Here is a 144,179-nt window from a genome sequence, read left to right on the forward strand (position 1 = left end):
AATTTAAATATCTATGAGCATACTCCAAAATCCCTAGGTAAGTTTCTACATTGAAAAAAAAGTAAACAAAATTCACAAGGCCACGCTAAACATAAATACAGGAAAAGTTAAATAAAAAAAATGTTATCAGTAAAATTTCTACTCTTCCCCTCCAAAATTATGTCTCAAATCAAGTAAGTAACTTGCTTAAATTATACTGGTCTATGACTTTTTAATTTTGTTGATAAGTGGTCAAAGTTACATTCGAAGTATTGACTTCAATCAATACAAATAAATCAAACAAACACTAATATTTCACATTTATTTATACAATGAGTATGTCATAGTTTTTTTAAAAAACAATTTCCATTTCATGTATAAATTTTAAAGAAATAATTCGGTTTCAAATGTTACTTTTACGCAAAAGAAAAAAAGAAAAAAAGAAAGAAAGAAAAAAAGAAAATATACTATGGTAAATTAAAGTGAGATTACAGTGTTACGTTAGTTCAAATAAGATGTTAACGAAATTTTGCGGACAACTCTCGAAACTTATTCAGAAGCAACTTTAAAAATTGACAAAAGTTATAGATATACTTCATGAGTGAGTAAAGAAAGAATACAAATGTAGATTAAAAAGAGATCTTTTTAAAAAAAATCTGCAGTTAACAGGAATATAGTTAACAAATCTAAAAGATTCTACAAATAGATTTAAACAAATCTTCAATCAGATCAATTGATTCCCTAAATTTTCTTTGTATCACCTTATATATAAATATAAAAATACATATAAAAACAAGAATTTTAGGAATAATCCAAAAAATGGATCAAAAGATAGCGATCTTGACTAAGAATTTTAAAAATGATCCAAAAATGCATAAAAATATTTCGATCTTGCCAAATAATTAGTTTTTGGATCAGGGGCCACAAAAGTTAGCAACGGTTCCTAAATCGAGTTTTCGTATTTTCTACGGAATTAGCACATCATACTGAGTAAATTGTTAGTTTGGGTTTGGCTACACTACCTGTAGTTCTCCAGATATAAGGCTACAAGAAAATGTTTGATTGTATGAAATATATTGAATTTTTTGGATCAGGGTTCACAAAATTTTTGAATGGGCCCTAAATCGAGTTCTCGTATTTTTTACGGAATAAGCACATCATGCGGGCTAAGTTGTTACTTTTTGGTTTGGCTATACTATATGTAGTTCTCAAAATATGGGACGTACAAGAAAATGTTTGAATGGGTGAAATTGATTTTTTTGGATCAGGGCCCACAAATTTTTTGAATGGCAGCTGAATATTTTTTTTTTTTTTTTACGCAATAAGCACATCATGCTGAGTAAATTGTTAGTTTTGGTTTGGCCACACACTTTGTAATTGTCAAAATATGGGGCGTACAAGAAAATTTTTGATTGAATGTAATATATTGAATTTTGTGGATCAGGGCCCACACAATTTTTAAATGGTCCTTAAATCGAGTTTTTGTATTTTTTACGCAATAAGCACATCATACTAAGTTAAGTCATAGTTTGGGTACGCTATATGTAGTTCTCGAGATATAAGGCCTACAAGAAAATTTTTGTGTGAAATAGATTGCATATTTTGATCCAATAGGGTCTAAATGTATACAATATATTGGTGTTGTTGTCCATTATTATGTTTGATCTAAATCTATAGTTGACTGGTAATAGGTGCTGTTTTGAGCACTATTCGTTGTTACAAACGATACACTTTATTTTAAATTGAAATATAATAAATAAAATACAAATAATACGTCACTATAAAAGTAGCTTTTCTTTTAGCAGTATAGAAGTTTATTATAAATACCTCATATATAGATAAAATGGGCACTGGAGTCAAGAAAGGTATGTCTCTTAATGTTTTGAAAAATGTAATAATAATAATAATAATAATAATAATAATAATAATAATAATAATAATAATAATAATAATAATAGTCATAAAGTGACATTCGCTTTCGTATACATTAAATGTATCTTTATTCAATAGAGACAGTTCGCTTCTAATTACTTATAACTGTCTATACTTGACGGGGGGAAAGCTAATGTAAAGAAGAATGGATCTGTTCTCGCTGTGTTTATTTTTTTCTGCTTTCAGCAAAGAAAACGTACTTCAACGCCTTCTCACTGAAATGCCATAAATATGTCATTGTTGAAAAGGGTCCCCTCACAGCTGTGGACAATGTTGAAACTTCAAAGTAACCCTCAGTTACTCGCCGCAACCTGCTAGAAGAGAGAACGCAGTGTCCTCAATGCGTTGTTGCAAATCTTCACATGAAAAAAGGGGGGAATGAATAATTTAATTGGAGGCTTTTAGTAAAATTATAAGCTCATATAATGAATCCTTTATTATCGACCTGACTCCATGCAAATTTTTGTAAGGATTTGTTCATTGGTTGCTGAGAAAAACACGAAAAGAGTTCCAATGTTATTAGATAGGGAAAAACTCGACTCAGCGAAGAGGTAGCAACAGCCTTAAAGCGTTTCATAAGCACTTGCGAAGATTGTAGATAAAAAATTTTGGTTCCTGTGTGTCTGTGACGTGATATTTGCGATATCGAGGTACTTAGGTAGTGCGACAGTATGGCTGGAGTAACAATACCATCGACTGGCGAGGTAGAACGGTGGGTGGTCTATTAGTGCGGTTACCGTCTTATGTTTTTTTTTTTTTTTGAAAAGCAGAGAAACTTCTTTACCTGGGACAAATGAAAGAGGTTCGCTTGGCTGCTAAATGAAACAAAATAAAATTTTCCTTGACTTTTTTAAAATAAATTGAATTTACATATAAAGATGTTTTAATTTGAATATATGAACAATTAATTGAGTGTCTGAGCGTAATTGTCACAATACTAAATCGTAAGTACATTATATTATTTATATGCTGTAATTAGTGTTTCAAGAAAACTTTTTATCAGATGGAAAATTTTGTGAAAAGCAACGTTTTTATTCAGTTTTTCAGTTTGGATTTCATTCGCTTTTTAAAATGCTATTTCGTGTAAAACAGGAAGTAAGATATAGCTGTTAATAAAATAATTATATCTTTTTAGTCACGAATAATAAATAAACATTTTTTCAGAAAATCTTAAAATAAATTAAGTGCAATTTCAAAGAAAATCAGTCTTATGTATAAAAGTAACCAAGAAAGTTCTGTCGCTTTTTGCGTAAGTCTGCGATAGTTGGCCCTAACTGGCGGCCGGGTTTCGTCGAGTCGAAACAATAATCTCGCGTCGGGGTGTTGAAGTACCACCGCGTAGCAGCGACCAGCGAGAACTTCGTCTTGGTCCGCACTTCTCAGATTCTTCGCGGAGAATCGTGAAGGGACCAACACGAACTGTCGCCAGTCATGTGCATGCGGTTATTATTATATATTCTTTTTTGCTGACGAATTGTTCCTAAAGTGAGCTCCGAGGGTCAAGAATAACCTCTGCCTCAACATCATGACGTGAAAAATCTTGAGATAAGTGCTATAATTGTATGAATTTAGATGACAACTGTCGTCGATCATTAGAAAGTGAGTATGCGAGAACTATGAAATAAAGTAAATAGACACACGTCATTTTGTTACAAAATTACATGGCGAACACATTTTATCTAATTCCAAACAGTTATCGTCGAATATACACGGTTAAAGGAGCACTGTGATTGACCAAATTAAAAAGATCTTAACGATTTATCCCTTTACAAGCAACGTTTCCTTCATCGCCATCGTAGCGAAGTAGGAAGAACACTTGCCTAGTAATCATAAGGTTGGTGGTTTGAGTCCCCTTCGGGGTAATTTTTTGGTACTTTTTAAAAGTGTTTTTTAGACTCACCTTAATGTAACTAAATCACACATATAGCCGATTTAACATTTTGGGGGAGTAATTTTGTGGTTCATTGGCGTTTTGTCGCATCTCTGCCGCTGGTGGCATAATTTTCAAAACGGTAGAGGGGCCACCGGGGATCGTCGCTGCGGCTCCGCCAATGTTTGGCGTGATGTCGCTAATTGCCCATTTGTGGTCCACCGACGCTTACGGCATGGGGACAATTCAGTGTGAGTGGCGAAACCATTCAGCAGCACCTTCAACTGAGGAAACACTAGAAGTTGGGTCGATGGGTCCCACATAACTTGATTCCGGGTCAAAAGGCAACGCAAGCAGACACCTGTGTTTCTTTGCTGTCTCGTCTGAGGAAGGAGCCATTTCTGGACAAGGTGTTGTCATGTGATGAGAAATGGGTCCTGTACGAAGTTCCACGGCGCCGTCATAATTGGTTAGCATCCCATGAACGGTTCCAAGACAGCCGAAACCAGTACTACACCAGAAGAAAGTCCTCCTGTGTGTTGATGAACTGCTCGTGGCATCGTGCATCGGGAACTGCTACCAGCTGGTCATCGCATCAATCCAACTGTGTACTGTCAGCAGTTGAGCCGTGTTCAAGAGAAACTCAAAACTCCCAAAGGGGTCCTTATGTTACAGGACAACGCTAAGCCCCTCGTGGCTAGGATGACCCGGGACACCATTTTACGCCTTGGATAGGAAACACTATTGCATCCGCCATACTCCCTGGACATTGCACCGTCCGATTATCATCTGTTCCCTTCCTTGGACAATCACTTTAAAGGATGCCAGCTCAAATCCCAAGTAGAGGTGCAAAATGCACTTGATAACTTCTTCACTTCACGGAACACCAACCTCTACCGCGATGGAATAAATGGCCTTCCAGAACGTTTGCAGAAGGTTGTCGATCTATTCTTGATCTTCCAGATACGCGTTAGGTGACATATGAATGTCCGGAGGTGGTGAGTGAGAAAGCGATAGAACTTTCTTGTTTACCTATATAGATCGGTTCTGTGTATTGAAATAGTTATGCACAAAGGTATAATGTTTGGTCGGGGGCAGTAGTTCTTGGTTAAACATAATACAAACTATCTGTAATATAATTTATGAAATTACTATTAATAATAATAATAATAATAATAATAATAATAATAATAATAATAATAATAATAATAATAATAATAATAATAATAATAATAATAATAATAATAAGCTAAAACAGTGTTTTTAGTTTTCCGGAAGGAAACCAAAATTTTCCAGTTTTTTTCAGGCTTCAAAAACACTAGCTGTAACACATTTTTTTAGATTGTAGCTGTCCCCCTTCAAAAACGACGGGCCCCTCCTACAGAAACCTGCTGGCTACACCCCTTGTCTTAGGTGACATATCGATGTTCTAAGGTGATAGGTCAAAAAGCGACAGAACTTTCTTCGTTAATTTTATACATACTATGTAAAACTACTGTATAAGTTCTAGTATCTCGAGTTCGGGAAGTCGGAATGTCAAAGTTCCTTAAGATTCGTGTTCCTCGTGCTCTACTTTACAAAATATATAAAAATCAGGTGGGGTCCAGTTTGCTTCCCTGCAACCGAAAAGTACCTTGGAAGTGTCATCAAAGAAGTAACTAAAAAAAAAGTGCAAATGATCCCAGGTCAGTATTTGTAACACACAAGTTCACATCAGTACTTACGGAGTTATAAACCGTAAGAAAGTGGGAGGAAACGGGAGCAAATAAAAAAAAGTTGAAACACAAACATAAATCAATACAATTGTCTCGATCGATAGATGCTTTCACAATTGTTAAAAGGTGTAATTAAAAACATTGGTTTCGGTTTTGAAAAACGCATTTGCGGTTTCGGTTTTGAAAACCGCATTTGCGGTTTCGGTTTTGAAAACCGCATTTGCGGTTTCGGTTTTGAAAACCGCTTTTGCGGTTTCGGTTTTGAAAACCGTTTTTGCGGTTTCGGTTTTGAAAACCGCATTTGCGGTTTTCGGTTTTCAGAAAACCGGTTTTCTCAAAAACCGAAAACCGCAAATGTCACAAAAATTCAACAGCACTAATCTGGAGTTGTTATATGTGGTAGATACTCCAGATCACTGCAGAGGCATGCTGTTGTAAAAGTTATTATTTCGGTGGTTATAGTTTCAACTTGCAATAGTCGTGTGAATGAGGAAATATTTACTATATACCAATCAAAAGCAACTAGGTGAGAAGACCTCGAATACTACTACTACTACGGAGAAGAAATTACAATGCATTTCAATGCACAGTGCTAAGACTCCGTCAAACATTATTTGTTTTACGTTTTATCTGACTGCCCAAAACAAATACAAACATTTTACTGAATTACGCGAAATTACTGAATTTGTACTAGTAGCAGAATTAAAAAAAAAAAATCCTGCAAATAATAAAAACAATATTCATTCTGTTGTTTTCAAAAGATACTATAAAATCTGCTTTCTCATAAACAAAGAAAAAATAGATTTCTGAAACAAAAAAGTATGCCCTTACTGGCTACCCTCACAATTGTGATGGCCAAAATTTACAGCGTTCCCACTAATCTGATAATTACCTTGCAGACATAACAAATTACCCTAATGAAGAAATAGATCTTAATTCACAACAAAAATCATATATACTTACAAAAAACACTTCAGACGATGAGCAATAGACTTTCAAAACTATTTTTCTCGAGAGCTTTCTTCAATTCCGCAGAACACTACTCATAAACGTTGTGATTTCCAATATACTTAACAGACGCCTATTCAGTACCTGACAACTTGACATTCAGACATAAATGTGCTTGTATCTAATTTGTGCACTAAAATCCTTTGATTGGCATTTCTTACCAGAGTGAAAATAGCCCTCACAATTGTGAGGATATCTGCTGAAAGGGTTAAGTAAAAAAAAAAAAAGAAAAAAAAAAGAAAAACACTTCAGGCGCTTTCGGATATTCATATTTGTACTTAATCAAAAGGAAGTGATTCCAATTGTCTCCGATTTTCACATAATCGTAATTGTCGCAGAACACAATTGTCAGATATTCCCTAAAAATTACGTTTTTCATGAAATGTTGCGTGTACTTTCTTTCAGACTTCTCAGTGAAATCTATTAATTTTGGTTTGACATAACTCAAGGACAAATGGCCAAGTTCATCACCTTTTTAAGATCATATTTCAGGATAGTTTTCTTTAAAAATAAAAAAAAAAAGTCCATTAAACGAGGCATCTTTTCTGGGAAAGTTAAAAATTACTGTTGTTGGTTAGGATTCGAATTTGTGAAGGATAAGCTGATGAAAATCTCGAACTTAATAATAATAATAATAATAATAATAATAATAATAATAATAATAATAATAATAATAATAATAATAATAATAATAATAATAATAATAATAATAAACACTGTTTTTAATAATAAATACACTGTGTCACTAATTCAATTGTCTATATTACAGAAAGTATCGATTTTTTCTTTTTCTTCTTATGTTTTTACTTCTTAATTACGATGATAATATAACATTAGAAGAAATAGTTTAAAAAGCAAATATGTACGTAGTTAACTTTTCATTATTATTATTGCAGGTGTGTTTGTAGTATACTCCACAGATCTTTTTATTTTACTACGAACGTTAAGTTTTGTATTTCAGTTATTTCACTAGAAACTGCAATTGTTGACTTTTTTTTTTTCAGACTATTAAAGAACACAGTTACTTCAGCTGTTGGTACTCATTTAAGTATTGATTGAAGGAAATATCGACATAGAAAATGAATGTATACTCAGATGCAAACATTAAATATGATTCAAGGATTCATGTAGATATTTTGACAGGTTGAATTGTTTTAATTAGAAGCCGTTCTAAATTAACTATTCTAAGAAAGATTATTTCTTCTCTCTGACATCAATATTATATGAGAAACTCTAGTGGCCAAGACTTGAAATATCGGTAGATACAGTAGTACTGCAATTAAATGTTGCTTTGTGAGTTCTGAAATAAAACAATGGAATCTAACAATTTATTTGTACAAATTCTTTTTGAATATTTAGAGCGTTCCAGTTTGCATGGATTTCAATACCTGGGGCGTGGGAGACATCTAGTGGAGAGGTAAGGTCCTGTAAGAATGTTCTTAACCGTATGGATACAAACTTGATTACTAATTCTTTTCAAAAAAATCTAAACCTCTATTAGCTCGTAAGTCTAATAAAGGTCTGGAAACGTTTTCCTTTTCTTTGTAGTTCGAAGCCCAAGTTAATAACAGCTCTCATCCTTCTTAACCTCGGTCGTGCACAAGGACAAAATATCAAAGCTCAAACTCAACCTCTTTTTTTTTTTTTTTCATCAGTAGATGTGTCTTTATTTCAGAAAATGAAAGGGACAGGGGACTATTTCAATTTAGTTTGACAAAATTTTTAATCTTTCCCTTCGTAATTTTATCCATTCGACCGTAATAAAACTAAATACAATCTTAAGTTTAATATCTTTGATCGATATATTATACTTAATAGAGTCTAGATCTATGTTCATATCGAGAAACAGATGAATAGATATTGCAAAGTAACTTATTTGACGTTATGAAACGTATGATTCCATTAAAATTTCGAATTTTATTTTTTCTATTTTACTGATTTCTTTTTCCTCCACAATCACAAAGCTCTATTAAATCAGTTGTCGCAGTATAGAAAAAAATTCACCTCAGAGTAAGGCCGTTCCCAATCACACTATTTCGCCTCCAAGAGAGATAAATTACAACACTTCCGGCTGAATCCGGCTGAAGCCGGCTAACTACCGGCTTGTAACAACACAAATGCAACTATACGCCTAAATTATACTATATATACACCCTAATAAATGCTGTGATAGCAATAATATATCAATACATTCACTTTGTGAGAAGTTGCAGCCACACAAATCTATCTTTGTGCACCTGATTACTCGCAAAAATGCAAAAACCTTGAAGCACGAGATACACCGTTCATCGGACAAATCCACTATGGCGTGGGTTTGGCTAATTCATTCCGACCAACTCAAAACTGCTTTTGTCCGATACCACCCGCTGTCCGATACCAGACGATTTTCCCATATTGTTACACATGTGTGTGTAAACGTATGTTGTGGTTTCGTGTGGCATAATAAGCAAAGGTTTCCTTCTGTTAGTCAACAATACTCCCTCTCAAAAAGTCCAGAAGATACTGATTTTTGTTCCAATTGCCATACCATCTACCCATGCGCCATATTACCCTGACTTCACGCCGCCAGACTTCTTCTCAAAATGAAGCAGTTGCTGAAAAGTAGGCGTTTTTCTTTGAATTCTGAGGTCGATCATTAGTTCTTCGGATTCTGTGAAACGTTGGCTTTCTGCCTGATGTGACACTCTCAACAAAGAGTGGCTGAGGAATTTGAAAATCGTTTGGAGGAGAATGATATTTTGTGCGATGACCAGGGACGTACGCAGGGGGTTTTGGGAGTCCGAACCCCGATTTTTTTGCATATTTAGTCTAATTCTGGGGGCAAGTTTACAAATTTCAATCTAATTTATCCTCAAATTGAATTTGAACCCCCCCAAATGCTTTGATCCCTCCCGAAATAAATTCCTGCGTACGTGCATGGCGATGACTATGTGGAAATGGACTATAACATATGTTAGTTTCAAACTATATGAAGGAAATACACACACACACACACTATATATATATATATATATATATATATATATATATATATATATATATATATATATATATATATATATATATATATATATATATATATATACAGTGGAGTCTCTTTAATTCGAAGTCCAAGGGGACAGAAAAAAAATTTGAATTATCCAAAATTCGAATTAACCAAAAACTCTCATTTTAAAGTAAAACCAAGGAAACAAGATAACTGTACTGTATATGAAAAACTAACATGCAGTGTACCCTACCTTTTAAAGCACCACATTTTCGTAAGGAATTAGAATACTCTCCGCGATTCGACATTGTGCATAATGCACGCCAATAGATCACAAACTAATTTGTTTACATTTTTGTCACTGCTTTTAGTTCAGTTAATTGAAATTGCACAAATGTCTCGCACAAGTCATTTGCTACTGGAGGACAGGGTTCAAGGTCATTCACACTTCTATAGAAGGGATCGACACTTCCAGGTTATTGAGAAGGAGGATAGATACATACCAACCACCTTCTGCTAGAGCGAGAGGGGATCCGGCGGAGGTGGTATAAACAAATAATGCTTTCTCTTTCCCACGGTCGCCTCTGGATAAGATAACAGATAAACAAAAACCAGTTGGAATTGAATTATTCTGTTGTAATCTGTCGAACACTACACATTTTCCCACTGTAAATAATTCGAATTATCCAAACAGGAGATTCAAAAGTTCGATTCATCCACGATTTTTTACCATTGTTTTTAATACAGTTTTCAAGGGGAATAGACTTTAGTTCGAATTATTCAATAATTCGAATTATCCAAGTTCGAATTAAAAAGAGTCCGCTGTATATATATTTCCTTCATATAGAAAAAATAGAGCTAAAAGTTTGAAACTAACCATATTATAGTCCATTTTCACATTATCCATATATACTAAGCGTTATGTGGTATTGTATTGCACATACTGGCCTGGGAATATACGAAATATGGCGTTCAAACTGACGCACTGACCACGCGTCATTGCCTGAAATGCATCCCATGTAGCCGGCCAGAGTCATATCCTTCTCAATTTTCTTTAGTTACGTAATAATGAAATACTGATGAAATTAGCTAACAAATAGAAGGAACTATTAAACTAAACTATCTGGCGGCCCACGAAGAACTATGACAGACCGGATGGTGCTTGTTGAACTAGGTGATGCATGGTCAGGGCATCGGTCCCCAGGGACCATTATTTCTGAATTTCTGCATCGATATCCGATACCTCTTAATTCAGGTAAATGCCTAGGTATTATGTTGTCAGCAGCGGAAAATGTTAACGCTCCCACTAAGAATAGAGCCAGGGACCACTCATATTAATATAAAGTACGGAACAAGAATAAACGACCAAAAATACCATTAAAACTAATGGCATTTTTGGTCGTTTATTCTTGTCCCGTACTTTACATTAGAAGCTTAGAGATCCACTTTCCTTTTAATAGTTTCTATTCGGACCAGCAGATGACGAATTTTGATGCATATGCTTGCGAGAAAGAGTTCATAAGATAAAGAACATTGCATGTAACTTAAACATAGAGCTTCTGGGAAGTGAGTTCTTTTGAACACGATTGGCAATACTTGTTTTCTGATGAATTATTTAAAAAACGTTATAGCATTCAGGATCACAAATGGAACATGGAAATGTAAACAATATTCATTTTTGATGTCACTATACTAAAGAAGGAGATGCTTGATTTGGATCATCCTTCCTCTTGGCTACGCCACTGCCACACTTTGTATTACGTCTTTGGTACGAACGGTTCCAGGTTCAATTCCCGGTGGGAACACTCGGCCGAAAAAGTGTAAAAGCTATTTCAGGCTGAGTGAGATTTTTCTGGGTTTTCCTAATTCACACCAGGCAAATGCCGGGTTGGTACCTAACATACAGGTCCCAGGCCGTTTCCTTCCTTTCCGCCGAGGGAAGTCATCCGTCATAATGACGGGCTAACATGGCCGTAGATGCCGAAAGTCCAGAAATCTAATTCCTAACCCTAAATCTCACACCTTGCAATATAATAAAACTTTACTTAAATTATGTTTAGTTGTCGTTTTTGTTAAAATATACTCACTCTAAAATCAGTAACTTCGAATATTGTCAAGAGTGCATCACAATTTATGTATTTTTCTGCAATATATTCATTGCAGATTATGCTGGGTAATTGGAATAGTGGTGAGCGTTTGTGGCTGTGGATATATGATCAGTGCAGTATTGATGAAATGGAACGAATTTCCTGTAATGGTGACATTTTCTGAAACTGCGACTCCTGTCTCAGAGATTCCATTCCCTGCAGTCACCATCTGCTCCGAGAATAAGATTCCACAAACATTTTTCTTCAACTACACAGAAATCCTTACCAAATATGATTTAGGACAGGAAGTTTCAGAACAACAGTAAGTAAATAGTTTTGCGTTCTTCCTCTTGTTTGCTGTCTGTTTAGGTTAGAACGTGAGATCGAACCACATATGCTTCTACTAGGAATGACAGTGGGCTACTGTACCAAAGGCAGAAATGCTACCAAATAAACATGCTGACGTTGACCAAACGATGATTTTATGGTTGTTACAGTAGCGGCGTTCGGTGTTATACAATAGGATGAATCGAATTTCCACTTTTTTAAAATTCAGCTTACCCTTAGTGATATCTTTTTGCGAAATGGGCTCCATATCATGTGTAGAAAATTGCAAGTCGATTGGTCAATATCTTTAGGTGCCACCAACGGCCGAAAATTTTTGAATTTTTGTTAAAAAAAAATGTTTTAAAAAATGTAAAATATGTACTTTTATGAAATATGGTTATCCTATGTGGTTTTGTTTCTGTAAAAAGTCTATATTTTACGTGAAAAAAAATTCAGCTTGATGAGTCAAGTCATTTAGGTGCCACCAGCGGCTTAAAATATGGACAAATGTGTCCCTACTTTTTTCATTTCTTAAAATGAAGTTGCATTGTTTCTGATTCATCTGGATCGTTAATTAGATAAGAAAGATTTTGTTTTACATCTGCAGCTCTTTGCTTATTTCCAAACATTAATGATGGGAATAACCCAGAACTCACCACGAGGAGGTGGCTGAAGTTCGAGTTCTGCCCACCCGTATATAGTAATGTTGCATGTGGTAGTGCAAATTCATATTGTTGCTCTTTTACTTGATTTTTTTTTGTATTAAATTCTGGTATGTTTTTTCTTGATTGTAGTGTTGCTAGGACAAATTTATGTCGTGATTCTTGCCCACATACCCCTGATTCCGCTTCTGTAACCAACTTCACCATTCTTTCTACAGCGCGAGTGTGACAAGGTAAGGATGTAATAGATTCATCAGCTATTGGAGCTGTCTTTACATTTTTTCTTAGCTTTTGCAGGCTCAAGTGTTTTGTCAGTGGTGGCTCCGTCAGCGTGCATGTTGGCCAATTAATCATATTAATATTGTTTGTCGCTTCTAAGTTGATTTCAGGGATGATGAATTCTCGTACTGGGTACGCGATCACCAGAATGGATCGTTTGTCTTGCTTTTAGGACTTGCCTCCAGCCAAGCTATCGTACTTGATAGAAGTAGTCAACATTGATAGAAGTAGGTTCTCAGGATGGCTTACGACGCATTTCTACGGATCACTGGATCAATTATTTTCCAGTATTTCGCTTCCATGTGGCGAGAAGTCGTGATGAGTTGCCAGAAATGACGAGCTCCTTCTGCACACGATGGATTACGGATCACAGCAAACCAAAGTGGCGCATAGACCATCATGATGTACTAGACGATGGTTTTAAGTTTATTCGTGGGTTCTTTTGTTCCTACGTACAAACGTAAGACTCTATTTGCTGTAGTTAGCTATCTGGCTTAATGAATTTTACCAGGCTTCATGTGAGCTAACCCAACGAGGCATTCTCCTGAAGAAACCGCTTGGCAGATATTCAGCAAATATTTTTGATTCGTGCTTAATGAATCCTCAGTGAAGTTGAGGTCGCAGTCTACTGGAACGGGCTGAAAACTCTGGAGTGGCTACTTTTCGCAGGTTGGAAGAGCTGATCCTATTGGTCCTCTAAATGTATTTGGTCCAGTAGACTTGCCGTCTATAAATTCAATCAAATGTCGAAATGGGAGCTCATTCGTGTGTGTCATACAAACGATTCTCTGAAGGGGTTTGCTCAGGAAGACTTCAATATGTGCCATCGCACCATTCTTCCGACCAGTGTTGGTAGCAGTATCGTCGCAACTCAAAACAACCAGATCTGACGGAGGATATTTTGATCAACCAAGAACTTTGTGATGGAGCCCGTATGCTCTCTCCTCTTCCAGATGAAGGAGAGACGTTGCCAAGATAGTTCGATCCTGGCTCCTGTAACAGTACGTAGTGATCTTCTTTTTTCATTATTCGGTGGTTGATGCCGTATTTAGTCTCAAGGGTGAGAGTCTGATTCTTTCTTCCGTCTAAGTATAACGCTTTTTACTTCGTTTGATTCAAGCGATGCACTCGCCTCTTCAACGATGGCGTTTCCTAAGGATTTCTTCTCTCTCCGAATCTTGCTTTTGTCGATTACCTTCTGCTTATAAACTGGGGTAACCAGTCCGATATCTGCCAAAAGCGACGAAGCGATAATTGCGGCCTTGCGGTCTGATATATTACATGTATATACTACATTGGAGAATGTCGGCAACCTAACTCTTATTTGTTTAGAAGGGCTAGTCTTCTCCCTTTTAAGCGCAGGAAGAAACTTAACAGTGGAATCTGACTTTTCTCCCGATCCATTTTGTAAAGGGACACTCTATCGTTTTGTCTTCCGGAACTACTAATTTCATTGGGCTTTGACTTTTCTGACCTCGATTTTTTCGCAATAAATGTTTGACACGTTTCTGTGTCTCCTTTCTATCAAGTCCTCCCATACACATCTATCGGCTGGTTCTCTGGTCAATTAAAAATGAAACTTCCAATTTAGGCATTTTCTTCTCTCTCGCACAAGTGCAAGCAACCGGGTCGATGCATTTACAAGAAGCGATATCAAACACAGTTTTGCTGGCGAACGCCTGAAATTCTGCAACTTTAAAAGCATAGGAAACGGGTTTGTCCTTGAACTTTTGCAGCTGACGGACCTTTTTGTGATAATGTAAAATCAACGGTATAACCCGTTGCTCGCTCAAAATATCTGCACCGCTGATTGATGTGTTTCAACGAAAGGAGTTTTATCTACAAAAATAATCACTTGTTATATTTCTCCCGCTACGAACATAAGCTGGACAACTACCGGTATGCGTCTTATTTGATAACATTCATTCTACTATAAAGTCTATTCTTTTTTTACCTTGATTGCCCCATTTCTTACCTAATTAGCTGTTTATAAGAGACGAAAACTTGATTTCTTTTACAAAATACTGAATAAAATATATATTTGGGGCGTTTTGACCAAATTTTAAGACGCTGGTAGCACCTGAAGGACTTGACCGATCAAGCTGAATTTTTTTTTTTTTTTACGTAAAATATGTACATTTCTGAGAAAAATAACTACTAAGGGTAAAATGTTTTCGTAAAAGTAAATATGTATAATTTGTTTTTCAAAAATGTATTTCTTAACAAATTTTTGAAACTTTAGGCCGTTGGTGGCACCTAAAGAAATTAATTAATCGGCCTGAGATTTTCCATATGACATATAGAGACCATTTTGCAAAAGAATTTCGCTAAGGGTAAGCTGATTTCAAAAACAGTAAAAATTCGATTCACCCTATTATACAATTTGTCATGGCGGGGCAGCTCCGCCAACCCCGTGCGAGAAAAAAGAATATTTTTTACCGGAATAAAATTTCGGAAAAGGTAATAAAATTTCGGGGAGTTTAAGCCCGGAAACCCTTCCTTAAATACACCACTGTCTGACTTCTTAGCAAGTGGATGAACTCTTTTGAATTCCATGGTGCAAATATTTATTCTCTTCAGGCCCATTAGTGGGAACTCGCCAAACGCTGTAGTACTTTGTGAGAAAATTTAGTAAAGAAAAAAAAAATATCCTAAGGCTTTTGCTATTATTTCCTTGATCATGACCTCTCAGAGCTTGATTTTATTTCGCCATATGTAACATTATACGTGTTAGCCGTACCAAAATTACTTTGCATCTTTCATTCTCAACGTTGATTTGGTGCTGTGTATCTTTATCTGTCATTACAGACATCTCCCAAAGTTTCCATTGCATCACTGTGTATACATGACTTCTCATGGCTGTATATTGGATCTCACAAAAGGCTGGTTCATTACCGGTTTTGTTTCTTCCAGTGATCAATCAATATGGAAAGCAAAACATGAAATCCGCACTAACAGAGAAATGAAACCATGTTCTCAGTTGTGATTGGCCATTGTCGAAATTTCTTGTAATAAGAACTAGAAAAATGCTATCTTCACTGATCGGAAAATTTATTTATTTATTTATTTATTTGGTTGGTATGGCCCAAGTTCATGTTAGAATAATTACCTGCATCGCTTGACCAATAATAGACTTCTAATGTGTTAATAGACTTCTTAAGCTCAAATTCCTTCTCTGTTGTCACCACTGCAGATTATCCATACTCTGTCCTGGTATTATCTTCGATACTTGCTGCTGTAACGTTGGCTTCATTGACATTTTCCCCAATCTTAGAGTATTCACTTACGGGTTAGGTTGACATTTATTTGCTGGTCCATACATTTCAGTTACATTTTTTACTGATATGTTTACATTTTTTAAGGTTCATTACTGTTTAACTTTTAAATTTTGCGTTTTAATGCCCCTTTGTTCAAAGTTGCTGGGGCATTGCCCCGGGTGTCTCGATGTTAATGCTGTCACTGGACTGACAAGTTCGGCTGCCAATTGCTTATAAGGTAATTAGCTTCCTCCAAGAGAACTTTGCGCATTTTTTCTATAATAATAGAATATATGGATACTAGTAAATGAAATCTTAAAGTTTTATGTTCCACAGTTATGCCGGGTAGGCTAAAGGAGTTGATGATCATGAGAAATGACGGAAATGGTGGAATGAAGAAAGTGGGAGGAAACGGGAGAACACAAAGAAACTCACGCACATGGTGTTTGTCCACTACAAATCTCACTTGGCGCGAGCTGGGATCAAACATGTATACTAGTATCTAAAGTTATGCATAGAGATGCAAACAAGCCTGTCTTTTTTGGAATCAAGATTTCTTCCTCATAGAATCTGTCTTTAAGAAAATAAACTTAAATTTTCTCTTTGCTGACTTTTTGTCATTTTTAAATGACTTTCTTTTCTATTTTTACTTTTTCTTTTAGGAATAAAATGTTTCAATTTGCAAATATGCTATGTGACCAACCCTATTTCAGCACGAGAATATATGATAATGTAAGTGACGAAATGTATAGATTTCTTTTGCAGGTGAGTAGTTTCATAATAATAACAAAAATAATAAATTAAAGCAAAATTCATAGCAGAGAAACAAAGTACAAATGGGTAAAAAAAAAGTGTAAAAACAGTAAAATTAAAGTAAAATTATTCAGTAAGGTAGTAAGAAAAACTTTGAAAGAAACTAACAGGTAAAATAAAAATATTTGATTCTTTATATTATAATTGTGTATGTTGTGTTGGGGTCCCTGATTCAATCCCAGCTCGCGCCGTGTGGACTTTGGGGTGGACAAACACTGTGCTCGTGGGTTTTCTCGAGGTTCTCCCGTTTCCTCCCACTTTCTTCATTCCACCATTTCATTCATTTCTCATCATCACCGTCTCTTTTAGCCTAACCGGCATAAGCGTGGAACGTAAAACTGAAAGATTTCATTTCATTTTTCTATATATGTTATGTTGCTTGTATTCTGTGTATTTTTGGATGAAAAGATCCAATATATTTCAATCAAAAATGTTCTTGTACGCCTTATATCTGGAGAACTATACATAGTGTAGCCAAACGCAAACTATCACTTAACTCAGTATGGTGTGCTTATTCCGTAGAAAGTACGAAAACTCGATTTAGGGGCCGTTTAAAAATTTTGTGGCTCCTGATCCAAGAACTAATTATTGGCCAAGGTCGCAATCTTTTGATGCATTTTTTTTATCATTCCTAAAATTCTTATTAATTAAAAGAAAAGTATAATAAAGTACAAAATGAAAGTGAAATAAACAAATTAAAATCACGGCCTGGATTAAAGTTTAGGGGCCAGGCTGACAAAAATTTAAATATAGCCCCCGCCTCAAACTATTGAGGATCAATAAGGACAAAAATAAAGAGAGAGAGAGAGAGAGAGAGAGAGAGAGAGAGAGAGATCAAAACAAAAGAAGAGATTTCATCGAAATTGTCTGGGGGAGAAGCAACTTCCTTAATTCGTTAAGCGGAACCCTAGCAAGGGCGGATCTAGGGGGAAGGCGATCGGGGCGATCGTCCCCCCAGAAGAGGACACTTTCTTATTTTATATATATAAATAAAACCCATCCAAAAGTTTGGAGCCCTTAAAAAGTAGCAGTATGACAACCCACCGCCCCCCCCCAGAAGTCAGACCTGGATCCGCCCCTGAACCCTAGTATGGGTGAGTGGGGGTTTAAAAACTATAAATAAAATTATTGGCTATTACCTATGGAAACAGTCATTATACGTCATCTCCCTCGTGGAATATATAATTAGAATACCAATCTTAAGCGGGAGAGACTCGAATTCGATACCTACTGGAAGTTTATTTAACTCGGATTCCACGTTAAGCTTCAGGTCCAATCTCGGATGATGCTGAAATGGAGCATTAAATTATTAAATAACCAACCAACCCATTACAAATGTATGCTTGACCAACCTACGGAAAGAGGTCATTAATTTTTTTCAACTATCGATAGTCTTTAATGAAACATTATTTTCATTAGCACTGTTATAATAAACTGAAAAAATTCAATTAACTTTCAAATTCAACTTATCACAAACTTTCAGTTAGTATTGCTAGTAGCGTCGCGATCTTTTTTACAGATAGCTTAAAATCCTAGAAATACATTTGAAGCTCTATCTCCTCCCTCCCCTAAAATGTCAATCGGATAGTAATTTTATTAACCTAAATTGTTTTATAGTTTATACATCATCAGCGTACGCCATAACATGATGAATACCATTCAGCTCTAGGCTCTGATTTTCCTTATAGCGTACTCTAGAACAAAGTTGAATTTAATAAGGTGACAACGCGTCTCTTGTTTCAGGCCATCCTCCACATGAAAGCTCGTGGACAAGAATTTTTATACTCGAACTTTACTTTAGGATTCATTCAAACTTATCTTAATTAATCTAACTGTCTTTTCGGGTATTCAAAATTCTGTAGGAATGTACGTTTCCCTCCTGACCTAATCTTAGACCTTTCTAAAATCAATAAATAACTGATGTACAGATAGCGTGGCCAGAAAGCAATGATTAAAAAGCCGGACACATTGACTTAGAAAGCCGGACTTCATGAATTTCTAAACCTTTTCCCCACATATGACAATTCAATTCATTAATTGCGTTTAGGCATCTTTGGCTCCAGTAAGCTGGGAAAGCTACATTTACATGTTAAAACTCTTATTTCGATCATATTTCTCTGTTCCTCGAGAGGCTTTCAATAGACGCTTCGTTTGCAAGAATTCCTTACATATGTCACTGCATGTTCCATTCTCACTTTTTCCTTTACAGTTGAAACAAACGAAGTTCGAACTCGCTGTGGAGATAATATTTCGGTTATGTTCTTTTATTCAAGCAGCATTCATTAATGAAAATACCCGTTCGCAGTAAGCATTACTAATTTGAATGGAAATAATAAATGAAACGACTTTCTTCAAATTCTCAAAGCCTTTTTCGCTCGGTGTTTCCGCACGTTCGAAAAATTTTAAATACCCTTCTTCAATAGTTGTACAGTTCTTGAACATATCTGAGGCTGCTACTTCTTGAAACACCTTGAATTTTGTTAAGTCCATCCATGTCAATGGATTTAATATTACACGCCTCAACAGAACTAACAAAATCTTCAAAAGAACAGTCGGGATTTCCAAGCGAAAGCAACCAGTCTCATAATTATGTGAACTTGTTTCACTTAAATCATACTTCCGTTTTTCTATCAAGTTTTGGGACTCCAAACTTTTCTTACTTTACAACTTAAAAAATGTACTGGTAATAATTTGCAAATTCTGAAATGTCTGAGATCACGGGACATAACCTCCAAAAGCAGGAATCTAGCCACCCTATATACAGGGCTTTTGTATTCTCATTTCTTTTCGAATATTTGTTGAACAGTAAACATCTGGTCGATAGTTGATTGATTTTGCCTAAATCCGCACTGATAATCTCCAATAATTTCATCTGCGCATGGGGTCAATCTTGCTAATCGAATATTTGAGAGGATTTTATACGATTTTGACAGAAGAGAAATACCTCGATAATTATTACAATAAGTTTTGTCACTTTTCTTGTGGATTGGAACACTTATGGCAATTTCTTCTTGTTCCAGATAAGTAGAAGAGTTTGTGTAACTTGTTCCACAATTTTTTTCCTCCAGCTAAATTTAACTCAGCCGAAATTTCGTCTACACCTGCAGATTTGTGTTTCTTTAATTTCTTTATAGCAATTTATATTTCTGTTCGGTTAGGCTAAGAGATATACGGTATACGGTTTTGCTGTGTGCATTTCCCTTTCTCCATGCACATTAGTTTTTGGCTGCGTGTTAAGCAGATCGTCAAAGAAATCTTTCCATCTATTTAAGATGTTATCTGTATCAGTGAGAGTTGTTCCGTCAGTTTCTTTTAATATACAAGCGCGGGGTTAATAACCTTTCTTAAATTCGTTAATGTTGTTATACATGTCCCGAACTTTTTGTTTCTACTATTAGCTTCGAGTTCCTTAATTTTAGCTTTCAAAAAATTGCGTTTCTTTGTTCTAAAACTTTTGGAAGTTTTCTGCCTGATGTCAACAAAATTTTGTGTAGTTATTTCGTTCGGATTTTGTACCCAAAGCAAATTTAACTGTTTTCTTTTCTCTGCTAGTTTAGTGTATTTCTGGTCAAACATGGTTTGTTCCTACGTATTTTTCATGCCCAATATTTCTTTTGCTGAAATGTTAATGCTACTTCTAATTTCAACCCAAGTATTCTCAACACTACTACTTATAATCGCTGCTACCAGGTACTGATCAGTATCACAGTCAGCTCCTCTAAACGATCAAACATCAGTTATGCTAGACTGTCTTCTTCTATCTACTAAAATGTGATGAATTTGATTGTGTTTTCCCATCTGGTGAGGTCCAAGTTTGAACTTCGCGATTTAGGATTTAGGATTTAGATTTCTGGGCTCTCGGCATCTAAGGCCATTTAGCCCGTCATGTTTGAGGGATGACGTCCCTCGGCGAGCACACTATCCGAGGAAAGGAAGGAAGAAAGGAAGAGGCCTGGGACCTACAAGTTAAGTACCACCCCGGTATTTGCCTGGTGTGAATGAGGAAAGCCCAGGATAACCTCATTCATTGTGGCTGGCCTGAAAAAGCGGTTTACAGTTTTTCGACCGAGTGGCCCCACCGGGAATCGAACGCGGGACCGCTCGCACCGAAGGCGAGAGCGTTAGATGAAAGTCGCGATATGAGAATTTTGTATTATTGACGATAAGGTTTTAGGATGTTGCAAAGTTCACAAGTCTAACACTTTGTCATTACTTTCCTTATACAGACTTTTATTCCCTAAAATCGGTGTGAAAATATCCTCTCGTCCTACCTTCACATTAAAATCTGCTAAAAGAATTCTCATGTAGTATCGCGGAAGTGGGCAAATACTCGTTCTACTTCTTCGTAAAAACTGTCTTTTATATTGTCATTCTTATCTTCTGTTGGGACATGTACATTTAAAACAATATTATTACACCACTGACCCTAATACTGACCCTGACACTGACTAATAAAAGAAAGTTTATAAATTATAAATTCAACCTGTTTAATTGTTGACATTAAATTTCTTACACAGTGAGCAAATAATTCGGTGAATGAGAAAGTAATCCCTCTCTATAAACAGCTTATATTTTTCTGTAAAGAAGAAAAATTGTCGCAGGATGTTTATATGAGTGTATTTTGCAAGTTATGTGAAATAATGATCTTCTTAAGCACATTGAATCTCCACCAGTAAAAACCACCTTACTTCACATTCTAATCTTATGTAAATTACAAACTTGTCAATTATTTTCAATGGTATATGCTACATCAAAAATACTTATAGAATCGTTTTCTCATGTAAAAATACATAAGGAAAACATATTTTCATGTAAAGGACAGACTTCTTGTTATACAGTGCTATTTATTTTGGATTTTTAACCAGAAAGTTTTATTGGAAAGTAAATGGTAAGGTATTTAGCCTTTTTTGTGTGTGACGTTGTGTTTTTAAATTTAGTGTTTATGGGATCTTGGTTTATGGAAACTAAATTTTTTGTGTGTGACGTTGTGTTTTTAAATTTAGTGTTTATGGGATCTTGGTTTATGGAAACTAAAATTTCTGGATTCACATTTATGTAAAGAAAATAATTATTTTTTTTCCCTGAATAATTAATGTCCATCTTGAAAATATCCTCCGTTTTGGAACATCCAGTAGACATTGATATACTAGTGCAGAACACGAAGGGTCAAGTTTTCCACTAAAATGGTATATAAATGTAATTTTCTACATTTCTTTAGTAAGTAAATATTTTAGTTATCGTTATAAGTTTTTCACGTTCCTGTGGTGTTAGTGTACGATGAATGAGTTTTTTTCACTGAATATGGCTATTTATAACATGTCTCCTATGACCCTCGGAGCTAGTAAGTTCTCTGTAATTGAATGTTCCCTGTTCCCCCTGTGTTCCCTGTAATCCCCTGTTCCAAATTGCACATGCATGCTTTATATCCTCACTGAGGCAGAAGACATTAGGAGGAAGCAAAAGAAATAAGTCACCAACATGAAATTACGAGTACTTAAAAATAATTTGGGGTGTCAAAACACCCCATGTAATTAATCCCATGCAGGGTTAACACATTTAGCATTGACGCAATTAATGCAGGATTAACACATTAAACACTGATGTATTATTATTATTATTAAGTATTTTGCCTATCAGCAGGTTCTGGGACTAAAGAGTTTTTTTTCTTCAATTTTAGATTTAGGCCTGCAAATTTTCCACGTTTTTCGATCCTCAGCTTCCTTTTTCAACTCCCAATATTTTCTTCTGTTTCTCAAATCATCGATTATTTATGTTCTTTTTCTTTCTATTCCTCGTTTTCCTTCCATCTTTCCTTCCATGGCGGTGTGAAGACAATTTCTTCGAAAGCTGTGTCCAACCCAATTGACCTCCCTACAAAGGAAGCTGGCTAGAAGTGTCCTCTTCTCTCCTATCATTAGTCTCCTATCTTTTTAAAAACATCTTCGTTTGAACTTTGACGTACCATAATTATTTTTTTGACTGATACATTTGTGTTCATAAATATTTCTATGTAATGTTCTATAAGCCACAAGACTACGAACAGTGGCGGCGGTTGGACGTTAAAAGTGAGGGGGCAAGACATGATCTGAATATTTGTATATAAATGTTAGTTTTCCTGGTTGTTTCTAACATTTTGTTTGACGAAAGGTTGTATAACTAATAGGATACTATATTTTCAGTTAAAATACCGTATATCGTATATAATAGTTTATTAAGTAAATTGAGAAGAACAACGCAAGTAGATATTAGCCCTTTGTACTCTTAAACAATGAAAGTGTAAGAAGAGATTTGCTTCCTTGCTCATGAACATCTTAAAATTCTGTCTGGCAAATTGTGTGATCAGATTATTTAATAAATTTGCAAAACAAATAAATAGAAAGGATAATATTAATCATAGTAATGAATAATGATGCTTGTTTTGCAAAAGTTATATTGAAACTGAGGATTAATGAAAAAATCAGTGCTATTAAATGTATGTTATTACTCTTAGAAAATGAAAGGCAGTAAATACTACAAGCATATGCTACGACATTTAAAGAAATATTTGCTTTTGCAACTTCTTGAAATATGTTCGTTGCCATTAGGTGCAGTTTTCACTTTCTTGGAACACATCAAAACACAACAATACTTAGAATCAATCCACACTTCAGTTATACAAAATAAACTTAAAACCTAGAATTATGTTCAATTTACTAAATTTTATTGTATATACACTCGTACATCCTTAAACACAACACTTCACTCGTATATTACACTACAAAACAATGGAAAAGGTAGAAGTTGTTTCTTATCACGCTCTTTTTAATCGATATTCCTTACTTTAGAAAGAAGAAAAGACATTTTAGGAACTGTCAATTTTTGTGCAATTAAAGAATAACTTGTGAAATAGGCCCTACTTTTTTGCATAATGTTCTTTCGATTAGCTTCAAAGCGGCCCACTAACATATCGAGCCCTTGTAAGAAGAAATGAAAGTATGCTGAAATTGTGCTCCAATAGGTTATTTTTTGGGGTTATTTTCTGTGGCGATTAAAACGCAATTACTGTAGCTTTCTTTACTCCACGGGAAGACAACCAATACGTATTCACGCAACAGCAAATATTATATGGCAGCATTTTTTCCTATTAATCAGTAACACATACAAAATCGTTACATTTCCAAATGAAACTATATACATTAATTGGTTACTTCAAAAAAGTGCGGGGGCAACTGCCCCCTTTGCCCCCCCCTAATCGCCGCCCATGACTACAAACAATTTACTGGAACTATCACGTTTAGGATTTGTCATTTTTTAAATTTCTTTGATTCTTGATTTGCTTCATTCTTCTTCTCCAGAAAGAGTAATCAAACGTCTTTTGTGTATTATAGTAAGGAAAGCGAGACAGAAAGAACCAACTATCTTACTTTTCTTTAATTGAAATTTTAGAAAAGGAAAAGAAAAAAATCAATCTCCTCTAAAATAAAAGAAAGGAAAGGAAGCTGTGGAAGAAACTTATTCAAGCCTTTGTATCTTTAATTATAAGAGTAAAATTGAGCAAATAATATTAAAGTTTAACATTATATATTTTAGCTAAGAGAAACCTTACCGCCAACATGGAGTCGAGTGTGGCGCCAACATTACGACGTACGATTTGAACCTATTATAACAGAGGAAGGGAGCTGTGAAGTATTTAATATGCTTCCAAAGGAAGAACTTTTCACTGACGATGTGTAAGTATTTCCATACATTTTCTACTGCTTTAGCATTAGGCGCAATATTACTTTAATGCATACGGCTGTGTCAGGGGTGGAGTAAAAAAAAAAAAAATCATTTCTGGGGCGAGAGGGTCCTGATTTGATTTTGGGTTATGAGTTTGTGGAGAACTTCACTTTCAAGGGATTTATTCGATTCCTCTCCCCACTTTTCTATTTCACCAATTATTTCATAAGTATTGACTTTTATTAATATTCCCCTTCTTTAGCCTATATGGCATAACTGTGGATTCTAAATCTATTTTTTAAAAAAAGAAACAAAAAGAAAAAATCATTATTGATTGAAAGTTTCAAAAATTCTTTTCTAGCACGTGTACTAAACTTATTAGATAAAATGCTTACAAAATTCGTTCTTTGTCTGAGGAAGTCACAAGTAGTGGTGGTGTCATTGTCAAGAGAAAACAGCAACAATAGATACAGTTACAGTCTGTAAGTTAAAGTGATTCCTTTTCTATATACACGGTGTAACATAATTGCATGGCCAAAAGTGACAAGGTGATTCAAATAAGTAAAAATGTCCCTATAAGCATGGATTCGATGTCGCTTCGTTTCCGAGATACAGGGTGTTCAAATGTAGAGTCCCTCCAATGTCTCACTACGGAAAAGTGAAAGGAAATGTTCAATATTGCAGGAATAATATTATCAAATGGAATTACGCTTGTGCAAATACATTTACACTAACATAGAGAATGAAACTAATCACAATTTGAGATTATTGGGTTGACAGTGTTGCCAACCTGGTACAAAGTGTTATGTTTTCAAATCTCACCAGACGTTCATATGTTAGCATATGACTGCTGACATCAAAACGTTCCTAAACATGAGGCAGACTCTGTTTCGTTTTTGGAAGACAAGGCGTCCAAGTGTGAAATCAATTAAAGCGCACAATATTAAACAACGGTTCATAGATCACAACTCTTGCATGAAAGTGTTATTGTGTCCTTGAAAATGAATGCACATGAGAATAACTTACGTATGAAACCACAAAGTAATGCTAAAAGTCACAAAGTAATGATATTTGATAAAAATGTTGCCCACTTCGTATAAAAGCCAGAGTGTATTTGCCAGGGATCATCCTAGCGGTGAGAAACACACCAGAAAACCGTTTTGGGGATAAGTAGCAACAGGACTCGAATCCGCGCCGCACTCCAGTGTTTCTTCCGAAGTTTATGTGTTGTATAAACGAACGCTGTGTCATCCATCGAAAACCTTTCTCAATTAATCCAATATTCTCGGGATTGCTGCCAGAGTGAATATTGCTGTGCTGAGCTTTCGTTACCATACAGCGGTAACATCTTCAGAGCTATGTGTTGGAGTGTGCTGATCATACAATTTATGTTGGAATCTTAAGGAATTGCTGTGTTTGTATTGATTGTTGTTATTGGCCAATGGCGTGCTCTGATTTTGCCGCTGGAAACTGTTCTCTGATTGGCTGATGGTTCTTTTCGTACTGAGAAGCTGGTGCAAGATGTCAGGTAGATGATAACCTTCGTCTCTGTTGATGGAGGGCTTATGTGTACGAATGAATAGAGTTTCATGTATTTTCCTGTCCCAGAACTGTTTGCTTTTCTTTAGAACTTCAATTTGGTCCCACATAACCGTATGATTGTATTGTATGCAGTGTTCGGCTATTGCAGATTTTCCAGGTTGTTTCAGTCTGGTGTGTCGCTGGTGTTCTTTCATTCTGTCTTCAATGTTCCTTCCCGTTTTATCTATGTAAGTGGCGTTACATTCACAGGTGATCCTATAGATGCCTGGTGTCTTTAATCCCAATGAGTCTTTTGCAGTTGGTAGTAAACTCCTGATCTTCGGTGGAGGGCAGTGTACAGTCTTGATGTTGAATTTCTTCAATAGTCTTGCTAGTTGGTTGGAGGTTTTCCCCATATATGGAATAACTGCAATATTTTCCTTGTCTGCCGTATTGTCCTCTTTTGTGGTGCAATTTCTGCTACTGTATTTTCTCATGGCTTCTTGATCTGTTTCGACGAATATCCGTTGAATTTGAATACCGTTTCCAGGTGAGATAGTTCTATATTTATATTATCTGCATCTGCTATTTGGTATGCTCTGTGTATTAGAGTATTTAACACTCCCATCTTCTGTACAGGCTGATGAAAACTTGTAGCATCGAGGTAGAGGTCAGTGTGCGTGGGTTTTCTGTAGATTGAGTGGCCAAGACTTCCATCTGGTTTCTTATATACGAGTACGTCCAGGAACGGGAGTCTTCCTTCTGTTTCTGTTTCCATTGTGAACTGAATGTTGCGGTGTATAGAATTCAAATGTTGCAAGAATTCGTCGAGTTTCTGTCTGCCATGGAGCCATATGACAAACGTGTCGTCTATACTAAACGCAATGTTAACTTGAGAGCCGCATCACAAGCGCATTAATACATGTCGGCGCGCGAACCTTTTCACAGGGAAGCCTTTGTATGTGTGTGTGTGTGTGTGTGTGTGTGTGTGTGTGTGTGTGTGTGTGTGTGTGTGTGTTTTGGTTTGGCTCTCAATCGCCAGGGTTTCAACTGGCGCTGTTCTGAGTTTCAGCTGATATTCGCGGAGCGATGATTTCTCGTCCTTTTCCTGCCGCTTACAAAAAATATGTTTCTTGGTCTATTTGTTTTAATAATTCATGAAGACACGACAATAGTAATAAATGTATTGGAAATTCGCACTTCATGTATTTGCAATCCTCACAATTAAAACCCAAGAGCATGAAAACTATTTTGCTTATTCATTTCAATTGATTAAGGTAAGAAATGATAAGAAATGAAGTTATTCTCATATATCTACCTGGAAATGGTCAATCATAAACAGAAACATACGAGCAGCCACTCTCCCACGCAATAAATTAAAAATACGATTTTTTTTTCTACAAGCACAGCAACTCTATATTGACACTGAGTAAACCACAGCGAACCGGCAACAATCGTATTAACAATTTCTTCAATAGTTGTGTCTGCATTTTTTTCTCTTAGTCGAGCGTACAAATTGTTGGCAATTTACTTTGCTTGACTTTAAAGAGGTTTCCCTTCCTCGTGTTTGCGATAATACTGAGAAGAAGATAATTCGGATTCATTCATATTTTCAACTTCGCGCTTAACACTCTCCATGGTTTTAGTTTCAGTACACCCACGTACTCACTCTAACGCACGCGCGAAGACGATATTTGGCAGAGCAGTGTTACTCTCTGCACAAAAATTGCAGAAGTTACATGTGAGTTCCGTTATTTTTTTTTTTTTTTGTTTCATTTATCAGCAGGCAATGAAGTTTCTTACGGGGTAGTTACTCTATTTAATTTATATATCATATAAAAATATTAAGCCATTTTCTATCCATTGAGGAGGGCGCGGTGGCTCTGTGGTAGAGCGTTCACCTCTGGTGCTTGGGGTCCCGGGTTCGATCCCAGCCCCCGCCAAGTGAACTTTGTGGTGGACAAACACCGTGCTCGTGGGTTTTCTCGGGGTTCTCCCGTTTCCTCCCACTTTCTTCATTCCACCATTTCACTCATCTCTCATAATCACCGTCTCCTTTAGCCTAACCGGCATAACCGTGGGACGTAAAACTTAAAGATTTCATTTCATTTTCTATCCATTGTGGACGGTTTCTAACATTGACCAATTAAGTAATTTTACTGGTCCTCTGCTTTTGTTATAAGGTTTTTCAAGTTTATAATCTTGCAACACTTGCAAGAGACTCGCATCTTAGCTGCCGGCTTTTCACTCCTTTCTTTCCTTTTCTCTTTCCAATTCTGAGTCGTGACGTCATTTTCATAACCCTTTACTAATAAATGTAGTATCATTTATTTTAAATATTGTTTCTGTATTGACATTTTTATATACTTGAACTCAATTAGCTCTTTGAATTGATCTCCTAAGTAATGTTTTACTTGTGTAACGGGAGGAACTACGTAATGTGCGCGGAGTCGCCTGAATTGAAGCTGCGTATCTCGGGTATCAGGATAAGGTCGCGGCAAGTATACACATCTCTAAAATACCTTAGGTTTATATGTTGCTGCTTCTAGTGCTTGGTGTTCAAAATGCTCCATATGGAAGTTCGCTATAACTGAAGAGAGAGGTGAGCCCATTGCCACACCATCACTTTGTTCATAGAAGTTGCCGTGGTAACTGAAGTAGGGTGTCTCTGAAGAGATGTACTATATCCTTGTTGAAGTGCGATTCCAGTAGTTTAATAGAATCTTCTATTGGTACCCTCGTAAAGAGAGAAACCACATCAAAGCTGACGAGCATGTCTTTTGCGTTTGTTTTGATGCTGTGTAGTAATTGTACGAAATGGCTGGAGTTTCTGATGTGGTGTGTACACTCTCCTGTTAGTGGCTGTAGCAGGCCTGTTCCAATTCGAAAAGCTTAATATATAATACTTGATATTTTTTATCGTATGCTAATATAATTATAAAGTTAGTATTATTTATTTATTTATTTATTTATTATTCCAGTTACGTGGCATATGAACAACGCCCAACATGGCGTAAAATAGTTTGGAGTCCAGAAGATGGCTACCCTTCTAATGAAAGTATCAAATCGTCGTATCCAAAGCGGAGTGGTGGAGCAGGATTATCATCTGGGTTGGCATTCTTCTTAGATTTCTTTCCCAGGTGCCTTGATCTGAATTGTGCAGGAGGGAATTACGGTTTCAAGGTAAGAACTCATAAATTAAAGGATAAGTAGTCAGCATCTTGACATTCTTGTTATTATTTCTATTTTTCTAGACCAGAGATCAGAGCGTAGCTACAGGAAAGGGGTTTTCCCAGGCGCTGATAGCAAGAGGGCGCTGAACGAGCAAGCAAAACGAAAAAGTGTTGGAAAAGAGTAAACGACGCTGCGCCCCGTAAAAGCATTGGCACTCTACTCTATTAAATCAATATTGTTGTCATTTTGCAAAGAAATAGGTTTGGTATTAAAAAAAATCCTTGTAAGCTACGCTCGCAACCCAAACGTTTCAACAAGAGTTACAAGTTTTTAGTTATTACTTTAAAAAAGAAAGTAACTATATATCATATGATTTGTTAATGATGATGTCATATACAAGGTGCCGAGTAATGACTTTTAGTGTATGCGGAGCGTTTTCAAAATCAGAAATGATCAAAGTCTCAAATACGTGTTTGATGGTGATGAGTTTGGTTAGTTAATCCCGCTTTTCTAACTAATCGGATTAATCATGACTGTGAGAATGAAGGTGTGAAAATAAGAAATGTAAAGAGACACACGCAAGCTGTTGTCTGACCGGGAATATTAAGAATGAAGGTAAACAAGGGGAATAATAACATTTGTAGAATAGGGGCTTAAGGGGTCAGAAGTTAACCCAACGAATTTCGTCTTTTTCAAACACTGTTCATTACCAATGATTTTTTTTTTATTCCATTGATATGTGAAATACCTAAAATCTGAAGGAATTTATTAAGATCACTTCTCTATCAACTATTTGTATCGTCAGGATATTTCTTTGTGTATTCGTATCTAGTTGTGTGATATTTTTATCTATTTACTTACATACAAAACATATACACACATTATATATAACTTTTATCTGTATCTTTTTTTAATAATTATGTAAATTTGATTCTTTTATCCAGTGTAAAATTAATTCTTCCTTATCAAATGAATTATAAGTATACATATTCAGTGTTGACCTTTCCAATAACTGAATTAGTCCTTAAATATTCATTTCTTCCACGTAATATAAAGCTGTCAGTGTTCAATCAGACTGAGTAATTTCTAAATGTGAGAGTTTTTCTCAGCTTCTCTATTGCATTGCTTGACAATTGTTAGGGAACAAACACATATTAACCCATAAGTTTCATTCACATAACAGATCTGTGTCTGCATATTATTATAAATATACCTGTAGAGGGAACTAGTGAGCCGTTGCACCCATTTGTAGATAAGCACGCTCTGTGTTTTTAGTGCCTAAACCAGTGGTGCCCCCCCTCATGTCCATGACGCACCCCCCTCAATTGTCTATCCGTAGGTGTTCTTCCATGAAAAAAAACTTTTCGATTAATTTTTACACCCCCTCAAACATATTTATATAGATTTTAACCCCCCCAAATATTTCAATGACGCCGTTTGCGTCATAGCCCCCTTTGTGGGCACCCCTGCCTAAACCATGTTTATTTCTCATATGTTTAGAGCCTAAACATCAACTATGTAGTTATTCTAAAAGTATCATACAAAGAACTAACTGTAAATTATACATACTTCTGCATGAATCATGCAAAAGTATGTAACATCTACTGAGCAACTTAACTACGCTAGTTGTCACCCGGGGCAAGAACTCGCCTTAGCGTCCCCTTGACCAACCAAACCAAAACGTTTTCCCAAATATTTGCCCAATTTTGCGCCCTCCTAATGCGGCACCCGGGGCACAGCATATTATAAGTTGGCCATCTGACTAAATATGAGTTTTCAATGAAACAAATGATGGCCAATGTAGGTGATTGCATTTTGTAAGTACTCTCATACTGGAATCTTTTTCTTATGATTTAGTTACAATCTACTGGAAGAAAAACTTAATCCAAAATTTAATGTTTCCAATATGATTTCACCAATCAATATTTGTAATTTCACAGGTACTACTCCACAACCCAGCTACATTCCCGCAAATAGGGCAACAATACTTCAGAGTGCCATTAGACCATAACGTAGTGGTAGCAGTACAGCCAAAGGTTATAAGGACGAGTGCGAGTCTCAGAAGCTATTCACCAAAACGGCGTTTATGTTTCTTCAGTGCAGAAAAAAAACTAAGATTTTTCAAAATCTATACACAAGATAATTGTCGCTTGGAGTGTTTGACTAACATCACATTACGAGTATGTGATTGTGTCATGTTTTATATGCCAAGTAAGTAGAAGCTAATGGATCTATCTTACAAATTAAGAGGGTTATCATGTGTATTTCTTTGTGCAAAAATACACAATCCGCTTCTCCAAGCTATTTTTTTTTATATATGACAATTTTTAACTAATCAAAATGCATTAACAGAAGTACAGCTAACCACAAAAATCTTATGGATTTGAAGACCAAACAACATAGTATGAAATCATCCCCCCCCTTTTTTTTTTGCATCATTTTCAAAGTATTATATAGTTGTATATTTAAAAACGTATAGACACGACTTTGATTTTTGTATTTTCCTGTTTGATTTGGATGTATAAATATCAATTATTTCATATCAAGTATCTTTTAATTAATGTTTTCTGAGAAACAACGTATTTCTGAGAAATAATATACTCAATAATTAATGAAAAACTGTATTCTTCATTACAGGAACGCAATCAACTCCTATTTGCCAAGTAGCAAAATTCAGATGTGTCAAGCAAGCTGCAGGTATTATTATATCATTTACATATTAAAACAGTATTTACTGACGTGCTTTTTTTTTTTTTAAAAAAAAAAAAAGAATCTATGACATGTCATTACTGTTTCGAGGAAAACTCAATAGAAATAAAATGTACTGAAATTGGTGAACCAAAAATGGTTTATATTTCTTGATCAATGTATGCACACTTTAGGTCTTAGAAACGTATAGCTCTCAAGACTTGGATTTTCATAACCATTTTAAAATTACGTAAAAGTATAATTAAGACAATCGGATACACAACATCACTTCTAAATTTAAATAAGAATGTAGCATGACAAAATATGTAATTATTTGGAACGCTTAACAGGCTTAACTTTTGGGAGAATTGAAACGGGAAAGAATATGCTTTTAACGTGAAGTTTAACAGATTTCAGATTTTTAAAATTAATTACAATTAACAGTGATAATTTTGTAGGAAATATTACATTAGAGGGACACACATATTTAACATATCTATCAGATGGAATTAATCTATCAGATAGCAATTAATATAATTAACAGATGATAATAATTAATCTATTACACGATAACATAATTAATTTATTTATGAGATGCTAATATAATTAATCTATCAGATGATAACAATCTCTTTAGAAGATGGTTATAATTAATTTATTTATCGGATAATAACACAATCTATCAGAAAATGACAATCTGTTTATCAGATAATAATAAATCTATTAGATGATAATAATCTATTTATCAGATGATAACGATTACTCTATCAGATGATAACATAGTTATTCAGATGATGACATAATTAATCTATTTATTAGATGATATCATAATTTATGTCAGATGATAATTAATCTATCAGATGGTAATATAATTCATCTATTTATTAGAAGATAACTATTTATCAGAGGACAACATACTTAATCTTTCAACTAATGACATAATTAATAGATCAGATGATGACATAATTAGTCTATCAGATGATAACATAATTAAGGTATTAGATGATAACATAATTAATCTATCAGATGATGGCATAATCTATAGACATATTGCACAGTTGAACCTCTTTAAGACCAGTACCTAGAATTTTGAGTTTAACGCCCCTTTCAGCAGCGAGGCTATATGAGAAGTGGACCTACTGATTAACGTCGAATCCGAATCACATGAGCTCCCACCGGGAATCAAACCCGGGTCTCCCACCTCAAGGGTGCGTATGCTAACCGCTTAGCCACGGAGGAGCTCACCTAGAATTTTCAACTAAAACCAGTCGTCTAGGTAGTTTTCTTCTTAAAAATGGTTCAATACCCCTAAATTATTTATAATTATTTTCAAATTAGATATTACAATTCAAATATGTGAGACTGAAATAAAATCATACCTGTAGAGTCTATCATGTTTTATTAATCTTTGTTTAGAAGAATTTTATGTTAGAACAGTAAAGTTGAGAAAGAGTTAGTGTGTTGGGCGTGGTATCACTGAAGTGCTGGTAAAGAAAGATCACTATTTACATTACTACATCTTACTTACACTACAACTTCTCTAGTGTACTATTTATAATAATATTTTTACAAACCATATTGCAAGTAGTAACATGCATGTTATTCGTGTAAGTTATTTATATTATGTCATAACCACAGGGGTAAAAGGGAAATAGTCCCGCACCTTGGACGACAGTACATTGTATATCCGATACCTTGACCCTCCAAAAATCGAATCCATTGCCAATGGACGGAAGGACACTAAGTCTAACGCATTATAATAAAGGGTTCTCTGCTCTAGGCAGCCGATTTGCATCTTTTGCTTTGTCACAGCGCATGTCGCATACACTTAATACTGTACAGCGGGGAACAAAACGATAAGGAAAGGAGGAAGAACAAAGAGTAGACTCTCGCACGCTCTCTCTCTCTTCCCTTCTCTTTATATTATACCTCCAACTAGTCACCCTGGGTAGATTCACATTGCTCTCGGACAATAATCCCTTGTACCACCTCTCAATGTAATGCCGGCGTACATACTCATCCTTCAACAGTTTGCTTATATGGCATCAAACCTTGCCAAACATCTGAGTGGGCAGGGAGTGAAAGTCCGAACGGTTCGTGCACATGTTCACTCTCTCTCTCTCTGATATCCTTGCCAGTGATACAACGCACTTTCTTTTGCAGCTCATTTCGATAGTCCAGTTTAGCGTCTCAGTAGTGGAATATACCGATATAGTCCTCATCTACGTTGAATGTGGATACAATGAGCGAACTTCTATGCGAAATGTTTCACCGATGTACGTCATTACTCATCGTATTTGCAATGAGGGAAATCTATGCAAATGACATATTTACAGCCAACAGATGTAACTGCTAGGATAACGGTGGTGTTTGAAGGATAAGGTGCAGGATATTCACTCTCCTAGCTCGTACATGGATGTCTAACGTCTTCTCCACGAGCAGCAACTTCATTTGCACCAGATACAGAAGGTGCAGGATATTGCGTCCTTCAATTTTGCACCACGTAATAGATTGCGTCCTGTTCCTGTAACGTTGTTGAAAGATCAGAGCTTTCTACAATTGACTCATATGACAGATGAAGATTTCCCATGTGAGAAGGAATGTTTAGCAGCCGTAATAGCCATATCTGGAATAAGAAGAACCCACTTGCATCAATGGATACTAATAAGGGGTTCGGAGTAAACATCTAGGCTGGCATAATAAATGGTCCTCGCTGCTGAAAGGGACGCTTGACTAAAACAATCGATGGTCACATAATAAGATAGCATGTGCTTCCACTGTTCTCACAGCTCTTGCATAATTGCACTTTCTATAAAACATTATATAATTTCTGAGTGGATGAGCCAATGGGTGCTCGCTGCCGTATGTAGTTACCCTGCGCACTTCTCATCTGCAGTATGTAATTGTCTAAGTTTTAAATTCGGAAGATGAATTGGCTCTATAATATGATCGCCTCGTTCACCTGATTTGTCTCTGCTGAACTTCTTATTTGTCGGGTTACCTGAAACGTCTTCTGTATGTGACACCCGTGCCATCGGGGCAAATTCTCCAGGGACTCATTCGCACTGCAGCAAAAGAGATATAGCACATGTCTAACATATGGGACCAGCTGATCTAAACATAACTCGCAGATGTCGCCGGTTTATGGACATTGCCGGAGGCTATTTTGAGTACCTGTTGTCAGGTGTTTCGAAGGCTCATAAGGTAGAGATGTAGTGGGTTAATGTGCCGAATTGATAACTATGATGTACTGAACATTGAGATGCAGTATCAGATAGTTTGCCTTGTAATAGGAAGAACCCAGGTTGATTCCCGTTTCAGCCTTTCTGATATTCTCCGTTTGCCTACGATTACGTCAATAGTCTTGTATCTTGTTCCTTCAATAATACATAAATTTCGATTAGAGAGTGTTTTCAAACTTTTATTATAAAGATTTATACACATATGCAACACATTTTTCATTGCAACACCAATGCAATGTTTTTTTTTTTTGTTTCTTTCTTTTTTTTAAATATTAGTTTACACGATAATTCTTAACTCAATAAATAAATGATTTATTTATATTTAAAGGAAGTGCTACTGAAAAAATAATCGAGGGACATTAAACTGAAAAAGTTTCCTTTTTCCATTTTTTGAAAAGAAAATACTGTAAGTATACTAACACAGAGACAAAAAATTAACCCAATAATATAACAAAATTACTGGATAAAGGGCTTAAGAAAAAAGTATTGCAAATTTGAAGTTTGTAGCAAATTAAGTGTGATGTTATTTTTACGATTTGTAATGAATTCCTAGAAAACGTTGCTAACGTAAAAATATTAATTCCTAGGTCAGTGGCGTAACTGCAATGGAGCGAGTGGAGAAGTTTATTCAGGGCTTACAGTAAAAAGGTGCAAGGGCGAAAAAAAAACAACAGAAAACTGTTCCTTATGCAATGAACGTTTGAAAACATTTCAAAAGGCACGCTATGACTGTTAGCAGTTAATTGGCAACAGCCGATACCAGGGGCGGATCCAAGAATTTTTGAGGCCTGAAAAATAAACTTGAGACATTTTTCAATATTGGGTTCGATAACTAAAAACGTAAACTGCAGTGCTTCATAATAGTATTTATCTCCGCCCTTCCAGAGGCGGCATTGAGGAAAGTCATGTTGTTCAACACGAGAGAATCCAGGATTACCATGAAAAAAAAACTCCCATTTTTATTATTGTATTCTTTTATTTTATTATTATCGTTATTTTTTTATTAAATTGGATTAAATACAGTAAACCATCTTAAATTTAATTTCCTATGAATATAATTCATATTAAGTATGTAGTGATAAATAGGAAAAAGATAAGTAAAAACTTTACGTTTCTTAATAAAAATAACTTTATATACTATATAACGCAGCAGCTGAAATGCGTGGGACAGGGGGCGGGTATGAGTAAAGCGATGATCGATATATCCAGGGCGCAGTAAAACTAGTTACGCCACTGACCTAGGTACATACATCAAGATACAGTAAAAATTCAAGAATAATAACTCTATATTCAATTTAATATAAACTTTTTATTTGTAAAAATATTTTCACACATATACTGTGAACATATAAAACTTTTACAAAAATGAACTTCCTGCGTCTCTTATATTCGAATACCGCAAGTGAAAAAGAGCAATTGTTACTTAGTTTTCTCTACCTATTAAAGTTACAGTAAAAAATACAATAGTAAGGTATTCCCTCTTGATTTGACCTTCAAATGACCTTGAACCTGGCGCGATGGAGGTTAACCGTCCTCGAATTAGGAATCAGCGATTCCAAAAACCCTAGTGATATAGTTCCTACTTCATAGATAAAATGTCGACCTAATTAGTATTTTCAATTTACGAGGAAGCGTATGCCTTTAAGTGATGATAATAATCAGCAGATATCTCAAAAACATAAGATTTTCGGGCTTCTTGCCCATTGAGACTTTTCGTCGGGGGACCAAAATACACAACATACTGCAATACCAGCCAATTTAACGGTAACCAGATTTCCATAACCTCTGAGAAGGGTCCTTTAAGGCTGTTGGATATAAAGACACTGTTCCTTCAATACAGCTGATACTAATATTTTCTCTCTTCGTGGGTGTACGTATAATTGAGAAATTACCTAAAGAACGAGCATTTTACGTTTAAATTTCTGATGTAAAAGAAAAACATTAAATAATAATATTGTTCAATATTTCAGAAGAAATAACGACGATGGAAATAAATTGAAAACTAGAAACAATTAAGTTTAATTTGAAATATTAACAGCGTTGATTTTATAATACTAATCTTTCGTCTTACATTGAATAAATTTTAGTATTTCCGTCGCCACTGCAGCAGAACGGCTTCATGATTTCAGTACCTTTAGGCCTATGTTACGATAAACATGCTATGCACCTTAAAATACTAAAGCTTATTTATCTTGTAGGAAGAAATTCTTAATAATATTTAAGAAGAAACGTTCATTTGCCGAATTGACTCTACAATTGTATTATTTTTGATAACTATGGTAAAGAGATATCCTACGTATTTGACAAATCCAAACGAAAGTTTCTGATTTGGATTTAAATATGAACATAGTTTATTTTATGGTCCTCTGCTTGAATAATACAGAAGTAATCTTAAGTGGTCCCAATAAGTCAAACATCTGATTTTGCCGAATTGTTTCACAGTGTATATTAACGAAATGAAATGATTCATAAAATATAATACGCATTTGCTGAATTGGAAATAAATTTGACGAATAATACTTCTATACGGCTGTACCGAAATGATAAATTATTTTTGATTAATACCAACTTGATTCTGATCAAATATAAAAATGTAGTTAACGCATCGGCACGGTATGCCGGAGATCCCGGGTTCGAGTCCCGGTTCAGTCAGGCCACATTTTTACTCTTTGTAAGTTGTAAGTTATAAGTTATAAAAATGTAGTGTTTATTTGTATTCCAATTCCTAAAGTCTCAGTGACAAATACCTCAGATATCCGAATTTGAAAAATGAAATTTGAGACCAGGGGGTTTACACTTCCACACACCCTTTAGATTCACCTCTGCCTGTTGTACTACCATCTGTTGCAGGCAAGACTTTTCTCTGTAATATCAAGTTTGTAATTATGGTAGTAGGGCGACATCGTCGTATGTTAGGCATTGGCAATGGTGGCAGTTTTCTGGAGAAAAAAAAAAAACAGAATTAAGGGCGGGTTAACACCTTGTTTGCATGTACAATGTACTACAGTACACTTTTGTCCAAGCTGCAAGGCAATTCTCCCTTGCCGCCTGTGATTACATCACTGATCATCCCCGATGGCGGGGTCATGTACATGCATTCCATTGTTACCCATTTATCTGCTTCTGCGTCCGTTTATCGTGTAGTTCCCGTTAAGTATCAGCGCATAAACTAAAAACTAGCAAATGTATTACCCATACATAAACGATATGAGAAAGATAATGTATCTAATTATAGGCTAATATCACTTTTATGATCTGTTTCCAAAGTGTTTAAAGTGGTATGGCTAAGCGAGTAATAAGTTTTTTAAAAGTATGCAATATAAGTGACTACAAATCAGATATTAAGGAAATAAAATTAGGAGTTCCGCAAGGGAGTGTACTAGGGCCATTACTTTTCTTACTTTATATAAATGACCTTCCAAATTCCGTCGAGACCGTCCATATGACTTTTTTTTTTTTTTTGCACATGATACGTCCTTACTAATAACTCGAAAAGATGTGAATATATTACAACAAAACTCTAAATAATGTCTACGAATGGTTTGAGGAAAGTAGATTCGTGCTGAATGAATCAAAAACAAAGTATTTAGTTTTTCAACCACCGAATGACAAAAAGAATAAACAAAACAAACATAAGTCTAGGAACTAAAATCCCATACAAAAATACCATAACTAAATTTTTAGGTATAATATTGAACTAGAATCTCAAATTTGGTGATCACGCAAAACAATTGTGTATAAAATTGAGCACAATGTGTTACGCAATCACATTATATTATGTGGGTGTGGAATCTCATATAAGATATGGAATTATGTTGTGAAGTAATATTACAAGATCACACGAAGTTTTCAAAGCATAAACGAAAATTATCAGAGCTATCAAACGATATAATCAAAGAACTCACTGCAAACATTATTTAGAAAATTAAATGTGCCAACTCTGCCATCACTTTACATACTAGATTGTGAAATGTACAGAAAACAAAATTTGGAAATATGCAAAAATGTAAATATACATAGTCATAGTACAAGAGCTAAAAAAAATATACATGCTTCTCCACGTAGATTGGATTCATATAGGAAGAGTTTCTTCTGGACATCTATTAAATTGTTCATTCATTTACCTCAGACTGTTAAACTGATTAAAAATGTTAATAATAGGCAGCAAAATAAAAAGGCAGCAATAAGAAAAGTTCTATTAACTGTTGCATTTTATTCTGTCAATGAGCTTCTAAATGAAGAGGATGAAGATAATTCTGAATAACTATAGCAATTATTATTATTTTATTTAATGTCATGGATATACTTTAATTTATTGTAATCAATTAATTATATGTAGACATAATATGTATTAATCATGTTAATGTTTTCTGACATGTTCTATACTAAGATGTGAATGGCACATGTATTTGGTATACGGAACGCAGTAAATACAATATCTGTTTAGTTCCGTGCACACGAGCTAAGTAATCCTGTCATCCTTTCGAGTGATTTTTTGTGCCGCGTCCCTACTGCTCTGCCTATTAGCGCTATTAAGATTTGAATAATTAACTCTTCAAATATTTGTACAAAATTCGTTTTTCGAACAACAGAAGTGTAATTATTCGAATAAGATTATTTGAATAATTGTTTTAGCCCTTCTGCCTGTCTTACTATTGCGTCCTTCAAGTGTGATTTCCTCTGTAATGTTGAGAATCCCTTCACTACTATTGTAGATTTTTTTTCCAGTCTGTCGCTGAAGATGTTGTTTTGAAAATTTGTATATTTAAATTATAAACAACAGAAAGCTACTGAGATAATTACTTGTCGTAATTTCTATAATGCTGCTTTCCATTGTGAATTTAATTGTATAAACTACTGACATGGTTACCAAATATTAATAGCACAGTAATTCATGATTTCAGTGAAACTTCGCAATGCCATATTCTTGGAAGAGATGCAAAGAAAGTTGGGAGCTTCGGCTTGGAACTCATCCCACTGCAACTGTTTGCCATCCTGTAATGAAATTAGTTATGATATTGAAATGTCGTTGTCCACCCACAACTGGATGGAGGCAATTAAAACACTTAATCTCCGATATTATAGGTAAGAAGACAAACAAACTTTTGTTGAGGAAAGTAAGAAAATAATGAAATTTTAATAAAATATAAGTTTGTTTTTCATTTGAATTTTATATATTGGGCAGTGTAAAACTCGACTTCCTGCTCAGCGAAGGTGGTGCTAAAAGTATGTAGAAAACGAAGACATAATATGATCTTTAACCTCCGGCGTCTTGTTTCTACCGTAGAGCTTGGTAAAGACTTGATGATGTGGCAAAACCATATAGCACATGTCAAAATAAGTGTCTAACAAAGAAAAGTTATCACTCTTTGGCATGGAATAGAGGCAACGTGTGTGGCTGGTAACCAAGCGATCTATGTTCAAATTCTAGCACGAGTTCCACTTTTGTATTCCATATATATGAAAAAATGAGAGTAGTGTGAAGAAACAGAAATTAACACATTCAAGTACCATATAAATGTCTGAACATCGGGACTCAAACCAAGCCCACACGCACTGGATTTGGCGTTTAGTATTCAGTTTAGCATTAAAGCTATACGAGATGTGAACCTACAGCTTAACGTGATATTCAAACCGCACAAGCTGCCGCCAGAAATTGAATCCGGGTCTCCTGAGCCAAAGGCACGTACGCTAAACGTATAGCCATGATTAGAAGTGAACCTCCTCATCGATTGGCATGGAAGAAATCTGCATATCATGAATACGTTTGTAGCTTGCTTATATATTTGTCAGATCACAACCACAGCCCCATGTTCACTACGTAGCATAAATTACCTAGGTAAATACGTGCAGACATTTACATGGTAGCTATATCAGTGTACTAATTTCTATTTCTTCACATTGCTCCCACTTTGTTTCATTGGTTCCATTCACATTTATCTTGGATAAAAAAAAAAAAAAGAAGAAGAATAGGGGATTTGAACACTGATTGACAGCCACAGACATTATCCCTACTCCATGCCAAACAATGGTAACATTTCCGTCAGACACTTATATTTGTCGTATACTGTTACCACATCGACACATCTTTACCGCGCCCTACCGATGAAGCAAGGTCCCAGAAGTTAAAGGTCATATTATGTATTTGAGCACGGGCGCGTTTTAGATTACCGATATATAAAAAATCAATCACAAGAATAATTATATATATATATATATATATATATATATATATATATATATATATATATATATATATATATATATATATATATATATATATATATATATATACAGTATATAGGAATGATGGAAGACCTTTAGGGTTAAGTTCCAAACTTGGGCATCCGTTTCCAGCAAAATTTTTAAAATTTACAGGAAAGATATGGATAATTATCGTTTGTGTGCTTGATAATATATAAGAGTCTCGAAAAATCTGTTTATTTGTTATATATAAGCGGTTGTAAACATGGGACTATACGGCGAGCGGAGGGAACTACTTGGCGCAAGGTAACAAAACAGTTGCATTGTAGGAAAGAAATGAGCCTTTATGTCATCAACATGGCGAATGTACAAGGGCAATGAAGTAACAGTTTTAACATTTGTGAAGCAATACGTTGATAACGAACAAAATATTTTAAAAGTTTGTGAAGAACACGGATTAATGAACCTAGTAACAAATTGCAGAAAGTTTGCAAAGTACGTAACAGCGAAAAAACGTGGCGAAAGCGGACGCCCAACTTCGGAATAAATGCCGACCTTTACAAGTATAGTACGCGTATAAAATATTATGGTGCACAGACCTTTGGGTTTGAATTTATTTTTTGAGTAAGTCCATCCCCAAATGTGGTAGTCAATAATTCGGGAACCAAAAGTCTGCACACCGTAATATTTGGTCAAGTGCAGTAGATCTTTGGCTCCAGAGTCACGAGTCTTACTAGAATCACCAGAGTTTTAATTCAGTTGGATATTAACGTTCGAGTTTGGACTTAGTTCAATGTTCGCAGAAAATTTCATTAATTGCTATTTAGACTGAATCGAAATTCATCCGTCCTTGACCGACGGTGGTCCTTCACGAACTTAGTACACATATGAAACGTTATGGTGTTCATATCTTTCATTTTTCAAATCGGGATTTAAGCTTAGAAGCCTGTTAAACATAAATCTAAGTAAATGTACTGTATACTTATAATAAAGATTTGCTTTAAAAAAATCAATGAAAAGACCAATGTTTTTGCGCTAAAGGATTAACTTACTACAGTTAAATTATTGAAAGATGGTCAATAATTTTAAGCACTGTTGATAAATTAGATGGCTATAAATTTACCGTACATTATTAACATAATTTAATTAACTACATTAATTAGCAACTTCAGTATGTTTATTCTTTCTAAAATTTAATGAAAACAGTACTGTTAAAACATTTTGATATATATAAAGTAATTTAAAATTTTGAAACTCTATGATTGTGGAGAACATTGTAATGAGCTCACCTTTCGCATGCAGTACATCATATTTAATCTGAGGTCATGTGGACTTTGTGGTTGCTCAACACCGTATCTGTGGATTTTGTCGAGATACTCCTACTCTGACATCACTGCATTAATTCTTTCATTATTATTCATTTGCTATTGTCATTCGTCTTGCCCTTTCCGCTGGTCTAGTGGCTACCACGTGCAACTTACTTTCACTCACTATCCGTCTTCTTTAGTTTAAAGGACATGACCGTGAGACATTAAACTAAGAAAATTAGGGGACACATTGGTAAAGTGCTTACTTTCGGTGTAGGTTCAATCCCCACTCAAATAAGTTTGTGGTGGACAACATCGTGTCCATGAGTTTTCACCTCGTTTCCTCCCACGTTCTCATTTTATTATAGGAATACACCCGGTACGAATTGCGAACAACGTACTTCAGAAGTTCAAGAGAATCTCAGAAGATCTACTCGACAAAGGAGACCGCCTGACAGATCGGGATACACTTAAGGGGGAAGCAGCAGGACAGAAATGAATTATTAGTTTGTTGTTTGCTAGATTTAAATTAGTGGATCAGATATATCCAACTCTACTTTTATAGAGGAGGGAGAATTGTTGGGAAATATGTTTGGGCCGAAAGCGCTTGCTAATATGCGAATGGCCATTACGTTGTTAGGGAAGCCGGATGTGTAAAGAATGTAGTTTAAAAGGAGCATATGATCATGTGATATTAGATATTCTAGTGATATTAGATATGTGATATTAGATATTCTATTAGAATTCCTATTCAGCACCGAGAATAACTTCATTAGGCTTGTTACAAGGGAGTAAATTAAGTCCGATTTTATTTAATATTTATATTGCTGATTTAGTAAACTCAACATGGGATAATACCAGCATTACTTGTTTTGCTGACGATCTTCAGATACGCTCTTATACAACACAAGTTGAACGATCAATACCAAGCATGGAGAAAAACTTAGATATCATTAATAAATGGATGAATAATAATGGATTAGAACTAAACTGGAACAAAACAAAATTCATTATTTTTTCCAGGAAAAGGAATTTACAATACCAATTGACATACCATGATAATAAATTGAAATCAGAAAAACATATAAAATATTTGGGTATACTATTAGATCGCAAATTAAATTGGAAATTACAACTACAATCACTGAGTAAAGAACATATAAAATACTTAAGTTTAATTAAATGTCTATCTTGTAAGCGATGGGGAACCAACCCATTTACTTTATTACCAATACTACATCAAGGATATATTTCGAAAATTTCATATGGTAGTATATTTTATAACAAGTCTGGTTTATATTATAACTGTTTAGAACAATCAATATATAATTTAACAAAAATAATATTTTCATAACCGTCATTCTGCCCAAAAATGGCTTTATTAAAGGAATCAGAGTACACTCCATTACCAATATTATTTTCTATGTTGGCATCAAAATTTATATTAAAAGCATTTGGTAAATCAAAATCCCCTATTATTATCAAACTTCAACAGTTAGAACTATTACTCAAGAAACGAAATCTTCCTTACACTCGTAATTATCCATGGATAGTCCAAGCATATCTCAATTTTAAAATGTTAAACACGATGATACATAAAGTTCCATCTCTTCCATGCTTTGTCTGGAATTATAAGGTTAATACGACACAAATACCAGTGATGAAACCTACTTATATCTCGATATCAAATGAAGATCTAAAAGAAAAAAAATTATTAACACCTATGGAAAGAATTTAAACAAAGATTTGATGAGGATGCTACATTCATCTATACAGATGCATCAAAATTTAATAATATCAATGTAGGAGCAGCAATATATATTCCATCTAGAACAACAACACTTAAGTACAAGCTACCCATCAATACTACAATATTTGAAGGAGAAGCATTTGCCATCCGGTAATCATTATTATACATACAAAAATATAAAGTAAAAAAAATCTGTTGTTTGCTCAGATTCGTTAAGTGTGCTAACAGCATTGAACTCTATTCACTGGAACAACTCTACAACCTGGAGCATTCTAAATATTAAATATTTATATCTCAACATGACGGAAAATAATTATAAAATTTATTTCACTTTTATTAAGGCTCATGTTAATATTGAAGTAAATAGTAATATTATAGATAATGCTGCGAAAACAGCATGTCTAGGAGGAAAACCAACGCATATAAAATTATCACCAAAAAATTATTTTAATCTTATTAAAGCATATTATAAGGAAGAATTAAACAAATGGTATGATAAACATCAACCACTTCCTGGTGAATTTTATTGGTTAATTTCTACTCCTCTTCAAAATTCAATGAAACAAATCACTAAAACATGGACTCGTCGAGAAATTATAATTTACTACCGACTTATTTTTGGAACAGCGTTATCACCTCTAAAATTATTTCAAATAAGGAAAAAACCCACCTATCATTGTTGGTGTGATAAAGGAATAGGAACTATTAACCATATTATTTTTGAATGTGAATTGTTTCAATCTCTACGTTCTCAGCTACTAAAACAATTATATTCTTATCTTGGATATGCACCGATTTCTTATAAATACATATTGGCAACTAACAACTGGCTACCAATCAAAGCACTAGTACATTTTTTTATAAAATCTGGTATAAATATTTAAAAAAAAATCTACTACATAATATTTCCTAATGGACTATATGGAATATACTGAAGTAACATACAAGAATAAAAATACTAGAATACCTTTGCATTAATCCTTTTAACATTCCAGAAAACAATTACGACACAGGAAATTCTGATAAACATTGCATTCACAGTGAAAATAGATTAACAGAAACATTACTTCAAAATGGGAAATATATTACTTTCTTGAAAATTTATGCAATTTGTTGTTTATAAGTACTATTTGGAAAATGAATAACGAATTTCTTTTACATTTATAGCACATACTGGTGAAAAACCTGGTGCGCCCATAGAACACTGATAATAGTGTAAAAGACAAGACAAAACAAGACAATCTAGTTCATAATATTGGATGTTTCAAATGTGTTTTTTTGATACGTGTAACAAAGAATATTTAGAGCATAGAAATTTGGTCGGCTTGTGTATAGCCCGCTCCCCCCAGTTCTTTGTCACCGGAACTTTAAGAGTCACTGCTACTACTACTACTACTACTGCTAATACTACTACTACTACTACTACTACTACTACTACTACTACTATTACTACTACTACTACTACTACTACTGCTACTACTACTACTACTTATATCGAGAACAGAACACAACCAACCCCTGCGGGGCTTCTAACCCGTTCCTACTACTACTACTATTGCTGCTAGCTACCACTACTACTACTACTATTGCTACTTACTACTACTACTACTACTACTACTACTACTACTACTACTACTTATACTAAAAGAGCTTCCTTACCACAAGATTTACATCTTAAATCTTTATAACATGTGATTCCGATTCATTATGAACTAGTATGAATCGTTAGAATCACTATGATTCGTTAAAAATCACTGGGGGGAGCGGGCTATACTCAATCCATTTGGTCTAGAAGTGGAATTATAATTATGATTTGTGTGAAGCAGAGAGTGCAGGGTGCACAGGTTTAGAATAAAGATTTTTAGGAACAATTCTAGTATTTGAAAAATAATAAAATAAATAAGGTAAATTACTTTTATACACATTTCATCAGTTATTCCATTATCATTCGCTGCCTTAAACATCCATCTCTCTTAATTTAAAGAACATAATCGTGGGATGTTAAACTGAAAGATTTCATTTCATTTCATTTTAAACTCAAAATTTCATTTCATTTATCTTCTTCAGCCTACACAACATTGTCATAGGATGTTAAATTCAATGTTTTATTTAATTTATACATTGAGCTATACTCATCTCGTATAATCATCTTGCACTTACTGTACTAAATCTGAAATTCTTGAGTGCAACTGAAACATTCTTTAGTGTCAGAAAACCATTCTCTAATTTTAAACTATGTATATTTTTCGCACAACTCCGATATTTAGCGCCCTCCTCGCTGGTCTGAAGGACTAGTACGCATGCCTTTTGATGATACACAGGATCCCGGGCTCTTTCCCGGTGGGTCGACCTTGAAACTTGAACACATTACGGTAGTGCAGGAGCGCAAAAAAATATGTATTAACATTGTTCGTAGATATAGAAGGGGCTTTCGACAATCTGTGGATTCCGTCGCTAGTAAGAAGACTAAAAGATCTAAAAATGCCAGAATATTTAGTAAATACAATAAAAGATTATTTTCAAAATAGAAACATAATAATAAAAGAAGAGAACGGAGATATAATCATTAATACCCAAAAAGGATGCCCACAGGGATCTATTTTAGGCCCATTAATGTGGGATATTGAATTTCAGCCATGTTTGGAAGCATTAAATAAAAATAAATGCATGGATCGGGTAATAGCCTTCGCAGATGATCTTGCAGTAATAACCTCGGCAAACACAAGAAGAGAAATAGAAGAGAACTCGAAAGAAATAATAAGGATATTGCAAGACTGGAATTTACAGTGTAAACTAAAATTATCAAAGAAAAAAACTAAATTTATGATGTTCGGAACAAAATTGGTAAGGGATCCAATTATCAAAATTGGAGAGGAAAAAATAGAAAAAGTTAATGAATTCAAATACCTTGGCATTCAAATTGATGATAAATTAAATTTTGGACAACACATAAACTATATTATTGATAAAGGTCATAAGGTTACTAACAAACTTATAAATATTGCAAGTAACAAATACAAGCTCCCACGTAAAGTAATAAAAAATTATCATGACTCAATTCTAGGGGCAACCATGAACTATGCTGCTAGCGTGTGGGCCCACAGATTGTTAGAAAATAACACGTTAAAACAGAAAATAGAAAGACCTCAAAGAAATATAATGATCAGATTAAGCGGGGCTTTTGGTACCACTCCCCACAATGCGTTAGCTGTACTGATGGGGTTAAAGCCGATGCATTTATTAATAATTCAACGGGCGGCAACATACTGGCTCAAAAAAGGGGATAAAAATAGAGTAAAGGACTTAATTGGGATAGAAGTGGATAACATACAAGATATAGAAAAAGGAATATTAGACAAATGGCAAAGAGATTGGAATAATTCAGAAAAGGCAAGAAGAACATATAGCTTAATCCCAAACATAAGGGAAAGACTTAAATGGCACCACTTTGATCCATCTGCTGGCCTTGTCCACTTTCTCACGGGACATGGCCCCTATGGCCAATACCTTCAAAGATTTGGACTAAAAGAAGACGGAAACTGTGGTTGTGGCGAATTTGGCACACCGGATCATTACATATTGTGGTGCCCTCTACTTGAGGATCGAATAAACGACAGGAATATCATAAGAACAAGAAGAATGGAAGATGTTATCTCCGATGAAAGAGACTTCAAAGTAGTAAATAAAATAACCACTGATTTTTCCCAACGGAGTAAAAAACAGTATGAGGAAAGGAATTTAGCAAATATGAACCAATAAGGAATCAACAGATTTGAAAGAGAAAGAAACGGAGTGTGTGAATTGGGTGTTTGTGTATTTCTTTTCGGACCGGAGGTCATCTCCTGGAACGCTGGTATTCCGCGTGCCCCGGAAGGAAACGCGTGAGTGAATGTGGGCTCGACACATCCCCGGCACAAACCGGAATGGAACTCCGGATGCGTCGGGCCGGAGTGAATTTTGAGTTTCGGTGGCGGGACGTCGTGTTCTTCAATAAACAAATATATAAGATATCATGGAACTATATAACGTTACGAATCAATACGAAAGATAACGTGACTCTCCGTGACTAAGCTACGTAGGCGCCATTTCCGTTTCCGGTGCGACGGCGGTGGGACACCACTGACCAGGGCCCACACTAAGTGCTCTGAGTGGGTCCTGGGCCCCAAGCCGTTGCTTGAGGGATCGAGGACGTACAAAACAACCGAGGAACATAAATTAGAAATATAAGATAAACAAGGCATTAGAGAAGAATACACGACAGGGGAATGTAGTGAGTGAAATGAGTGTAGTGAAATAGTGTTAAGTTGTGTTTCTCACACAGGAGTGAGATAGTGTGCTAGTGTCCAAACTACAAAAAATTAAGTGTGGATAGGGCTAAATAGTGCTAAGCGATGTGTGTGATTAGTGATATAATTGGAGAATGTGGTGAATTCTCGCACAGGAGAGAGTCAAATCACACATACAGGTGAAACCAAAAAAAAAATCATACAGGGAAAAACATGAACAAAACGAAAAAAAAGAAGAGGAAATAGTACGGGAAAGGCTAAGTATAGATCAGAAGCAACGAATGATGAAAATGATAGGCCTGACGTCAAGTTCAACTCGAGTCAGAATCAAAGTAGATTAGTTAGATTATATAAAGGAAGATTACTCATTATCAGATAATAATTAGTAGTTAGGATCCTGTTTTTTTTCTGTTTTTTTTCAAATTTTATTGTTTGTTTTGTTTTGTTTGTTTTCTTGTTTTCATGTTCCTTGTCCTCGTCCTTGTCCTTGTCCCCGTTCCTCAAATAAATATGAACGATGAAATAAAGGTTGAAGAATGATATTGCAATGATGATAGCCCGTTTCGGTTCAAATCTTCAGGTGCCGAAACCGAAGAGGCGCGTCTGAGCAATAAATAAAAAAAAAAAAGTTCGAGTTGCACTTTAAAAGTTCTCGTCTAAGATAGCTGAAAAGGAACGCTAAACTGCAACTCACCACTATCCAATGCTCGCTATAGTATTAGTTAACACATATTTCGAAAACAAAAGAAGAAAATTAATTATGTAATCTCCTTTCTTCTGTAAGAAGGAACCAAGAACAATATTTCCACTAAACATGTGACTCGAAGAGACAGTCTCTCTTTAACTTATATAAAATATGTAATACATATAATGTGGTTGATGGTTACAAACTACTACAAGGCGTGCTCGGAAAGTAACCTCTGATTGGTCACTATGCGTGAAGTAGTGGGGGCAGCGCTTCATCTTTGCACAGACGTGCGTGGTAGATCAATCTACATCCAGCCGTGGTAGAATGAAGGTTGTCTGATCACTAGTTCCACTTTTGTAGCGTCTCAAAATGTGTGCTGCAATAGAAAACTCCGCTAAGTGCGAGGTACGAGCTGTTATACGTTTTCTCACGGCAAAAAAAAAAAAAAAAAAAAAAAAATATTCGGCAGCAGCTATTCATCGGGAACTTTGTGCCACGTATGGATCAAGTGTGAACAAGCATTTATGACGAAGAGAGGAGTGACAGGCTATCAGTGGTCACTGATAAACTCGTTCAGAAAATTGATGGGAAAGTTCGTGAAAATCGACATTACACAAACTCGGAGCTTTCTGATGAATTTCCACAAATTTCCAGGGCTGTGTCATATGACTTAGTGACACAGAGATTAGGCTACAGGAAATACTGTGCGCAGTGATGACGAGGAGCTAAAAGTTGCGGTCAGAGGCTGGCTCAAGGCACAGGCGGCAGATTTTTATGCTGATGGAATTTCTAAGCCAGTACAGAGATATAACAAATGCTTGAATGTTTATGGAAACTCTGTTAAAACATAGAGCAAAGAAGTAGTTTCCAGATGTATATAATAAATTATTCTTATTTATTTTGGTGTTTATTTCTTTAATGAATCGGAGGTTACTTTCCGAACGGCCCTCGTATGAAATAGTATGTGACTGAATATTTATAAGAAGTCTGTTATATAAAGAAAACATACTTAATATTATATGGAATATTGGAATTAGAAATCTGTATACATATATTCATATATTTATGTTGTGACGTGTCCACTGTATACGCTCACTCTTTGAATATGTATGATAGATAATAAAAATAATTATAATACAAATTCGTATCTTAAGAAGGCTCAATATTAAATTCATGTGAACTTTATTATGAATTGTATGTGTATGGGAAATTTCCTCCATAATACGTACTTGTCAATTGTAATAAGTACATTTCCGACATACAGGCTTGTAACAACATTCAAATTTTTAACCTTTTTTAGCTTTGATTCTAACTATCCATATTTTATTATAATGATATTCAGAATATCCTACGAAGCCATCATGGCACCAGATCTAACGTTACGTAGTCAACAACTCCAATTATTGCTTTCCTTTCCTTCCATTTCCCTCTCTGATAAAGCATCAGCGAAAGTGTTCCGACATAGAGTTCATTTATTTATGTTTTTAAATAATTCCTGGTGAGATATTTGTTTATATATATACATATGATATAGAAAAAACACTATCGCTCGATTTCGGAAGATGATTTCTTATATCAGATCAGAAAGTGCCGCTTTTTTCGTTAAAAGATGTCCAATGTGCAAAAAATCCATTTCTAAAAGAGTCTAGCTTATAAACAATGGGGCGTATTACAAGCGGTTCAAAGCATTATCTACGAAATGATATGGCCTAGTAAGTCCGTGTTTTAGAAGTCGGGAGAAATCCAGTCTATGTTACGTATTTATGGAGAGCAGTGCTAGCAGGGGTCTCTCCATGGCACCCCCACAACAGTTTTTGTCCCCCCTGTCTCAAAAGCTTCATTCCAGTTACATTTTTTATGTCTTGTCTGAGAGAATCTTCTTTTATAAAACTTTGACCATTTAGTACTGGTACTGAAAGAGCATACAAAAATGGCTCAAAGAATGAAGAGAGAGAGAGAATGGAACTTTATTTCAACTCATGAACTATAAATATTGTTCGCAAATTGCTGCATCATTATTAATGTCAGAATGTTTTTAGATTGAGAATTGAGAAAGAGAACATCATTTTTTTTTTTTTTTTTTTAATTATGAGATGCATCATCATTAATAAATCATTACAAATGTGTAACTATTGATGGTATAAAATGTATAACCATTAATAAATATTGCATTATAAGCACAAAGTAGAAAGTACACTTTGATATCTACAGTCTTATCCCATATTTAAAGACCAAGTCATGTGCAACTTTATCAACAACTTTCGTAAGCTCATAAGCACTTCCGAAATAAATCTCTTTGTGAATTAAAATACATTAGAATGAAAACACAGAAGCTCAAATACGAGTAACCATGGATGTAATGGAGGGTATACGCTGGTATACGGCGTATACCCACCTCTAACTTTTAGAAACTATCGTATAGCCACCTAAAATTTAGGAAGTACGCGGGTATACGCTATATTCAATCCATAGTATACTCATTTCATTGGAACAAACAAAACTGCTTTTCATGTAGTGTATTTCAGAACGAAAAATCACACTAAACAACTGATCGTCAGACTGTTGCCGCGAATGATGTCTAAGCTCTTTTAAAATGTTTGCGTTTTTGGGGTGTAGGAATCAAGTTTTCCGAGAATCCCTTCTATAATTGAAGGTGAGAAGTAGGGCCGACGCCCTCATTGATCCAAATTCAGTCTGTCGATTGAATACAATTTGAGCGAGGCAATACGAGATGGAACCAGTTCCTTTCTAATCGCGGAAGGAGGTTAAAAAAAAAATAAATAAATAAAATAAAATGGTCTTCACTTTAGTTAAGGGACCTAAACCTTTAGTTTAGGATATTGAATGAATACATTTGCGCCAAAAAATCTTGATCTCCACAAAAATAACAAAACACGTGACCTCTCGTCTAGTTTGAATCAGTCACTGTCGTTCTCAATACCATCAACTCCAACTTCGAACCTCGAATTAGTTCTGCTTATTCGTAGCCGCAATTGATATTAAAGAAAGCGGCGATTGATTTCAATAAATACTCAGCAGTTAATACTAGTAGTAGTTTTTTCGTAACCTACTTTTCAAAAAAAGGGAACGGGTAAAAATTATTTTTCTTGGTTTCGTTTTCGCTCAAATAAAAAAATATTTGAAGATAATTTGTTAACACGAGGGGGTTAGAAAACAAATGCCATTAAAGACTTGTAGCGTATGAGCATCTCACAGCAATCTTTCATCATTTCAGCACAACCGTCACTTCGAACATATATGGTTAGTAGCGTTTAACCTTTCTTTGTGGCTTGACGAATAAGAGTTGCTTCGCAATTTGCAAGGTATCCAAGAAAAAATCAGAAAATTCGTTAAAAAGAAAGATACAATAGCTGAGTAAATTCCGTTGAAGAAAATGTAAAAGCAAAGACATCGAGAAATAGCAAAGAAAAATCCAAAGATTTTAATTTGCCAAATACTATTTTAGAGAAAGATGTAAGTATATTTATTTATTTATGTATTTCACATTATAAAAGTATCTCCGCTTTGATGACAAAGATGTCAGAAGGATAATGTCCTGCGTTGAAGGCATTGGAAAGGAGACTACTTAGGGCCTATAAGTTACGTACCATTCCAATATTTACCTGGTGCGATTAAAGAAAATCTCTCTTAGGATAGCTGAATCTGCAAAGGCTTTTTCGCACCTTCTTGACCGATTTATTATTATTATTATTATTATTATTATTATTATTATTATTATTATTATTATTATTATTATTATTATTATTATTATTATTATTATTATTATTATTATTATTTACATCTGGTAAACAGCCCTAGGTTTAAATTTCGCTGGAAACAGCTGTCCGAGTAATTCTATTTTTAAAAAATTTGATAGCCGGTCATCTTCACTGGTTTTCTTTGACACATTAAGTGAATGCTGAAATTGGGGAAGCGGTGGCTCAGTGGTAGAGCGTTCACCTCTGGTGCTTGGGGTCCCGGGGTCCCGCCAAGTGGACTTTGTGGTGGACAAACACCGTGTGCGTGGGTTTTCTCGGGTTCTCCCGTTTCCTCCCAGTTTCTTCATTCCACCATTTCACTCATTTCTCATAATCACCGTCTCCTTTAGCCTAACCGGCATAGCCGTGGGACGTAAAACTCAAAGATTTCATTTCATTTGAATGCTGAAATTGTACATTAGCTTATAAATTCAGGCAGCATCCTTTTCAAGTCCTTTTATCTGGCAGTGCTCAAGGTTTAATAATATAATAAGCAATCCCGAAACACCTTTCAATGTATGAGAAAATGTTTGGTCACGGAAATTGTAATGTACCTAGAAAAACTAGACTTGCGGGTTTTCTTATTTGCTTCCTCGGTTTTAATAATAATTCAATAAATTAAAAATTCAAATTTATATTTAAAAACTGGAAAAACTCCCATTTTTTAGTTTAGCGTCGACAGCTTTTACTTTTAGGAGGAGAACATTTTTTTTCCTTCCCCACGTGCGTATTTATTTTAATTTTATTTTAATTTATTTAACAATAACCAAATACAGCTCAATAAATATCAATATGGTTAATCAATAAATATATATACGTATATCTTCATCATCAGATCCGAGTTTCAAAGCCGCAACTTCTCGCACCAAAGACGATAAGTAGTGATAAAATAATGTGATGTAGGGGAGACCGGAGATGGTTGACACACTTTTTCATTTGGCTATAAATGGTGAGACAAATTTTCTAGAGAAGGAAAGGAATTATTGGCAAACTCGTTATACTTTCTCCCACTAATTAAAACAATGTGGTATATGATCTGTATTATATTATTGGAGCTAGACGTGTAAACGTAACATTAAGTAAAATGTGTCAACTAGCCCCGAATCTGGGTTGGTTAATACACTGTATGGGGGAAGTGGACACACTCATATATTAAAATACTTTGTACCTATTTCTTTCATATTCAGTGTACTTCCAAATTATGATTTCTAGTTTACAAGTACAAAAATGACTTTTAGGACAATTATCGTAAACAATAGAATTCAAGTAATACAAATGGAGTGTTAGATCTACTGTAGACAACAAAAAACGTGTATACTATGTAGGCTAAAGTTTACAATTTCTTTAAAAGGAAATCAATCGTATGCTTCTTACCTAATAAGTAAAACCAAAAATATTATCAAAACTGTGTATTAATTCTTACTTCAACTAAAGGAACTACAGACTGGAATAGGCCTATAATTAACCTTAGGTTATTCTTTTCACAACTAAAACAGAACAAGATGCAAAACATTGTTACCTGTAGCTAACGCAGAGCTACTAGTTATTTTACAACAAAGTAGGCCTACACTAAATAACAAAACGTTACGTACATGTGTTTTTCATTCAGACATATCGTCCATTGAATCACAATTATGACACACATAGAATTCGCTTCTATCAGTACATGCCTCATGCGCTCAGTTCTTGCAACATGAGCATTGGATTCATGATTTATTTTGTTTACTATTGGATGGAAGTCCGTGCAAACCAAATAAATAGTATCGTCTTCATATGATAATTCACAGGTATTGAAATTCTTTTGAAAATTTCTTGTTTTCTTCCTGCTACGGGAAACATTCATGTATTTTGTCACTCTCTTCTGCTCTTCTAACATTCTCTTCACAGGCGTATCTGTAAAAATAGCTGAGTGACGCTTTCTTATTTGTCTGTTTCGACACGACTTCTGTTGCCTTATTTCTTTAGGCGATGTAAACAGAATGCTGTGAAACAGTCAAGCCTATAGTTCTCGATGAACCAGCAACAGGCTAAACTACGGTTAAAGAGTTGTTGTTAGGCGGATTCGTCTCTTGAGTACTTCCTTGTTCCGTTTCCGTAATTGCAACGTTAATTTCCTCAAGATTCGGCCTATCGGCCACATATCCTACCATAAAGCTCACATTCTGAAATATAACTGGATTGAATAGCATAATACCCGTGGCTGCAAATCCTGCTTGAATATTCTTTTCAGGAGCAATTGAAGACTAGGAAGTTTTAACGATTTCGGGAATGTCGTAAATCATCATAGTACGCCTGGAATTGTTTGTCATTCAAGCATAAGCAGCCGAATTTGCATATTTCTTCAAAGGGCCAAAAAACACTTCTGTCTAGAGGCTGTAGCTTATGGGAGCAACGTGGATGGAATGATAATAAAGTTACTCCATTTTTCTTGCAGTAGTCTAAACCTTGTAAAGAAAGGTGGGAGTCATGACTGTCTAGTAGAAGAACAGGCGAGATTTAACTGCACTTCACCTCTCTTATAAAATGTTTCAAAACAGCACCGACAACATTTGGGAGGTGATTCCTAACACCAAGACAAGACGAAAAGTATAGACCAACCTGGCTTCACCAATGTTTCCTTTCGGAGTTATAGGCTGCCGAAAACATGAAAAAATGATTTGTAATCGTAGTTGAGTCCCGACTTCACTTAGGGTTTCAGAATCCTGCTGCATTTAAGGAATAATTTTTATAGAGGGAGTTTGGCTACGGACATATAATATCAAGTACTCACCAACTACCTCTTTAAAAATTATTGCGGAAGTACCGCAGGATTCTGAAACTTGAATAGAGTACATATTAGTTCCTAAGTGAAGTCTTGACCCGACTAATGTAGGTCCCATAGTATTGGAGCTACGGACCTTTAAATTTCATTTTTTGATGTTTTCGACGACTATAACTTCGAAAGGAAGCATTTGTGCACCCAGGTTGGTCTATACTCTTTGTCTTATCTTGGTGTTAGGAACCACCTGCCAAACGTTGTCGGTGTTGGTTTGAAACATTTTATAAGAGAGGTGAAGTGCAGTTAAATCTCGCCTGTTCTTCTACTAGACAGTCATGACTCCCACCTTTCTTTACAAGGTTTAGACTACTGCAAGAAAAATGGAGTAACTTTATTATTATTCCATCCACGTTGCTCCCATAAGCTACAGCCTCTAGACAGAAGTGTTTTTTGGCCCTTTGAAGAAATATGCAAATTCGGCTGCTTATGCTTGGATGACAAACAATCCCAGGCGTATATATATGTATGTATAACATGTGTGTATGTAATGTAATAAGGGATGGAGCGTATACCCACCTAAAAAATTAGCATTACATCACTGCGAGTAACGTATTCCAAAATCCTTTCATTTGTGTATAAGCAACCTTTACTTAATACAGAACAAAAAAACTCCGATAAAATCGAAACTTGTACGAACGAAAAAGGAAAAAGGTTGGAATCATGCATGCGTCGAAAATGAATTTAACATTGGATACTTGATCCAACTGCGCTTTTGTAGATGATTCACCAGTATGATATTCCACTGCACAAGCAAAAGCAGAAGGTAATGTGCATAACTACAGATACAAGTTTGTTACCCAGTGTTACTGAAAAACACAGATAAGTTTCTAAGTTTGAAGATGCCAATTGAAAAACAAGCACCCAACCACATCTGAAATAATTTCAAAAATTTTATTTAATTCTTTTTTTTTAAATCTCATTCTTAGCAATCAAAATTCTCTGACGTTTCCTGCTTTGTCACTACCCTGTTTATTTATTTAATCTTATTCCAATTTTAACTTTTACATTACCTTTTTAAGATTTAACAAGAATAGGATTACGGGATTGTCGCTTGAGTGTCATATTCTTTTGATGATTGAATATATATATATACACCAAACAATCACATAACAGTCTTTTGTTTTGTTAATAATTGGAATCGAATTTTCATCATTGACTTTTCTTATAATCTGGTAACATGAGTAAAATACTTATTAATTTTTTCGTTTATGACTCAAATTTACAAAAATATATTTTAATTCAAAGTTCGACATTTTTTCTAGAAATGTGAGTGATTAATTAATAAAAGCGAATAATTGTAATTTACTCGTTGGCTAAGGAGATTTGAGATTTGGAAATTGCAACCCGACCGCAGATGTTGAGGTTATGCAGCCTTTTTGCACTATGGTTGTAGAAACAAATCATTCCAGATGATGATTGAGTTCTGCAGTCAACTTCTTGTGGATCACTGTCTGTCTCTGCAATGATCTAACGACGCCACCGAACAGATGTCTGTAATTGCGTGCGTCGTGACGTCAGTGGGCCATCGACGATATGTACGATAGAAAACTGAGGTTCCTACAGTACATACGATCCTGCAACGCACCAGATACAAGGTTCAGTCGGCCCGCCCTAATTCACAGGACGGTGACCGTCACTACAATCAAAACCACCAGAGCCCCACGTGAGCGCTGAACACTAAAGAATAGATTATTCGAGACAGTATACGCTCGATTGCCCTTGGTGCCTGCTCATCACCGTGATATCTTTGGTAGTGTCGTGAGAAACTATAACGATGAGGCGAGTAGAGGGTGGTGGAATTCAGAGAGGAAAACATTTTGTCACAAACATCGAAACTCCTATCACGTGTTCATAGACGTACTGTTGAGCAAAAAATTTAACGTGTGTTCTCACTTGTCATTCAGGACCCACAGATGGCATTCTTGTATAGGGTACAAAAAGCGACTCTTCCTGTTCGTCTCTGGTCTTCATTCAAAGGTGTATTACTAGTGCGTGGTGGATTTTTGACAGGGACAATCCTGTCGTATGATCTTATTTAGGCACTTTCCAAGACGACCATCTTTCAGCAGGAAGACGCGTGCGCATCAGGAAATCGTAATGACAAAAACGTTCTCACCTTGTATACTTCCTTTTTCTACCTTGGCCTGCTAGATCAATGTACCTAAGTACTATCGATCATGTGTGGCATACGATGGGACGGCGTCTAACCGCGAACAGGACTTAAACAACGACCATCCTCTAACTAATGAAGATCTACAGTGAGCACAGGGTACCATGCTCCAAATATTCAACAACTGTATTAGCTACCTGTCCAAACAGCTGCTTGAGGTAGACATATGTACTATTCAGGCAAAGGGTGTATTTTTTTGAACATTTTATATAACGTTTGAGAAGACCCACAGGCCATATGGGATCACAACTTAACGAAACTTTCTCATAGTTCATCAATTTTGTATCAGATCTATGAAAATAAAATTACGAAATGTTCTCTTAAGTTTTATTTTTATTTGAATTTTTACTTTCAGAAAATCTTATGGTATTGTAAACATATTCTTTAAGGATGATCAATTTGTTGGCATGAAAAGAACAGAGCTGTACAGTCCAACAGAGTTTATAGGTAAGTCATTATAAATCTCAACTATATTTCTTAATGTTGTTTATAGAAATATCAATTAAGTATCATTTGTTTAAATCGATTTAAACATAAAACTGTTTAATTTATTTGGATAAAAGGAATTGCCTCGTGTTCGAAAAGATGTTTTTACTGTCGATTTTCAAATCTATGGTGCTGTCATTATTGACTGACAGCACACAGACCCACTCCGAAACAGCCAAAACCACCACCTTTCCGGCAATAGAAGATTGTGCTCTGTGGACTGATGAAGACATCATTAGGGCCTAGTGATGTGAAGTAAAAAATTTCCCGTTATATATATATATATATATATATATATATATATATATATATATATATATATATATATATATATATATATATATATATATATATATATATATATATAAACAAGTAGTAGCTTTACATCAAGCTATAAAATTCATTGAACCCATGTATAGGAATAATTAATAACAGCAAATTATAATTTTCCAATAACAATTTTGATAAATGAAAAATTCTCAAATATTATTCGTACTTGATAGTGAAAAAAAAATACATGGTGTTTCTGTGTATGTAAAGTGCTTTTCAAATGCATTTATTTAATGAAAAAATACTGCATAATAGTCCTCTGTAAAGAAAATTATTATTACATATTATTATTATGATTGTAACAAAAAATAAGATGTTCTGCTTCGATTTTATTGTAACTCGATTTACTGAGTCAACTATGAAACGATGAATTTTGAAGAAGCATCTACACAGTCAAATGTTTAATATGTTAGTAATCACTTTGTACGCCAATTTTAATTTTTCAGTTATGAGTACAACTAGTATTAGAGTAGGGGTACAAACAATCTGAGGGATCGTAGTTATGTCATTATTTGAAACACTTTATATAGTGATGAGATGTCTTGTTGATTATTATTAATTCTAGTCCTATAAAATGTAGTCAGAAAAAGCTGTGTATTGAAAAATTATTATTATTATTTATAAAATATTGTCTAAAAATTATAAAGAGAAACACGATAATTACACTAGTCGACAAAAAAATACTTTTTCTCTGGCACACGGAAGAAAATACCTGATTCTAATAGAACTTTTCACGTAGAATTCGAATCTGCAATCAATTTTTCTCCATCACCCTCAGTTTTCCCGTGGCAGAGGGATTTTCGGGAAATTTCCCCTTATTTTTTTTTTAACCATTTTCATACGTGTAGCTCGGGTACCCTTAGGTATATAAACACACAAATTATATTGTATGTTAGCTTGATTTATACTTAGTAAGCCCTCCAAGTTTCATAAGAATTGCATTATTCTTTCCAGAGAAATACACATATTTATATAAAAATATGCTATGTGTACTGTTCATTTTGCCATATTCATTAGTGCAGATAAAATCACATATAACTTCCACGAAAATTACAATATAGGCACGGTTTATACCTCATTGGATTTGAAATAAAACATATTTTCAATGATATATACACCGTGTCACCATTTTATGTCTACTTAATAAATAATACAAAAGAAGTGAGTGGTATCTTCTTAGTAAATGAACACTTACTTACCTTAACTAAAATGTTTTAGTTGTCGACTTTCTTCTGTGTTTGGCTTCTGGAACATCTCTTTTGAGTGTCCAACAGTAATCAGCTAGCATTTGTGAACTCCTGTCCCTGGTATCTCTTCTCCATGGAGGAAATGTCCTGATGAAAACGTTCCCCATGATCATCACTAACAGCACCAAGGTTTTCAGGAAAGAAATGCAGGTGGGAGCCTAGAAAGTGAACTTTAAGGGACATGTTGCAACTCGTTTCTTTGAATGATTGCAGGAAATCACTCACAATTTCACGGTAATTTGGGGCTTTCTGGTTTCCTAAAAAAAATTCTCTGTTAAACATTTAAATGAACACCAAGCTGCTTTCTCAACCGGAGTTAAGAGATCCTCAAATTTTTGGTCACGAATCAAACATCTTATTTGGGGGCCTACAAAAATCCCTTCCTTGATTTTAGCATCACTAACCCGAGTAAATTTTTCCTTGAGATAACAAAATCCTGCATTACTTTTGTCCATTGCCTTAACAAAGTTTTTGAAGAGCCCTAACTTTATGTGAAGAGGAGGTAGAATTATCTTATCAGGGCTCACCAGTGAGGAATAAACAACATTCTTCTGTCCAGGAGTTAATACACGCTTTGATCATTCCTTCTTGATGTAATGTTCCGCTTTGTTTCTGCAGTCCCATTCGCAGGGAAAACAACAATATTTCGTATAACCAAGCTGCAAACCCATTAACAAAGAAATAACTTTTAAATCACAGCAAACGGTCCACTTGTATTTCTCATACTGAATTCTTTCTAACACTATTTTGATGTTTTCATAGGTTTCCTTCATATTAGTTGCATAAGCCAAAGACACTGAAGGAAATTTGTTGCCATTGTGCAAAAGGACAGCCTTCAAACTAGTTTTGGAAGAGTCAATAAACAATCTCCACTCTGTACGTATATGTGCATGTCCGAGTGTATCCATCACAGCACAGCCCGGTAAATCATTTTCTTGAGAATAGTAGTTTTGAAGCTATGTATGACGGTTTCGAAAAATACACACTCTAGTGTCACGATGGAGCAGATTCCAGACTTTAAGTCTAGAAGCAAGAAGTTTTGCCTGTATCTTGGAGAGTTTTAAATCCCGTACGAGGTCATTTAGTTCACCCTGAGTTATCAGATGGAGATCCAATGTAGATGTGCTTCCTACATAAGTAGAATCATCTTCTTCATTTGGAACTTCAGTAGTTGCCTCAAGTACGTAATCCTCAATTACCGTAAGATGAGCAGGAGGTACTGGTACAGGTAATTCTGCATTGTGTGGAATGGCCTAATTGCTGATGGCAAATTAGGGTACTGTAATGTGTGGTTAGATTTACTGGTTATTCCTTTTATCTGTGTCATACAAAAGTAGCAGTATGAAGAATGATCTTTTGATTCCCTCCAGATCATCGGTACTGCGAAGTTCATGTAAGGTTCACCATTTGCCCACCCAGTCAGACGTTTCACGCAAGTACAACAAATGTAGTGAGGAGCTCAATTCTTATCTTCGTCTCCTACACAGCAACCAAAATATAACTGATAATACTTCCTCACAAATGGAGTAAAACATCGACGTTGCGATTTAAATGTCAGCTCCCCACATACATAACAGAAATTGTCCGGGTGATTTACACACTTCCTCGGCATCTTGTATCATGTAAGGTATCAAACACACATACACACACGAATCTACACTCTATCAATCATGAAGCAGCACAAACGTAATCTAACTCAGTGCATCACCATACAACACAATATATTCGAACTCCACAATGCACAAACACTTTAACTTACACGCGGCCACATCTAAAACACGTCCAGCTTGGACCGTCACTCAACGCTACTAACAGTCATCAGGCTACGTGAGTCATGCAATTTTTTTATGCATTGTTGCCAGATCAAAATATTAAAAAGTGACTTATTTTCCACAGAAAGCATGCGTGTATTTGTGCTTGTATTTGAGTATTCATCTATGTGCCGACAATAATACGTCAACGTTAGGTTTTGGTGTTTGGTAAAAGTCTTGCATAGTATATTCTTTATTACCTATAAATAGACATAATAGTTTATATCTCTAGACAGAATAATGCGATTCACATGAAATTAACATTATTTATTAAGTAGACACAAAACTATGTTTTAGTGCAGTTCCTGTTTCTGTATCACTATATACAAATAGCAAGTTGAGACAAAAAAATCTTATAAACTACTTTTTGGAGGGAATTTCCCACAAAATCCTTCTAGAAATTCCCTCATACAAAAATGGCAACATGGTGTACACACCATTAAAAATATGTTTTATTGGAAGTCCAATAAGGTATAAACCGTGCTTATATTGTAATTTTCGTGAAAGTTATATGTGATTTTATCTGCACTAATGAATATGGTAAAATGAACAGTACACAACACATAGCATATTTTTATATAAATATGTTTATTTCTCGAGAAAGAATAATGCGATTCTTATGAAACTTAGAGGGCTTACTAAGTATAAATCAAGCTAACATACAATACAATTTGTGTGTTTATATACCTAAGAGTATCCAAGCTACAAATACAAAAATTGTAAAAAAAAAAAAAAAAAAAAAAAAAAAAAAAAAAAAAAAAAAAAAAATGAGGGGAAACTTCCCAAAAATCCCTCTGTTAGGGGAAACTGAGGGTGATGGAGAAAAACTAATTGCAGATTCGAATTCTACGTGAAAAGTTATATTAGAATCAGATATTTTTATTTCTGTGCCAAAATCTTGTTGACTAGTGTTATTGATAGAAAATGACACCTTTGTAACCAAAAAGCTAGACAAATCTTATTTTATAAATTAAAGTGAAGTTACTTATTGCGTCTTAAAATGAAGTTACTTTTCTTTCACATTTAATATACATACATACATACGAGGAAAGTCAAAAAGTAAAGGGACTTTTGCAATTACTCGCACTAGGGTTTGGTAACACTGCTAGTATCCAGCGCTGAATTAGTGTCGTTTGCAACACTTCTATGCAACGTGTCACTCTTATTCCCGCGTTAGTTATTGGAGTGTAGCAGACCGTTAAACATGGCAGCTCCAAATCAGAAATGTTGAGAAAAGTGCGTTGAATTTCAGGGAGATTATGTAGAAAAATAATGTATGTTTCAGTTTTCTATCATTAGAATAAATGTACCTTTTCTCGAAAGTTCTTTACTTGTTGACTTCTCCTCGTGTATATATCAATTATTGTATTATGCGTATGGAACTGATGAAACTTTGATGTGATTTTCTGTGATCAAAAGTGAATTCTAAAGATAAAGTACATTATTTTCTTTCTTTCATGTAAACCTTTTCGCTTTTCAAGAAATAGATTTTTTTTCACGCAAATTCTATTACAAATGAAATTTAGGTCAATAACGATGTACGAACTACGAAAAAAAAAAAACTTTTCACGAACAACAAGTGAAACAATTTTCCGTTTCAAAATTTTCCGGAAAATTTTCATCATTAGATATCATGCATGGCGAACTACTTCCACCTGACAGGGAAAACAATTGTATATTCGCGAATCACAGAGGGTTATTCCGCTTGAGGGCAATGCGAAGTTGCATGTTGCATTTGCATATCGCAGAATTTACTTTCAATACCTGCATTGCAAGGAGGTGAAGGGGTCTTAAACCTGATCAGCCCTCCTTGTATATGCCACTATATATATACAAAGGGTGTCCCAATTGAATCTCCCTATTTTCATTTCTGTATTTCTCCCACACTATTTGAGATATCCAAATGAACTAAAACGCACTATGGACAGTTGATTTAGGTATTTTCAGTTCCTGCGAGGCTCTGCGAATGGACTTACGCGGACTTCTTTGAAATATTTCCGAAATGCGCTACACATTGTCTTCTGATACACTTTCGCGACCACCACCGTCCGTTTTAGCCACTGAAGCAGCTGCCAGGAAATTTTGTTTCCATACTCGAATTGTTTTCACATTAGGGGGTTCTCTCTGGTATTCCTGGCGGAATCGTCGTTGCACTGCGACAATGGAATCAAGTTCTGCATACCACCACACTATCTGCGCTTTTTCTGCGTTGGTCGCCATTTCACTGTTCCTGCTGCCACATCATACTGGCGAGATTTTTGGGATCGACAAATTTCTAACTAAACTCTGGTGTTTCTTCTACTGTATTACATCTGGAAAAGACAGAAATACACTTACATTAATTTACCATCACGAAATTAAAATAGGGTGATTCAATTGGGACAGGCTATATATATATATATATACAGGCGCGGATCCAAGGGGGGCTATAGGAGCTATAGCCCCCCCTTGACGCTCAGGTATACACTGGATAAAATGGGGTTCAATCCTGTTTTACAATGGATAAAACGGCAAACTATGATTTAGCCCCTCCCTTGATCATATCCTGGATCCGTCACTATATATATATACTGTATATAGTAAATTGTTTATGGTGACGGTTATTTCTTGTTCTAGTGAAATTTTCCTTATTATAAAACTTTTGACTGATCACTTGAATTGCATTTGATCCTTGTCATTTTAATGATTTGAATTTTTCTTATTTGTGCGCCTATTCACTTTGTAGTAGCTAGCTAAACAATTTTTCGTTTGGGTTATCTTTGCAGTACTCATCTTTCCAAGCAGAAGAAACACACAATGTTTCTGTGAATAAGCGAAGAAACAAGAAAAATCCAAATAACAAAAGTGTCAAGAAATAATTAAAGTGTAATTCGTGTGATCAATGAAAAGTTTCGTAACAAGTTAAAGGAAAAATCACTAGAGCAAGAAAATAACCATTATCAGAAAACAATTGTCAATTGAATAAGAAAAGATATTCTATTTGAATATGGTTGTTCTTGAGCAATCAGCCAGGTGAATTTCGCGTCGTCCAACGTTTCGAGAACAACTGACAACATAGTTCTTGTCTTCAGGATAAAGTATGAGACCAAAAACAGAAGGCTTTATTATATAGGTACTGGCAGGAAACGGGTGGAGTTTCATTGATCAATCAACGGGTGGCCAATCAACGTCAGTCTGGGGCCTCAGTTGTGATTGGCTCGTTGACTGGGTTGGTTAGAAAGCCCTGATTGGTTGTTTTGTATACGCTTTCTGTCAAAAAGGGAAGCCATGTTTGGCCGCGCTGAAGACCGGTATCCTATTGAGGTTGCTGCCTTCTAATGTTGCCGCTTATTCCTTCACTTTTCTTTCCCAGTAGGTTGAACACTTTGCTATCAAAGTTGTTTCAGAGAAAGAGATGTATTGTCCCTCAGTTATGGTATGCTCTGCCAATCCTGATTTTTCTGCTTGCTGTCTGCCACATTCAGTTTGTTACAAAAACAGTCTACGGGAAAAAAAAAAGGTGTAATTCCTAAGACAGTGAACTGATAAATAAATTGTAATGTGCAGGGTTGACATAAACGATAGTTTTACTTAATACCAGGGGCTTTTTTTTTTTTAATGTATTACTATTATTTATATAGGACAAGGAGCTACACAATAACAAAATGCATCATTAGTGATATTCTGGCTTATAGACAACATAGCACGAGATCGTGAGAGTTGGTCGAAATATTGTGTACTTGCTCCATTAGTTTGGAAAACACTTGCGGTAATGAGGGTTTCTAACCCTCGCACTGGCCTTCTTCGGTTTACGTTCCGCTGTGTTCTACTATAGTGGAATCCTACCCGAGTGTTGGACGCAGGATAAATGCTATTGCCTATGGGGTCTATTTCTAATCTAGTCTGAGTTATCGGCTTTCTTTGTAAGATCGAAATTCGACAGATCTAGTACCAATCAATGCTATTAGGCTAGTGCTTAGAACCACAAATTTACTAACTTTCTTCTTTAGTTTTTTAAGCTGACATTAAAGAAATGTTTTCTTTTCTTTCTTTTTAGCAAACTGTGGAGGTTTCCTGAGTTTATTTCTTGGTTTTAGTCTGCTCAGCAGTGCGGAACTTCTCTACTTTTTTCTCGTCCGGTTGCCTTGTCAAGCAAAGAAACCTCGAAGTCTAATACCAAAGGCTAAAATTCAACCTATTTCAAAAATGAAGAGAGATGACATTTTCATTACTTACTTACCGTAGAAAAAATGCAATATTTTTAGTTGACACATTTCTTTGATTAAGGTTATTAACAATTTATTTATTTACTCTTAGATGAAAATATAGATTTACAGAAAGAAGACAAGGATTGTAAAGATCATTTTCATTTTTCGACGAATAATGAGCAAAAACTAAGCTTCACGTAAGCATACTTTATGGATCAGGAAAAAATAACTTAATGGCAATTTTACAAATTTCAATGATTTATACTAAAATCCAAGACAGATTTCAGTCGTCAGATTAATATAATGATGTTTTAAGACTATTTACTGATTGAAGCTGTAGGGTACATGCTTATAAAAAACATAAACCTAAATTTGTATTTCAGGGTCTCATCTGTTCATTGAATCATTTTAATCTTTGCGGAGATCTTGTTCAACATTTTTTTCTGTATTGCTAGAATACTATTTGTTTCACAACTGTTAAGCGTACTTTCCTATAAAATACAAGTTTATACCAGAGTATTCTTCAAACACTACAATACTTCACTAATTGCCACTTTTTAACTGTCACTAAATTTTTAATATTAAAGCTGGATCCAGCCGAGAAACGACATAAACAGTAGCCAATGGTATGATATATTTAGTGCAGCATTTCCACATTGTGCACTCCTCTTTTTCTCCGCTCTCTTTCTCCATCTAGCGTTACTGCAAGTGAATTTATCTAGCTTATCCATAATCTGAAAAAACGTTATTTTAGAGAAGCCTTCGTCCCTGAAGACTTACGTTTCAGCATAGATGATGACACAAACGAAATGAATTCTAAAGCCTATTTTCATATTTTTGGAAATTAAGTTTTGCTTTTCTTCCTCAGACGCAAATTTCTTTTTTACTTTTTTAAAATTACGAACTCCAAAAATAAGTTTTGAAACTACTTCAAAAAACAACTGAGAAATGCTTACAATAATTTTAAACACGTTTCTATAGTTCATAAAAACATACAATATATATATATATATAAACGAACAGTTGTACGAGTAAAGATAAGAATATGTGTTCCTGCTCAATCGTATCAGCTTACTGTGTCTCGAAACGTCGACCTTGTTTTGAGTGCAATAATTTGTGGTATCATATAAGTGCCTACACGATTGTTTAGTTATCTTGAGCTCATACGAGTTCAGTAGAAGGATCGAGAGAAGGGTGAAACGAATGACAAAATAGTCAAACGTCAAACGCGGTGCATAATAAAGAACATTGGTTATACTGAATAAAGAAGTGTTTAAAAAAAGTTTTACAAAACAAACACAGAATCTTATTACTTTCTTTACACTATTAGTATTATATATATTAAAATATTTGTTTAAAAAATGAGAAGTTTTAGTTTAACATTCTACGAGTATGCCCTTAAGTTAAAGGAGGTGGATGATTGTGAAATTATTATTTTTTGTGTGTGTTCTCCCATTGGGAATCGGACTTGAGCCACGCAGCGGAGAAGGCTAAAAAATGCAGTTATATATGCATCTAGCAGCAAAAAGAGCCAAAGTACAATTGGTAAGTTATTCTCATTATACCCTGTGATGGATTACGGATTCGATTTCCCATAAGAGGGAAATATTGAACAAAACCTTGAATCCAAATCTACTAGCAGTTATGCGCGAGGTAAGTTATTCTAAAAGATTTTCATAACTGTTTTATATGAAAAAATTTAATAGTCTGTATCATGACAACCAGTTGACATAGAAACATGCAGTTATAATACGTGTGTGCTTATAATTCTTCTACTTGCTAAAGACAGCAATTAATATAGAAGTACAATATTTCTAGATAGCGTGCCTGGTATTGAGAACATAAGCAGTAGTGTAAAAAGTCAGTACATACTATTGCCTGCCCCAAAGTAATAACGCCGCACAATTGCGAAGGAAAAAACAAAGCTCGCTCAAGGCCATTCTACTTGAAAAGACCTGTAGTTCACTAGCTAGTTAAAAAAAATTTAAATTCCCTCTTCTTATACTATATATATATATATATATATATATATATATATATATATATATATATATATGTGTGTGTATATAATGGGTGAAACACTATAATTCACTAAACGATTGTATGTTGAGTATATACACGTACGTAAAAATTGATAATTCATTTCCTTTCTTGTTTTGTTGTAAGTTGCAAGGTTGAGTAACTTATTATTTAACTCAGTGTAAAGACACTGAACAGATCCAAGCCGTAGTAATAATGAGAAGTGTTTGTGTCCAACATCCTTTTAGTAATAAACCTGTGAAAAATATCTACTATTGGAAAATAAAATGAAGTTCTGACAGTTCATGTTTTCTTTTTTATTGGCGATTATGTTGTTCCATCTATGATTCAAGTTTCCTCTACCTAAATTAAGTTTGGGATCTTCAGCTCTAATGTAAAACGATTCAAAAATTCTTCCTTTCAGCGTTGTTAGAACAAGGATATAATACATCCATTCTTTGTATATTGGACATCCATCCTATTTTCTACAAATGTCTAGATCAGGGTTTCTCAACCTGGGGGTCGTGAAGATAAGCGAAAGAGAGAAATATAATTAGAATGATCCAATATCGGAAAATATTTTTAAATATTATTTTGAATTCTGTTCTAATAAGCACTTTTTTTTATTTTTATACATATTGTTAAGAACAACCAAAAATAGGTCTACTAAACATTTTCAACAGGAGCAGAATTGTATAAAAATCAATTTAAAAGTAACATACGATATGGAACTAATGAGAACTGCATATTGAAACACAATTAAAATTGAAAGCTAATAAGATACCTGAGCATGGTGTGATTTCAGTAGTGCGGCAATGTCCGGTTTAATCTTCGTGACACACACATTATGAAGCCATTTAAAATACTCAGTAACTCTTTTACCAACTGCCCAAGTTTTTTTAACCAAAATTAGAAATCAATTTATTTTTTATATCATATGGCTCAAAATTAAGGGAGTTATGAAGTTTTAAAACTTTCAAATGGCCTCCATTTTGAAAAACATATGACGGATTGGATTCGTTATTTGTAATATGAATGAACTGACCAATTTTAATCCATTGGCTTTTAGGGAACTTACTGTATGCACTATATACCGTATTTGCGCGAATATAGGTCGCATATTTTGTCCTAAATTTTTGCCTGAAAAATCATGGTGCGGCCTATAATTGAGATTTCTCCCCTCAGGTCATAAATCGTCAATTTCAAAATGACACGTACACGTATCTTGGGGTTGAAATTAATACAACTACAAGGTACTGCAGTTACTTTAGTAAACCAGGAGAAAAGCATATTTTGTTCGCAAAAATTGCCTTCTTCATGGGTACCGGTAATACCTTACATTGGCACGAAAAGCACTTGTAAACTTAATACTTTTATTAACAGGAATACGTATCTTTGTTATACAGTATATATAATATATACGGAATATTTATGTAGAGCAGCTGTTGTTGAAAAACGAAAAGCAACTTCGTTTCGCAAAACTGTGTCAGCTTGTTTGTACCCACCCGAATCACGCACAATTACTTCCCAGCACTTAAGCATCACCAGCGTCTGATTCTTCACTCTCGCTAGACGATCCAGAATGCTGCTCAGAGTCATTATCATAAAGAAGGTCATCTTCATGAGTCAGCTTCAGTTATGCGAGAGTTAAAGAAGGGGAGAAAGGGAGATACATCTCAAAGTACTGTGCAATTGAAATTTCTCATAATTTAGTACTGCGGCCTATATTAGAGATTTACTTTTTTCTATAATCTCGCGTCAAAAGTTTTGGTGCGGCCTATATTCGCGCAAATACGGTACAAGAAATGGTTCTACTATTAAAGAAATAGACGGATATCGTGAAATCTCCGCAATAGGTATATTAAAAATTCCACACAAGATTATTACAAACCAGAAATGATAAGGGGGTCGCTGGCAAGAGATTGTGATAAAATGGAGTGTTCTGCACCCTTAGTATCTCTTGGGCATTTTACAGGTCTCGTTTCATTTTATCTGTACATCATTCTAATTTCATTCTGGTGCCTTCCATTTCAACTCAGGCAAGAAAAAATAAAATTGTACCATCACCATTTCAGATATTGTTGAAACTTTTTTTATAGCAACTAGACATGTTTTTAGACTTTTTTTTTTTTGGTCAAAAAATAATTTCCCGTCAAGTAATGTGCCATCAAAGACAGGGAGTACAATTTATGAATTGTAGAAAACATGGAAAATGATCAACTTCGGAGCCCTACCATTCAGCTATGGAGACAGGTAGTGTTATAACTCTTGTTGTGGTATGTACTTAGGGATATAAATAAACTATATTTTATTTAGTTTGGTTTTCACATGCGTATCTTTTTGTACATAAATTAACAAATGAACGTCAGTTTATCTGAAAAGTCGAAGTTTGCGAATTTTTTTCGAGCACTTCCGGTTGGGATTTTAAAATTCTGTTTTCATGGTTGGTAAGACCTAGTTACCCGCTTCCCGAAAAATTTTTTTGTATCGTTTCTGCGTGCAACCGTTTCGTCGCAAAAAAATTCGAGAAATTGTCAAATTTTGAAAAATCGCCATTTTCTCGAAAACACCACATTTTAAAATTCTGAAATTGTGTCAGATGGTTCAACTTTCTATGAATAATAAACACACCAAATATCATTCTCGAGCAATGCTTCATGAATTAACTACAGCCTTTAGAAGTTAGCGAAGTTCCGTTAACTTTGATGTCACAGTTGGCAACACTGGAAACAATAAAAATGGAACAATTCGATGATGTTTGTGATTCACATTCATTAAATAACGAACAAAAGTTTTTTCGTGACTGTTTTCTTTTTTATTATTTTGATCAAAAATGCTATTTGAAATTGTAAAATGAGCCTCCTCCTACTCATCCGTTTTTTTAAACCGAAGTAATCTGAGATTGAAATTACGATTACAAAACACACAAATTTTAAGTTCACTTACTTAAAATGGTCTTCGGAAACAAAATTTCACTGATTTTTTTTCTTCACATGAACCAGTCAATTGTTTGCTTGGTGTCTTCTTCGCTAATAGCATGTAACCGTGCAGATGCGCCAATAGGTGTTGGTGCACTCACAACTCGCAGCACATTGTCGATAGTCACAAAACACTTCTTTTCACTTTTCTTATGCAGTACCGTAGCGCGGGGAGGCAGAGCGGGCGACTGCACCGGGCGCCGAAATAAAGGGGGCGCAAAATTCGGAAAAAAATTACTTGGAATATATTTATTGGGGGCGACGTCGTATACTCTCGCCCCGGCGCTGATTTTTGACGGCACAGCACTGGTCTTATGCTCTTCTGGAAAACCTGTACCCCGCTGAAGGTTCATGTGGAAGCATAAACAGCACTTTAACTTCATGTAATTCACGATTTATTCATAATATTTCTGCTACCTACCACTGGTTATCATATATGTATGTAACAAAAGTTACTTTTTGCAGACTTCTTAAATCTACACTTTGAATTGCAGAAGCTCGATTTTGGGGGAAACCTAAAGTTAGTTAGCATGGTGACCCATTACTGCTATAAAAACTTCGCCATTTTGCGAAAGCCAAAGGTGACTTCGTTGTATACCAGTTACCACTTTCCCATTCTTGCATTTTTTTTCCCCCGGAAATTGTTGAATTCACTTCCAGGAAACAAAACGAGAGTAATACCCGGAGTTTGTACTTGCGCTATGCTCATGAATTCTGCAGTTTTAATACTGTGTATCTGTTTTTGTCTACGGTTATGCCGCGTTCCACATTCTTTATCCCCCCCCCCCCCTTATTCCGTTGCAGAGACTCTTCCATGGCCGGTTTCACTGATAAACCACTGCTTTATCGGACCTGTCTGCATCTCGAACATCTGAAAGCGATTTTTAAAGTGAGATGCAGCACCATCAGAAATCACTGACACGGTTTGGGAAATTGTAGACACTTATTTTCACGTATTCGAACCTTTTTCTATAACTTATATTTTCACTTTCCTTCGAGTATTTTTAAAATCTTCTATGGCTATGAATACATGAGCTAATCCTGTGTTTTGTCGTCGCTTATTAGAACAAAACTGTCAGTTGTTTCATAATAATATACCACTGCCGTAAAGATGGAAATTTGCTCGTTTTTACGGTGATAACTCTGAATTTCACTTTACAGAATAACAGTCCAGCTTTCAGCGAAGTTTACATGAAGTAAAATAGAATTTGTATCTTGAAATTTTATACGATGCTTTTCGGTAGCAATTAATTCTGTTTGGATTTTCTTGATGTAGTCTTGAATTACAATTCTTACAGTTAAACCAGCAACCTACGATACGAAAACAAAGTGGCAGTTTTTTTTTTTTTTAACAAAAAAACAGGGATCATTGTTTTCCCATATTGCATACCTAACACTTTCATCAGGATCAATAATTAAACACTCCACACTTATTCTTTCCACTCCAGGATATTCACCACATTCTTGAAGAAGACAGCTGTCATTTTCTACGGATCATACTACTAAAGAAAATAGTCACTGATGATAGCTTCAATACAGGCTGCACCTTTGATTTGTTGCCACTCAGTAGCAGCTAACTTAAAATTTACACAATACACACACACTTCCCTCGCAGATTGCGGACTGACCCACTTTGGTTGAATACTATAGAATTTCATGTGACCCATTCTTATGCTGAGATTGTTCTGTTTAAAAAGTCAGTAAATTTCTTTGATGGAACGTGTAAGAAAACGTTTCGATATTTTTATTTTTCAGAATTTTTGTCCATTTTCGATCACTAATGACATCGCACTTATTGGGACTTTGCCTGGAACATTGCAAATTATCACTGAGGTAATAGTTCAGGCTTTTTATAGATCATCAGAATTTATTGGATGGCCGTTTCAAGTAAACTTAAAATTTGTGTTTCGTAATCGTAATTTCAATGAACTACGCACTGTTTCGTCATTAGCAACTTTTTATAAAACCTTAATGGCTCCCAAGATCAATTATTGCTCTCCCATATGGGCCATGGTAGCACCTACACATCTCTCCAGATTTAATTCTACTCTCAATTTCTTTATTGCTATAGTCCGTTTTCGTGTTCCAGCACTTCGAATATTATCTAAGAAGGAACTCTTGCGACATCTTAATATCCAGACCCCGGAAGTACGCAGAATTATTTCTGACTTGAAATATCTTCATAAAATAGTTAATGGAAACTTAAGATCGGAAATATGACTTCAGGAACTATCCTTACGTGTCCCTTCCCGCATAGCCCGGAATACCCACCTCTTCCATCTTGTCCGTCCTAGGTTGGCAATTATACAGAGGCCTGTTTTTCACAGAATGTCAAACTGTTATAATCAAGTAGTAACTGATGTGAACATTTTTTCGAGCTACTCGGTGTTTGAAAGAGCAATTAAACGAGTTTTGACGAAATATTACTTTTACACTCTTTTATGTTGTAGTTGTTATTGTTGTCTTGTTTTTTTCTTTCTTTTGTTATTTCCCTGTGTAAAATGGCAAAGTTATGCTGTATTTGGGATTTTTTTCAATAAATAAATTTCTACCTCAGATTACTTTGGAGGCCTAGGAGGGGGCCTCATTTTACTATTTCAGAGAGCATTTTTGATGAAAATAATAAAAAAGCAGTCAGGAAAAACTTTTATTCTTCATTTAATAAATGTGAACCACAAACATCATCAAATTGTCGCATTTTATTGCTTCCAGTGTTGCCAACTGTGACATCAAAGTTAACGAAATTTTGCTAACTTCAAAAGGCTGTAGCAAATTCATGAAGCATTGCTCGAGAATGGTATTTGGTGTGTTTATTATTCATGTAAAGTTGAACCATGTGATAAAATTTCAGTATTTTAAAATATGGTGTTTTCGAGAAAATGGTGCCCAAAAACGGCGATTTTTTAAAATTTGACAATTTCTCGAATTTTTTGCGACGAAATGGTTGCACACAGAAGCGATATATATATATATATGGTGGGCCATTTTAATCAATCCACGGAAATATCTGTAAAATGATAAAACATAGAAGAAATATTTGAAGTACACGTTATATATTGCTAAGGGGGAAAACCAATTCCGCCAAAAGTACCCCTCCCCGCCCCCATAAATGGAGGTAACTTTAAAATGTCAAATGGGAACATGGGTCGAGTAATACCTCGTTCGAAAGGTCTTGGAAAACTAAGTAAAGCTGTACCAAAAGATGTTTCATATGGAGCACCAGTTTCAAAATGGCCGCCATGATATGGTTCGGAAACTCCAGTACCCGTATTATGAAAACCATGGAAAGTAAATGAATAATGGAACAAAATTGAAATGCGTAAATATCATAGGGCATATCGAATGGTGTGGTCCTTGTGATCCCAGTGGCCTCCCTGAAGGGGTCTTTGGGGCTAACTTCAAATTTTCAAATAGTAACATGAGTCGGGTGATACCTCGTTCGATAAATCTTGCAAAATCAAACATCTTGCAAGAGAAAACGATTGAGGTGAAACGGCACTGTTCTCAAAAGGCCGCCGAAACATAGTATCCGTGTCAGAGAAAAGGTTTCGTACCCGTAGTATGAAAGCGATTGGAGATAAATCAACACAAGAAAAACTGGAGTAGGTAACTGACGTAAAGCACGTCGAGAGGTGTTGTCGGGGTGACTGCACTGAAAGGTATCCGGGGCCAACTTGAAAATTTCAAATAGCAACTTGAAGCGAGTAACATCACGTTACATAGACAAATGAATATCAAACAGCTCCGGTAAGAATATTTTCGACATGAGACACCGTTTTCAAAATTATCGCCAAGGCATGGTGAATGTGTCTAAGAAAACGTCTAGTGCCCGTAGTATGAATACGGTTAGAGATAAATGAAAATAACGAAAATTAAATAGGAAAACCACGGAGGCGTTCCAAGGCTCGAGAATGATACAACAGAGATAAAAATGTTAGAGTAAAATTGCCATAATGTATAGAGAGAAATCAAAGTCCTGCAAAATAATATCTTCCTGCGCTCTGTATGTGAGTGGGGTGGAAAGTAACTGTGAAAGTTCAAGTGAGAACTCTACTTTAATTCGCAAATTAAGGCTACGCTACAAATAGGTATGGTGTGGTTGAAACATTTGTTTGTAAGGATGACGCTGTAGTGACTAAAAAAAGGTGAAATTTTATTTGAATGGTAACGCATATTTATATGGCTGAGTATGATTTGAGGCGAAAACAGAAGGAACGTTATACGAAAGAAGTTGTCGAATAATGCAGTTGCTGGGACTTACAAACGTGTGAATTTGCTGATCTCCGTCGCCACAGAAACTTTTATGCAATGCGTGCTGGTTATTCGGAAAGCATTTCGGGTACACACCGTTTCGTCCCTCAAGCTCACAATATGACAAGAGTGTTAATAGTTAATCAAAATGTAAATGTGGCCATCCGCATTAACTCAGTGCACCAATTCTCTATCCATGAAGTCTGTCTTCCAAACAGCATTGGGTAGGTCAAGCGTACGCCCGAACCGTTGTCCGGTTGGACATTGACAAGACCCCTTCAGGGAAGCCGCTGGGATCACAGGGATCACATCATTCGATATGCCCTATGATATTTACGTATTTCAATTTTGTTCCATTCATTTACTTTCCATGGTTTTCATACTACGGGTACTGGAGTTTCCGAACTATATCATGGCGGCCATTTTGAAACTGGTGCTCCATATGAAACATCTTTTGGTACAGCGTTACTTAGTTTTCCAAGACCTTTCGAACGAGGTATTACTCGACCCATGTTCCCATTTGACATTTCAAAGTTACCCTCCGTTACCCCCATTTATGGGGGGTGGAGAGAGGTACTTTTGGCGGAATTAGTTTTCCCCCTTAGCAATATATAACGTGTACTTGAAATATTTCTTCCATGTTTTATCATTTTTCAGATATTTCCGTGGATTGATTAAAATGGCCCACCCTGTATATATATATATATATATATATATATATATATATATATATATATATATATATATATATATATATATATATATATATATATATATATATTCGAAGAGCGGGTAACTAGGTTTTTCTGACCGTGGAAACAGAATTTTAAAATTCCAACCGGAAGTACTCGAAAAAAAATTCGCAAACTGACTTTTCAGATAAACTGACGTTCATTTGTTAATTTATGTACAAAAAGATACGCATGCGCAAACCAAACTATAATAAAATATAGTTTATTTATATCCCTATGTACATACCACAGCAAGAATTATAACACTAACTGTCTCCATAGCTGAATGGTGGGGCTCCGAAATTGACCATTTTTCATGTCTTCTAAAATTCATAAATTGTACTCCCCGTCTTTGATGGCCCATTACTTGGCGGGAATTTTTTTTCAACAAAACAAAAAAATATGGGTCTCTTAAAAACATGTGTAGTTGCTATCAAAAAAAAGTTTTTACAATATCTGAGATGGTGATGGTACATGGTCTGCCTGAATTGAAATGGAAGGCACTTTCTCTATATTTCTCTCTACGTTTAATTTGATTTAAAACCAATCGAATATGTACCAACCTGACATGTTTTTAATTAAAATCTGCTGAGAATATTTGAATTTTATAGAGATTAATAATGAAATCACATCCAATTTCAAATAGATTTATTAACAAAGAATATTGGGTATATAAAATATAAACAATAATAAAAATAAGACATAATTCTGTTGGTACGAGCTTTAAATACTTAAAACAACAGAGATCAGATAATGACAATTTCAGTTAATCATGATCTATTATTATTTGGGTAAAAGCATCTTTTCACATTGCGATATTCATAATAAAATTCCAGTACAATTCTTCACATGAACTTCCCTTGATAAATTTCAATCATATATTCAATCAACAACAATCACAATATAATCTTCCACCACGAAAATATGACACAAACAAAACGCACTGCACTTTATTCTAAAATTAAGGAAAATAAATTGTATTTCACGCTCCATAGCATGATGGCTTAGAACTAGTAGTACATTACAAGTCTAAGAGATCTTTCAGTTGCTTCATCGTGTCAGCTGGTGACGTAACACTGTGGCCAATGGTTCTCTCATCACTATAGATTTCATAATCGTTGCCGCCTTTGTGAGTTTTATCTCCAAAGAAGTGGATTTCATCATATCCGTCATCTACCACATATCGTAAACAGTAAGTTTTATCCCAACCAACTGGAAATACATCAAAGCTGATCTGACCTCCTAGATCGCAGAAGAAGAAAAAGAAAGAAAAGTGAAATCAAAGTTAAATCTTCATCTGACACAAACAAGAACATATAGCAATATTATGTGATAAATAAAACTTTTTTTCTTTTCGAAACAAACAAAAAAATTTAACAATATTATGTGATAAATAAAACTTTTTTCTTTTCGAAACAAACAAAAATTTAATTTCTTTTCATGTCTTTTTTTGTTATATTATCTCAGAATACTCTATCAATTGAATAAAGCATCATAGTAGCAAAAATCATGCTTCGCTCATCAGATATACAAGCAAATAAGATTCTATAATAAACTGAAATGGCCAACGTTGTACTTCAAGTCTGGATACATTCTTGTAATTTGAAAACGGCTGATAGGATATACCTTAGGTAGTGGTATGACCTATAGAAGAGGAAAAACAAACAAGTGAAGTAAAGTAAAGTGAAATAAATTAAACTGTATAAAACATGTCTAAACAGTAGCATTTTACATTGGTTTAATATTGGTGCCATAACTTATGAGTTATTTTGTGTAGTGACCAAGAACATTTTAAAACAAATATTTATTTATTTACAATGTTTCAGATACAAATCAATGTCCATTTTACACTGAAAGAATGTAACAATATATATAAGCAATAACAAACAAGAAATAAAAAAATTAAAAAAATATAAAAATACAGAAAGTAAATATCGGGTGTCAAAAAATTCCACCGACAAACTTCGGGAGGTAAATCCTCTCATACGAAGAAACAAAAAAGCTCAGTAAACATGGGTCCGGAAACGCGTTGTTTCGGAGATATAAGGCGCCGAAACCATGGGAAATGAATCTTCAAAGGCGTATATTTCAGAAACTATTCAACGTAGAGGGTGCGGTTTGAAAACTCACAAGCGAAGTCATACCTGCTCTGGTTAAACATACATGTTTCATAATCTTGCAATGCCTGCGGAAGGGATTCCCCAAAGGAGCATGGGGATTCTCGGATAATCTGCCGAGTGAAGATGGCTCGAAAGGGGTATGAATGGACGACTTCCTCAGCTGTAAACAGTACTTCCTTGTACCAAGACGATAACTCAAACAGATACAAAATGGTGGACACTTGTATACCTGCTGTGTGTGGTTGCATAACCGCCACATACGGATGGTGCCCAATAACGAAGTTCGGAATATGAAGTACTGTGAAAATGCAGTCGAAGGTTCGTAGTGAGGCACGTGCGGTTTCGCTACAGCATTACCCATAAATCAGAGTGATTGAGAGCTGCTGAAACTAGATTCAAACCCGCTATCAAAATGTACATAAATTATCGTGGACAAATGTATGTTAACATATGCAGCATTGTGAAGTATAGTATTAACATAGTAAGAAGCAGCTGACAAATGACCTCCTGGGAACAGCGATAAAGTGATTCGCATATTAGTGGCATAGTTGGTGGCGTGCAATGCTGTAAAGCATAATCTCCAGGCACACAAATAAAATACACAAAGCACAAAAACAGAAGACGAGTCAATCAGGAAATGGTGTTTGTAATTCATTTGTACCTTACAACTTCACGAAATCTACTAAAAATGTGAACCATTGACATCAATGCATAAGAGATAGCGTCGAAGCACTTCGTCTCGCACACGAGGAAAAACGTCGTGGTTAACAAGAATTCTTGCGGAAGCCTCGACAATGCGGCCCACAAAGTCCAATTCATTCTCCACTGGTGTCTGGTAGACCAACTCCTTCATGTGTCCCCATAAGTAAAAGTCCATAGGTGTCATATCCGGTGATCTAGGAGGCCATGCTACAGGAGCACCATGCCCGATCCATTGATTCCCAAACATATCAGAAAGTACATTTTGAACGCGTCGCGGCCGATGGGGTGGAACTTCGTCATGCTGGAACCACATTTGTCGCCGAACTGCAAGGGGGGCATTTTCTAGCAGTTCCGGGAGTACCTCTGAAAGAAACACACTGTAAGTATGCATGTTCAGTCGTGGAGGTAATACATAATGTCTTACTAAGACATTATCCACTATACCGGCCCACACATTAACTGTGAATCGTTCTTGATGACCTCGGCGAAACATTGCATGCGGATTGTTTGCTGCCCACACATGCCTATTACACTAGTTAACAAATTTAAACTTTTTGTTTGTTACATGAGAAAAATCACCTGATCTTAAAGGAACTTTTTGCGCTGAATTCGAATATGCACTCGGTTTCTCTCCATTACGTACAGTTTTCCCGTAACAGAGGGATTTTCGGGAAATTCCCTAAAAAATTTCCCTTTTTCAGATATTTTATTCCCCTAGCTCCTGTCCCCTTACATATAGTAACATATAAATTATACCTAGGTATACCTTGATTTATATTTAATAAACCCTAAAAGTTTCGTAAAAATCGCTTTGTTCTTTCTAGAGAAATAAATATATTTGTATGTATACTGTGTGCACTGTTTATTGCACCTGATAGTAATGCTTTCAGATCTCCTGAGTTGGGGTAAAAACGATTTGCTTTATTACTACAAACACAGACATAAAAATGAATATTTACAATAGTCAACAACACACTTGTATTGCTCTCTGTAAATTAGAAACGTGTATAAAAATAGAATGTACTTCCAACGTATATTTTTTTAAAACGCACAGTATATGTATATCTTAATACATATATATACAATTCTCCAAGTTTTTTCGTTTTGTTCATGAAATGGTTATCAATATTTGTTATCAAATGTAACAGAATGCAAAAGAAAGAAAGAATGGAATACAGACTCATTGTTGACAACAATGAACTAATGCAGTCTGAATTTTCCACTACGGTATTGTTTCCCCCCTCCCCCTGCGCAATTCTTTCTTTCTTGGGTTCTTGACACCTGGTGAGGGAGTTTTGTACATTTTTATATTGACGTGTGGTTTAACACTACTTCACTTTCAAAGTTGTCTTTGCTGCTAAGAGTGCTTTCATGTTTGATCTTAACGGCATTATACCCAACTAAGACCAGAAGTTTAGTTTGTGATCAGTACAATGGCGTCAAGAGGACGGCGTTCGTGTGTTAACTCACCAAATAGTTTTTGTTATTTGTGTGGCCAGTTTGTAGTTAAAGGACAGTGTAGATCCATTACGCCATCGGTGAAACTAGCATATTATATATATTTCGGATGTCGTGTGGGAGATCAGGACAAAACTTGGGCACCCAACATAATTTGTGCGTCGTGCTACGTCACTTTACTTGCATGGGCCAAAGGGAAACGGAGGTTCATGAAATTTGCTGTACCAATGGTGTGGAGAGAACCCACCAACCATCTGGATGATTGTTATTTTTGTCTCACAGTAGTTAAGGGACATTCTAAAAAAAGCAAATACACAATAAGTTATCCCAACGTTAAATCTGCAATTAGACCTATTCCGCACGGGGATGAACTTCCACTTCCCGAGCCCCCTACCAACTGAGAAGAGATATGGCCAAAAGACTCTGATGATGATCATGACCTTGATGAACCATCGACATCAACATGTACATCCAAGGATCCAACGTTCATCCCTGACTGTGTTCGCGAGCCACATTTCATCCGGCAATGTGAACTTAATGACCTAGTCCGTGATTTGCACCTGACAAAACAAGAGGCGGAACTTCTGGGATCAAGGCTCCAGCAGCGGAACTTATTGGATGCAGAAACGAACATATCAGTGTACAGGAAAAGGCATGTTCAATTTTCAAGCTATTTCTCAATGCAAGATAATGTGTGCGTATGTACGGATATAAATGGGTTGATGGCGGAGCTAGGAATTAAGGTTATTTATCGACGCGTCAAAGGTCAGCCTTAAAGCTGTCCTTTTACATAATGGAAATAAAAAACCTTCTATACCACTTGCGCACTCAGTGAAGATTAAGGAATCTTATGACACCATGTCAACTTTGCTAAATCTTATAAATTACAAGGACCATTGTTGGCAAATATGTTGTGATCTCAAGGTAGTTGGTATTTTATTAGGACTGCAGTGCGGTTACACGAAGTACCAATGTTTTTTATGTTTATGGGATAGCCGAGCTGATGACAAACATTATGAAGTGAAGGAATGGGAACCTAGAGTTAATTACGTACCTGGAGAATGCAACGTCAAATACGCTCCTTTGGTAGATCCTAATAAGATATTACTACCGCCACTTCATATCAAGTTAGGACTTATGAAAAACTTTGTCAAAGCCATGGACACATCTGGTGAAGGTTTCAAGTATTTGCGAGATAAGTTCCCTAACCTGAGTGATGCTAAGATTTCAGCGGGAGTGTTTATTGGTCCCCAAATTAGGAAATTAATGCTTGATGATAGCTTTGACAGCAAGTTAAACAGTGCTGAGCTAGCTGCCTGGACAGCATTTAAGTGTGTTGTGCGCAACTTTCTGGGCAATAACAAAGCTGAGAGTTACACAGAAATCGTACAGGACATGATACAGAAATACAAAGAGTTGGGTTGTAGGATGTCTTTAAAAATCCACTTTTTGCACTCCCACCTCAGCTTCTTTCCTGCTAACCTAGGTGCTCTCAGCGACGAACAGGGAGAAAGATTCCACTAAGATATAATGGCAATGGAGAAAAGGTACCAGGGACGATGGGATCCTTCAATGATGGGGGACTATTGTTGGGGTCTTGTTAGAGAATGCAACATTTCTTACAAAAGAAGGAAGTAGTGTACGTTTTTGTAACCCAATGGAAGTTTCATATATTGTGATAGTTTTGATTGTCTTTTCATGACCTTTTGGTACATTTGTATTATTGTTTATTGTAAATTGTCACACTTGTAAATTATATTGTATTATATTTTATATATGTGTTTGTGGTAATAAAGCAAAACGTTTTACCTCAACTTAAAAAATCTGAAAGCATTACTATAAGGTGCAATAAACAGTACACACAGTATACATACAAACATATTTATTTCTCTAGAAAGTATAAAGCGATTATTACGAAACTTGGAGGGTTTGTTAAATATGAATCAAAGTATACTTAGGTATAATTTCTATGTTAGTGTATGCAAGGGGACAAGATCTTGGGGTGTAAAATAAACGAAAAGGGAAATTTTTGAGGGATTTTCCCGAAAATCCCTCTGTTACGGGAAAATCGTACGTGATGGAGAAAAACCGAGTGCATATTCGAATTCAGCGCAAAAAGTTCCTTTAAGAACAGGCATTTCCTTTTATGTAACAAAACCTTTGTTAACTAGTGTTATGAGCATTGTAACATCCGTCACGAAGTAAAACTACTCTCATCCGTGAACAACACATGCAGCGCGAACTGCGGATTCTCCACACACTGCCGCAGGTACCATCGGGCAAATCGCACACGTTTGGGATAGTCTGTAGGACGCAAAACTTGTACTCTTTAAGTATGATATGGATAGAGATGTTCTTCATGTAGGACGTTCCACATTTGCTGGTGCTGAACATGCAACACATGTCCAACGGCCCGCGTGTTTGTTAAGGGATTTTGTTCAGATTGGTCCAACACATTTTCTTCGAATGCTGGTGTTCTCACTGTTCGTGGTCTTCCTGCATCAGGCCGGTGAATATGTAAGGAACCTGATTCTTGCAGCTGCCGATCAATTGACGTAAATGTAGTGTGATGGGGGCACCGTCGTTCTGGAAAACGTTCTCTATACAGTCTTTGTGCCTCCCTTGCGTTTCCCAAAGCTGCACTATATGCCAGATGCTTATCACTTAATTCTTCCCAAGTAAACTCCATTTCCCACTACGGTGTTTTATAAAGCACAGACAGTAAGCACTGCACACAAGCACAGTCGCTTCCAGAATACATGTCAGTCTTCGGTAGACTAGCTTCTTTAGGTGCTCGTCTGTCATATGGCTTAGAGTCGAATCCCACTAACAGCATGACTCTGTTAGTCAATGTTTATTTTATCTCTTCTATCGTATTTTTGTTCTTATAAACAGTTTTGGACGTAAGAAAAATGCTATGTACTGTCATTTCAAGGATAAAATCTTTTTGTTGAATATTCTGGACTCAATTAAAATTATCATGTAAAACTGAAATATCTCTTACATGTTTTAAGATTTAAAGAAGACCAGGCACCAATTTCCTTACACACAGTAAAATGATAATCAATGTTGTTTTTGTTTTTAAAGATCAACAATACCTTCCAGAGTTCGACTTCGTGTGCATTTGAATGCAGCCTAAATCTGTTTACATTACGAGAGTTAATTACATCCGACGACTAAAGTTCAGACACAAATGCAGGTGATCTTGCGGCCAGAGCGTTTATAGAGGTACCATCTTGGCATTCGACTTGTTAAACTGAAGAAAGCCACTCAGAATGGTTGAACAAAGAGTGGCGAATCTAGGGTGGGGTCGGGGGGCTTGGTTCCCCAATGTTGCTGCGTTACTAGAAAATCACTAATGTCATAAATACCAAAACGCAGTCCAAATTACGTATTTTACATAGCAAAATGCTGACACCCCCTCTCCCTCCAGTTTTTACTTTCAAGATCGGCTACTGAACACGAGAATCGTACCCGGTTCTCTCTACATTTAATCTACTCTGATGTGTTAAATTGGAATAGGCGTATAGATTTGAGGCTCTAGCAGTTGCATTGTAAGCAAAAATAAACATGAGAAGAGTATGACCTTATGATTATTATTTTGTAATAACGTCCCTACCTTATAGACCTAACAAAATGGACACGAAGACAATCTTGATGTAACTTTAAATGGAGGAATAAAGACAAGGTATAAAATATGAAGGTGGTTTATTGTTCTGTTTACATATTTTGGAATCCGTTAACACGAGCGGCTTGGGTACCCGACGAGAAAACGAAACCGTAGCAGGACTTACATTTAATTTAACGAGCTAAACAAATTCATTTAGATATCACATTCGCGCACTACAGTATCATTCAATTGTACGTTTATAACAATTGTTTATTGTCTGATTGTTTATTTGTTAAGATGTTCAACGTTCCTTTTCAGCAGCGGCGCTATATGGAGACGGGACCTAAAGTTTCAAATGCGATCCGATCCATCTCTTGGTTGTTGAGTCCAAAGCTTTGACTCTTAGTGGGGATTGACCCCGCGATACGGCGCGTCAACTTGCAACCTTGCTTTCTGTTGCTTCCTTGCTTATCCACGTAACGGTGCAACAACTGAAAGGAACAAATACCATTGAAATCAGGTAGACGGTTGCAGACTTATTAAGATAATGCATATGATTTCAAATCACAAATCTCTTATACATTTAATCAGATCATTCATGTAATGTACTTAATATTGGGTCTCGTTCAATAGTGACATTCCCTCAGTTCACTAGACATAACGATATTTTTAGTCATTGCTAAACATTACTCACATGTGAAAATGTGCTGACTGTATTCGCTATCGTGCTATTTGGGGTTTTCCTTTGCATTAAGTGTTTTCACAATTTCAATCACTCTACTTCGTGTTTTATGCTATAGCAACACCGCACGTGCCTCACTACGAACCTTCGACTGCATATTCACAGTACTTCATATTCCGAACTTCATTATTGGGCACCATCTGTATGTGGCGGTTATGCAACCACACACAGCAGGTATACAAGTGTCCACCATTTTGTATCCGTTTGAGTTATCGTCTTGGTACAAGGAAGTACTGTTAACAACTGAGGAAGTCGTCCATTCATACCCCTTTCGAGCCATCTTCACTCGGCAGATTATCCGGGAATCCCCATGCTCCTTTGGGGAATCCCTTCCGCAGGCATTGCAAGATTATGAAACATGTATGTTTAACCAGAGCAGGTATGACTTCGCTTGTGAGTTTTCAAACCGCACCCTCTACGTTGAATAGTTTCTGAAATATACGCCTTTGAAGATTCATTTCCCACGGTTTCGGCGCCTTATATCTCCGAAACAACGCGTTTCCGGACCCATGTTTACTGAGCTTTTTTTGTTTCTTCGTATGAGAGGATTTACCTCCCGAAGTTTGTCGGTGGAATTTTTTGACACCCGATATATATACCATATTTACAGAGACTTAAACTTGTTTCTAAAATGATTTTCAGAGTCAAAAATATCAACATCTGACAATAAACTATTATACAATGATGCCACTCTGAAGTATAAGGAACGTTGTATAATTGATAATCTGAGTGTTACATATGTAAGTAACGTATGACTGTGAGTAAGGCGAGAAGGTACACGAAAATTGAGAACGGAGACCAACAATTCGAAGTTAATTTTACTATTGATAATTTTATGGAGAAACAACAAGGTGTTCCGCCACCATACGTCGAGTCAGTGGAGCCTGAATATTGAGTTTGTTCAGGAGCTCTGTTTTATTAAGACTACGCACTGAAAGAACTCTCTGTTTGACAATGGCAAGGGAAAACTTAAGAACAGAATCAAAACGGGATAAGTTTAAAGCACAGGCCATATTACATATCGGTGAACAATATTCAATTTTAGGAGATACAAAAGCTTTGAAGAAAATACTGAGTGATTTGAGATCGCGAATTTCAGTAAATCTGTAAAGAATACCCAGTATTCTCATATCACTCTTAACAGTGAAACTGACGTGATCAGCAAATATAAGTTTCTCATCAAATAATACTCCGAGATCTTTATGTGTCGCGACTCTTTCGATAGGACTGTTATCAATACAATATATGTGATAAATTTTATTTTTCTTCAAAGAAATACTAAGAGTACAACATTTTTGTGGGTTTAGTTTTAAATTCCAAGTTACACACCAGTCAGTAAGTTTAGTAAGAATTTGTTGAAGTCATAGGGCATCATCAATGGTAGAAACTTTATGAAAATTTTTACAATCATCAGCAAAGAGAAGAATGTTCGTAGATGGTAAAGACAGGAAGGAAGGAGTACAACCCAATATTGCTGATTCTTGGGTTTTCTGTGAAAAAATGACAAGGTTAAATAACATGTAAATACATTTGTGAAGCCGAAACTCTTTGGCTGTCGAAGATAAGATGATTGATTGCCGAAACCATTCCAGGACTGTAATTACCCGATTAGGATTCCAAGGGCCCATAAAAGGTGAATTTTTGTTAAATAACGTACGTGTGGTTTTACACTAAAACAAAATCGTGGATGCTGATTTTATCTACTTCTTGGTTAAATATAATATTTCTTTTTCTTTTTTTTTCTTCAAAGTTTGCATTTCGGCAACCAAACAATGCAAGTAACAAAGTGTGTAACTTTCAGAGACTAATAGTTTGGTTAGGACATCAAAATCACGCTAATGACATGTCCAGTTACATAATAGAGCTTTGCAGGAAGGAAAGCAATGCAATGTCAAATTGAAAATCATAAAAGTAGCCAGTCTGGGATTGAATCTAGGACTCAAAAGTACTATACTCTATAAAAAATATTGCCTTAATTGTAGAATCTACTACAGGAAAAAAGTGCTGGTTGAATAAAGGTCACAAAATGCCAAAAACTAAAATACATATATTTCACTTTTTGGCATTTTGTGAGTTCTCTACTCACCTAGCACTTTTATCATTTCACTCCTAAAAAAAGGAAAGCAGATTCTTTATGGAAAAAGAATTCTATCTCAAAGTGATTTCATTTAATTTATTTATTTTATTCTTATTTTCGAGAGACGAAAAGCCAGAAGAAAGTATGACTATCGTGAAAAAGTCGAATTCTAGATTTCAACGGATTTACACGTTTCATTGCCCATACATATCGAAAAAGTTATTTTTCCACATCTGTCCATCTGTTCACCCTAATGTACATGCACCTAGAGACCATACTGCTCTTCGTACCTCAGTCAAATTTTAGAGTTAAGGTTTTTACGGTGATTCTCCAGGGGAATTTTCGAATTTTCTTCCTGCCCCTAAAAATAAAAGTAGTTTACTTAAGGGTAAAAATAAAAAAGATTGCGAATTTCTCAAAAAAGACTAACATTTTTGTTTATATTTCATAAATCAATTTCCAAAACAACCCCATCGTGTGGAATAGGTCATTTCTTTGGGAAAAATCAAGAAGGCGTAATTTATTTTGGGGGAAGAGTCTTCTTTTGTACGATTTCTTCTAAAACAACTCCATGAGATTTTGTTCATATTCCGTAAATAAATATTTCATTAATAACCTTACAATATTGTATGATTCAATTGTCCTTTAAAAATGTACGAAGGGAAGTTTTATCTTGGGAGTGAGTATTTTTCGAATGATTTTCTCAAAAACGACTCACACGATTTTCTGCATATTTCGTAAATAAATATTTAATTATATTTAATTAATAATATGACAATACGACATTTGTTCTGAAAAATGTATGAGTAGCAGTTTATTCTTGCAGGGTTTTTTTCGGACAATTTTCTCGAAAACAACTTATGTGATTTTTTGCATATTTCATAAATAAATATTTTATTAATAATATGATAGTATGGCATAATTCATTTGTACTGAAATAACGTATGACGGATAGTTTATTCTTGGGTATGATTTCTTCGGACGATTTTCTCAAAAACAAATTAGGCAATTTTCTTCATATTTTATAAATAAATACTTCATTAATATCCCGACAATATTGCATAACTCACTTGTCCTTAAAAAAAAATCTACGAGAGGTACTTTACTCTTAAGCGTGATTTATTTTTTTTTTTTTCTTTTCGGACGCCTTTCTCAAAAATGACTCAAGCTATTTTGCTCATATTTCATACATAAGTATTTCAGTAATAACTCCATAATACTGTGTAAAGGGGATGAGTTTCTTTCCAGACTATTTTCTTAAAAACGAATTTTCGCACATAAATGTCATTATTATTCTTATAATGTTGCATAAATCACTTCCATGATAATATTGACAAGGGGTTGTTTACTTTTCTTTTAATAATTTTGTAATTATTATTTTATAATTAAAGCAACCCAAACGCATAAAAAGCATAATAGCAATTTAGACATATGGTTGGTACCTTGAACATGGTTGTGGTTGTTTAAGGGTCCAGAAGAAACTAATTTTAAAAGCATAATAAAGCATAATTTTAGTAAATAAAGCATAAAGCATAATTTAAAATATATAGCATAATTCTTGGAAAATTCTGTTTAAATGCAAGTTTAACATACTGTATTAGTATTTTTTAAAACCAATATTTACAATGCAAAATCATTGAAAACATAACAATGCAACAATGGAAAGCTCAGTTTTATTTCTGTAAACTTTTCGGTGTAATCTTTTGATGTGAAGAAAAAAGGAAAAAAAAAAGAAAAGAAAACTTTCCCCCAACAAGGAATAGTACACAAGAACTCCACACTATATTGTTATGTGTACCTCTTGAACTTGAGCATTTTCTGTACTTTTTGGTGGCATCTTTTACTTTCCCTTTCTATATATATGCACCTCTAAGACGCTATCAAGTGATAGAAAAAACTGACTCGAGAAAAGCATATCTCTTTACAGTGCATTAACTAGAAAGTTCATTAAATGTGAAAGAAACTGGCTGCATCAAATATTAATAAATAGATCACGATATTTAGAATATTTAATGTACAGTAAATATTATACATTATATGCGATTAATGAAAAACAATTATTGAAATTAACAATAAAGCATAATCTGGAAAAAAATAAAGCATAATTACACAAAAAATAAAGCATAATGCCGGTTGCTCTATTTATAATCAAATATTTCATTAATAACCTTAAGATATGGCGAAAGTTATTTCTTATGCAAAAATCTGCAAGGAGTAGTTTACTTTTGAGAATGAGTTTATTTTTAGTGAAGTTTTCCGAAAATACCTTGTAACTTAGGAATTGGACCGAGAAAGTTTAGTGTGGTGGCCCGTACCTTTTATTTTAATTTCATCTCAAAGTGTTTTATTGATTTATTTTTATTTCTACATTGCAGTTGTCTCTTACACAAATTGATTGTTTTAGTGTAGCATGAAAAGCAGAACCTAGCATCCAAGAGAGATTCAAATTACTACTTGATTTTGTGTCTGAGGAGTTGTTTTCCCAGAGACTGTGAAGACATACACGAAGTATCCATGCAGAAATGAAAAACTAGTAGACGCGTGAAAAACTAGTAGTACTATAAAGCTATATAGTAGCCGCTTCACTATCATTTTTATTCGTATTATAAAAAATATAAAACAAGAAAAACAGGTATGGAGAACGAAGTTCATGTTACTGTTATTTGCATTTGTATTTTACATCCTGTACCTGCAGGAAGGTCTATTACAATTTACACATACACACACATACACATACATACATACAAAAAGAAAATGTATATACACAGTACTGTTGATTCAAGGTGACGTAAAAACACATAATAAGAGTCCTTAAAATAAGTATTTAATTCATATTTATCTATTGTAGAGAGCTCACTAGGAATGTTCGATAGGCCTAACTAGAAGCTCGTTTCATAACGATTACTTAGAAACTGAACCTACACACGACTTTAATAAACAAGTACTTTCCGCTACTCAGAGTAAGACCACTTTTTGTATCCGCGTAGAGAAGATGTTCTAATATACAAGTCTTAATTACATGAAATTATATACATAATTTCACATTACCGTAAAAAATTTCCGTAAAAAACACGCCACGCTATGAAAAGGTATGTAACATTAGTATGTATACATACACCTGATAGTAAGTATACAAAAAACTGCTGCTCCTCACTATACAAACATTCCCTCTTAATTTTGTGATGCAATGACCACACGCAAAATCTCACTGAAAACTCACTGATCAAAACCCGACATTAAAAATAGGGGCACGGTAGCTCAATGCGATAATGTAAAAGGTGCTTTCAGACATGAATGTGTATGATGATTTCGTGTTTCTCTTTTTGCTTCTTCGGTTCCTCTTTTCATTCTACAAATTCTTATTTTCATTATCATCCGTCTTCTTTAGCATATAGGACATACCAATGGGTCATTAATTTAAATATTTTGTGTCAGTAAAAAAGCTTACCTATAGCGTAGACAAGACCAAGATCTGGGAACTCCTCTCTACAAGCTTTGACAAATTTCTCTCTAATGTTATGTTCCTTATCATATTCAGCAAATTGCTCTCTTTCTGCTTGGCTACAACTTCGTCCCACAGGACACACATTGATCAGTCCTGTTCGGAACTCTATAAACGTCCCACGCTTTACAGGCAAAGTGATATCTGACATATATCGTAATGCAAAGTTGATAAACCTTTGCAACTTCTCTTCTCCCATGTATTTTTGAATATTCTGAAACAGTAAAAACAATAAATTAAAACTACATTTAGCACACACATTAATTATAAAAATGCATGAATTCTAGTACTAAGTATTAATTACGAAGAAAACTGTTTAAATTGGACTTTCAATCAGACAAAAAGAAAACAGATTTTTCTTGGAGAACTAGAAACTATTTAATGGCAATACGAGCGGTCATCAGCATTTACTTATAAAGTTAAACATATCCAAAGGTCATGTGAATTTTAAACTACGAAAAATATGGTTACCGTGCCGCGCGCTAATTACTACAATCCCTAGTTCGCCGCTCTAACAGTTACATATTCTCACTGTTGAGATTGGTGTTCATCCAGTTTCCTCCATTTATAATATATTTACTTCTAATTTATTTCATTGTTGGCTGACACCTAAGTAATGTATTACAAGCATATCGAATACTTGGAGAGAAGAGGTTTGAGCTTAGGACAAGAAACTTCTAAGGCTTGGCTGGATTGGCATTTAACCAGTACTGAGGTTATACAAGACGCTGACCTATACCTTAATGTAGTTCAAACCACATTAGCTCTCACAGAAAATTAAGCCTGGATGTATATGCTAACCATATAACCACGAGGAAGTAAATAACTATTAAGAAAGTTAAAACTGTCTTTAGTAAGAAATTATGTCAAAAGCTATAGGTCTGAGAAACCTAAGGTACAAAAGTAACTCAACTGTCTTTAGTAACTAAAGTAATTTAAGCCTATTGTAGTTAATTGTACTTTGATAGTCCATTGCATTCCTTGTCGTCAAGTTAATAGTACAGAAGATATTATATTAATATAATACATTATTACATTGATACGCACTTCGTTTACTTAATAAAAATACTCATTTTCATTACTGTTTATTATCAAGCGAATAAAATATACGATTTTAATGTCTGTATCGAACAACAGTGTGAATATAAGGAATAAAATGAGCTAAATCTGTCTATGAGCTGTGTGTTCTGGGACAGATAACTGGGGAATTTAGGTGTGAAGAAACATCGAAGATTTTGATTGAAAGAGAAACAAACCCTGCATTCAGCAATTAATATAATCTGATATGCAATAGTACGAAGATAAAAGTTTTATTTTTATTTATTTTTTTATGTTACAGTCCCAATTTCGATACAATGTAAGTATAAACGCAATTTCGACAATATTTCCCAACTCTTTTCTTCCCAACTGTTTTCAAAACTTCTTATGCGACTCAAATACTATATGACATGGCGGCATTTTCCCCATATATGTTTCACAGTAAATTAAGACCTCTGTTGGGAGATTCATTACGCTGCTTGATTTTTACACTACCCATGTTTCCGAGAAATTACTACCGTATGTCCGCTTAACACAAAACCCAAAAAGCATGTAACTGAGATACTAAGACGCAAGCATATATGGGTGGAATACCTGAAGCCTCGAAGTGAACACCCACCAACCCACCTTTACAAACACAAACAGTAAACAAGTATTCATTATTTTAAATACCCGGATATTACACACAAAAAGAAGATACAATGATTACCTGTTGCGCTATAATTTGTCCATTTTTGTATGCAATTAAACCATTTTCTGGGAACACATATTGATACCTGTTTACCACTGAAAAGGAAAGGTATATTTAATAGTAGAGAAACTTCATGCTATATTAAAACGTTTCAAGATATGAATAAATACACAATAACAAATTCGGACATCCAAATACATAGTTATGCATAGTTTATTCAACATTTAAAGATGTTCGCATAGTAAAATACAGTAGAATTAGACTCGTTTTCAATAAATGTTATGAGGTGCAACAGAATGTGTCAAAGCTTGCTCAAAAATGTCTGCGATTTCAGAACTTTTTTTTGTCTTCAGTGTAAATTTTAACTTTCTTAACATAAGTTTCAAAACTTTAGCTTATCAGTTCAGATTATAATATTTGAAAAACAAGTAATTTGATGCATTAAAATATTCATCTAAACAGGCCATGACAGTTAAACAGCTCTTTCCTCTTGAACTCTTTCAATTATCTTCCCAACGTCACTGACTGAATTCAATTTGTGCGCCCCTCAGCGTAGCGCTGAGTTTCTGTTATCACACAGTATAGGAACATTTTAACATTCATCGCTCATTATTTGATACAAACATTTGTATATTTAATATTATAACAGCTCTCTCTAGCTAGTCCAGTACGTCTTTCATGTACGTGGTCTCGGGTTCCATTCCCAGTAGAATAGCATTACAAATTTGAATGCACCACGGTGATTCGGATTTCACCTTAAACTGTACGTCCACATCTTATACAGCCTCGGTACTAAGAAGGGGCGCTAAAATTCAACAAATATTACTGTAATGAGTAAGCGTATCGACCACAGTTTCTGAACATATAGTAATGTTAACTACATCCAGGAACTTAATCGGAAACATTGTTGTTCAGTATAGTCATTTATCGTTTTAGTAAGAACATTAATCACAATTGTATTTAACACAGATATTGCATACATAGTACATCTAGAGTCTCAAACAGATAAGTCTTTATCAGCGAATTCCTTTGCTCCTTATATATCAGATTGGTATGAATAAAATGTCCATCTTAATAGCGTCATTTGCCACAGGTAAACACCTACAATACTTGGTTAATCAAAATAATCGCCGTCTGCAACCCACACTTGGCATAGTTCAGTTAACGATTGAATTCTGTGGGAAAAAGTCTGAAGTCTGTGATACGAAGTCTTCAACTGCAAGTTGCACTCCCAAGAAGTGGTCGAGATGCTAGAAGAGGTAGTAAGTCAAGGACAGAAATATCGAACGAGGGCTTTAAATTGCAACTCACGGGATGCACCGTCCTTTATGTGAATTGTGGGCGAGTAGTGTCATACAACAAAAAGACACTACGTCTATTATTATTGCTGGATGCCTGAGGACAAGTTTGTGGTGCGTTTCATAGAGTTCACCACTGTAACGATTTGCATTGATAGTTTCACCTCGTCTGAGAGAGACAAGAAAGATTACTCCCACCACAGATCACCATACCAGCACAACACCTTGTAGAAGTGAAGAGATGGTTTAGGAAACCACCCAGGTCGCTGATCACGATTCAATCATTGTTCTGACCATCTATGATTGTCATAGGAGATTATTTTTTTTTATCAAAAATGAGAATTCGATGCAGGTACTTCTGTTATTGTTAACACTCAGAAAACTGCAAATCTCCACGTGGAGATTCATATGGACCAGTGTCAACTTATGTGGCACTTTTTCACTTTACTCATTGCACGAAGCCGTCAAATGATAGTAGTATGGTGTATGAGTAAGTCGTCTGCAATGGCACAAACACTTTTCCAAGGGTCCACTTCCACGGTGTTCGGAACATAAAGCTCATCCGAACATGATTTTGGTCGGTGCTCAAGGAGCTCATTTTGCCGGAACGAAATTTGATAAAGCAACGGTGAATGGTGGGTATGTTCTTTATAGTGCACTTTCATAGAAGCCTGTTCCACAACGCCCTGCCTTCTGAATAACCCAGTCTGTTTGTTGTACACGTACAGAGTTTGTGACGTTAGGTGGGTGACCTTAGTCCATCCATGTGTTGCATTGCTGAGATCAATTTCCCACTAGACGTCAAAGCAGACATTTCATTCGCACCAAATTAACATATTTTACTTTCGGATTCACAATTGCTTTTCTTCCATATTTCTAATCATCTGTTCAAAGTATATGCATTTTTTTTCGGAAGAAGTTCTAATTCTGGTGCCTACCCTAGAAGATACCTTAATTTAAGAGGTTGATTACAACACAGAAGCAAATATTCCGTCAATATTATGTAAGTTTATTTTTGCTTTTCCTTTTTAATTCTGACCATTCTACCGCTCTCACTAATCTTCACTTTTCTGGTTCTAGCAGGTTTAAATTTGTCTAGAACCCGAAACTTAAGAAAATATGCGGCATTTCACTTAAAATAAATAAATAAATAAATAAATAAAATAATAATAATAAAAATAATAATAATAAAAAACACTACCTATATTCGTCAAAGGATACAAATGCATTACTTACCATCCATTCCACCCATCTGCTCCGCAATCTTCTTCAAATCTGATCCACCAACTAATCCTATGCTGCATTTCGACATAACTTTCTCTCTCAGGAAGTTATCCATTTCCGGTGTTATAACCTAAGAAAGATGACAGAGAAAAAAGAATAATTTCAGTTATTTTTATTCAAATCTGAAAGAGTTCCATATTTACTTATTTATCTCGAATGCTAAATTAAATGCCACATAGTCTTCTCTACTATTCAAACGCGTAAAGTAAGTAGACAATGAACGTACCTATTTCCCCCTACATAATTTATCTGTTTATCAATAACCGAAACAAATCTAACACTGAGAAAGTTCGAATAGAAGAACATTATTACAATGAGACTTACAGCTCGGAAGCTTTAGGTAAGTATCCACATTACTCTTTCCTAGAACAACAATGTCACAGAGAATGGAATCAACTCAATGTCTTCTTCGGTGGAATGAGCCCAATTCTTTCAAACATTATCACCCAATATTTGAGTCTTAACAATTACAATTTGAGTAAAGTTTTCTTTGAAGTCTTCTCCTGTTTGCGTTCTGCCAAAGGCTGGTTCTAGCCTATTTGCCTATCAGTGAGCGAGGCCACTAAGCCGGTAGAGCTACAGTAGGATGGCCAGTTTATTTCCCCTCCAGTTGGCTAGATTGGAGTTTAGTGTCCCTTTCAGCAGCAAGGCTACATGAGACATCGCTTTACAGCTTACCGTGGGATCTGAACCATATGAGCTCCTACCGGGAACTGAACACAGGTCTTCCGTGTCGAAGGCGTGTATATAGACACGAAGGAAGCCTTTATATATCCTGTTGTTATATTATAAAAACTAATGCAAATTTGTAAGCTGGAGTGAAGGAATAAATTGAGAATTACAATTAGGCACACCGTATATGCAAGAATGAAGTAAATTGGCTTCTTTTAGAGAAACATTTACTTGCATGTCAATTACTATTTCTCCGATATCACGTACTTTTAGTATGACACAGCTAGGTCCTTGACAGATATAAAATTATTAAAAAAAAAAAAAAAATTCTTTAATTGCTACATTTGCCTACTTCTTTCTAAGCTATTGACTAGCCTCATTAAAAGAAGAAACACACCCCTTTTCTTTCAAGAGTTCTTCGCTGGCATGAGTTGGCAAACAGCATAGCAAAAAGAATATATACCTGCGTTTGTATATTTAAGCGTTTACGACACCTATTCATTGTAATAAAATCTACTTTTACATTTTTTTCGTCACATATATATTATTAAAGAACATTTGGTGATAATTGGCTCGCTTATTCGTCAGTTTCGCCACGGGTGCGAAATTAACCTTCATATAAAGTGTAACGTATGTGACTCAAATATAAAAGAACAAGCTGTTTCGTTGTTCAATGACATCCTTGTCAGTGATTTCCATTTGGTGCTAAACTGGCATACTGATAGGCTTTTCCTTTCGTGTAGAACCCTTCTGATATAAGAACAAATAAATAAATAAAATCCTCATTTATCAAATTGAAATGAATTTGGTCTCGTAAAATAATACGTTAAAAAATTAATAGTTTTTTCAATATTTGTGGGTTGATATACAGTCTTCCTTTTCGTACATGCAGTAAGTCCAATTTTCTTGACCACATTAATTCATTTCTCTGTCTGTTGAAGAAATTATGAATTTAAAGTCTTAAAATCTGTGAAGAATATAAAGTTGACATGAATGTATCTTTCCAACTTCCGTAAATGCATTGGCGATCAATAGAAGGAGCGAAGACTTAGTTTTCATGAGAGTAATATTTTAAAGCAGTGCTCATTCATCACCGACACGAATATGTTTGAATTGTTTTCCATAAGAACTGAAGAACCCCGTCCTAAAACTGGACAAAGATAATCTGGATCATAGATGGGATTACACTATCCTTCATTTAAAGAAAACTTAAAAGCAATAGATAAAACTAAACTTTCAAACTTCTAATCTTTAGAATGGTTAGTTTTCTGCACTATTTCCGCTCCCATTATTTGAAGAAAATATCAGCCACAAGAAAAACTAAATTGTCTAGAGTCTGCCAGCTTATTTATGTAACCTGAAAAGGCAAATCCATGTTAACTTTCTATTCTTCACAGATTTTATGAGTTCAAAATTCACAATTTCTTCTTCAACAGGCAGGAAAGTGAATTAATGTGATTAAAAATGCACAAACTGCCCAAATAGTGAAAAGTCTATCAATTTCACAGCATATTTTTTTTTTTTTTTTTTTTTTTTTTTTTTTTTTGAGAAGTCAAGTTAATCATAATTTGAGAAATGAGAATTTTATATTCTTTTCTCTCAGAAGGGTTTAACAGGAAGGCAGGAACCTACCCATATGTTACCTGTTTAGCAGAAAATACAAGCCACTGACAAGATGTCAGTGGGCATCAAAAGAGTTTGAGAGAATATTTAACTCCCCGGATACAAGTTCTTAATCACAATTTCTTACTTTGTCTTTAACAAATTATAATTTTTGTACAGTATCATTTTTTGGGGGGGGGGAGGGGGGTATAAATATCGTTATACTTCAAACGTTTACAGGAATTTCTTATTCTTTCACATCTACCTTTGATGTAAGGAAATTTCCTATGCTTCTCTTTTTTCTATAAAATTTGAGTTGGCTCTCAGCACACTAGAGTAACAATATTATATGGTTTATGTATGCAGATGACACGTTTGTGGCTGGTTTAACTACCTAGCGAAAAGGAACTAAATCATTTTCTAAACCATTGCAACAGTATTATCGGAAAAATTTAATTTATCGTTAAGTTGAAACGGGAAGTAGCTTCCTGTTCAACTATACGTGTTGATTTACACAAGTGTTAGTGATACGCTAAGTAACGAGATAATATAAAAACCAACACATATATTTTTGTATCTAAATAGACTACGGTAGATAGTGAAAAGGATCATGCACTAAAGTTTCAATTTGTCCCGTAGGTGTCAACCGCTGGAGGATGTCTCCTATCATATACAGTAAAAGCTCTTTATTCGCGGGGTATATGTTCCATAAATATGCCGCGAATACGGAATAGTAATTTATATGGGATTAGTTCCTAGGTGAAAAAATAAAAAAAACAAATACATATATAAAAAAATCAATTTACTGTAATTGAAGTTTTTGACCATATTGATTAATTACTATCTTCAGGCTTAGGCAATGGTTTGAAGAATTTTGTAATTTTTTCTTGCTTGGCAGTTTTTAAAAGCTCCTTCAATTCAGACTGATATTCAGCAGTGGCATTAGCAATTTGCCTCTTCGTTCCATAGACGGATCAATTTTCATAAAGAAATCACAAAGCTTATTTGCCATTCTTAAACCTTCACTAAAATTTTTCAAATTAAATGTCACGTTTCCAGTGCTTGTTGAAGCCTCTTTTTCAATGGGCTGTGAATTTAACATTTCCTCCAAGTCGGTTTCAGTCAAATTTTCATCTTGCGATTCAAGCAATTCCTGAATGTCACTTGATTCTATCTGTTCGAACCCATCTCGTCCTATTCCATTCGCAATTTCGGCTATGTTTGCAGTCAAAGTTTGAATTTGCACACATTCTTCGTCATTTTCCGCAGTCAGAGCAGGCCACAGTTTTTTCCAGCATGACTTCAATGTGTGTGGCTTCAGTTCTTCCAATGATTCTTTTATGTTTACGATGCATTTTGCTATGTCAAATTTCTTCCAGCATTCCATAACATTCATATCAGGATTATATTCCATATTATCCAATACGATTTTGAAGGTTCGTCTAATGTAATACAGCTTAAAGGCCTGGATTATTCCTTGGTCCATACGTTGAAGCAAAGCCGTTGTGTTGGGAGGTAAAAATGTCACTTTTATATTTGGATGCATAGTTTCAAGTTCGCGAGGATGACCTGGTGCATTGTCCAAAACTAGAACTGCTTTAAAGTCTAAATTCTGTTTTTTTTTAAATAAGTTTCAACTTCAGAAACAAAACAATTCCGGAACCAGTCACAAAAAATAGCGCTTGTAACCCACGCTTTCTTATTAGCTCGCCTAAACACTGGCAGGTCGTCCTTGTTTTGATTTCTTAAAGCCCGAGGATTTAACGATCTGTAAAGCATCAGTGGTTTAATGACACAATCTCCAGATGCATTAGAACATAGCAGCAGTGTAACTCTATCCTTTGCTGCCTTAAATCTAGGAGCAGACTTTTCGCTTTTAGAAATGAATGTTTTGTTTGTCATTCTCTTCCAAAACAGTGCAGTTTCGTCTGCATTGAATACTTGCTCAGGTTTGTATCCTCCATCAGCTACTAAGTTTGCAAATTCTTTTGGATATCGTGCTGCTGCAGCAGTGTCTGCAGATGCAGCTTCTCCAACGATTTTAATGTTATGCAATGATTGTCTCACCTTAAATTTATTGAACCAACCTTCCGATGCTTGAAATCCTCCATCTGTACATTCACCACTACAACTACCATCAGGTTCTTTAAAAATGAGCGTAAAGACGCTTTGCCTTCTCCCGGACCATTGGACCACTCAGGGGCACCCTTATTTGGTTGCGGTCTTCGATCCATAATGACAACGCCACTTCCATTTTTTCTATTGTTGGATCACGAACAATTTTCGCTGACAGTGGAGTTGAAGCTACAGACGACCTTATTTTATCTTCGGATTTTTTTTATCGATCGTACAGTTAATTCGTTGACATTGAATGAGCGTGATATGTTTTACATCGTTAGTTAAGTCTGTGCATGAGATATATGACTTGTACGTCGCAAAATGTATGGAAGACGTTTCTCCTGTGAAGCAATATGTATATCGACAAGATTTTAACAATCATTTCAATGTCGCATTCAAAATGCCAGGTAGTGACACACATAAAACATGTGATATATTTTAGCATATGCCGACTAGGTCCCTTGAATACGACTTGCATCTTCGCAAAGCTGAGGAAGCATATCAGTGCTTGCGTACAGACCAGCAAGACTGCCGGAATGTTGGTAATAATATATTAATTATAGCCATGGATTTAGAACAAGCAGTCCCGATGTCAAAGATCAGCACAGACATCGTTCTATTTGCGGCAGTTATGAACATAATATCTTGTATTCATTTTTATCATGATGAATCATCGACCAAGTGTGTTTCGTCAGAATCTGTCGCTTCTCGCTGTAGTAAGGAAATTGGAAGCTATATCCTTTAAATGATGACAAACTTATCATTGTACAATAAGAATATCTTATGGTTTACAGTGATTTATGCGTGGGACAGAACAAGAACTGTGGCTGTCTGGCTGTACATACTGGACACCATCAATTTTGAAACAACAGAACATTGATTTTTGGTTTCAAGACACACGTTCCTATCGTATGATGCTGATTTCAGTCATTGAGAAGGCAAAAGGGGAAACCCTATCAGTTTATTCTCCATGTCGGTGGGTTACGTTATCAAGAAGGCACGACGAAAGCAGCCATTTAACATTATCGAAATGACTACGGAAGACATAAAGGTAATGTCAAATTTGCGGTCTCCGTGCATCAGAAACTATACTATAGAAACGTAGCCACGTCATTGAAGTGAGATACACATATTCCAAATGTGAGCCTTGGAGTTATTAGTTTCTATAGGAAAAAAGGGAGCCAGGCATCCCTGCAATAAGCCGCGTTGGATTGCAAATATCTACACGGGCTATCCAGAGGGTTAAATATAACAATCTGATGGCGATGTTAAAGCTCATAGGTCTTGGATATATGTTTACTTATAAGTACTCAAAGTCCATGACGGTTTGCTTTTAAGACTTTTCTACCATTGCCGTACAAAGCTGTGTTTCTGTAGGGATTTTTCGCACTAAAAATGCAGTGCAGGTACATTACGATTTGCAATGATAAATATCCAACATTCCATAACAATGTTCTTTTCAAAGTATGTACACATTTTAAATATTAAAACTTAGGTACAGTTAAACTTAAAACTTTCATGGTCTCGAAAACGATTATTCCACTAAGCACTTCAACTCTTCTAAAATGATGAGCAATGAGTTTAAGCAATTTCCAGAATCGTCTTAGGAAATGGAATTTTTGTTTTTTACAACACTATAAAATTATCCATATATATTCCAATCATTTTGACTTTTCGATTGATGTAAAATTTTTACACTGTTAATTTTTCGCTTATGTTCAAATAAATATTTAGAAAGCCTTGAAAGTGCGTTTTCAATCTTAATCCGTTTATCTTTGCTACTTTCTTTAATCAAAAAAGATTTTTAACATTCTGTTTGTCACTCCAATATAACTTTCCTCCCATTCATAACTGAACTTATATTATACTACTGATTAAACCACTTTTCCTTTATACCTAGCTTTGTAACTTCGCAGTTCTATTTTAACAAGTTTATTAGTTTTCATTAAAATATACTCTTGCTATCCATTCTTTTCTAAATCCATGGCAAAATTAGTTTTATCTTCATCAAAGCTTTTGGTCTTTAAGAAATTAAAAGGTGCACCCTTAAGAAAAAATTTCTTTCAAATATTAACATTTTATTGGTGCGGAACTTAATTATGAACCCCTGATGTTATTTTCCATGGACTTTTGCAAATAAAAACATGCAAATAAAAACAAACTAAATAAAATAATAACAAATCAAGTAAAATAAACTGTCTTTCCTAGGAACGTTTAAATTCGCTAATAATTGCTAATATTAATGAAAGTTCAACATTAAAAAAAAGAAAGAAAAAAAAATCAACTTACTGCAAACAATTCAGGAAAAAATGTCGCTATTTTCAATGCATTCTTTCAGGGAATCATATGGTGCCTGAAGTATATTTTTAAAGAATGTTCTTCGCTGTAGGAATAAGCTTCTTTCCTTGAACTATTGTCTCAAATAGTGGAAAGACTTTATAGGTTCAGAATACTGAAGAGCAATTCTTTTCAAGTAACCCTACAGGGAAGAAGATTCCTAAAGAAACAGTACTTCAAGCAACGTAAAATTTCATAAAACAATGCACTGAAGAGGCAAGATTTTATCGGTGAAACGTTTGCAGTATTACAAAGGAGTGCATGTTCGCAGTAAACGCATCTTACTGTTTCATAAAGTAATCCTGCATTGCTTTTACAGAAGTAAATACAATACTTAGAAACAACTTTCAAGCGTAGAAAGGTAATTTTGTGTTCATCGCAATGGTTTTAGCTGACTTTGAGAACAAAAAGAGTGAAAAAGTTACTGGACCGGGACTCGAACCCAGATCTCCGGCATATCGTACCGATGCGTTAACCACTTCGCCACCAGTCTGCTTCCCAGAGCTTGTCAAGAGAAGATCCGACTGAAGAGCACGAAGCAGGGGTATATGAGAGTGGGTGACTGTTCTGGAAAACAGACTGGATGGCGTGGTAGTTAACGCATCAGCATGGTATGCCGGAGATCCTGGGTTCGAGTCCCGGTTCAGTCAGTCACGTTTTCACTCTTTTTGTGTTATAGAATTCACACCTCGAGAGGATCTGGTGTGTAAAAAATCGGTTGTTTTCTCCTTTCAGATACTTTTAGATAATAAAATTGATATGCGTAATATTTTCATAAGGTCAATTATAAAGACAAGAAGATACAACAGTGAGTTGATTGTCGAACTGAATAAATGTTCTACCACTGATATACCACCATAATTAGTTCCCGGCAGTTTACCATTTTTTTTCTATCTATTTTGCAACACTGGTACATACACACTGAAATACTATGAAGATACAATACTAAAAATGTGTACATATTAGGTTTAGTTCCCTTCCAATCTAGTTTGTTAATTTTTTTTTTTTTTTTCAATGCCGGTCCATATCTACTGATAAAGAAAATCTACACTTCCTGTTCTTACAAACCACGAACGGCTGGCAACACGTAAGAATATAATCATGTAAAATTTGTTTTTTCCTTCCTTCGAGTAATCTTATCTGTTTCGACAATTCAAATACTTTTCAACTTGTAAGATCATAACAAAACTCTACGACTTTTCATTTCGTTTTGCCTCTGAATATAAATTAAGTGAAGCACAATTATGATGAATGACAAGAAATTAAAAAAAAAAAAAAAAAAAAAAAAAAAACCTTTTAGCTCTGTAATTATCTGCTTACCTGTCGTGGAGCTGTTAGAGTTCCATCAACATCAAATAAACAAATAATTTTCTTGCTCGGAGCCATCTTGTTCCGTGAAATCCTTGACCTTAAATCTCTACTTTCAATCAACTTTCTTGCTTCAGGAAATGTGAGTCAGGAAAAACGTACCACCTGAAAAACCTAATGAGAAAATATTACTTCATTTCAACAAAATTGCTTTCAGTGAAATATGTAGTTCGCGTAACATCAATATTTACTCTATCTTGAACCAACTACTATCCTTAATTCGTATCGACTCTAAGAGCTCTCTTCGTTCAAACCAATAAAAAGTCAAGCTTCAATTTATATTGTAATACCTACAGGGAAGCTCAGAAATGCATACATACTTCAATAGTAGGTTTTTTTTTTTTTTTTTTTTTTTTTTAATATCTCAATTTAAGTATGGATTCAATGTGTAGTAGTATATTGTTCCTAACAATGTCAATAACAGCACAAACGCTAAAGCCAATAATATGTGGTGGTCACGAGAGTCAAACAAAATGGCAAAAGCGCATTTACTTTGGAGTGAGAGAAGGCTATTCTAAAGGGATATTAAAAATTCGAAACTCTGTGTAATGTACAAGGTGACTTTTGTAATTTCTAACCGAAGTTCGATTTCCATGTGGTTTGTGGCAATGATCAAGGAAGGATGATAGATTCATGCAACTATGTTTATAGATTTAAATTGATCCCGGGAATATAAGGAACGCATCATTTACGAAAAACAGCAGATATTCATCAATGAATCTTACAACTGAAATACATTCTTGGATTTTCAAAAGGGGATTGAAGAATAAAATTAAAAATTAAGTGTTAGTGGTCATAGACATGAACGTACGCGTAAATGTTTCTTGTTTACTTTGGCGAGGTTGCCATCTACCGGAGAAAACTCAAATCCCCACAATGATGGATATATGCTGCTTTTCTTGAAGCATTTCTAAATTGCCCAAGATGAATTTAAACCAGTAAACATAGCCTAGTCCCATAAATCTCCTATACTTCCTTGATCATTTACCACAAAACACATGAAAATTGGATGGAAAAAACCTATAACAAATTAAATGTTTGTTTGAAAAAAAGAAGAAGAAGAAGAAAAATTATCCTGTAGAAAGACACTGTGGTGATATGAGTTCATGGAAAAGAACCACCAGAAAATAGCTACATTTGTTGAACTACAGGAAGAAATTGAAATGTCACGTACAGCAATCTTTGTGAAGAATGCAATTGTTTAGGCACTAATACACTAGGAAATCAGGAATGTATTGATGCTAACTGTGACTACTTTGAACATTTAACGTGACTGCAGATATCAATGATTTACAGCTGCTCTTCGATGTATATAAATGTAATAACATACCTTTTATTCGCATATTTTTTTACATTAAAAAGCATATATATCAAATAGGTGGAGGGGAGTAAATGCCTATATTTTATATGTTGAGCAAAAATATAAAATCACAATTTTTTATCCATCGTTTATGCTCTTTAGGCTAAAAGCGACAGATGATTAATTCAAGTGAATGGTTGTTTATGAATGGTGGAATGATAATTTGGAAGGAAATGAAAAAACGCCGAGAAAACCCACGGATGCGATGTAATCCACCATAAGTTCGCTTGGAATCGAACTAAGGACCCTTAGCACCGCAAGTTGGCGGTATACTATTGAGCCACTTCAGCCCAGGAAAGCAGGCACGATTAGAGTGCACAAAATGTTAATTTTACGAATTTCAATCTGAAGACAGACGAAATCTATTGTATAATTATTCCTATTAATTGAGAAGAATCAGAATATGTTTATTTTAAAATGCCTCAAAGGGCCTAATATTTAAAAGTAATAAATTATGAACTTTCTGACCAGAGTAATACTTACTTATTAAAACTAAAATAACGTGTTGAGGGTGATCTGTATATATGTAATAGTTGTATACGAGACACAGCTGTCAAATACACCAAATGATAACTGGCTTCGATGCATCCTTGTACTTTCTTCGAATGCTTTAACCCTACAATGCATTTTTTTTTTTTTAATTTTCTGTGTAAAAAATAGTTTTATAAGAGAAAACAAACATGAGTAACGGAAGTACCAGTACGCTTAATAGTGCCATCTATGCGGAAACTGTGGAATTACAACTAGCTTCGAACGTTCTCAATCTGGTTCAACATGCATTAGCAACTGCATACCGTTATGTAGGAAAGAACAGATTATTTACCACTATGACCTATATCTGTCCCACTATGCATTGTAAGGTTACGTATATTATGTGCATATTTTGTATCTAGCTGATAGAGTAATCTTTTTTGTATTATATGTTGTGTTGATCGCGTATTCAAATGCACTATAAATAAAGAAAGAATTCTTTCTACATGCAATGTCTGACTATATTTTTTTTTTTTCTTTCTTTTTACTGTAAATGATGGATTGTCATTTATCGCTCACTGAAAATTGTTTAATATGATTATCTTCCATTCTAGATAGAGCATCCCTCTTGTAAAAATTGCAAAATCAAATTCAATTAATTCGGAACCATGACCAATGTGCCAATGCTATATTGGTCTGGCTTCTGCAAATTAAATGTATATTATTAATAAGAAACAATGAAAACAAAAACTACAACAGGAGATGTAAAGTAAGGATCATGTGACACAATAAAAATGGTGAAGACGTCCTCAAAGAGGAAAGAAATATACAAGTAAAGTAACAAAGCCCACAAGCACAAAGAAAATCAGTTTTTTTTTTTTTTTTTTGTTTTAATGAATATGTGCCCAATAGCTAAACAGCTTTTAATAGTTTCTAATAAGTAGACAGGTCTTAAAAAAAAAAAAAAAAAAAAAAAAATAACCATTTATGCATTGCACCAGAACAAAAATATTAGCACTTTATTTTCCTATTTAAAAATTATAGGTACAAGCATAAAATTATGGAAGATAAAATATAATTTTCAGATGGATGTACAAAGAGAGGTATCTCCAGAAATGTGAAAGCTGAATTATCTAGCTACAAACCAGAGTTGGCAGGAACCATGTTTTTTACTGAAAAAAAAAACTTTCTTTTTCTTTTAACCGGGTTTTTGGGTTTAAACCAGTTTTTTTTTTTAAATAATAATAATAATAATTTGCTGTTTGTATTTATATCACATATGGACAGAAATAAGTTTGTTTCATTTTGGTGTTATTATGTAACAACCCGGTTATACTGGAAGGAGTTACATAAGCTTAAAGCGGAATCCAAAGCGCTTCTCGGTTTACATATGAGGGAAATTGTCCTCCATATGAACTCGAAACCGGGCCTAATTGGCCACAAATGCGATACGTCTGCCGACTCACTTACGAAAGACTCCAGATTAAAATACGTTGTACCGATCTTACATACTGGTTAATATAATTTTCGAGTCATTTCAGGACAAAAGATAAACAGTTGCACAAGTAAAACCATTATACAGAATTATTTATGGACAATTTCAAAATACTGCAGAGTACAAAAGAACTAATTTAGTCCAAGTTAGTTCAGTACGACTTTTATTAGTCCAAGTTAAAGAAATACAACGACTTAATTTGCATATCACTAAGAAAAGTGAATAAAAACAAGAATTATTTGAGTCCACTTTGGCTCTGACCCATTTATACATAAATAGATACCAAAGATACTTTTGATTTCAATAATCCCTCTCGTAGGGTTTGTATGACCCCCCCCCCTTGAGCTCCCTCGTGGCTAAGCGGTTAGCATACGCGCCTTTGGCGTGGGGGACCCGGTTTCGATTTAAGGCGGGAGCTCATGTGCTTCGGATTCGACATTAATCAGTAGGCCCACGTCTCATATGGCCTCGCTGCTGAAAGCGACACTAAACTAAAATCAACTCAACTCTCCCCCCCCCCCTCCTCCAAAAAGCACGGCATTTCGATATATTTTATCAATAGTAAACATTATTAAAACGAAATAATATTTAGATTCCAATTGCATAACAATAATAACAAACTATAAAAAAATCACAATAGAAACATTGCTAAACTTATTTAAAAAAAAGTTGCTTTTATAGTATAATCTCTTTCAGTAATGAATGGGGAATTTAGGCCCGAATATAATACGAATAATATACGGGAGTGAACGTGATAATCCACAAACGTGTGTTCATCAAGATTTTACGAACACTTACACTTTTTACGAACAATTTTCGTTTTTGGTTTAAACCATTGGTTAAAAAAAAAAAAAAAAAAAAGTAAAACCAGGCTACAAACAAAGCCCATATTCTTCCGTACCGGTATGTATATAGCAGTATCTTATTATCATCACTGGTTGTGAAGGTATTTAATTTTGAATCTCGCGGTAACAGTGTGATCGACGGTAGATGGTTCGTTTATCTCAAAATAACATTTAAATTTTGTTTATCTCAAAATAAACTTTTTGGAGTTATTCTACTTTACACATCGACCCGAGAATTAATAGTGATTCTGGAGTCACCAGACCACTGTTCTTGGTCTAACATAAATCACCAATACTCCACTTTCCCCTTCTCCGCCTTCCTTAGCGCCAGCTCACTGACACATTCACATTAACAATATGGGTGTACTAATATGCCATAACAACGATTATTCCAGTGTCACTTTTCATGTTTACAAGAGGGGATTTACATTGTTGCCCAGTGTGGACCGGAAAGACGGAGAACACTGAGGTTTAGATAGAGGAAAGCAGAAGACCGTGAGCTATTGTCGCAATTATGGAGTAGACTACGAATAGTCCAAGTTAAAAAAGCATGTTGCTTTAAATGATTCCCTAAACCGTTGTGGAGTGTCATCCCTCTGGCATATGCCCAAATAATGCCGTACAGATTGATAATACGCATGTGAACATATATATCTTTGAAAAAAAAAAAAAAAAAACATACTATTATATGAAAATACTTCATCAGGACATTCACTTAGAATGTCTCAGCATCTTAGAAATTGTTTCTTAGGGTAGGAGTACCATTAATTGGTGAAGATTAACTTTACGAGGACTTCCCCTTACGGGTATAAATATGACTATGCAAAAAACACAAACCTACTTTTGGCTAAATGACTGCAAAAAACACAAACCTACTTTTGGCTAGCTGGGCACTAAAAGCGAGAATGCTATCTAAATGAGTTAGGGAAGAAGCGCAGCAGGGTCCTCGCGTGGTAGTTACGGGGTTTGTCCACAGTGAGCAGGCGCGTAAAAGATATACTTCTCCTGCTCATCAATTTGTTCATTTCAACAATTATTGTGAGATAAGCAACGACACTCCGATCTTCTCTACTTTTCTTGCCGCGCAATTCCCGACGGTGAATAGTTTAACTTACTTTTTATTTATGGATTTTTTTTAAAGCACAGCATACAAATTATAGACTAACTTCGACAATTGTAAAGACACTAGTTAAACAGTCACAAACACACCAAACCAAAAGAGTGAACCATAATCAGAATTACATAAACAAATGAAAACAGACAAAAACATTATAAAGAGAATATTCAAAAAAAATTGTAGGGGAAAAACTGAACGCTACATTCTCTCCTGCCACACGAAGAGGGTATGCGAATAAACGAAAATAGTGAAAAAATTCACGATATCGCATAACATAGCATAGGTTAGAGAACTTGTAACTCTATACTTGTGTACATAAAATATACTTTTGCGGGTTAACTTTACATGTAAGAAGAGTGGAAGTTCATTTTTCATAAGCAGTTAAAATATGGAACTATCTGAGAAGAGGAGGGAACTACTTCGCGCAAGGTTACTGCCTGGTTCAATGGTGGGAAAGTAACGAGCATTTCTATTCTGAACATGGCAACAGGCGTACAGAGACCCTCCAACTGGCATCTTACGCAGAGATGAGATATTACTCCCCATTAATTTTAACAAAATGGGTCCAAATTTCCCTAATCATAACCTAACTCGACCCAACCCAACCTACTTATCCTTTCCTTACTTTACCCTTGCTGCCCTACACTGCTATACCCTTTTAAAACGGCCCTAAAAATTTTGATTTTACAATTTTCGTAGCTGTTATTACGCTTTTTATCAAAAACCAGGCGGACGACCAACTTCAGAATAAATTCATATTTATCCTTATCTTACTGTACTCTACCCAACCCTACTCTACTTCACCCTTTTAAAGCGATCCTACTTATAGATGCGCAGCTGGAGAGAGTATTGTAAAGCTTACCCTATTTTAATACACTGTGCAGGAATATTCCGACGGTGGAAATTAGTAGGTCCTATTACCTAATAACTGCATATTCGTCTCTGATATACATTTGTTCACTTTAACTCTAGTATAGCCTTCCTAATGGTTTCACACTTGTTTCATTACACCTGTAAACATGAAATACTGGTTTTGTGCGTTGTGAAAAATTCATTCGACTGTAAAGTTAAGGCATTATTGCTGTATCGCCGCACCAATTTGAAAATCGAAAAAATGGAGCAAAATATACTGCATTCGGTTATATTTGGTTGGATTACATTAAGTTACGTTAGATTATGTTATTAGGTTCGCAGTTTTACTATACGGATCCATAGTATAAGTTGTAGTAGGAGTAGGAGTAGTAGTAGGAACGGGTTAAAAGCCCCGCAGGGGTTGGTTGGGCTCTGTTCTCGACATGAAATAGGCAGACTAAAGATTTGACCAAATTTTTCTCTACATATTACAATTTATGGATCCGTATAGTAAAACAAGTGTACCTCTCCGCGAAATAGTCCATCCGCTTCCACATACAGTGCCGCTTAGAACATCAAAAACAGCTAGCAAATGAAATCACTTTCTGAGCTTTTACTATTCCCCTTACCTGACTTTCAATCACTCTTCCTCATAAACAAATTCTCCGATTGACCCGGTAAATTTCCTAAAATTGGTCCGGCGATACAGCAATTAAGTTAATATCTTACACAATTCTCTATTATATGCACTCTCTCATGTTAAACATAAAAATAACCTATTCTTAATCAATGCCGTAATTATTGAATGTATACAGATCTATACATTATATATATAGAAAAATGCATTTTACTATATGCAGTAGAATTCACTACATATATTACAACCTACTTTAATGTGTATGATAAGAATACGGAAACAATTTTATTAAAATTTACCGCTAAGATTCGTTAATTCAGAAAGGAAAAATAATGATTAAAAAAAAAAACTTACTTATGATAGTGGAAAACACGTAGGTCATTTGTGAAGATCGGTTAAAAAGTATAGTTCATAATGCAAAACTCAATTGTAGCGAACACCTAGCACAGGATGGTGCGGGTATTGTTCTTGACGCCCTCTCCCCTGGTATTCGTATATCCACTTTCGATTTACCTGCTCCCTATGAACTGTCCCAAAAGCTTCACCCTGCACTGAACCGAATTTGATAGAAATCTTGCTTGAAATGACCATCTAGCACACGTTGGAGTATATTTCTCACGATTAAATCATTTTAATAGTATACAAGTTTGCAAGTATATTATTTATACTTTATGTAAGTGTGTAGCGTGCTTCTTACAGCATATTATAAATGAGTGCTCAGTTGGTGGGCAGCAGCCGCCAAGAAATTAGTACATGTTTGGAGCCTTCTAAATAAATTATCCATATACGGGTTTTCCTTTAAAAATGAATACGTTAACAGTAAAATTCCTAAAATGTACCCCCGAATCCTTAATCTTCATCTCATATACTAATAAAATGTATATTCTACAATAATATTAAAATTACCTTTGCAACGTTAAGAACTCGGCACCCAACACGGATATTACAGCCAATACGTCCACGTTGCATCATATTCAAGATGATCGAACCGTAATCTTTACTTTAGCTTCTAAATTGCTCAGTGACAGGGTGTATAAACTAAACACGGTAAAAGAACTGGATAACGTATTGTGTTTTCATCCTGATTTTTAATCACTCATCTAAAATTCATTATTAATAGAGTAAAATATTACATTTAAGGAACCAGCGATTCTGTTTATAATTATACCGCTGCGCGCGATTCATATATTGCATCAGAATTGCCAGGTAAGCAAAGAAAAAAATATAGGATAGTAAATGTAGGACATTTTGTTTATAAGTCCGCAGCACAGTTCTTGAATGAGCAATTACGAAATAGTTGCAGTAAGAAAAAAACTTTGAAATTCTGCCAGAAAGAACATTTTCTATTAACAAGCAAGAATGTCAACTTGAAGCGTATAAAATCCCATTTGATCTGTAAACACACATTCAATATTTGTAATCTCATTTTAACTTAACTGATTTTAGAAAAAAAAAAAATGAAAATCTTCAGTTTTACCTCTGTACGTTTTTACTTGAAAGAAAATGTTGAGACAAGTTGAAGCTGGAATATACTGATTGCAGTTTTAATACAAAGAATTGCAGAGTGGTGAATGATACAAAAATTTAGTAGTGAATCTGAAGTTTTATTTATTCATAGAAGAAAAAGGAAGCATCCTCTTACCCTACCTAATTTCCCGGGTTACTTAATCACCTCTCTTGATTTTCATTAATTCAAACATTTACCTTTCTTTACTAATTTTAGGTTTTGCCCTTTTTTTAAGGTAAATTATAGACTTTCAGTCAAGCGGCTACAGTATCATCTCTATTTATCTTAGGATCATGGAGAATACTTCGTTTTTTTCACAGTACCATTCATATAATAGAGCAGTCTTTTAAACAGTACCATTCACATTTTTCTGTCATGTCCCTGAGGCGGGAAATTGTAAGAGAAATCGGGATTTTTCTCTGTTTTTTTTTTTAATTTTGAGCCTCTCTGGACACCCCTGTGTTACCCCACAGATATGAAAATCAACTGAAAAATACTAAGAGGTATACTACAAGTGTGTACAAAATTTGAAGCTTTTATCTTGAATAGTAAGGACAGGAAAAATATTTATAAATGATCCCTACCATGCCCCAGATTATCGCAAGAGATCCTGATCTCAGGTAAAAAATTTCCTGGGGCATTCCTATTTATCATAGGGTCATGTTTTGTACCTCATTCTCTTCAGAATAGAACAAACTTTCAAGCAGTATCATATCTTCATCATGTATCTAAGCCGTAAAAATCACGACCCGCTCTGGAGAGTAAAGGCGGATTTTCATGTGTCCTTTACCTCCGTGAGTTGCGAGCGATTGTGCTAAACAGCCAATGAAATCACGCATCGGAGATGGCGCGCTACACTCGCGTCAGAGTAGAAATTTGTTCAATTCTGACGGAAGTAGCGCGCGTACACTATTGTATTCACTGACTAACATGGCGGAGCCAAGAACAACGTTTGAAGAACTGCTCGTAGAACAAGTAAGAGAAAACAAAATTTGGCCATCTTAAGTATCCGAAATACAAGGATTCAGTATTAAGGACAAAAACATGCCATCAAATTGCTGAAAATATTGGTATCGATGGTTAGTACTTTTATATTTGTGTAATTAATTAGTTGTATTACCGGGAACAATATATAGTTCATATAATAACTGGTATGTACAAATTATCAATCCCTATATAAAATAAAAGCAATGTAATTTGAAACATGCTTTAGTATGATTTATAAATATTTTTATTTGTTTTATAAAATTTATCCGGATCGGATTTTAATTCAAAGAAAAGGTTCCTGTATATTCTGTATTTTCGTCGAAGCTAGAAAATGGGGTGAACCCACCACATTTTCCTAACATACTTCTGACGGCGGCGTTTTGAAATATAATATTTTCCAGCTAAAACGATAGCTCTCCTTCGGGAATCCATTATCACAAACTAAAGTCGCAAACTTTCTATTTTACGCATGCGCATTAACTAGCGAGTAGTAATTTGGCGCAATACACGCACGGATGTATGAAAACGAAACTAATTTACGATGAATACGCTACATGTGATGCTTCCGTTCTAACGCGGGCATGAAAATCCGCCACTCCCGCAAGTACGTTTTTCCGCGCGCTACTCTAGCCAGATGTTTTACGCGCTATCCTAGCCAGTTGTTTTAAGTTGGTCACAAAATTTATATCATGAAGTACAAGGGGAACAAAACGAGCCCTATATCATGGAGTACAAGGACATAAGTACTACAACTACTTATTTGCACAAAAGTAAATAACTTTTTAAAGTATAATTTTCATATTATTTTAATTTAATGTGTTATAAAAAGGTAAAAAGAATTTCCTCGCGCCGGGTTTGAACTCACACCTAAAGGGAATTTTATTACTAGCATATAGCGCTAGCCCAGTCGGCCGCGAAGGCGAACAGCAACAAGCGTTTGATTTCTGCTATTTTAATGCAACGTGGCAAGAAGTGGATAACGCCAACTAATCAGAACTGTGTTTCTCTTTTCTACTTCCGGGGAAATCAATCGATTGTTGTTATCGGTCTTCGTGGCCGAGTGGGTTAGCGCTATATGCTAGTAACGAAAATCTTTTTTGGCGTGAGTTCAAACCCGGCCCGAGGAAAGTTTTTTACCTTTTTTTTACATTTTTATAACACATTTTAAATTAAAATAATATGAAAATAATACTCAAAAAAGTGATTTACTTACTTCTGTGCAGATAAGTAGTAAGTTAGTAGTAGTAGGAACGGGTTAGAAGCCTTACAGGACTCGTTTTGTTCCCCTTGTACTCCATGATATAGGGTTAGTTTTTTCTCCTTGTACTCAATGATATAAATTTTGTGATCAACTTAAAACAACTGGCTAGGATAGCGCGTAAAACAGCTGGCTAGAGTAGCGCGCGAAAAAACGTACTTCCGGGAGTATTACTCTCCCGAGCGGGTCGTTTAAAAATCACGAAAAGTGGAATTTTTGGTTAAAATATCTTCTTTTTCTTCTTTTTTTACATTTTTGCTCTTTTGGACCCTCTGTCTTACGCAGGGATCTGAAAAAATCTGATAAATACTAGCCGGTGGGCTGAATTTTTGTGCAAAATTTCAGTCTTCTAGGTTCAAAAATAAGCACGCCATTAAATAATAAAAATAGGCCTAACCATTTTTTTCCCCAGGATCTCAGGTAAAAGTCTCCTGAGATATCCTATTTACCTTAGGATCATAGTTCGTACATAATTCAGTTCAGAATAGAAAGTTTCAAACGGTACCTTTCACATGTCTTCATCATGTATCTGAGCCGGGGAAATCGCGAAGAAAAAAAGTGGTTTTTGGTTTAAAATATACCTTTTCTTTATTTCTTTGCCCCTCTGGACCCCCCTGTGTTAACGTTGAGATCTGAGAAACCTGATAAATACTGCTCGGTGGACTGAATATTTGTGCAAAATTTCAATCTTCTAGGTGCAAAAGTAAGCCCGCCAAAAAATAATACTCCCCACCATACCGTATAAAACAGAATCTCAGGTAAAAACTTCTTGAGACATTCCTATATCCTAGGATCATGGTTTATCCATCATTTGCTTCAGAATAGAACAGCCTTTTCAAACAGTACCATTCACATGTTTCCATCATGTATCTGAGGCTTTAAAATCACAAGAAAATGGATTTTTGGTTTAAAAAAAAAAACTTTTTGTCCCTTCAGCCCCCCTCCTCCTCTGTGTTAACGCAGAGATATGAAGAAATGATTAATACTACTCGGTGGATTGAATGTTTATGAAAAATTTCAGTCTTCTAGGTGTAATAAATAACCCCGTCAAAAAATAATAAAATAGACCTAACGAAAAATATTTTTTTAGCTATGACATCATCGCCCCCCTATGTTTCGACGCAGGAAGGCGTGAAACCGTACATAACTTGTTCTACAATGCTTCAATGCTTGAAAAAAAAAACGTAGTAAAAAGCTTTATTGGCAATTTTAAATTGAATAATAAAGACACAATTTAGACCTAAAAATAGGTACTAGAACCTAAAAGGGTTATAACTAAACGATGTAAATATTCTTTTGCTATAATAACTAAAGTCCCGTTATAATGACATCCGTGCAAGTTAGTGTAGAACATCAATTTCGCTTATCAGCTCCTCTTAGTTTTAGTGTTACTGATGACGGTCGACTTGAATGACAACTAACATCGGTCGAAAGTATGATAGGAGAAACGATTGAAAGTAACAAGTAAGAAAAGAAACAAAAGAATAGAATGGACGAAAGAAAGAAGAAAGAATTCAGTTCCTACATGGAATGGCATTTATCAAATGCAGTATTATTTCTGAACAAAGAGCATAAGAAAATGAAAAGTCAATGAAATTCTTAAAAATGTTACTTTAGAAGGATTATCGTTGTACATAGAATGCAAAAGCTAACATTTATTTAGGTGGTGCTTGAGCCAGATATCCCCCCAAATACGCCACTCTTGACGACCTATTATAAAAATGCACTCAATTAATTATTATTAATAATATTAATATTTACAATACTGAACGGCCAGTTCTTGCGATGCTGTTTTTAGTTGTTATTTTATTCAGAATCTAGTTATAAAATAAAATTTCTATTGGCAACATTGGTGACACTTTATGGTCTTTGGTTTTGGAGTATCCTTTGAAATTGTTACACAACTATTTGCAAACTAGGAGTTTCCATGTACACCATTAAGGCCACACCACCACATTAAGAAGTATTAGAGCGGGAGTTCCGCAGGGTTCCTGCCTCTTCCCCATTCTCTACAACGTATATACCAGCGTCATCCCTCAGACTGCCAACACCACCACCATTGCCACATAATCCAATGACACCGCACTGTATGCAAGCCATCTGAATCACCGGTATGCATAAGTCTATTTGCTGCAACACATACACATGTTGGAAAACTGGACACGCAATTGGCGCATCAAAATAAATCTCAACAAGACCACCCTGGTGGACTTTACAAAAAACAGGAAGCAGAGACCCATCTACCTCTCCCTACAAGGAATCAACCTCCCACTCAGTTCCCAAGCAAAGTATCTCGGAGACATCCTCGACAAGAAACTTTCCTTCATCCCCCACCTCTCCATGACGGTGAAGAAGGCAACACAACGCTTCCGAGCCCTTCTTCCGCTCTTCCTAAGCCCCCAAATTACCCATGAAAACAAAGCTTCACGTCTACAAGATGTGCGTCAGATCGGCACTGCTGTACGCCCACCAAGCCTGGGGCCACGTACCATACACACATCTCCGCCAGCTGTAAGTGGTTCAGAACAAAACTGCTAGAGCAATCACAAGACACTCGTGGGACACCAGGGTGGCTCAACTTCATGAAGATCTCAACCTGGCGCACTGAGTGAGGTCCGACAACAACAATCAGCTACCTTCTGGCGCAAGGTCAAAAGTTCTACATACCCACACATTGAGAACATCGCCAGCAAAGAACCAAGAAACATTTGTACAGGATGCCTCGTCCCTGAACATCCCAGATGACCAGCACGGAGCCAGCGACAGTTGCGGCCCCGAAGAACTTTTACGCCACTCACAAACAAGCCACGTCGCAACAAACATGGAAGGCAAGTGCTGAGGCCCGTCACTTCACCACTCAACAACAGCCACGACAATGACTAACTGACTGACTGACAGTCAGTGATGAAAATTTTCCGGAAAAATTTGAAACGGAAAAATTTCCGATTCATAAAAACATACTCCACTTATTCCTACATCGTTGTATAGCCGTGATGTGAGGTGGAAAATTTTCTTCTATATTTTTCCGGAAAATTTTCCGTTCTTAACAAATATCAGTGATCAAGTAACAACTCCTAATATTCATAAATTGATTCAATTCATGTATAGAAATGTTAAAAATTAAAAGATTGTTTAAAGAATCTGAAAATGTTCATGGCTCAGACAATTTTCAGTACCATGTACGAACAAGTGAAACAATTTTTCAGGAATCGAAGAATTGTCTGTCCTGTACAGTGATGAAAATTTTCCGGAAAATTTTGAAACGGAAAATTTTCCGACTCATAAAAACATGCTCCACTTATTCCTACATTGTTGTTCACAGTGATGTGAGGTGAAAAATTTTCTTCTATATTTTTCCGGAAAATTTTCCGTTCTTAACAAATATCAGTGATCAAGTAACAGTTCCTCAGTATTCATAAAATTGATTGAATTTATGTATAGAAATGTTAAAAATTGAAAGATCGTTTAAAGAATCTGAAAATTTTCATGGCTCAAACAATTTTCAGTACTATGTAGGAGCAAGTGAAACATTTTCTCATGAATCGCATAGTTGTCTGTTCTGACAGTGATGAAAATTTTCCGGAAAATTTTGAAACGGAAAACTTTCCGATTCATAAAAACATACTCCACGTATTCCTATATCGTTGTTTAGCCGTGATGTGAGGTGGAAAATTTTCTTCTATATTTTCCCGGAAAATTTTCCGCTCTGAACAAATATCAGTGATCAAGTTACAGTTCCTCAGTATTCATAAAATTGATTGAAATCATGTATAAAAATGTTAAAAAGTGAAAGATCGTGTAAAGAATCTGAAAATTTTCATGGCTCACACAATTTTCAGTACCATGTAGAAACAAGTAAAACAGTGTTTCATAAATCGAAATATTTTGTCTTGTATGGAAAAATTGAAGAACTTTTTATGAGTCGAAAAATTTTCATCATTTTGAAGCAAAAAGTAAAATAACTTTTTTGTGAATCGGAAAGTGTTATTGCTTTGTAAAAACAAATGTAAGGAATTTTCATGAATCGGAAAATTTTCATCACGATGTAGAAACAAGTTAAAACACTTTTCATAATCCGGTCAGATTTGGATATTATGTATAGTGATGTTAGATGGAAAATTTTCCCTTATATTTAACTGCACATTGAGATATACAATTCCTGTAGAGGAAAATTAGACAACAACAAATTATAATTTTCCAATTAGATTTCGGGAACCAGAAAATTTTCTAATATTTCAAGTTGAGAAGTAAAAATTTACATAGTGTTTCTCTCTCTCTCTATTATATCTACTTATTTATAAATGTTGCAGAATGTAAATCTATAAAAGTAGTAAAGCTATGAGAAAACCGTCTTATACGTATTAAACTGACGGAATCTAATATCGTAAGATCAAAGGTGGATTCTGAGGGAAGAACGCATTGAAGTTTTTGAAACATTCTTGAAATGAAGAATCGTTAGATTTTCACTTCATGAAACTTTTTAAGACAATATTCATTACCAATAAATTTTACGGCTAAACAACGATGTAGGAATAAGTGAAGTATGTTTTTATGAATCGGAAAACATTCATGACTTTTAAGAAATTGAAATTTTAAATAATAGAATGGGATATTTGTACTCTACGAACTCATGTTCTCTGCATTTTGAATACACACACACACACACACACACACACACACACACACACACACACACACACACACAGAGAGAGAGAGAGAGAGAGAGAGAGAGAGAGAGAGAGAGAGGAGTTGAATTGAGTTGATTTTGAGTTTAACGTCCCTTTCAGCAGCGAGACTATATAAGACGGGACCAACTAATTAACGTAAAATCCGAACTGCATGAGCTCCTGCTGAGAATCGAAGCCAGGACTTCCATGCCAAAGGCGCGTATGCTAACCGCTTAGCAACGAAGGAGCTCACTGATGAAGAGAGAGAGAGAGAAACACTGTGTAAAAGTTTACTTCCCAACTTGAAATATTAGAAAATTTTCAGGTTCCCGAAAGCTAATTGGAAAATTATAATTTGTTGCTGACTAACTTTCCTCTACAGAAATTCAATTTTGTAGCTCAATGTGCAGTTAAACATAGTGGAAAATTTTCCACCTAACATTACTATACATAATATCCAAAATTGTCCGGCTTATGAAAAGTTTTTCTACTTGTTTCTACATCGTGATGAAAATTTTCCGATCTATGACAATTCCTTTCACTTGTTTCTACAGAGCAATAAAACTTTCCGATTCACAAAAAGCCGTTTTACTTTTTGCTTCAAAATGATGAAAATTTTAAACTCATAAAAAGTTCTTCAATTTTTCCATATAAGACAGGAAACATTTCGATTATGAAAAATTATTTAACTTGTTCCTACATTCTACTGAAAATTGTCTAAGCCATGAAAATTTTCAGATTCTTTAAACGATCTTTCACTTTTTTACATTTCTATACAATGAATTCAACGAATTTTGTGATTGCTGAGGAATTGTTACTTGATTACTGATATTTATTTTGAACGGAAAATTTTCCGGGAAAATATAGCGGAAAATTTTCAACCTCACATCACTACTGACAGTGGCCGTTACGGCGAATGCCTTGTGTGTGATGATACTCTATGAGGAAGAGAGTTGAGTGAGATTTCCTATACACCTACATTACACTTACACTTTCTTTTACATTTACACGTACATACATCCCCTTCTTTTTATACTCTTTCTTTTTTTTCATTTTGCACTTCCCACTTTTCTCTAACTTTTTGCCCTGTTCAACTTAGGTTTCAGCCCTCTTTCACTGTCTGAACTTCTTTCCCGATTTTGACCCTTTGCTGACTTTGACCTTTTCTCTGATTGGGTCCTTTCTTCCCAATTGTGTCCTGTATTTTATTCAATTTTGTTCCTAAATCATAAATCCTCCGTGTGAGGTACACATACGACAATTCTGTATTTGTAGCATGCATGACTTTAATGCTGGTGCACCTACCTATTTCACTCATAATGGTCTCAAGACAAGACAATCTTTGGAAACATAAAACTTTCCACTTACGATATATTATTGTATGTAGATAATTTAATTAGATCAAAAGTATTTGCGGCTTGTACTGGAGTCGAAATTGCTGCAAACACGCTATCTACATAATCCCAAAATTTTAAATGAACTTCATACTTAATGATTGTTACATTTATTTCTTTCTTCGGAAGTAACAAGGTGTTACACAATTGTTACATGCACCTGCAATGTTGCATGTGATTGTGAATCATAGTACAAAATTCATAGTTATAAACGAAAAAAAAAATGTTGAATGAAGACTTTCTTTTCTGGAATGGAAAATTTATATGAATAGAAAAATGGTGAATAACGATCATAAATATATGAAAGAGGCGAAATACTTCGGGAAGGGCAAGTTGATTCCAGTAGCGTAGCGTGATATTCCGAAAGGGGGATGCCAAAGTTAGTCATTTGTGCGATATAGTACTACTGCAAGCAGCAATACATAGCTATTCCGAATAGAAATATAGAGTTATACAAAATTTAGGAGGAAGCCCCCCTAATTGGAGGTCTAGTGGGGCATAGAGAAGCGAATGCGTGGATTACGTTAGAATTTAAAAACCAATTGTCTCAGCTCCTTTTTGCTACTACCGTTGTGACGAGAAAACTAGGCCCCACTTTTGTATGAACATTGTTTCCAGTATCGTTCCCTTCATTTCTTTCTCGTGGGCGGCTTTTTTCTCCACATACCACACGTCAATCTCGTTCTTTCAATATATATATATCACCCTTAGAAATTTGTCATCTTGGGTCCGGAACTCAGACGCCCGTTCGTGAATATGGGTCTGATTGTATATATCATTTGAAGATGTAAATACAAAGCACTTAAACCAACTCTGGGGGCCTGTTTCTGTATCCAGATACTGAAGTCAAGGGCGCAAATCTGTCTTCAACGTTCGTGGGATGGGTAAGACTGTTCCCATAATCCTTTCCTTTTTTAACGATGTTCAAAATATTTATGAAGTTGAAAAAAAAATGCTGTGGAGAATTAGGGAAGCAGAGTTGTCTATAACATCGGCAGGAGGGTACATTTTAAGGCTTATTGTGAGGGGAGGGGAGAAGAGACTCATATTACAGTAGATGAATCAGATTTCTGAGGTAAACCTGTTGTACTCGTATATTATATACCAAATGATGTAGATGAAATAGTGGTACATATCATTATTACAACTCAGTGGCGTGAGCACATTCTGAAATTTGAATATATGCATAATAATAATTGACATGTTTCTACTTACGCATCCACAATGATCCACATTAAAATTTTAGGACATTTGTTTTATAACAATACAAATAATGACTTCCCCAAAACTATGAAAGAAAATCAATCAGGCCTATATTTGGCGCAACAATACTCTTATTTGACCAAAATTATGATTACCACAATAGCATTATAGGAATTGTTACAGGAATTAAACAAATAGTTGAAAATAGACTACTAATAATTAATGACAATGAAATATTAAAGAATACGATTCTTTTTTAAAAATGAAACAACTCAAAGGACATCAGTTTCGCTTGTGGCAGTCGGATAGAAATCATCATCACAATCTCAAATCGGATTATTGGGGGGTGGACAAGATTGTAGGGAACATGTTCCCCTTATGTCCCCGAGATTTGTGCCAGTGACTGAAGGGCCCTGGCACAATCTTTGCGAGTGACGGGGAGTGGTGGCTCCCTTGTCCTACCAGATCGGTGATCGTAATTCTACAGAATGCTTTATATTTATGCCTGTGTCTTTGAGCTCCTTTACGATGAAGATTACAATTATGATGCATTTAGTTGTGATTAAGGCATAACTATTTTAATACTATTATTTACATAACCGGCATGCTTCAAAAATGCGTTGAACTAACCATTTCCGTTTTGTTCTATTTCCTTTATATTAGGACTCGTACGTTCTGTTCAGAAACTATAGCTTAGTTCAAAATATATACAGTTGGAAATACTTGAATATGCCAGCGTATATCTAAAGCAAATGTCGGGTTGCAAGGGATGAGGAGGAGTGAGAAGGGAAGTATTGCGCATGCGCATTCAACAGAAAGCAGACGAAAACCCCGATGCTTTCAGTAGGCCTGGAAGCCCGAGGAAAATAGCATACGACAGGAGGAAAGACAGAAAATGTGCATCTGAGCGACGCGCATGCGTAGGTTCCTCTTGTCAAAGTAAGTCGAGAGAGCGCGCCAGAAGATTGCAGTGGAAATAATTGTGATAATTACAAGCAAACAATTTATATATAATGAAATACGTACTTTTTCTTATTAACAGGGGATGCCGGGCATACCGGCGTTCTCTTACGCTACGCCGCTGGTTGATTCCCTTGTCAATACGTAAGCTTTGTGATATCTCTAAAATACGATCTTGCAACATTGTCGGGAAATTCCAAAGCCCTTAATCATATCAGGAAATTTGAGAATGCATAATTGATAAGAAATTGATAGGCGTTTTGGTAAGTGTAATTTAGCTTGTATATACTTGCACGCATTTGAACTAAAAATAGAGGTATATGTAGTTAAAATATACAGGTAAAATTGTTAATTCAGGAAGAAAAAGTAATGTTAAAGTGCTTATGTAGGTGATGATATGTCATATATGAACATACGGTTGTGTACGGTATAGAGTTTCCCCTCGCTTTTTTATTTAAAAAAAAAAATAAATAGGAAAATTTACAGGAGAAATGAGATACGAAATAATGAATTGAGGTTCTTATGTGATGTTTAGGTGTGTAAGTTTAGCAGTAAAGTTTTGTTTAATACGGGAAAAACGTAGAAGTGGGTACTATTTACAACACGGAAGGACTCGGTTATTCAGCAGCATGGTAGTTGTATAGGATGGCGAATCGGTACATTGAATGATGAGGTATGTTTAGTACAAGGGGTCCAGAAGCACGTAAAAAACACAAAATTACAGGAGAAATGAGTGATGCAAGTATTTAGACATAACATAACGTAACCAAATCTAACCTAAGCTAACATAAACTAACGTAAGCTAACCTGAAGTAACCTAAACTAACGTAATATTAGTAGAAATAAGCGAAATTCTATCATTTTTTTGGAAAATTATGCGGAACTCCTACACTAATATAACATAAACTAAACTAACCTAACGTAACTAAACTAGCCTAACCTAACTTAAACTAACCAACCCTACCCTAAGCTAACCGAATGTGAACAGAAATTACCAAAATTGTAACATTTTTTAGAGAAAAGAACTGGACCCCTTCTGCTAAACATAGGCCTGAATGATATTTCCGTATTGAGTTTTACAGAAGTATGTAAGAATAATGGAGGTAATTTACTAATTTTTTATGAACGCCACTGATTACTTATTTAAGTGATAATTGAAGCTTCTATGAGAACCAGTTCCAGTCACTGTTCTAGTCTAAAGTATTACCGGAAACCAAACCCAAACTAACCTAACTTAACAATGTTTAATGTTTTAGTTGGTTTTGTTGTAGGTTGGAAACTGGAGGGGTAAGTCTAAACTCAAGCCAAATTGAAACAGTGTAAAAAATATGGTTCATTGCACGAGATTAGCTTGTAATGACCAGCTAGCGCAGGTTGATTTTTTTTTATGTGTTTTTCTTTATGCGTATACGTACCTACGGTAAGGCGCGTTGGGCGGACAACGCTTGAGACCCCTCGCGTAAACCTGCCCTGAACCGGAATTGATGCAATTACTATAGTAATCACGGAGGAGGGGTAGGTGCCAGTTTTTATCACGAGCAGTCGTTTGACTGGCGTGTAAGTTTGCAGACATCAGTACCACATCCACTTTCGATACTCATTCCAAAGTACCGGCCAAATAAAGAGTCAAGTCTTTAGGAGTCAGTGAAAGAATTATAATGTTGAGCTATTATTTCTACTAGCATCCTTAACTTCATCTGTTCCAAGTAAAGTATCGCCATGCACAAATAAAGGAATATAAAATGCATGAGAATAAAATTTTCGGCAAGTCTTTACTTTGGCCATTTTATTCAATGAATCGTTCACTGAATCGATTCGTAACGAAGACAGAAAACAACATAATCTGTGGGGTTTTAACCGGCTTTCATTCGCTACCGCTTGCTTGGCAATACTACGCGAATTAAATATTAAACTTTTGTATAGAAAGGAACCAAACTAGGGTCAATGTTCCGTTAAGGGGGTCCATTGCTTTTGACACGACTTCTTTTGTATTGATTTTCGTTTGATTGCATGATATAACGTTATATTAGGTTAGGTTAGCTTAAGAGGTCCAGTGTCGTTTTGGACCCCCTTAACGGAACATGGACCCCAAACTAGTCACTAACCTGTAAGTTTTCAAAACCGGAACCGAAAGATCAAATCATTGAATCGAGGAATCTAAAAACTGAGTGAAATGGCCAAAGTAAAGACTTACCAAATTTTCATCAAGAAATATGAGTTTAGCTGATCCCCGTTTTTCTAATTAGTGTCAAAAGAGAGTCCAATCACCAAAATATCTATACGCCAATTATTTTCAGTAGTTATGTACCTTGGATTTTATTTCCTGGATAGCCTTGTGCTTATAGCGGCACTGTTCTCTCTTATGAGGTATTTTAACGGCCATTGTAAAAGCCAGAAGGAACTGAGGCAGACGAATAAGACAAGAGTTACAATATTCGTAATAATTACATAGATGGAAACTTAAATCCAGGGGCGTCATTTAGGGAAGGCAGGAGGGGGCAATTGCCCCCCCCCCCCAGGGTTTGAAGAATACATATACTTTAATCGATGTCTACTAATATCCTAGTACAAAATGTGAAAGACTAATGTCGATGGTGTTCTTGCCCCCCTCAAGCGAAGTCTGAATTGACGCCCCTGCTTAAATCCCATACAATCAGTTTTTGCAGTGTCTGTTGTTCATTTTCACTAGGTATGCGTTTCGTGACCCTCCGTGGAGTGATCGAAGACAGAAGAATAACACGCGCTGACTATTAAGTCGCAACGGCGGAGGCCATTCGTTCTCATTGTATGGGAACACTTGGTTTTATTGATTAGGAGCTTAACGTCTTGTTTAGTACTGAGACCATGCGAGAAGTAGGTCTGTAGATTAACGTTGGATCCAAACCACATGAGCTTCCATGAAGCACATTTCGTAATGATATTTCTTGCTATTGATACATGTCATAAATATTCGGTGCTGCATAAACAAGTTCCTTAAACATTCTTTGCAAATTAATATATAGCATTCCTTCGTATTCTTAATATGCACTTACGAATCTATTAATACATTTGCCCGAATATAGAATGCGTAGGCATGCACTTAATGACTAAATTCGTATCGTATACGTATTTTATGGGTGGTCTTGTAGTACTTAGTATTCTTATTTAGGGACTTCACGTTTTCGTATATACGATTACACAATGCGATCGTGACTCAGTGAGGAATGTGAAGTAAAATAAATAACTGAAGGTTAGAGCGCTATTCGAAGTCACTTTGACTTAAAGTAGTGTAGATGCATGGAAGTAGCCTTTTTTAAAAAAAGTTTACATACTGTGTTTGAAAGTATGCTGTGTACAATACTTACATTAATGGGGGATATGTTAATATCACCTTAATTCTTATTACTTTAGGGATTGTTATAATCACAAATTAATTTTTGGTGTTGTTTTTTCTTGTGCATTTTTACAAGATGTCAATTTAAAATCATTATTTTTCATCACTTTTCTTGCTTTAAATGATACCGTAATGTAATAATTATTGTAGTATGCTCTCGGGTACATAGTTCAAAACTCAAAATCTTACCTTGTATCCCCAGCTGTTGATCCTCTTTAAGACATTATTTCACTTCACAATATTTCAGTCTTCTCTGGGACCGTGTTCACGCGCAGGTGTGGCATAACCCGGAGTCTCCTTGTGATTGAATATATTTGATATATAGTTCTATAACCTATTTTTTCCCCTTATGTATAATGTGTACACTTGAGCACTTACACTGATTTTCTTAATTTAGCTGCTTATGTTGCAATTAATTAAACACCACCACTTTTGTTGCTTCTTTGGATTATGTGTCTCGTTGTATGATGGTTACGCTAATTGACATTGCTTTTTCTGTTATGTCAGACTCGTCTTCCCAAATTATGGCTTCCGAATTGGGTATGTTTAACAGTAGCACATTGTCTCATATAGCTTCATTGTTGAAAAGAACATTAAATTCTAACATGTTAATGGAGTTGGGTGGTGATCGTGGTAGTGACAACATCCTCTAGTGTGGTATGCAGAAGAAAAAAGAGATTAAGTGAAAATTTCGCAGTTTACATTACTCACACACATTTACACTTAATGAGAAATACATCCACATATACTCACAAATACTCTATGCACTTTCATTTCATTTATATTTTCACTTTTTCCAAATTATACACCCTGACCATCTGGGTAAGTGGCCCTCTTCATCCCGCTAGAACTCCTTCCCAATTTTGACTTTGATTCACTCTGTGACAATTCTCTGATTTACCTGATTTTGACATGTTATTTAGCTAATCGTGACTTCACAGAATTATATTTTTAATTTCTTTCAATTTCTTAAATATACAATTCAGGCAATACGACTCAAATGTTGGCCAATAAATGGAAATGGCGACGTCCACCATTTGTAAAATGGTTATACGTTTTATTAAACAAGTATTTCAATTCTTCCACAAGTAATTCAATAATTTCGCATTTTTAGCAGACTTGGCCTAAGGCTGGTGTACCAAAGTAAGAAGCACCGTTAATGGTGATGAAGGCAAGACAATATGCCAATAATTTCAGAATTGAAATAGATATGAGAAAAGAGAAATGAATATGAGAGCGCCTTTGGTGAGTGTGGTTCTGCGATCCTGGTTCGGATTCCACGTTAAACTGTAGGTTCACGTCTCATATAGCATCGGTGCTGGAAATGGACCGATACTTAACATTCACTAACCAAACGCTGAACATGAGAGCAGTACGAATTCTACCATTAGAATAGAAAAATCTTGAAACTTTTTTTCTACTAGTGAACAGAGGGTAGTTGTGAATTACAACAATGATGTTATGTTCATATCTAAATCACATTTTAATCGTTTTGCCCAGTGGCGTAGCAGCTGCCCCCGCAACCCCCGCAGTGCGGGGGGGGGGGCCCGAGGTATAGGGGCCCCGAAGTCTTGCGATGAATAAAGATTTAAAGAAGTAGAACCTCAACTTTTCTTCTATCGGCTTTACAACTAGGGCCCCTTCTCTACACTTTGCGGGGGGGCCCGCAAAAGTGTGCTACGCCACTGGTTTTGCCTTAAAGGAACATGAAAAATTCGATGGGCTCAGATGTTTTATTATTATTTCAGACCCTGCAGCATAGCAATGTAAGTGTAGATTCAGTGTTACTTTGATTAGATAACCTTCGTTAATGAGAAAAGAAAGATTTTGAATGTATACATAAACTTAATTTACACTTCGATTCCACATGAAGAAAGTCACTGTTACAAAGACAAAAGTAACCTATTGTATTTTGATAACTGCGTGTTGAACATTAAAACCGTCCATTCCATGCTGAAGGAATACTACAAAGAAAGAACTAACAAGAACCTAAAAGCGTCTTACAAAACCTACTATGAATACTTAAGACAAAGTGCGTTTGAAAACAGATGTTTGTAATTTTGTGAAGAATGCAAAAACGAGAGCTGATCCTCATGACCCTTGCAAGACCCTTTATGAACTACATGAAAGAAAGGCTTCATAGAGAAAGGGAATTTGTGACGATTATATTACTAAAAGCAAAGATCATACTTCTAAAGTACTCACATTCGAATTTGACTATTTCCAATACTACTCCATGCCAAAACCACATATGAATAACCAATTTTATCTGGTTTTATTGTTTTAATATACATGTGTTTAAGAGGTCTCATCACTGCGAAATTAAAATACCGCTAATTTTACAGTAATTATGTGATATCTTCAAATAGATAAAAGATAATCGAAAAGTGTAACAAGACCTTCCTAGACAATATTATTTTGCGTGAGATACCGTTATCAAGACTCATTTATCTGCTTTCAATTTCCAGCCATTTAGAAAATCGTCATTTATTTTCGCGTTTCTAAATAACTGCATACGGAAAGCTACTAGGTGACTCGTGATAATGGTACATCATGCATAATAACATCGTCTAGGGAGGTCTTGATCCACTTTTCGATTATCTTTTATCTATTTGAAGATATCACATAATTATTGTAAAATTAGCGGTATTGTAATTTCGCAGTGATAAGGACTATTAATGACGACTCGAGTTACTGCTGTACATTTACTGAATGTGACGATTTTTTTAAAAAATCCACTTTTATTTTGAATACTTTGCTGATCAAGTTCCCATGCTCTGCTTTCACTCAGAAAGCGTGGTTACCAAATCCCAGCATTAAAGTCCATTATGTTCCTCTTCCTCGTGATTATATTTCGTCCTCTGTAACCGCGCTGAATGAGCCAATCAGAACTTTCCAGTGGCAGGGTGACTGATAGAAAGAATCAAATCACGTTCGAATCTAGTAAAAGAATAAGGTTCGATGTCAAGCGAGCTGCCAGGCTTAATACTTTATTATGTGTTCTAGGCTAAATTTACATGTGCTAGAACTACCGACCAACTATACAAAATAAATTGAAAAATAAACAACAAAGTGAACTGCTTTCACTATGTTTTCAGATTTTGTCACAACTACAGCGTAGTAGCACTATTTACTGGTAAAGTAACAGTTATTTTCAAAATTTGAAGCCTGTGTTCAACACTAGCACCGATTAAATATAAAACCCAATAATACCTATTTTATTCCATTAAAACTTTCTCGTAGCTAACGTACGCGTCTTCGGCGCAGGAGTCCCGGGTCCGATTTCAGGCTGGAGCTCATGTGGTTTGGATTCCACGTTACGTTATAGATCTACGTCTCATATAGCCCCGCTGCTGAACGGGACAGCAAACTACAACTCAACCAATCAATCTAATAACTGAAGAAAATTACTTACACTAACGCTGTCTTGAAAGGAAACATCTTCCTTGTTTGCTTCTCATTACGTTTCTCAATTTCATTTTCACTTGATTGCTCCAAGAGAGTAGATAAACACAACGAGAACTTCTATTGGTTCCTCGTGGCTTTATGGTTAGCACACGCTTTTTTCGTTCGATTCCCGGTGAGAGCTCATGTGGTTTGCATTCCGCGTAAAGCTGTAGCTCCACGCAGAAGGCAGAACGTATAGCAGTGGTTCTGAAAAGAAGTGCTGAAGTCCAGACCAATTAAACAAAAAGAACGCCCCAACGTCAGTTAAAATTCTCATTTTTTGACACCCGGTATATTTTTCTTCGGCCTTTTCTAAGTGTAGACTATGCATCTCGTTATTCCGTTTACTGTGATTGCCGTTATTCAATTCTATTGGCTACACTTTATCAATGATGTCATTGAGGATTTGCCAAGAAATTTGTTTAAAATTTCGCTGAAATGATGTACATTCTTCGTACTGTGTTACATGCTGTTTTCTGCGTTTCTTCATCTCGCATTTTGGTAGAGATTAAAACAAATTTAAAATAAAACACCTTCTAAATATATCTAATACTATTTTTCATATTAATCCCTCAAACTTGCATTTAAATCACTACTTTTCTACGCCACTGGTGGGGTACCTGGTTCGGTCCCAACTTCCGTTAAATGAACTTTGTGCAGTGTCTCGGGGTTCTCCTGTTTCTTCTCACTTTTCTTATTCCATTATAATCATCAAATCATCCATTTCCTTAGCCTCGGTGCACAATCGAGAGACGTTAAACTATAAAAATGTTCGGTTTTTTTATGTATATATTTGGTCTAGGAATTAATTCGTGCGGTTGGTACGCACACATTGAAGCTGTAGTACAAACACAAAATACATAAATACCTTAAGAAAAATATTGTCCATCGCTAGCCACCACTTTCGCCCATCTGTCAGGCAATGTACGGATTCCGTGGCGAAAGAAGTCCTCATCCTTGGAAGCGATCCAGTCAGAGACCCATGTTTCGATATCTTCTGAAGAAGTAAACCGCTGTCCAATCAAATCGTTGTTCATGCAATCGAACAAGTAGTAGTCCGAAGGAGCAACGTCTGGTGAATACGGCGGGTGGGGTAAAACTTCCCATCCGACATTTTCTAAATAGGTTTTGACCGGTTTTGCGACATGTGGGCGAGCGTTATCATGTTGAACAATAAGTTTATCATGTCTGTTCTCCCATTCTGGTCGTGTTCTGGCCAGAGCTTGCTTCAAACGCAGTAGTAATTGCGTTACTATAGGAAAATTTGGACTTTGACCCCGACCTTTGTGACGTCATAGGTCAAAGGTCAATGACCTTGGCCCGGGGTCAATGACCTAGGGGTACCTAGGACCACCCCCTCTAAATTTTGGCAGGGGTACCTTGGCCCACCCCCTAAATTTTGGCTGGGGTACATAGGACCACCCCCCTTAAATTTTGGAAATTGCCAAATTTAAAAATTTGGTATGGTAGCCTAGGACCATAGTATGTACCTCTATCAGTATTGGGTGTCTATGTCGTTCCCTTTTATGGGTAAAAAATTGCCAAAAATTTAAATTTCGGGGGTTTTTGACCTAATTTATCCCCTTGGATGAGGTGTTATTACCCTATATAGTTATATGGGCGTATACAGGGGTCCATTTCCTTTCATAAGACATGGGTATATTAATGCACCCCTTGAAAAATTTGGGAGGGGTACCATGGCCCACCCCTTAAATTTTGGAAATTGCCCAATTTCAACATTGGGTATTATAGTACCGGACCCTAATATGTATCATGATAAATTTGGGTGGTCCACCTCGTTCCCTTCTAGGTGTACAAAATTGCCAAAACTATAAACGTAAGCAATACGTTGTACCACGTGTTTGGTTTTCGACCTAATTTATCTCCTTGGATGAGGTCCTATTACCTTATATGATTATATGGTCATGTATAGGGGTCCATTACCTATCATAAGACATAGGTACATTTGTGCACCCCCGGTAGGGGCACCTTGGCTCACCCCTTTAATTTTGGAAATTGCCCAATTTAAACATTTGGTATTATAGTATAGAACACTAATATAGATCACTATAAATTTGGGTGGTCCACCTCGTTCCTTTGGGTGGTCCACCTCGTTCCCTTTTAGGGGTACAAAATTGCCAAAATTTTAGTACAACCACGTGTTTGGTATTTGGTACATTTTATCCCCCTTTGATGAGGTTCTATTACCTTATATGATTATATGGTCATGTATAGGGGTTCATTATCTATCATAAGACATAGGTACATTGGTGCACCCCGGGAGGGGTACCTTGGCCCACCCCTTAAATTTTGGAAATTGCCCAATTTAAACATTTGGTATTATAGTACAGGTCCTCAATATGTATCATGATAAATTTGGATGGTCTACATCGTTCCCTTTTAGGGGTACAAAAATTGCCAAAATATAAACGTTGTACCACGTGTTTGTTTTTTTTTTGGTCCATTTTATCCCCTTTGATGAGATCCTATAATTACAAGGGGTCCATATCCTATCATAAGTCATGGGTATATTGTTGCACCCTTCTTAAATTTTGGCAATGGGGATCCACTGAAATTGTCCAATTGAAGCATAGTACAGGACCTCAATATGTTTCGGTGGTCCTATTTTCAAATTTTTAAGTACAACCACGTGTTCGGTTACTGACTCAATGTATCCTATTTGATAAGGTATGGACGGTATCTCCTTTCAATTTGGTAGTACCCTTCGGGTGTAGTACGGTCACGTGATCAATGATTTGGTTTTGATGCGCGACGAGGTCCCTGGTCAATGTTCTCTAGGAATTAGGTGGAAACTTTGAACATGATTCTTGGCATTTAAAACTTTTTTTTTCAACTTTTCAAACTAAAAAAAATCAAAACAAAAATTGAAAACGAAAACTTTTAAACAAAAATCTTGAAACTAAAAAATTTTTTAAAACAAAAATTTGAAACGAAAAATTTTGAAACGAAAAATTTTCAACCCAAAAAATTTGAAACGAAAAATTTTCAAACAAAAAATTTTGTAACAAATTTACAAACAAAAATTTGAAAAAAAATTGAAACAAAAAATTTTCAAACAAAAAATTCGAACATTTTTTAAACTTAAATTTCAAACAAAAAGTTTTTTAGTTTGAAACAAAAAAAATTTTAAACAAAAAAAATTGGAAACGAAAAATTTCAAAACAAAAATTTCGAACAAAAAAAAATTTAAACAAAAAATTTTGCAACAAAAAAAATTAAAAATTTTCAAACGAAAAAAAATTTCAAACGAAAAAATTTTTAAACAAAATTTGAAACAAAAATTTTGAAACAAAAAAAATTTAAACAAAATTTTTGAAACAAAAATTACAAAACAAATTTCAAACGAAAAATTTTCAAATAGAATTTAAATCAAACAGTGATCAGCTTTCACGGTTAACCGTTAAACTTTATCCGGTTTTTAACTATTCGATTAACAAATAAACGGTTTTCAACTATTCGATTAACAAATAAACGGTTTTCAACTACTCGATAAACAGATGAACGGTTTTAACCTTTTCACACCAGTGAGTGCAAGAGTTTACAATCTAAAACAAAAAGAAAATTTGTACTCGCTTTAAATACGCATCATTTTTGAAACAAGGTGTTAGTGTTCATCATGGATACACAGTGGAAACATCCATTTACCTGTATTCTCGCAGGGCCTAGTGGGTGTGGAAAAACGTATTTTGTGAAGCGATTACTGTCACATCTCCCAACCATGATCAATGCAAAATTTCGTAAGATATATTGGTATTATGCAGAATGGCAAGACGTGTATGCAACAATGCCAGTTCCAGTAGAATTTCACGAAGGACTTCCACGAATGAAAGATTTTCAGCCTCACGATGGACCACATTTGATTATTATTGATGACCATATGCGAGAAGTGAATAGTGATATTGTTGATATGTTCACAAAAGGATCACATCATCGAAATATTAGTGTGATTTTTATAACACAAAATGTATTTCATCAAAGTAAAGCAAATAGAAATATGAGTTTAAATTGTTCGTATTTGGTGTTGTTTAAAAATCCACGTGACAAGTCACAAATCAAGCATATGAGTTATCAAATCATGCCTGAGCATCCACTGTTTCTACAAGAAAGTTATGCAGACGCAACAAGAAATCCACATGGTTATTTACTGATGGATCTAAAACAAGATACACCCGATGAAATGCGATTTCGTACAAATATTTTTCCCGACGATTTGCATCATTATGTTTACGTACCAACAAAACATGTTTAAATTATTGTGCATGTGAAAAGAATGACTTAGTCTGTCACGATGTCTCCTACAGTGAAACACGCTGATCTGCTACGTGCTCTGCACAAAGCTAAACCAAGATTGCGTAAAGCTATTATTGCCAATGCAGACGCTTCATTAATTCATAGTATTTGTGAATGTTGTTATAATGTCTTAAAAGGCAATGTTCCACTGACAAGTGCGCAGAAGTCAAGATTAAAGCGTTACAAGAACACGCTCCGCTATCTCGTAGACAATACAAAATCATTGGATAAAAAGAAGAAACATTTAGCCGTACAACAAGGAGGATTCTTACCTGCATTACTTGCACCTATTGTAGGAAGTGTGTTATCCAGTATTTTGTTTAAACAATAAACATCATGGAACATAGCAAGAAGATGGTTTTAGTGCCACCAGAAATGCTTCAACGAATGCATGCATCATCATCCCGTGCGAGTGAAAATCGAGAATCTAATCTCGATCGTGAAATGCAATCCATATTGAATACATCGTATCCAAGTGATGAAGAAAAATGGAATCAGTACAATAGAATATTACAGAAATATCTTTATGTGATACGTAAACAAGAAGAACCAATACCACTTACAATTACATCAATGAAACCTGATGGTGACGTCCCGAATGTTGACGATAGCACGAAACAAGAAATTTTAGCCGCAATACCACAAATGTATCGTAAGAAAGCCGAACTACTATTCCGTCGTTTAAAACAAGATGACGCAATTACGTGGGATCATAAAGGAACAGTGTACATCAACGACAATAAACTACATGGATCCAATATTGTAGACTTAATGTGCGATGTGACTCGACCGAGGAAACATTCTAATCCTCAAGGCTGGGAATTGTTTTGCAACTACCTTGCATCGTCAAACACACCTCAAGAATTGATTGGTAATCCACGGAGATTAAACTATATTGTCAAGCATAATAGTACAACAGCATCTGAAGGATCTGCACCACCAAAACCGGCACCTGAATTATTTTCTTCCGGAGAAGAAGAAGAAGAAGAAGATGATGATGATGTTTTAGAAGTCCGACCAAAAAGAAAACGTATCATTCCACAATGGTCAACGTACAAACCATGAACAAAAAGTTGAAATCCATTTATTACAATCCAGCACACCCTGCATCATTTTCTACTGCAAAGAAATTGTGGCAAGCCACAGGAAAATCTATACCTCTAGCCAAAATAAAACTTTGGTTAAACAAACAACCTACCTACACGTTACATCGTCCTGTACGTCGTCGTTTCCGTAGAGATTTTTATCTTGTCAACAATATTGATGATCAATGGGAATGTGATTTAAATGATTTACAATCACTTGAAAACTATAATGACAATTACCGCTATATTCTTACAGTGATTGATGTGTTTAGTCGGTACGGGTGGGCTGTACCACTAAAATCAAAAAGTGCCGAGGATATAGTGAATGCATTTGAAATGATTTTCCAGGACAGGAAACCAATTGTACTACGTAGTGATCAAGGAACTGAATTTACCAACAAGACAGTACAAAAGTTTTTCAGGAAACACAACGTGCAACATGTTACAACAAAGGATCCAGATATTAAAGCCAGCATCGCAGAAAGATTTAATCAGACATTGAAACATCGTATGTGGAAATACTTTACCAAATATCAAACATACAATTACATCAAAGTATTGCCTTTACTTGTAAAAACATACAATGAAAGTCGGCATTCCAGTATTAAAATGGCACCTGCAAACGTTTCTCAGGACAATTTACTGGAGGTGTGGCATAACTTATACGACAAAAAGCTACAACGTTCAAAACAAGATACGGATTTATCTGTTGGTGATACTGTTCGTATAAGTAAAACAAAACGTATCTTTGACAAGGGTTACCTCGAGAACTGGACTTGGGAAATATTCAGAGTAAAAGCCATTGTACCAAGAAACCCACCAGTGTATCGACTAGAGGATTTAAATCATCAACTTATCGATGGTGTTTTCTACAGAGAAGAATTACAACCAGTGCCGCTCCCTTCGACGTTCCTCATCGATAAAATATTACGTACAAGAACAAAAGGTCGCAGAAAGGAGTATCTCGTCCAGTGGAAAGGATATCCTTCCTCATTCAATTCGTGGATCCCTGCAATTTCATTGAAGAAGAAGAAGAATGGAACCTGATCAAGATTTTTACGTTACACTTCCCAGTAATAGTTCCATGGATTATTTTCCAGAAAATACATTGACTTCATATATTACGAAATTACAACGACGTGTAGAGTTTCGCCAGAAATGGGATGTGGCAATTGTAGAGATTCATTATCCACATTCTTTGCTGAACATTAACAGTGAAAACAATAAAATATATTACAAATCATCAAGTAGTAATGATCAAGAACCGTGGAAGGTTGTAACGATCCCTGTACGCTATTATAACAATATACGGGATCTTATTCATGCAATTAATATACATCATAAAGAAACCAATTTATTTATATCTCATGACGCAACTAATAATATATGCCTCATAAGACATCCCAAAAAGGAAATCCATACTTCTGTACAAATTTCACCAAGTGTTAGTTTAATGCTTGGATTTGAACCAAAAAGTGATTTAAAAGATATGGAAAAGGGACAATATACACCGGATGTACGATTAGGCTTACCATCACAAATGTACGTCTACTGTGACATTATTGAATCTGTCATTGTTGGAGATACAATGGTACCCTTGCTACGAATTGTCAACATGGATCCTGTGAATCATACTTTTGGAAGTCATGCAGTGCAAATCTTTAATCCTGCACATTATGTTCCGGTGGAAAAAATGAATTTTGAGCAAATACAAATCGATATAAGGGATAGCACAGGTCATCCTATGCCATTCACCTTTGGAACGGTGTGTACAAAACTACATTTCCGTCGTCGTCGTCATGACTGATCCGTATTTGCAATACTACCAAAAACAAGCGTTATCCGGTATCGGCAACGTCTATGTGGGAAGTCCCTATCAAGCAGGACATGGCATTGGAAGTTTCCTTGGTGGCTTATTTCGTTCAGTGTTACCACTTGTGAAGCAAGGAGCTAAAACTGTGGGAAAAGAATTATTAAAATCAGGTGCCAATATGATTAATGACGTTGTGATCTCGAATCAACCGCTGGAAGAATCGTTTCATCAACGGATGCAAGAGGCAAAAACAAATTTACAAGAAAAAGCTAAAAATAAGTTGAAAACTATGCTGGGAAGTGGATATCATAAACGAAAATGGGATGACTGCTCTCAGTTTGAGGTTGACCTTCCAACGATCAACAACACCATCAATCCTACAAAGAGACGTAAATTATCACATAAGAAGAAGAAGAGATCATTGGCATCGTCACCAGATATTTTTGATTAATTCAACGATGGCTTTCTTACATCATCAATCCTGTGAATGTGTAAAAAGTGAATTGGACATTTTTTCAACGTTGCCCACGCAAACCAGTGTTCTGGACAATCGTATTATTGGCTACAAACCAATTAGTTCAATAGCTGAAAATTCACCAATAGAATTTGTAGTGAGTGGTAGCAGTGATGAATACATTGATTTGCCACAAACCTTATTGTACATCCAAGCACAAATTGTGAAACCAGATGGTTCCTCCTTCATCAATACGGATAAAGCAATTGCACCTGTCAATGATTTTCTAAATGCTATGTTTAGTGAAGTACAAATCTACTTGAACAATAAACTGATTTCATTTCCGTCACATAATCATCCATATCGTTCGTACCTGGAAAAACTGCTCAATTATAGTGATGGAGCTAAAAATACACATTTACAAACAGCAATGTGGTATCAAGATACGGCTGGTCATATGAACGCAACCACAAGTGAGAACAAAGGATTTCAACAACGCTATGAACTGACAAAACAAAGTATGAAATTCGATATGATTGGACATCTTCATTGTGACATTTTTAATCAAGATAAATTTTTAATTCATGGAGTGGAATTACGTGTGAAACTTATTCCTGCAAAACCAAACTTTTGTCTCATGGCCGGTGAAAGTGGTGTCAATGCAAAAATCAATATTCTAGATGCATCGTTGCAGGTGAAAAAAGTCAGCATCAGCCCTAGTGTTAAATTGGCACACAATAAAATTTTACAATCTACACCGGCAAAGTATCCTCTGACAAGGGTTCAAATGAAATCATTTACCATCCCGAAGGATATACAATCCAAAACTATTGATAACCTGTTTATGGGAACATTGCCAAATCGTATTATTGTAGGATTTACATCGAATGAAGCATCCAGTGGAACTATTACCACCAATCCATTTGAATTTCAACATCTAAACATTAATTTCTTTACATTGTACGTGGATGGAAAAGCTGTACCTTCAAAACCATTGCAACCCAACTTTGAAGAAAATCTCTACATTTCATCGTACCACACATTGTTCTCAGGCTCTGGCATACATTTTACCAATACTGGAAATACAATTTCAAGAGCCGACTACAAGAATGGATATACACTGTTTGTATTTGACCTAACTTCCGATTCTTCTGCTGGAGATTGTCACTATTGGAATTTACAACGACATGGCGCCATCCGATTGGAAGTTCATTTCCAAGATAAATTAGCAGCACCTGCAAACTGTATTGTGTATGGAGAGTTTTCCTCACTCCTAGAGATCGACCACCAGCGCAACATTATCCTGGACTTTTAAATTACAAGGTACGTATACGTTATGTATCATTTCCATTCACGATGTTGAATACATTACAATTAGCTAGTGCTTTACACGGTAGTCCATTATTCAGAAATCATTTTACCGGGGTATTTGCAAGCGATGAGTTACCCTCACGGATTTCTCTTCCTCTGGCAATGATTGTAAATACAGATCCATCCACAAAACTAGGAAGTCATTGGATTGCAATTTATATTGATCATCGCGGTGTTGGAGAATATTTTGACAGCTATGGCCTTCCTCCTTATGTACCACAACATGTTGCATTCTTAAAACTTCATTGTATGTACTATAAATATAATAATAGCCAAATGCAAAGTCTTGGTTCATCCGTATGTGGCTATTATGCTTATTTTTATTTGTGCTGTAAAGCCCAAGGAAAATCTCTGCGTGAAATTCAATATTTGTTCACAACAGTACCCACGGTTAATGATCGTAGACTGCTGCAATATACCTTCCAGGTAATTTTATCATATTTATCATTGTAAGTGTATTTGTTTAATCATCATCTATTTCTATACTAATCATCTTTTTCCTCGTTCTTTTTTACAGAATTCACAATACGAAGCTTTGCAAACGGGTGCTATGCTGCAAAACATGGAAACAAATCATCGCAATCAAGAAGAGGAGGCGGTCTAATGAAGAAACCCAGCTCAATATACAAACATTGTCAATAAGAAAGAAAAAGAAGAAACCAGAAAAATGAATAAAATACAATTTATACTTATTTATGTGTTTTTATTGTCCATTCCATATACAACGTTATCAGATTCTCCTAAAGAACTGTGCGATATAAGACGAGAACCCTGGACAAAGTTTCCACCTAATTCCTAGAGAACATTGACCAGGGACCTCGTCGCGCATCAAAACCAAATCATTGATCACGTGACCGTACTACACCCGAAGGGTACTACCAAATTGAAAGGAGATACCGTCCATACCTTATAACTTTATCAAATAGGATAAATTGAGTCAGTAACCGAACACGTGGTTGTACTTAAAAATTTGAAAATAGGACCACCGAAACATATTGAGGTCCTGTACTATGCTTCAATTGGACAATTTCAGTGGATCCCCATTGCCAAAATTTAAGAAGGGTACCCATGTCTTATGATAGGATATGGGCCCCTGTAATCATAGAATCTCATCAAAGGGGATAAAATGGACCAAAAACCAAACACCTGGTACAGCGTTTATATTTTGGCAATTTTGTACCCCTAAAAGGGAACGATGTAGACCATCCAAATTTATCATGATACATATTGAGGACCTGTACTATAATACCAAATGTTTAAATTGGGCAATTTCCAAAATTTAAGGGGTGGGCCAAGGTACCCCTCCCGGGGTGCACCAATGTACCTATGTCTTATGATAGATAATGAACCCCTATACATGACCATATAACCATATAAGGTAATAGAACCTCATCAAAGGGGGATAAAATGTACCAAATACCAAACACGTGGTTGTACTAAAATTTTGGCAATTTTGTACCCCTAAAAGGGAACGAGGTGGACCACCCAAATTTATAGTGATCTATATTAGTGTCCTATACTATAATACCAAATGTTTAAATTGGGCAATTTCCAAAATTTAAGGGGTGGGCCAAGGTACCCCTCCCAAATTTTTCAAGGGGTGCATTAATATACCCATGTCTTATGAAAGGGAATGGACCCCTGTATACGCCCATATAACTATATAGGGTAATAACACCTCATCCAAGGGGATAAATTAGGTCAAAAACCCCCGAAATTTAAATTTTTGGCAATTTTTTACCCATAAAAGGGAACGACATAGACACCCAATACTGATAGAGGTACATACTATGGTCCTAGGCTACCATACCAAATTTTTAAATTTGGCAATTTCCAAAATTTAAGGGGGGTGGTCCTATGTACCCCTGCCAAAATTTAGGGGGTGGGCCAAGGTACCCCTGCCAAAATTTAGAGGGGGTGGTCCTAGGTACCCCTAGGTCATTGACCCCGGGCCAAGGTCATTGACCTTTGACCTATGACGTCACAAAGGTCGGGGTCAAAGTCCAAATTTTCCTATAGTAACGCATTAATTGTCGTCGATAACGTTCTCCATTCATAGTTTCACCCGGTTGCAGCAGCTCATAGTACACCACACCTTTCATATCCCACCATATGCACAGCATAACCTTTGCACAGTGAATATCTCGTTTTGGTTGTGATGGACCTGGTTCACCTGGTTTCACCCAGGCCTTTTTTTGTTTAGGGTTCTCGTAATGGATCCACTTCTCATCACCCGTAATAATTCGATGCAGAAACCCCTTTCTGCTCTGTCGTTGAAGCAGCAATTCGCAAATGGTTTTTCGTCTTTCAACGTCTCTGTCTTTCAATTCATGTGGAACCCAATGTGACATCTTTTGAATCATTCCCATGGCTTTCAAGCGTTTGGAGACTGTTGTTTGATCAACGCCTAATGCTGCTGCAAGTTGTTCCTGCGTTTGACACGAATCCTGCTCGAGCAATGCTGTCAATTCTTCGTCTTGAAATTTTTTTGGCTGTCCAGCTCGCTCTTGGTCTGCCAAGCCGAAATCACCACTTCTAAACCGTGCAAACCACTTTTGACACGTTCGCTCAGCTAGAGCATGGTCACCATACACTTCCACCAAAATACGATGACTTTCAGTCGCACTTTTGTGCATGTTAAAGTAATGCAGCAGGACACCCCGCAAAAACACTTTATCGGGCACAAATTGCGCCATGTTCACTTAACTACAAACTGGTGTTGTTGACGCTTTAATCCACTGCCCTATACTACGAACGATACGCGATGACAGGGGTTTGCAACACATGTGTGGATACACGGAACTGTGGGACGCTCCGTTCGTTGCGCCATCTCTTGTCCACCCGCACGAATTAATTCCTAGACCAAATATATATATATATATATATATATATATATATATAGTTTATTCTTTAATTTTATAGCTACTACAGAATATTCTAAATCATTGTTGATAAAATTATAGTTTCTATTCTTGTGCTTAGTGTTGACGTTGCTAAGAGAAGGAAAATTCAGTGGTGCGACTTGAAACAACTGAAGGTAACTTTCTAGATGATATTTCAGAATCAGAACTAAACGGAATAATTTTCGATACAGATTCAGACATGTCAGAAAATAAGAAATCGTGGTGGAGCTATATTTTCTGCTGCTTCGATGGCTGTTTCTGATCAAGGATTAGTGCGCTTTTATGTATTTGGAGCCTCTATTTTCTTAACAGAAGTCAGTTAAGAGGGAAGACTTTGGCAACTGACATCTTCAACTGTCACACTAAACTTAAAGACCCTGGATCGAAAATACCTATATATGCCACTATCTATTCGTTTAGTGAACAAGAAAAGAAGAAAATTTTAATTGTAGATGCAGTGCCTTGGCTCATATTAATGATAATGTTTTGATAGAAAAATAACGAATCTGATTTTATATAATTCGAATTACATTAAACACTACGAAATAGTGAATGAGAAAAAGTATAATTGAGATAGACAAGTTGTCAATATTGAAGACAGATCATCTGCTTTCTCCTGTGAAATTTTGAATCTTCCTTGATTGTTTAAAAAAGAAGAGCTTTCCTTATGAATTTGAGTCACCACATGTAGAACAACATTGTATTTTTCTTCATATTGTATTAGTGTCCTAATACATATATTGTAAAGAAGCGAAGCATTGTTGCTTCTGTTATTTGTATTTGAAATGTAATTGTAAACAAATTGTTGAAAAGCATTGTAAGCACATGTGACAATCATCCGCACTGAGGAAAGCTTTTTTTTTTCTTTTTTTTTTTCTTTTGCTTTGGAAAGTTGAGTGACGATAAAAAGATCACTGTGGAGAAACCAATGGAATTAAAGGATGCTGATGCACGGAATGAAGGCCTTCCATTTATAATATACATCAAATCTTTAACTAGGCATGTTTGGACTTTATTGAAAAAAAAAAAATTAAATAAAAATTAGTTACTGCCGTTTTTCCAAGATATCTTCTAACGATAGTCCTCGAAAAATTTGTAACTTCTCGCTTTTGAATAGAAACAATAATAAATAACCATCCGTTGTTTACCTGAGTTATTATTTATATTATTATTTTGAAACCATGAAGATAAAATGCATGTAACTTAATGTGGATAACAGCGGTTCTCAATCTCGGGTACGTGGAACCCTTGGGATACGCACCGAACCGTTCGGCTCACGTGGGAAATAATTAGTAATGAGAGAAAAGAAATGACCTTAATCTTTGCTTACAGTGTAAACAATGTAAACATATATCAAAAAGCCTTAACAAAAGCTACAGAAGATAGGAAATAGAAGAAAGGTGTAAAACACAAAGTACGAATATGTTTAATCAAGTAATTTGTATTCGAAGTCTCCAGAATTGAACAGAGAAAGTTCACAGTAATAAATTTCATAAGTGAATGAATAATTAGAAAAGGTTGGTTGTAATAGTTTATTGCCCCTTCCACCACAGGCTGTATGAGACATGGAGCTACACCTTAATGTGAAATCCAAATAACATGAATTCTGACGATTGAACCTCTATCCCTCTCGCCTAAGGCACTTATGCTAATAATATAACCACGAGGAAGCTGTAATTAAAAAACAATGAACTGAGATCACTTATTAAAAATCCTGAAGGAATTTTTGCCTAGTTAAGCAATTTATACATCACATAAATCTCGGGGATTTCCTGGTATATCGGATTTGATTTTAGCATTCTGTTCAGCAGCCCGGCTCGATGAGACGTGGGCGTAACGTGGAATTCGAATCACAAAAGCTCCCGCCGGAAATCAAACCCTAGGATTTTGGAATGTGCTGGGATGACCCATTTTTCCCAATGGATATCTCGTGGTTATCCTGTAAGGGACCTGAAGCGAAACTACTCAAGTCGCTGTTTTGAATTTTTCTTAATATCAACGTTAATGATATAATATTGAAATACAATATTATGCTAAAGAACATACGATAAACGATTTTTTCATACATTATCACGCTCGCAGTAAATCCACCATCCACATAGCATTAATGATACTATGTTTTGCAAGAAGTACACTGGAGTCATATCTCTGTATTTCTTTGAGCTACGACTTAAAAGGGACATAACATGTAAACATGATATTCCACCGCTATACGCATACCCGGAATTTCTTTGTTTTTGTTAACCCGAACATCTAGTAGGATGATAAAGCAATAACAAAATGAAATACTAACAACAGGGCTTCCGGTTTAGAGAACTATATAATATGCAAGTCGAGGCATGCCTTAGCAGACAGACCAAAAGAGAAGGCTATGTGTGAATGTGACGTCAAGGCATGTCACTGGTCATACGGATATTATAAAGGCAAAGGTTCTTGCCTCATATGTCAAGCGTGCAGGAAATATCTTGAAGCTTTCCCTCGCTCGAATGTAACAGATCAGTAAACCGCTTCTGGTGATTACTCTTGATCTGATAAAGGGGGTTTTATTCTCCAAACAGGAAGAAAGCTCTCAATAGTTCTGTAGGAAAGACTGTGTGAAAAAAAAATAGAAATATTTTTGTAATATGTTTTTTGAGCCCAAGCGTCCCGTAGGAAAGTGTTAATTTGGACAATGCTCATCAAAATGCTTCATCTATTTAAAGTTTCATTTCTGCATTGAAAAGTGATTCAGCTAAATGTGCATGAGTAAGACTCTCCATTTTTACTTCGGTGAACATCTTTCCCGAATAAAGCGGCAAACATACCGCTCAGAGAGAGTCCACCAGCTACTTCGGTCTAGCTTTCTATCCTCCTCCTTCACTTAAGTAGTCACGTCCCAGTGTTTTCGATTAAAATTTATGTTGTTTTTGAGTTATAATTTTTCGGAATTTTACTGCTTTCCAACTTGCCACAGACTTACGGCAGTTGACTTGTCTTGCAATACTATACCGGTTTAGTTATGTGCTCAGAAGGCAGTGACAGCGTTGATCGATTGATGAATTAAAACCAAGTTGATGTAACAATAATCGATATTTTGTTTACAATATTCATTTTTATTGTTTTATTGTATTTTTTTTTTTTTCAATAAATGTTTTGTGAATTTGAAATCTTGGTCTACGGTCTTTTCAGGTACGAAACAATCACCCCCTCAGTGTTGAATATGTATTTTAGATCACGATCCAGTCGATGTTAGACTGTTCAAGAACGGTGAACTCAAGGCTGTCTAGTTGTAGAGAGTCTGTTTCTCCGTCGCCAAACGTATATAATCACCTGTTAATGACTTGCTAGCCCAAATATCTTTGTAAATAGGATCCTTGTAACCTTAAGATGGCTTGGTACGAAAGTAGCTAAATATCGACAAAAATGATACTTGTTAATTTAGTTAATTTCATGTAGCAGTAGTAGCTCGAAGGCGTAATGAACTTTGTTCAAACAAGAAGAGAGCCACAGTGTTCGGGTTCTGGGTATCCCAAATTACCCTCTACGGAACTGATTCTGGGAAATTGGTGACTAGTGATTTTAAAGGGATAAACCTCACAGCAGAGGCTTCCGGGATTAATTGTGCTACAGTGTCTCGAATCTCAATAGGTGAGTTGCCCTCCAGCAATGCCTCAGTGTTTCTGTCTCCTAGAAAATACAAAGAACCTCCTAAAAGGTTCACAAACCTTAACAACTTTGAGAAGGACGTTGTACGCAAGACTGTTTTTGACTTTTGTAACCAAGGCGAATTTTCGACTTTGAAAAGGAATACC

The 144,179-nt window shown here is 35.4% G+C and overlaps 3 protein-coding genes across 4 annotated transcripts in view; 2 read left to right on the forward strand and 1 right to left on the reverse strand.

Moving 5' to 3' along the window:
- Nucleotides 1–1,822: 1,822 nt before the first annotated feature.
- LOC145665453 (pickpocket protein 28-like) lies at nucleotides 1,823–68,268 on the forward strand. Its single transcript, XM_081732761.1, has 11 exons — nucleotides 1,823–1,844; nucleotides 7,864–7,921; nucleotides 11,654–11,899; nucleotides 16,816–16,867; nucleotides 24,485–24,624; nucleotides 29,116–29,317; nucleotides 31,249–31,519; nucleotides 31,946–32,005; nucleotides 40,143–40,323; nucleotides 58,575–58,666; nucleotides 66,130–68,268. Exons 1-11 carry the CDS (start codon nucleotides 1,823–1,825, stop codon nucleotides 66,315–66,317), a joined length of 1,512 nt encoding a protein of 503 aa, XP_081588887.1. The 3' UTR covers nucleotides 66,318–68,268.
- An 8,622-nt stretch (nucleotides 68,269–76,890) lies between these two features.
- On the reverse strand, nucleotides 76,891–110,847 carry Pmm2 (phosphomannomutase). 2 transcript variants are annotated; one of them, XM_081731606.1, is made up of 6 exons: nucleotides 110,562–110,847; nucleotides 102,831–102,992; nucleotides 94,734–94,851; nucleotides 92,218–92,294; nucleotides 90,417–90,684; nucleotides 76,891–77,501 (listed from the first exon to the last, which is right to left on the reverse strand). In XM_081731606.1, exons 2-6 carry the CDS (start codon nucleotides 102,894–102,896, stop codon nucleotides 77,281–77,283), a joined length of 750 nt encoding a protein of 249 aa, XP_081587732.1. In that variant the 5' UTR covers nucleotides 102,897–102,992; nucleotides 110,562–110,847; the 3' UTR covers nucleotides 76,891–77,280. The 2 variants fall into 2 exon arrangements, with proteins under 2 accessions (XP_081587732.1, XP_081587733.1); XM_081731607.1 differs by lacking the exon at nucleotides 110,562–110,847 and adding an exon at nucleotides 110,010–110,501.
- Nucleotides 110,848–121,236: 10,389 nt separating this feature from the next.
- The window catches only part of LOC145664728 (uncharacterized), a 75,350-nt gene continuing 52,407 nt past the window's right edge, over nucleotides 121,237–144,179 (forward strand). Inside the window, exon 1 of the mRNA XM_081731609.1 lies at nucleotides 121,237–121,894. The gene's annotated coding sequence lies outside the window, so the exon portion shown is untranslated. The remainder of the gene's footprint in view (nucleotides 121,895–144,179) is intronic.

The sequence above is a fragment of the Thermobia domestica genome, chromosome 11, assembly GCF_964235325.1.
Source record: "Thermobia domestica chromosome 11, izTheDome1.hap1.1, whole genome shotgun sequence".
NCBI classification, from domain to species: Eukaryota; Metazoa; Arthropoda; class Insecta; order Zygentoma; family Lepismatidae; genus Thermobia; species Thermobia domestica.

Coding starts and splice junctions, on each gene's coding strand:
- Pmm2 (XM_081731606.1), bottom strand. CDS start 102,896: ATGGCTCCGAGCAAGAAAATTATTTGTTTATTTGATGTTGATGGAACT. Junction 94,852..102,830: donor CTCTAACAGCTCCACGACAG/GTAAGCAGATAA, acceptor CATCTTTCTTAG/GTTATAACACCGGAAATGGA. Junction 90,685..92,217: donor GACAAATTATAGCGCAACAG/GTAATCATTGTA, acceptor TTACTGTTTCAG/AATATTCAAAAATACATGGG.
- LOC145665453 (XM_081732761.1), top strand. CDS start 1,823: ATGGGCACTGGAGTCAAGAAAG. Junction 16,868..24,484: donor TGTATAGATTTCTTTTGCAG/GTGAGTAGTTTC, acceptor TATATATTTTAG/CTAAGAGAAACCTTACCGCC. Junction 31,520..31,945: donor TGTCATGTTTTATATGCCAA/GTAAGTAGAAGC, acceptor TCTTCATTACAG/GAACGCAATCAACTCCTATT.